This window comes from Semicossyphus pulcher, unplaced genomic scaffold (assembly GCF_022749685.1).
Source record: "Semicossyphus pulcher isolate SPU_LCO1_2020_fin unplaced genomic scaffold, fSemPul1.0.p SCAF_1, whole genome shotgun sequence".
NCBI lineage: Eukaryota > Metazoa > Chordata > Actinopteri > Labriformes > Labridae > Semicossyphus > Semicossyphus pulcher.
The window spans coordinates 21269502-21398676 of NW_027211603.1; the positions used below are offsets into that span (position 1 = coordinate 21269502).

Sequence of the window (129175 nt, forward strand, 5' to 3'; positions counted from 1 at the left end):
CCTCAGATGAGCATAATCTGAGAGGGGTTTACATATGGACTTTGAGAGAGAGGGGAATAATGTGAAGGTGGTGTAGCTTGAAGATATCCAAATCACAAAGAACAACTTGTGAGAGAGCCAGTCTCGTTCACTCGGCCTGGGCTAAGTTGGTGTTTTCTTGGTGCTCCTGGATTAGCTTACTGAATGAGAGTTTATATGTGTAGGCCCAATAACATTTGCAATCCCATAACTGTCAGTGTTGATTATAATGGTGGCAAACTGGCCAAAATTATCTGGTGTAATTCAGATGTTCAAAGAGACAGTTTACAAACAAAGACTAATGGAACACAGACAATTAACAAGTTGAGAGAATTGCTGTCAGATTTCCCTCTGATGATGGACTACGGAATTTTTTTAGTTAATGAGAAAGGCTACAATCGGCAATCAGTCAAATGACTCTGCAGTAGACCCGGGTAATTATCGCCTCGGCTCCGATCGGCATTGATGGGAACACAAAACCCGTGTTGACAGGCTAATCTCCGCCCCCTTTCCGGTGCAATGCTATGCTATGCAAATTCCGCCTGTCTCCGTCCAAGCAGCTCTTGAACATCGTTCCTAATTTGTCGGCGCAGAGTTTGATAAACAGACTGAATGAGTAATAGATACAATAACGACCTAACCACCGTAACATCTTCTCTGTTTACTTACCCTGTCTCTGGCGCGTTTGAGACGTCAGACGGTGAAGCAGTAGAAAAGAGAACGACCGGAGTATACTTCACTGGCAATGGGAACAGAGACAATCGGCATCTATAAGCAGGTCTTCCCGGGTCTGAATAACCCACGACAACACGCTAAATTTGGGTGGGAAAGGGGTATTGGAAGCAATATTCACTCTAGTTGTGCTGTTGTCCTGAATATCAGCACAGCTGTGTTTATTTTCCATGACCGCCTTACAGCCGTGCTGATATTCTGTACAACAGCACTCCCTCTCGTGTGATATTGCTTAAGTAATGCACCACCTACTTTTGTTCTGCATTTTGCCAAAATTGAAAAAAAAGGAATCACATTTTTCATTTCATTGCTGTTAACTAAATGTTGATCTAATCAGGCACTGAATGTTAGTGACATTGACAGTGAAGATGTTTCTTAACCAGACTTCTGCAAACACTAAGATTCATATTGTAGTATTTTCTTTAAATGTGCGGTTTCACTTGCAGCTGAATTCTAGATCACACACACATTAAAGGAAAATAAAATTCAACCCGACACTAATGACCTCAGGGAATAGCCAGACACAGCGGACAGCTTCATTTCATCACCCTCGCTCAGCCGTAAATGTGCCTCACTTTGGTTCTATTCACATCACTACTGATTGGCCTAATGGGTCTTTGATTATGTAATTACAGCCTGATGACGGCACTCACTCTCCTTTTTTTTGTTTTTTTTTTGTTTTATAAACTTGAATGAATAAGTAGGAGGAATGTGCCTTTAGAAGTTGAAAGAGTGCTTTAATTAATCCCTGTCACCTCTCCTCTCTGACACAACCTGCATGTGTTCAATTTACCATGGAAACAGCGCCCAGCACTGAGAGCCATTAAATCTGCGCAACTATTTCATTAGACAAAAAGATGGCTGTCCGAGGGAAACCCACTGCCAGATAAATAGAAATGTAAAAAAAAATTGCCAGTATGAAACATAAATATCCTTGGGACAGAACCTGGCTACTTGTTCCCCCTGTTTTCAGTTTTTATGCTGGCTAAACTAAGCTAAGCTAAACTGCTGCTAGCTGCAGCTTCAAATTGAGCGTACAGAAATGCACTGGTATCTATCTTTTTATTTAAATTTAGAATTTAAAATTTCCTAAATGTTGAAATATACATTTAAAGATGACACGCTTCTGCTCCCAAATGTTCACAATTTGATGAAAATGTTGACAATAGCCTACCGTCATACCCAATGACATTTTTGACAAGTCCAAAACCCTGCTCCATTTGGGATAATATATTGATGATAGCATACATTTATGTACCTTTTGAGAAAAAATGTAGCACTATCTCTATAAACTTCAGATGATCCAGCCTGGTCAGTCTGGGTCTCCTGCTGTTTGCAGACATGGTTCTCGGGTCAAAGAGAATTTTGTTTTTTCAAGCAGCTCTGAGTCTCAGCTACCAGAGTCAAACATATGATTCATGTGTTATGTAGGTCCTTTACCAGAGGAATTCAGCACAGGCGCAGTCCTCACTGCAATTTAAAAAAAAAAAACTAAATTGTTTTGTCATTATCATCTTTTATGGCTTGAAAAACACAACGCGCGTTTTCTTTCACTCTGTGACCAGCAATCATAAGTTTTACCACCCTCACGTGTTTCTTTCCCTTTTCATTTCATATCAAATATGTGGTTGAACATTTAGTTGGGATCAGACCACACCCCGGGGGGTGTACGTTACGCGGCTGTGATTGGTATATGGGTGAAGGTGGAACGCCTGAGACACACAGCACGCTCTGGACAGCAGAGGAGCTGCACAGCTGTTACCTGCTGCCGAGCAAAACTTAGAGCTGCTTACCTTTTGAAAACAAACGGGAACTGACAGCGAAGAGGCTTCCGTCCTGCTGGGATAATAAAATATTAGGGGTCCAGTAGCGCGAAAGGCTGAACGCACGGCTCTCTGCACTGCACATGGAGGTAAGTTTGCTTTTTCTCACCAGACGCTCACTGTAGATGGAGGTTACACAGGAAGGACACAAGGTAGATTTGAACGATGGTTTTTAATCTGTTTTGGGGCAACAAGTGCAAGTAGTGTTCAAGGTGGGAATTATATCCACAGGCCTGGAGTGAACTTTATTTGTGTTTTTGCAGAATACCATCATCTTTAATCGAGGTCAATAGGGTGGATGTAAAATCATTAAAATCAGATCTGTGTGACTGAAATCAGAAGCTACTTTTTCACAATGCTCTCTGTGGAGCACGTGAACAGTTTAACATTGTAGGGATGTGATCTGGTCATGAAAGGTTTCTGTTTTCTGCTTTACGCAGCATTTTTTCGCCCCTGAACGTGTTCTTGAAAAACATTTTAAGATTGATAATCAACAGAGAATGTCTAGTTTCGTCAATTTATTAAACTTATCTTTTATTTTCAACTGCGATAAAAAATTGTCTCAAAGAGGAGAGACAGCATGAGTGATTTGTGCGCGTGCATGCAGCCCGTGATTTTTATTTGTCATTAGGATTTTTTTATGTATTAAAGGTGAGCAAGTATTGCTATTGTCTTTATTCATCAGAAGACAAAAAAATCACAATGTATTCCCATCTTTTCTGTTCAGATGTTTGTATGCTTACTTAGGACCTGAGCAGCACATAAAAGTCATTTGTGGTTGAGCAGAGCATTTACACATCGGACTGTAAATGTTCTGTACTCATCATTTCTGTCCCTCACGGTTTGTTTGCTCTTTCCACCTCATTGCTTTTGTATTGTAAGTAAAACGAACATATATGCATATTACTTCCTCTTGATGATCCGCTGCATAATTCATTACTGGATGTTTGTATTTCTCGTTACACAAATGTGCTGGGATGGTTTGCTTCCACTTCCCAGCCTCTGACTCACCCGTTGCATCCCTCTCTGACTCCCTCTTATTGCTCCTCTCAGCGCTAATCTTCCTGCTGGATGAGCAGAATGCGTCGTCCTCTGCGAGCCTCAGAAGATGAACACCTCTCTGTGTGACTCTGCAGCCACCATGCATCACCTGATCACAGATCACCAGCTGAACACCAACTGCAACCTCTCCTCGCCCTCAACTAATTGGACAGGGGGGGGCGGGGCCCTGCAGCTGCCCACGTTCACCACCGCAGCCAAAGTCAGAGTAATCATCACCTGCATCCTCTGCGGCGTGTCGGCCTTCTGTAACCTGGCCGTGCTGTGGGCGGCGCACAGCGAGGGGAAGCGTAAATCCCACGTCAGAGTGCTGATTATCAACCTGACGGTGGCCGACCTGCTGGTGACCTTCATTGTGATGCCCGTGGACGCCGTGTGGAACATCACAGTCCAGTGGCTCGCCGGGGACTTTGCCTGCAGGCTGCTGATGTTTCTGAAGCTGCAGGCGATGTATTCATGCGCCTTTGTCACTGTGGTGATCAGCCTGGATAGACAGTCAGCCATCCTGAACCCTCTGGCCATCAATAAGGCCAGGACGAGGAACAGAGTCATGCTGAGTGTGGCGTGGGGCATGAGTGTGCTGCTGTCAGTCCCTCAGGTAAGGTCAGGTGTCCCGGCTCAGGACAGGAGCCAGAGGTCGGCACTGATTTACATAAGACAAGGGAAGAAACATGTTTTCTTTAAAAGCTGTCTAAGAAGTGTTTGTGTTTACATCTACAGAGGAACATGACCACTTTCTAAACTGTTGAAACCTTTGACAAAATGTCTGGCAGCCAGTCCTCACACCATCAGTCTGAACCAAAAACAAGAGCTTAATGCCAACATGTAGCTTGTACGGTCATTACAATAACCATGGCCAGCATATTATTTCATCAAAGTCATGCATTGATCTGTCACCAAATGTCTAACTGTGGTTCCTTTCCCTGCTCAGATATTCCTGTTTCACAACGTGACCATCGTCCACCCCGAGGACTTCACTCAGTGCACCACACGAGGAAGTTTTGTCTCTCACTGGCACGAAACGGCGTACAACATGTTCACTTTCTCCTGCCTGTTCCTGCTGCCGCTGGTCATCATGATCACCTGTTACACCAGGATCTTCTGTGAGATCTCAAAGCGTCTGAGAAAAGACACCTGTGAGTTCAAATAGAGTCTGAAGCTCTGTGGATCAATTGATATTATTGATTAGCTCTTAAAAACCACAGCTGTGGGTGCACAGTGGGTTTGACCCTCGTACTAGAGAAATACATTAACACTAATGTATCTATCAGTGAACAGATGAGAGCGTCGGTTCACCAAATTTAAAACATCTGTGTCAGAGATTCTTCCGCCAGACGAGTACAATTGTATGTTTGTATGGATGTGAGAAGAGCATGAATATATTTGTATTCCCAAATCCTTTCCCTGACTCTTCTGGATAATCCATAGAGCCCACTGTGTATGTTCATTAAATATAAAGTCCAGTTACTCTCAATAATACAGCCAGCTATGTAGTGCACAATAAGTAAAGCACACGGTTATAAAGAATCTTGACTGTTGCCCCATTTTTACACACAAACTACACAGTAACAGCAAGAGGTGACCTTCGGGGCAATTGTCCAACCTGGTGTCCTCATGTATAAAAAAATTAGTTTGAATTGCAAAGCCACTCTTCTAATTTTGAAGAATGAAGATGATCTTTTGTATGAAACCTGCATGTGTATTGTAGTACTAGCACTGCATAATGACACCTCTTTTTTTTTTGCATTTAAGCCTCTTAAAATGCTCACTATGTTTTCTGCTCCGCTCACAGTGCCCTCCAATGAAGTGCATTTGCGTCGATCAAAGAATAACATCCCCAAAGCCCGCATGAGAACTCTAAAGATGAGTATTGTGATCGTGTCGTCTTTCATTATCTGCTGGACTCCATACTACCTGCTGGGCTTGTGGTACTGGTTCTTCCCAGAGGACCTGGAGGGGAAGGTCTCCCACTCACTGACCCACATCCTGTTCATCTTCGGGCTCGTCAACGCCTGCCTGGACCCCGTCATCTACGGCCTTTTCACCATTCACTTCAGAAAGGGGCTGCGGAAGTATTACTGCAATGCCACCCCGGCGTCAGAGCTGGATAACAACACGGTTATAACCGGATCTTTCTCTTGTGCTGCTAACTCTTTGCCAATGAAAAGAGAGGTGAGCCCCGGCAGCCAGGAGAGGTTCGTGTTGTGCAGTGACAACCAGAGCAGAGCAGAGTCGTCGTCACCGAGAAGCAGCGTTTTAACAGCAAACAATGATGCAGAGAGAGAGCCAAACCAGTCCAGCCCTGAGAGCATCAAATGAGGGGAGTAAACGCTCCCTGATCATTTTTATAACTGTTGTATTATTGTTTTATTTACTGTCTGAGTATCTGATGTGTTTGGCCTTTCTTGAATATTACGTGTCATTTTGCCGCATTTCACAAATTGTAACATGTTTCTGTGTAAAATAATGTAAAAATCTGCCATTGGTTGGAAAATACAGAAGCTGTGTTTCCTTGAAGAGGGGAAAACACACACAGACACAACTCCAACATGACAAGCCTCTTATAGAGGAATGTTTAGTGCTCTGTTAATTGTAACCTGTGTTCATCTTGAATTAAATGTCTCCCCTGGGATTTGGAGTGTCCATTGTGTTGATATTCAGAGGCAAATTACAACAGAAAAAATCATGCAAAGTTGTGTTTGGCAGCAATGCAGGGGACATTTCTGTGCAGATGTCTTCTGCACACACACTACTCTGCGTCTGTCGTGATGTGTGGCTGGAGGATCCCAGAGGAGACTGCTCTCTGTAATCAGTGATGATTCAGAGTCTGAATAGAGAGGACATTTCTACCCCTGAATTGTGACAAATTTATTTGTGGAGGGGTGAACAAATCACATCATTGTCCCCAGATTTTGAAAAAAGATGCATTTTTCTTTTATTGTTCACAACAAAGAATGGGTGATAGAGGTGGTTCAGGTGCAGTGTCTTTATCTCATCTGGTTCATGCAGGTTGGAGGTTGCCATAACATGTGATTTAAATGGTCTGTCAGTGAAAAGCGCAGGAACATCAGGTCTTACAAAATAGATAAGTAGATGGAAAAAGTATTTCATGTGTGACATGTATTTCATCCTTACAAGGAAAGTTATCTAGGTCGCTGCCTGCACACGGCAATAATTTTACACTGAGACAAGAAAGTGAATCGATCTTCTAAACTGATCTCTTATTAACTTTGTCTGCATGCATTAACTGTTCCTGAATGTGAAATCAAGATAAATGCGAAACAGGAAAATGTCCTCATTTTAATATGATCGGGGACAAAACATTATTTTATTATCTATAATTACATTATTATTCATTTCTCTATTTACCAATTATTCGCCCGGTCTACCCTCAAACATGCCCATCTCAAATGACAAGAAGAAGAAGAAGGGTTTTTTCAGAATGATTAATTGTTTTGTCTGATTAACAATTTGAAAGCCAAAGTTATCCAGGTTAAGTTCATAGAAGAAGAAAATAGAGATGACCTCAGCTGGCATTAATACCTCAACAGTAACTGAATGGGGTTTTTTTAAACTAAGCTTTATTTCCATTTGCAGTCTCATACAAAAGAACAGGATACAAAGATCACATTGTAAATGTAAGTATCACATATCTTATTTAGGATCAATTCATAGAGGCATCACAGACACAGGCCCCAATTTGGCCTCATTCTAACCAGTGCAAATTACCCAGATGTTTAACCAGATATATCTTCATATGTGCGCAGAGGTAAAGAAAGAAAAGATAATCAGGGGGAAATCTCAATTAGTTAGTCACTATACATACACAGTTGTATCTGTATACATGGCTCCAAAACATGTAGACAACACCAGTCGAACTCCTCCTTCACACTGAGATTAGTTGATCCCTTAATCGATTTGTAATTGCAGTTTTATCGGTGTCCACCTAATATTGACAACATCAGTCCTTAGTTGGAGATTAGCTGTTATGCTTTCCATCCATAGTTGGGCAGTCGGTGGCTTTGCATTTCTCCATAACACTGTAATCATCTTCTTTGCGATCCGCAGCAACACCTCAAGCAAGTGCCTCTGGTATTACTGAAAGTTTTAACCATTAGAACTGCATGTGAAACATCCATCTACCTTTGTTTTTAGCTATTTGAACTGTGAACATTTCCATGATCAATCTCTTTAAATGTTAAAATTGGACCCTGGGAATAAATGTATAACCCCCTTCATTAGGAACCCTGCCATTGACAATTTATGCTTTTTTGTTTGTATCTTAGCCAAAGGAAGCACAGAGCAACACATTTTAACATGAAACTCACCAAAAACAGGATCAGTGTCATGAGTTTCTAGTTTAGTTCTGGGTTTGTCTTGTATTTCGGTGTTCAGTTATTATTGTTTTACATTGTCACTTTGTCTATTGTCATGAGTTCTTATCGTTTAGTTTTGTATTTAGTTTATTCTGTGCTCTTGTCAGTAGTTAGTCTTGTTTAGTTAAGTATTTCACTTGTGTCTCTTTGGTTAGATCATTTCCTGTTTTACTTTGTCACCTTGTCTCCCGTGTCGGTCCACTTCCTGCCTTTGTGTTTCCCGCTTGTTTGATTATGTGCCCTGCCCTGATTGTTTTCACCTGCCCCTTGATTGTCTCACCTAAGTTTATTTAGTCTTTGTGCTCCCCTGTCTCTGTGCTGGTTCATTGTCTTTGTTGTGTTACCTGTGGACTTTTGTCATCCTTGTGGAGTTTGCCTGTTTTCTCGTGGCTCCCCGTTGATGCTCCTGTGTGTTTCCAGTTTTTCCTTTGGATTATTCTTTTACTTTGACTATGAGACTTTTTGTTCTACCATTTGGTTTTCCGTTTTGTCTTTTGTTGGATTCTAGATTATGTTTTTGCATTTTTGCCTTTTGTTAATTAAATCGTATATCTAAGGCTGCACCTGGGTCCTTTACCATTTTATTTTTACCCAAACCGTGACAGTCAGTGATTAAAAATCAAGTGTCTAATGAAGGTGCTCAGTGTAATTTGAGGGGCTGATGCTGGATTGTTTTCACTGATTGTTTTTCTAGAATGAATCTGATGTCGACAGTAACACCTGCCAAGCTCTTTGAATGGAGCACCTGAGCTTTTATTACGCTCTCAATGACTTGTGGCCTCTTGGCATTAATCCACAGTGAAGTTTTATAGAAATTTAAATGAGGCTTTAACGCACTTATTAAAATCTGTATCAGTATCATTTTCATTGGACAGAGACACAAAAGTATTGTCTGAAATACAAATGATGCAACAAAGCAGATAAATGTGTGATAAATGGGGCGCCACACAAGTGATCAAAAAAGCACTCTGAACAATGAAGGGAATAAATGAAACGGAGGTGTTTATTTCACTGACACCTGTCTAAACTCTTATCGAGAGAAAGTTGCTGATATTGAACAAAATGGTCTGTGATAGATGATCTTCCACATCATCTCACCTGTTTTTATCTAATTTGTTGTTACCCTCTAACTCATTAAGTGTGGATATCATTTAGTAGCTGATTGTGCTAGTTAAATTTGTATAGGAATTGAAGTTTGACAAACACAAGTAGAGGACTAATGCAGCTAATAATGCTGCCCACCTGTTTCTTATGTGTACATGAATCATCTTCTCTATGTAATTGTAAAATATGCCTTTAACACAGAAAAGTAGTGATTGTTCTCACTTTAAATTTGATTTCATATTGGAATAACTTGATCAAGTAGCCAAACAATTGCCATCAAACTGTATCAGCAGTCTGTTTAGACTGTTTAGTTGCACAAAACTAACCTCTTCTTTTGTAACTGTCTGACTGAACCTGAACTCCCAGTTTCCCAGTCAAAGCCCTGAATGGGTCTTTTTCTAAGACTGCAGCATGACAGAATATAAATCTTTAATCACTGATGTTTGTAACGAGCATTCTAAGAAAACTCTCTGCACTCTGTCCTAGTTTTTTTTTAATCTTCTGACATTAAAAACATGACATATGAAACATTAAAGGACCCCAAAGGCAACAAAATGCTAACGTGCCATGACTAAAAACAACCCAGTCACAGTCAGCCTGAATATACTCATCTTTGAAAATACATATGAGAAATGTCCTCGCAGCACCACAGATACAAAAATCTTAATATGTAATTTAACTGAAGACTACAACCTCATGCAAAAATGCAGCATCAGTACCTCCAGTCTGTTTAATTTAATCTTAAAGGAAAATAAAAAAGGGAGATACGGTTGTGGTGGTGGAGCAGCCTTGCAGTAGAGATGGTAGGAATAAGAAGATGCTCTAGAGCGACATAAACTGAACATGCACACAGACACTACACACGTTGTACCTCTGGACAAACAAATTGTTTGCTGCAGTTCTTCAGCTGGCTGCAGCTCTGCTGGACCTTCACTGCAGTTTCCTGTAGCTGCTTCCATGTCTGTGTTACAGCTTTGTTCCTTTCATCGGCAGACAGCGCTCTTCACATGGAAACACACGACAAGACAATAAATATGAAATGCTTGTGCTTTCTCCTAGGGACAGAAGTCATAACTTCTGACTAATGTAGTGAGTAAAACTATGAAAATAATTGGACATGTATTCAGATTATAAAGACATAAAGACACAAAGAATGAAACCTTTGCTGAAGGTAGAGATCGCAGCTTTCTTCCAGAGTGGCACGGCTCACAGGAGAGTCTGGGAGTGAAACAATATACTCCTTTGTGATGTCACACTCCCCAAAACGGAAGATGAAAAGCTGACTCTGGCGTCCTCCTTCAGAAGAGGCACTGCAGCTGCGGTTCTGCTCACCTGCGAAAGACATGAAAAACCTTCATGACACTATTTCAGTTACATGTAATTTGTAAACCACTAATCCCACTTTAATACTTTTTCTCCTGAAGCTGCCAAACAGTTTATCATGGTTTTCTTATTTTCTTCAGTCTTCTATCGCTTCAATTAAAAAACATTGCTTGTTTACCCATTTAAAGGTGCTTTTGCAGAAGGAAACTTTCTGATTAGTAAAATAAAAGAATGTGTACCATTAAAATCTTGCTAAGAGACGCACTTTTCTACCTTCCGGACACATAGCTATATCTCCTGGGAAAAAAACAAAAATGTGGCACTGTGTTTACCTTGTATGAAGAGGGTTTGCTGTTTGCTGTGCAGAGCATAAACAGGGCTGCAGGGAGTAGCAATCAGATGAGATGCAGGAGGATGCAGAAAACACACAGTGGTTTGGTTGATAACATCTTGGATGAGCATTTTTCCATTTCTTTGCATCAAGAGCAACTAGATGAAACGAGGAAAATAAGATTGCAAGACTGAAGAGCGAAGAATTCTATTACTGTAACTTCTTTAAAATATTTCTTCTGTATTAAGTGCTTTCCAGTGTTTATGGTGTTTTACCGAGCTCTTCAGGAATGGCACGGGCTCAGTGACAGTTGGAAGGTCCCTGCTGTCTGTTGGCCTGTGCAGATACAGGACATTTTATTTTTCAGACTGAAAAACGTTGAAGCATACATTAAATATGGAAAGTTAAAAAAAACCCAAAAAGGTAACCTCTCTGTGAGCTGCTTTGTGCAGGATTGTGCCCCTCGGCCTGTTGTGACTCTATGAATGACTCCACTTTTACACAACACCAAAAGATGGACTTCTGCTGCTGTGAACGTCTGAGAATCATCGGCAGACTCAGGCAAGTAATCCACAAACTGCACCCTGCAGAAGGCCCTGTCTGCTGCTGACACTGAGACAACAGACAGTGGAGACCCTGAAAATGAATCAGAAAGACCAGAACGTTGTTTACATTACAAACATTTAACAAGCAGAAATGACTTTTGTCAGTTGTTGTTCCCTCTCTCCACATCTCCACCAGCTAATTGAGCCGTATTATCAGTTGTCAGGAAATATGAGTGGTTGTTTGTAGAGTGTTTTTAACCACAGACATGTTTATGAATGCAGACATGATGGCCTCCTTTTAAGTTCTCACAGTGATTGCTTCGGAAAGAGGTTGAGTAAATAAACTGTGGACTTGTAATTAATGGCATTATCAGAGAAACAGCTGTGAATTAGCTGTCAAAGTTTTTTTCTCATATTTAACAGTTATTTTTTGTAACTTTTGAAAATTATTCTTTGATTTTTTTGCCTTAATTTCATGCTGAGTTTTTTAGTGGTATTTCTTCTCGTCAGTGTTGTACCTAACTTTTGTAGGTACAGGGAAACAGTGGAAACTTTATAATACAGCCCGCACCCCTCATCTTACTGGGTACTTACAGGGTAAGTACAGTGTAGGTACAGTGTAGGTACAGGCAGTGGCGACCCCAGGATTTTCTCACAGGGGTGGCCGGAGATGGCCACAGAAAATGTTGGGGTGGCACACCAAAACCAAAGTTATATACAGATGTTGAAAAAAGCACCATCTCGCCACAGCATTAAGGTCAGTTTGATCAACTTTACAGACACCTCACTTTAAGGTAAACTCACCAGACTGCCTGTCCCAGACACACACCACAGCACCATCGAGCCCAACAGCTAAGTAACGTGTGCATCTACTAACTGCAGAGCAGAGGATTTCCTTTGCATTTGGCCACAGCACATCTGGCAGGGGTTCCACATCTGTTTTGAAAGACTGGTGATCAAACCCAAATGTGTTTGTACAAAAAAAATACAAAAACACTGTCGACGAGAGCTATTCTGGGATCTCACTAGAGCAGCATTGCATAATTCACAGTTCAAAAGCCTGTAGAAACAAGCCATTTTAGCTCTTCTCTCTTTCCCTCCCTAAAGATACTCTTTACTCTGATTGGTTAGCTGGCCAGGCCAGCTGAGGGGTAACAGTTGATACTGACACCAATTTTAGAGGGAGGAATTCACCCATAACCAATAAGGCAGCTGATACTGTGAATTTTTGAGCTGGATTTAAAGTATAGCCCCTTCTATGTGAATCGATTCTAAACCCATAATACTTTGACAAGCTAGACGGGAGACTGCTCCTCTCACACAAATTACTTTAATACAGAATATTTAACATCATTATACTTTGTCAACCAATTCCAGAGCAGTCCAGCTACTGCTCGGCTGATTCTCTACCTAATGTTCTGCAGACAGAGACGGTGCCTGAATAAGATGACTGTATAAGAAAGTTTGAAAACCTAGTATTCAGGGCAGTCTTACTTAAACATGAGTTTACCTATATTTGAAACTTTGCCTGTGTTTAATATGAATTTCTGACATTGTAAGACAATACATATGACACGAAATAAGAAAACAATGGGTCCCATAACAGCAAGCAATGCACTTTAAAAACATACTTGTGTGCAACCAGAACACTTGTCTCTGAACTAAGAAATACCCCACCTGGTTTGTTCCTCGGTACCTTCTGCAGCAGATACTGAAGAAGATTGTGGCTGCCACTCCACCACACACAGACAGCAACAGGAAATCCTGCTGAGAAAGGGTCAGAGATTACAGAGGACGTTAATATAGTCAGAGCAGTATAGACTTAAAAATGCCCTTATAAGGAATTGAACAATATTAGGGATATAAGCCATAGGAATCAATTAGTGGGGGATCTGCCATTTCACCCAAGATATGATAAAACACAAAGACCTTCTTTATGATCTATTATACTTAGATCTGCACTATAACTTCTATTTTTGTACTTTGTATTTTGTACTGTCTTTTTATATTTTAGCTGTTTATATTTTATCTTCACTTTGCTTTTTAATCTTCTTTTACCATTTGTTTCTTTGCTTTTGATGTCCTGTGTAAAGCACTTTGAATTGTCTTGTTGCTGAAATGTGCTGTATAAATAAACTTGCCTTGTCTATCGGTCTGGAAACTTATGTTCTAAATGTTCTATACGGGACAGTTGTTTTATATTATTCTTCAGCATAGAAAATTCACATATTCCACACTCTCCAGCACCTTCCCTCCTCCATCCACAAACCTGGCTGAGACTTTGTTTTACTGTCACCAGGAGACTGACCACATGGCAGAAGAAAGTGGTGGGTGCAACGTCTGAAAACGATACAATGTGGCTAATATGAGACAAGAAGAGGGCTGAGCATCTACATTCACATTTAATGATTTACATTATTCACAGGCAATGTTATCAAAAGCAAAGAGCATGTTTACACAGCATGTATTAAATTGACATTATAGCAGCTAATTTATGGCATGCTATTAGTACTTGTATAATCTTTATTGTACCTTTGACTTTCATTTAATTTCTTTGTTTTTCCTGCATCTGTACTGAAAGACTGTTCCTCCCATTGACCACTGCTGTTGGTGTATGAGTCCAGAGCCAAGCAATGTGTGAAAAAGTCAGTCATGTTCAAATCCTCCGGTGGATCCTGTAGAGCCATCCCTGAGAAACAGCATAACAATTTGGGGATTCTGCTCAAATAACAGCAAAAAAAGAAAAATGTCTTTTTAAATTAACAGTATGTATTCACACACAGAGCTACACTACATACAGGCACATACACCTCTGCACCTACACCATCACTTCAACGAGCATACGGCGGCATAATAGATTTCTATTGTTTATTTATATACAAAAATGTATTCAAACTAAAATTTGAATACATTTTTGCTTTAGATGAAATCATACCTGCTGGAGTTTTGGGTGGCTTGATTTTAATCATCTCTGCCACATTAGACCATTTCACATCCAGCTGTCCCGATGAGTTTTGGTCCTGAGGATTAAAAAACAAAACAATCCAGATGCCTTAAAGTTAAAGAACTTGTGATTTATTGTCCCATAGTAGTATCTGATCCTAATCTGAGTATCACATCATTTGTGCACACATTTAGCATTTTTTCACTTTTAAAGTTGACAAACAAATTTTACAAACACACATCATTAGATGCCTAACACACAATCAAAAAAGTAGAGGAGGAGTTAGAGTCAGTAAAATACCTGTTTTTGTGATGGTGCCTTCTCTAACTCCATCAGCCATGCTTCTGAAGGGAAGTGATAAACTTCAAGCCACACAGCACCATTGCCTGATGGGAGGGGTGCAATTCACATGACTGGGTATTTGAATGTACAGTCTTTGACTTAAAAATACAAAATACAAAGGCGGGAAAGTAAAGTCCTTACTTACAGCTCATGGATGCAGCTCCATAATCTCCCCCTTCAGAAAGGTCAAATTTCAAGCAAATGCTCCTTTTGTTGACATTGTCCTGATATGAAAGAGTTTTGAATCTGTTATGTATTTATTTCTTTAAGTAAGAAATAATTCCTTTAATTAATTATTAAAAAAAACACATTTCATTCTGCAAATAGAAGTTTCAATCACACTTAAGTACCCTTATGAATAAGACATAAACACATTCTTTCTTGTGGTTGAAGTAAAAATCAAGATTTCTGCTGTTTTTTTGTTGCACCTATAAGAGCTTGGTGGACAAATACATCATGAGGTATATCTCAAGAAATTACACAGACAATACCTACCATGATGTTAATAACACTGAGGAGGTGAATGCCTTCAGAGTGATATGCAAAGACTCTGGCAACACCTGCAGGGAAAGAGTAGCTGGTGTCAGTATGACGTACATTTTATAACATGTTTCTACACCTTTAAAAAAATATCTTTTTTCTTTTCAGTTTTAACCTTTCTTTTCTAATTCACAGGAGTTACTGTCTCAGTTCAAGCCAGTAATAGTCTCTGAAGTTAGGATCCAGATGGAGTGTACAAATCAAAAACTGTTTCAATCTGTTTCTGTGTAATCACTGGCCAACTACTTACCCATATCATCAATAGTGCCAAGAAGATAGATCGTATCGCTCATTCTGGTGATTTGAATAGATGTGATTTCCAGTGTGTCCTGCAGCCACTCTGCCACACAGATCAGAGAAGATGCACACCACACAGACAAGCCCCGGGAGTGACCCAGACTGAGCAACCTGCCATCCTCCGAGCAAGCGAGGCAGTTGGTGCTCTCTGGAAGCTGACAGATAAGTCACAACAGACTAAAATCAATACCTATATTTGTTATTAAAAGTGAAGAATTTTCATTCGTTCAATAAAATGAGTCAGTTATTAATAATCACAAATAATCTTGACATGATTTGACATTATTCAGAATCAGAATCAGTTTTATTGGCCAAGTATTTGACTGTGGTTTTCATTGACTTTCAAGAGTTATTAAAGACAATACAAATTTTAGTAAGGTTTCAGCAAAATGTTCTATCAAGTATTTGCCCGTTAACACGTACAGTATGTCATGGACTCATTTCCAGAATTAATCCGACAACTCCCCATGTGTACCTGTGCTGCACTGGACAGCTCCAGAGTTGGTGTTTCCTTTCTGGGTGTCTCTGTATTGCAAACTGCTGCCATACCTGATTCTGGGGTACTTTTGCTGGTGGACAGGGACATCCTATGAACACAAAGTATTTAATAATAAGAAGAAGAACCAGATACAAAATACCAATAGGTGGAGATGGTTATGGTTGTTAATGTACAGATGTTATCAGTAATACTTTCCTATGTATATACAGACATACTCTGAGATTGAAGAAAGACTAAGATTAGAGGACAGAAGAAGCAGGACGACAGGTATGATGACACAGTCAAACGACACGGCAGGATGACAGGTGTAACAACACAGTCAGACGACACAAAAGGACGACAGGTGTAACGACACAGTCAGATGAAACAGTGAGATGACAGGTATAATGACGCAGTAAGACGACACACGAGGATGACAGGTATAATGACGCAATAAGTTGACATATCAGGACGACAGGTATAGTGACGCAGTGAGATGACACATCAGGACACAGGTATAATGAAGCCCACAGATGACACAGCAGGACGACAGGTATAATGATGCAGTATGCTGATATATCAGGATGACAGGTATATTGACACAGCAAGATGACAACCAGGACCACAGGTATAATGACGCAGTAAGATGACACATCTGGACAACAGGTATAACGACTGAGTCAGGCAACACATCAAGACAACACAACAGGACAACAGGAATGATGACACAGTCAGATGACACAAAAGGACGACAGGTGTAACGACACAGTCATACGACACAACAGGACGACAGGTATAACAACACAGTCAGACGACACATCAGGGTGACAGGTATGACGACACATCAAGACAACACAACAGGACGAAACTATAGGACGACAGGTATAACGACACAGACAGACATATCAGGATGACATGTACAGGTACAACGATGGAGTCAGGCGACACATCAAGACAACACAACAAGACGACAGGTGTAACGACACAGTCAGACGACACAAAAGGACGACAGGTGTAACAACACAGTCAGACGACACAAAAGGACGACAGGTATAACAACACATTCAGACGACACATCAGGGTGACAGGTATGACGACACATCAAGACAACACAACAGGACGAAACATCAGGACAACAGGTATAACAGCACAGTCAGACGACACATCAGGGTGACAGGTATGACGACACATCAGGGTGACAGGTATGACGACACATCAAGACAACACAACAGGACGAAACTATAGGACGACAGGTATGAGAACGCAATCAGACGACACAAAAGGATGACAGGTATAATGACGCAGTAAGTTGACATATCAGGACGACAGGTATAATGACGCAGTGAGATGACACATCAGGACGACAGGTATAATGACGCAGTAAGTTGACATATCAGGACGACAGGTATAATGACACAGTGAGATGACACATCAGGACGACAGGTATAATGACGCAGTAGGTTGACATATCAGGACGACAGGTATAATGACGCAGTAAGTTGACATACCAGGACGACAGGTATAACAATGGAGTCAGGCGACACATCAAGACAACACAACAAGACGACAGGTGTAACGACACAGTCAGACGACACATCAGGGTGACAGGTATGACGACACATCAAGACAACACAACAGGACGAAACATCAGGACAACAGGTATAACAGCACAGTCAGACGACATATCAGGATGACATGACACAGTAAGTTGACATATCAGGACGACAGGTATAATGATGCAGTCAGACACAACAGGACGACAGGTGTAACAACACAGTCAGAAGATACAACAGGATGACAGGTATAATGACGCAGTAAGTTGACATATCAGGACGACAGGTATAGTGACGCAGTGAGATGACACATCAGGACACAGGTATAATGACGCAGTAAGTTGACATATCAGGACGACAGGTATAATGACAGTAAGATGACACAGCAGTACGACAGGTATAATGACGCAGTAAGTTGACATATCAGGACGACAGGTATAATGACGCAATAAGTTGACATATCAGGACGACAGGTATAATGACGCAGTGAGACAACACACGAGGATGACAGGTATAGTGACGCAGTGAGATGACACATCAGGACACAGGTATAATGAAGCCCACAGATGACACAGCAGGACGACAGGTATAATGATGCAGTATGTTGATATATCAGGATGACAGGTATAATGACGCAGTAAGATGACACATCTGGACGACAGGTATAACGACGGAGTCAGGCAACACATCAAGACAACACAACAGGACAACAGTAATGATGACACAGTCAGACGACACAAAAGGACGACAGGTATAACAACAGTCAAAGAATACAACAGGATGACAGGTGTAACAACACAGTCAGACGACACAACAGGACGACAGGTGTAACAACACAGTCAGACGACACATCAGGCTGACAGCTATGACGAAACATCAAGACAACACAACAGGACAAAACATCAGGACAACAGGTATAACAGCACAGTCAGACGACATATCAGGACGACAGGTATAATGACGCAGTCAGATGACACAACAGGACGACAGGTGTAACAACACAGTCAGACGACACATCAGGGTGACAGGTATGACGACACATCAAGACAACACAACAGGACGAAACTATAGGACGACAGGTATAACAACGCAGTCAGATGACACAGCAGGACGACAGGTATAATGATGCAGTAAGTGGACATATCAGGAAGACAGGTATAATGACGCAGTAAGTGGACATATCAGGACGTCAGGTATAAAGACGCAATATTATGACATATCAGGACGACAGGTATAATGATGCAGTAAGACGACACACCAGGACGACAGGTATAATGACGCAGTAAGTTAGCATATCAGGACGACAGGTATAATGACGCAGTAAGACGACACACCAGGACGACAGGTATAATGACGCAGTAAGTTAGCATATCAGGACGACAGGTATAACAACAGAGTCAGGCGACACATCAAGACAACACAACAGGACGACAGTAATGATGACACAGCCAAACGACACAATAGGACGACAGGTGTAACGACACAGTCATACGACACAAAAGGACGACAGGTGTAACGACACTGTCATACGACACAAAAGGACGACAGGTGTAACGACACTGTCAGACGACACAAAAGGACGACAGGTGTAACAACGCAGTCAGGCGACACATCAGGGTGACAGGTATGACATCACAGTCAGACGACACAACAGGACGACAGGTATGAGAACGCAGTCATACGACACAACAGGACGACAAGTGTAACGACACAGCCAGACGACACAAACGGACGACAGGTGTAACGACACAGTCAGAGGACACATCAACATGACAGGTATAACGACACAAGTCAGACGGCACAACAGGACAACTGTTATACTTTCCCGTCAGACCACACATAAGGACGACAGGTAAAAAACACCACATCAAGATGACGGGGAGCAAAATAAAACTACAGAAGTGTAATATGAAAATGAATTGACACAGACAAATGTGTTGTCAGGTGAGCAACAAACACTGTGAAAATACCATGTTCAGACAATTACATTTTGGCATTAATGGATGAGGTTCCATCAATTCACTTTCATACTAGAGTTCCGTAGCTCTGTTTTGCTCCCTGTCATCTTCTGTTGTCCTTATCTGTTGTCCGTTTGTGTTTACTGACTGCTTAATGATCCCAGTCACCTTGATGTGTGGTTTAAATTCTTCATTGTATATTTGTGCATTTAATTATTGTTTGGATTTATACTCTGTATAAAGTATTATCTTATCATATATATATCTATAAGACAATAAAGCAGCTGTTACAAATGAGCTTTGGAAGGAAAGACTTCTTTCAGTCAGATTTCCAATCTGTTTAGTATGAGCTGGAGTGTTTCACATTGTATCGGATAAATATGTGGCTGGCAAGGTAACCTACCAGATTTTCATTACAATGATAAGAGGAAATAAGAAGATGAAAAGACTTTACTCCAAATATGAGTGTAGGGAGGAGGACAGAGGGTCTGTAAACATAACTGTACAAAAAAGTTAATTAACAGCGATTACACTTAATGGATACTGTACAGTACACACATTTGTCTTCGCTTGAGTGAGGGGAGTTCGCCTCAAAGCTCGGCGCTGTATTTAATCCTTTCACCTATACGAAGAGGGCTCCGTTCAGCTGTGAGTGTGTCGTCAAACGGAGTTCCCTCCGCGACGGAGTATGAGTTGGGAGGGTCCGGTTTGAGAAAGGCCCGATAAATATAGCCCGATAACACCCTGTTAGCCACCTTTGCACTCACCCCGCCACAAAAATGAATACCGGAAGTGTTCACACAACTTAGCTAGTGCTAACGCTAACATTAACATCCACGGTCACGTTAACAAGGTACAAGTAACAAAAGTGAACTCGTACAGAGCTTAAGTTAGCTGCAACTAAAGAAACATATAACTTCAAAATGTACTTCATTTTTACACCTCTAAAACGCCGTCTTACCTGTATTTAGCTGAGTTTATGAGGGTAACAACAGCAGCGTTGAATGCTGCTAAGCTAGGCGTTTCACCGTCGCCATGACAACAGTGTCAGCATGGTGAACTCAGGTGCACCAAGATTGTATCAACAATGGACACCTGTTAAATCCCAACCAAGCTAAACCCCTCAATACTTCATGTAGTACAATAAAATTTATATTTCATGTATTTTTCAAGAGTAAAATTTGCCCCCCTTCAAAAGTGTCTTGAGATAACTATGGTTATGACTTGGCACTATACAATATATATAAAACACTATATATAAAATTTGATTGATTGATTGATTTTCAGTGTTCAACTAGTTAAGTAGTGCTATTTATTTATTTTCAGAGTCAGCTACTTTACTAGTGCTATTTATTTATTTTCAGCATTTAACTAGTTTACAAGTGCCTTGTTGATGTTGTTGATGATGATTTAAAAAAAAATTAAAAAGCGTCCGCTAAATGAAATTGTAATGTTGTAACAGTGTTAACCCACAGATATTGTAATGAAAGGCCCTGAATTTATTTTTAGGGGATTGCTTCCAAACAGCAAGGATAGTGTGAGCCTATTTAAGTGGCTACAATTCTGATCAGTCATGTAGGCTTAGTCTTTTTTAAAGGATGAATAAATTGTAATTTGCTGTTAATGTTAAACTGTTAGTGAACATTTTCTAATGCTGGAACCAATAAAAGTCATAAATAAGAATAACTGATGAGTGCCAGGTTGTGAAAAATATCCCTTGCTGCCCTTCTCTTCAGATATTGTTGGGTTTCAGGCCTTCAAATAAGCCATAAAGTCTACAGATACACAAGTTAACACTTTGGTGTTGTTTTTTCTGATTATTTAAAGAGCTTAAAAAAAATACTTTCTAAAGGATTAACATTTGCCAGAGGATTTTGCATCACGTGGCAACCCAAAAGTTGCTCTTGCAAATATTTAATAACATTTACATTTTAGGGATTGGGATTTACAATTTGAAAACCATGAAGGGACACTTATTAGAAAGTACTGCCATATTGTTTATAATGTTATAACTTGTATGCAACAATTTATGTTCTTTTGTGTCTATATTCTTGGGCTCTCATAATGCCATGAGCTAAAGGCACTTTTATTAATTTGTATTTGCATGACACATAACAAATATTCCACCTAATGCAGACACATCACAGTCCCATTTAATTGGAAGCAAATGTACAGCTTAAAAATTTAGTGATTATAAAAAAGTGAATCAATGATCCATAAATGATGCAGACTACCTGCATAGGAAATTCAAAGAAAAGGCTCATGGCACAAGAAAACTACAAGAAGAAAATCACTTTGATGTTTTATTCTTTGAACCTTGCACAACAGGAAGGAGTGTATACATTTGTAAAATGCAGTTCATAAAGCAACGTCTCATCTCTTGCTCCTTTGTGGCTAAGCTTTCCCTTCAGCATGTGTAGTACATACTGTTTACTGTGCAGTAAACACTGGTGCCGGTGTCAAAATTCAGCACCAGTCCATGAAAATAACTTTTTATTGTAGCTTGTAATTAAGACTTGCACAGATGAATTTTATTTATGTATTTCATGTTTTTTTCTGTCAATACCAGTGATTCATTTTGTCCTCAAAAGATAATTATGGTCTTTAATCAACCACTTGACACTATTTCACCTTTTGTCCTGAACCCTTCTCATGATTACCCTCCGCTGCCTGAAAGTGATTGAGTGTTAATTTTTGAACAATAGATTTTGTGCCTGAAATAAGTCAGAAATAGCTTCCAATCAAACTGCTGTGTGCTCAGATATGAGTCAGATAGGAGTAACAGCCCTAATATGAACCATTGTGGAATTCCTGCGGACAAATACCTGATTACAAATTTCAATGCTGATTTCTGAAAGTACCGGAAGGATTACAAATGCAAACAATGAGTGAGCTATGCCATCATTACCAATCCAAAAGTGTGCACTCAAAAGTTTTAAAACCGCATGATGTCAAGAAAGTAGTCAGACATGAGAGAAAGCCACTGTTGGCATTCATTTGAGCAGTGAAATAGCTAAGACAGGTTTAAATGGAACAGCTAACTGTGATATAAGGCAGATAACAGATGTGTATGGATAATGACTCGTTGATATTGGCAGTATGAGGTTTGGTTTTTGTCCTTTACAAGTGTAATCTTAAGGCTTCTACGTCACCGAGTGTGTGATAACATTCAGAAGAAAAATCAGCAACCACAGTGAGAAATTAAATCAGAGTGGTCATTTTACAAGCCTGTGTTCCTCTGTTTCATGACGGGTTTAGTGCAAAAATCTGATTATTAACTGGGAACTGGAGAGACATGAACCCTCCAGACTACTGTACCAGAACTGGCTATAATGTTGCCAATGTACACTTTTTTTTCAAACCAATATGGCTCCATATTTCCACAACTAGGGCCGACTCTGAGATCATTCACCGTTCTTTACAACGTCCCAAATATACTCAATATTCCAATATCTCAAATAAAACAACAATATGAACATGAAGTTAATGTACCACCATGCTTTGGGGTTTTCTTTCCTTTTTTTCCAGAGCCAGAGTAAGTTTTAAAAGAAATCGCTTTTTGTTGCCGTTTCAGCATTAATATTTAAAGGATTTAGGAGCAGCTTTGACCCGCGCACTCTTCACCTCCACGTCAGATCAGACAGAAACGAAAACAATAACCTTTGATCCTCTCACAACCCCTCCCTCGCTCCCCAGCTGCTTAGATACAAACACTTTGATCTTACAAGGCCTGATGCTTTAAGCTGAGGAGAGCGATAACACAGAACAAAGAAGGTGAATTAAAATAAATACATCAGTAGTTCTAAGGAAAGAAAAAAAGAGAGAAAGACACTTGTTTCCAGTGGCTTGAAATACTTTAAACTAGACTTGGTGCCTGACTCACAACGTCCGTGATGGCTTTGAGGAGTAAATTATCCCTCCTTGTTGGTCCCTGTACCAGGCATTGAAAAGAGAAGTGGGTGCTTTAAATAAATACTTTAAACTCAAGTGCATGTGGGAGACAGCATGAAACTTAGTGTACAGCTCTTGAGAAGCTGCACTTCTTAACACTTCTAACAATTTGAATATAGTTTCCAGTCCATACCATGAGCTCCAATTATGAAACAAGCCAACCAAATAGGTCCAGGTTAAAAATAGGACCCCTTTGCTGCCTGTATTGCAAAATATCTTTATTTCAATACATAATTTTTTATATTGTTGAGTCCTGAACATATCATTTTTCCAGCAAGGGGTGAGATTATTTCTCTTTCACCTCGTCCTCTAAGGTTTTATTAAAATCAGGTTTCAATATCTTGGTGCTGACACAGCGACTGCTTTAAACTAGTCTTGATCAAGAAGGAGATCACTCTGATATGAAAAGTACACTTGCTTTCAATGCTGCTTTTTGAGATTTATAAATGTATTTTAAAAAGATCTGTTTGCAATGTTTGACTCGAGTGAAAAGAGATCAAAAGTCAGATTTGCTACATTTAACATATTTCTAATAAAATGGCTGACACTGACAGGGAAATAGTCTTTCATTCAAACAGATGAGCACAGATGCTTTCCAAGGCCTCTTCCTCTGAGTTCACAAGTCTGATTTGTATCTTTAGTGCTCACAGCATCATCCGAGGTCCCAGCAGTGGTGACGTCTGTAGGTCAAAACAGTCTGTAAAAATGTTTGATTCCCGCAGCAAACAAGTTGTTCCATTAAAAAAATCTGACAAAGTGGAGATCCGATGCTATGACGAGGCCTGAGAGACATCATAGTCTATGATGAGCTGTTTGATGTAGGACAGTTTCTCATGGAGGTATTCGCAGCGTTTCTTCTCTTCCCGGTAGCCTGGAAACTTCTATGAAGAGAGGAGAAACAATTCGTTATGATATAAAATGGAATTTCCTTCAATGATCAAAGAAACAGTTTGCCCTCAGCCAAGTGAAACACCTGAGGATGGGGCATTTCTGAACGGATGATCCAGAGGTGGAAATAAATGGAGCAAACTGCAGAGTTTTAAATAGACCTCGCTCAGGAGTTATCTGTTGACTCTTTTGATCGTTCAAATATTCTTCACAAATGTTTTCAGTATAGTTCGACAAACTCCTTTACATGGTCGATTTACTCGGTTCATAACCAAGTATTACATTAAGTTTCTGCTTCATTAATATGTGAGTCCATCATGGACATTTTGAGTGACTGTTGTGACCAAAAATAACTGATTTTGTGGTAGCTTTTTTAAAAAGTTGCAATGCAGGTTGCAGTGTGTGCGACTGGGAAAAATTCTGCAATAAAGGCCAGTATTGACTGAGCGAGTTCTGACATCACTTCCCAATCAGTTGCTGTATAAAAACACAGTTCTACTCTTTTTTTCCTGCTGCTGCGGCAGTGTAAAGCAATTTATAGGAGACAGGGGGATTACTGTCTCGCGCTGACACAAACATCAGTAACAGAGCCTCTGGTTGGTGGAAAGTTAGAAACATAGCCTCTGATTTGTCAAAAGTCTCAACACAAGGGATCAGGATTGGTCAGATTTGCAGAAAAGTCAATCTGCCAAAATTGCAAGGTCGAGAAATCAAATTTGCGTGAAATCGCGTTAATGCAACATCGCTACTTCCTGGAGGGACATGTTAACATGTCTGACTCTTAATAAAGATATACCTTTGCGGTTTCTTAAACTCAGTGATCACAAAAATAACTTTAAAAAGGTTAACTCACCTTCCGATACTTGTTGTACTTTTCCAGGATTTGGTCTCCCATTATCTAAAACACAAATACACATATTGTGAATATAGAAAAACAGCTATTAGTAGCAATTCATCACTGTGTGCTGTGCATCAGATCAGATGTAGTTGTATATTCAGTGTGTACCTTATGCTCTTGTGTGCCGGGGGACAAACTTTTGATCTTGGACCCCAGCTGAACAAACATGTGAGTTATGGTGGCGATCCGGGAGTGGAGGTCTTTGTATTCATCGTACTCAGCACAGAAGTCCTCCTGGTACCTCTGACGCTGCTCCAAACTCAGTATGGGGCCGTGTGTGCTACAAGGAGACACAGACAATTACTTTAATGCTTTTATTTCTTTTAGCGTAGTTCCTCTTTCTGACACAAGATGGCAGCATAAGGCCATACTGTCCTGCTGCTGAACTACAGGCCCCACTCAACAACCATTAGAGACCATCTTTTCTTGAATGTGTCAGTAGAAGAAGTTGAATATGTAGACAATAGAAATAAATACAAAGAAAGAAAAGTTATAGCTTCAAAGAAGTCAACCATGCAGTTAAAAATGTGACAGTAACAATTGTTATATGTAAGTTTAAGCCCACAGTTTGTTGTAAACACACATTTAAACAGCTGATATATCTTTAATATATTAAAATAAACTCTGTATCACATGGAAATGGTTTTAAAGTTTGTTACACTTACATCACGTAATCCGGCTTCTCTTCAGAGGCCACAGCGTTCGTGATGTCAGGATCTGAAATAAAATAAAAGCACCAGATAAAGAAAATGACATTAGCTGGAGTTGAGCGGTTCAGACATGACACGTTGTCACCGTCTGAGTGTTTAGTAATGTGTTTTTGTTTTGTAAAACTTAGTGTGAGGGTGTCAGTGTGAGTGAGCCTCTGTGCAGACTGGCTAAGAGCTTGTGGGTATCAGGAGACATGTCAGCTCAGAGACTCAGAGCTCTGCTCGGCTGTTGTTGAGTCAATCAGCCACATAACACACTGAGGGCTCAGGAGAGGGAGCTTCAGGGAGCAAATACACTCTGGCTCATGAGATAATACTGTATAAATACACAAGTGGTCTCTCTATTGTACTGCCTCACACTAAATAACCACTGGTTATCAAATCTAAGTGTGTGTGTGGTTAAGCTTCTATTTTGTAGGCAGTCACAGAGGAGAAACAACAGCATTTTGGAGAGGGTGCTAAGCTTTCTCCAAGTCAGAGAGCCACATCAAAAAGACTCGCACAAGAAAGAAAGAGTTCATCCTGAACTATTTTATATATCAAAAGGAGTGTTGTAAAAAGGGAGGCCAGTATCAGTGGCAAGAAAAAGGGCCTTACTGTCGAGTTTGTCCAGGCTCTTCTTGAGGTCAGGACTCGTCTCTATCCATTCACTGCCCTTGGTGTCTTTTAACCTCTCCCGCTCCTTGTCTTTGTGCTTTTTAGACTTCTTCTTCTTGTGCTGGCTGCTGGCGAGCTGCTGGCGAGCGCAGTCAGAGTCCCCCTGCGGTGGCTGATGGCTGCTTACTTTGGGTTCCTGCTCTCTGCTCTTTGAAACAGGTGCGTCACAGGTGCTGGACAGTTTGTGCATTAGAGGAAAGCCACTGTGGCCCCCGGGTAAACCATTCTGGATATCAGTATGGCTACTAGTCCGCTGAAACTCAGTCTTTGTGTGGAAACTGGGGTTAAGGGTAGGAGTTGCATTGTTGTGTCCTTTATGGGTTAAGGGTTCGTTTACTGGGGGCTGCTGATGCAGACTCTGGTCCACAAGCTTTTGTCTCTTAACAGCGAGCCTTTCCAGTGAGTCAAAAGGCACGGGACGTTTCTGGGGAAAGAACAACAGTGAAATAAGCCTTTATCAATCACGTCATGCTTTAATATTACCTTATAGAGCCTGAGAAACAACCTGACACCTGTCAAACTACATACAAAATACTATTAACAACCCATTCTGTAACTGACACTGACAAGCCAGAGACAACGTATAGGTCAAATAGAGTAATACGAATTAATTTCACTCTGTTTCATGACCAGTGAAAAACTCCTCACAGGAGCTTTAAGTTAAAAACAGTAAGGCCATTTACCACTGCAGAATTTTTGGCTGTGCTGTGATGTAGCGTCGTGTCCTCGGAGGTCTTCGGTATAGACGAGTTCACTTGAGAAATCCTTGATTGGTGGCTGATGTGTGGCTGCAACTTCCTGTCAAAGAGAGAACAATGAGACATAATTATCACCAATGTTCAAATTAGAAACTATGAATGAAGCACTGCTGCGATGTCAGGTGGATGTACAGGAGAACTAAAAACGTTGAGCACAAATCTGAAACAGATTCTTAGTTTAGCGAGTGCAGGCAAGTTCTGCTCCTGAGAGTTGATCAACACCTGCACAGGGTGGGAAAGTGAGAGGGCAGATGATGATAGATAACAGGAGCCACTGTCTGCCTAAAGCTGCGAGCTATGACAAACTGTGAGGAGTTTTCATGTCCTCTGACTATTCTGTTCAACACCTCCAAGTCACAGCGATAAAGGCTGTGTAATGAGAGGTAGATTTAATTATCGGCTTGTTGTCGCAGCAGAGGTGACATCCTCATTTGGTTTATCTTGTGCGTCTGACCCACCTGGCCAGCAGCCTGCTGATCAGCTGCCGCTCCTCCTCGCTGTAGCCGGGCCAGTCCCTCTGAACGTGTCTGTAGAAGTCGTCCTTCAGCAGGTAGCTGCTGTCTCTGGGATTCACCTTTGCCACCTTTAACGCAATACACAGCATGATGTTACTTTACATTACAGCCTATTGCACACAGTTTAACCATACGTGAGAGAAGAGTGACATCTTCATCCATTTGTGACCACATAGCTCTAATCTATTTGCTTTGGTGTTATCTTAGATTATCTGAATTAATGTCCCAAATCTTTCCACTATCTATCTACAATAAGTCCAGTCATACAGATTAATGAAGAAGCAGGCAGAGTGCAATGATTTAGAGAGTTTTGAGCCCACTTGGAGGCAGCAGAAACATCAACCTTTAAGATGAAATAGCAAAGGTGTTGCTTATTTTATTTATCTAACAGGTATGTAACACGATTATCCTTCATTTGTGTTTGCGTTCATGTCCGATGTTCGCTCTCTTTTGGCTCGTTTTTGGTCTCTACCAACTACTGAGGAAATATCTGGCTCTTTAGCAGCTAAATACTCCGATCTGGTCACCAGCTTGTGGCTAACTTTGTTCGCTGTTGTTTGGGGCTTAGAAGGCAGCGTAATGTGGTGCTTCAGGAGTTACAGAAAACAATGCTGTTATAGTGATGGAATTGAACCATGGCATCATAGTTATAGCCGGTCAGCTAACAAATATAATGTATAATAATAATGTATTGTAGCCCCTTTAAAGTGTCCATAAAGGGATTTATATTAATGTGACTTCATTATTGTTTGATACCAGCGTGTTCCACTATTTCTCAAAATACAGAGTGATCCTTCAGACCCTTCTGATGTTTATTATTAATGACTTAGTCAGAAGCATTACTGTGTATTGTGTAGATTATTCACCTGCTTTTGTCAACACTTCACAGTCTATCTTACTTTGTTGATCTCGAGACTCTAAACTACCACTTTGTTCCGTCAATGTGAATATATATTGTATTTTTCACAATCAATATCCAATGGAATCAAGACATTAATCAAAATAGGTCAAAATCATGTTAAGCAATATTATCAAACCCTTTCATGGTTTAATGGAGAATTATTCCACACTGATTTATGTGACAGTTTTTATATTTTGTCAACCATCACATATAAGCAGCCTTTAAATTTGTGTTAAATGGAAATTATACTTGAGTCTTTTTTTTGTAGGACCTTCCTTTAAACCAACACATATTTGTAATACGTGAGTCAGACTGAAACACTGTCTTGGACCGGAGTCCCTGGACGTGCTGAAAGTGTCACGTCCACATTCCTGACGAGTAAAACCCTTTTTCTGAGATTCTCTCCTCTCTAATCTCATCTGACTGCCTTTTCTTGGAGGACATCTATCTTTCTGGGGGCCCGCCCCGCTGCAAACACAATCTGTGCAGAGACAATTACAGCATCGACCTAATTACACACATGCATGGACACAAAAAAACCACATGCGTGCACACACGTCAGTGAGCACAAGGGCAGTCAATACACAAACACACAAAAACACACCAAAGATGACAGAACAAACACACACACATCATTCAGGAGGTTACTCAAAGTGTATACAGGAAAGTCACAGAAAATAAACCTTTGGAAATTAGATCAAAACTTCAATTACAGCACAGCTGGGCCCTGGTTTCTTTCAGTAAATGGTTCTGTGCTTGCAAGCTGGAAGCAGCTCTCGACTTTTCATACACACATCCTCACATATAGACTCATAACGTCTCCTGTTTAACCACGCTGAAATGCTACAACGAGCTACTGTTTTAGGACTGAAGTCACAAAAATGTACAGAACCTATGTGTGTAGAAAGGGTAAGTATATATGTGTATGTAGGTGTTTATAATGTAGATATAATCACGCATGTATTATTTTGGCGTACCTCCTCCAGTATGGCACCCAGCTCGGCCTTGTCCTTGGGGCCGGCTCTCTCTCTTTCCAGCCACAGCAGCAGCTCCGGTTTCCTGTAGGGTTTCAGAGCAAGCAGGTGGATGATTCGCTCCCTCAAGGGCTTCTGGGTCGGCGTGGCCACAGCGCCGTTCCTCCTGTTGTTGTTGGACGGCTTATAGAGGCTGCTGTCTGGGGCAGACGACAGCGGAGCGGGCCTCTTTTGGAACTTGACACATTTACCTGAACACACAAAAACGACAGAAAGAGACAAAGATTCATGAATAAGTGATACTCAGCGATACTGCATTTTACATCCGAAACACATCCTTTAACTCTGTCTCCATAGGTCACATGATGTCTCTTCGTAATGTCCTGACATTTAGAGAGACTTTAACTCCGGCTCACTGGAACTCATTCCTAAGCCCTGAGCGAGGAAGAAACCCAAGAAGAAATGCGTCGTGAAGCATTCAAAAGTAAACGAAACAAACAAAAGCAGAGATGTCATGTGACAGACAAGAGATGAAGCGTCCAGATTGTACCTGTTCGACCTGCGTGCTCACTCCCTCACCTGCGCTATCTCGACATTTGTTTGAAAACATTCATTAAAGTATCTTTTTCTAACCTTTACCTCTGCTTCACGTGTACATACAGGCCTGCAGCTATTTGTCTTCAGGTGTAAACAGGCCATTGATCATTGCTTACATCTCTGCTGCAGACAGATGGGGCATGTTGGAGCAGTGAAAGCTATCTCTCTGTGCTAATCCCATTACAGGTTAATCTGCGCTTTGAAGGTCAGAGAGGGGGAGAGGTGCAGGAAAAGAAGGCTTTCCTTTCAGCCACAAAAGTATGTCCTGCCAAGTGATAAAAACTCTATGCTGTATCATTAGTCCTCCAGCAGCTGTTAATCATTATAAAGATACACACGCTTATGTAAGAGTTGCGGTGTATGGAGTGTCAGATGCGTGCTCTATAGGTTTTGGCATGCCTGATAATCTGCAGTGTGTCTTCGTCCCCCTCCCGAGGCTGAAAGGGGGGACGAAGAGTGAAGTTATTAAATGTTTCCCTGCAGGCATATACATTGCTGACTGTTCTGCACCTTAAGACCTGATGTTACACAATCCACTCAGTCTAAATTTGGTCTGAACCACCCAGAGTTTCAGCTTCCCTGGAGCTGCAGCGCTCGTACAGGGGGGCCAAGGCACAATATTGCATAACCACAGCAAAGGTTAGCAAAGAGGAAAAAGAGCAAAGGAAAAAGAAAGTTTGCCAGTTTGTGTCTCTACTCATATGATTAATACGCTGCGTGGTATGCCGGATGATTAAGATCAGAGAAAACAGTCACAAGTAGGGCAAGTGATGAAAGAAATGTGTTGGATAATGCTCTCAAATTCAAATGATGCACCGACTTATGCTTTTTCATTTTGTTGGGAAAACTCTCAGTGACGTTTTTTTAACACTGGGTTTTGATTGCTGCTCAAGCTTGTGACCCAACACTGTATTAAGATAAAACAGAATAGTTACACAAATTATTTCCCATCATTTCCTGGTTGTTCATCTGAAGAAGAATCCAGCTTTTTGAACCCTAAAATTGGCCCTCTACCTCTGTAATGTAAAGACAGCTTCTGCTTGGTTGATTTAACTTTGTAAGGTCAAAACTTAATAATAATAATAATAATAATAATAATACTCATAATAAGTCCAGATGTGAGTGGACTAAATATGACTTGACAAACAGACACCCAAAAGCCTAAAAATGGTACAAAACTGATTCTTATATTGTCAAAATACAGCCTCCATGTCTGCCTTCATTACACATCAAAACAGAAAAATATCTGCTTTTTAGCACAACACAATAAATACAGAAATATTCTGTATGTAAGGCAAATATTTCTATGACGTTTACACTTGTTAATATGTCTCTACTTCCTTTTGTTAAATCGCTCTCTAAGCTCAAAGCTGTTTGGCCTTCCCAGAGAAAACGTGCTCATCTATCATCCTCTGATCCCTTGTTTTTGCACCACCTCTAGTCACTTCTTACTTGGATGCGTGGAGCCCGGTTTGATCTCGATGGCAGAGCGGCTCCAGCTGTCCTTCTCCACCTGCGACATCCTCTCTCGGGTCATCTGGTACGAGTCGTCGGTGGCGCACACTGTGATCTTGTCCTGGATGATACCTTGACCCTCCAGCTGCTCGCGGCCGTCACTGCAAAACACAAACAGAGCCGTTGAACAGCAGGGCTTTCTGCTGGACGTACAGTCAACGTTGTCAAGAGCGCTCTAAGCTGACCCGGAGCAGCATACCAACACTGAGTCCACGCAGCATAAAGTGGCTTTGTGGTGGGATCTGGCTAAGACAGGTCTATGGTTACTGTAGGTTATGTCACAGGCTTGATATAGCTGTATGTGAGAAAGCCAGATATCCTGCTTCAAAGAAGGATAGAGCGTCCAGGATTAGCTTGGCTCCAGCCGGTATACTTACTAAACAAGGATGATCTTGGACAAAAGTAAAAAAGTTAAGTACATGAACCTGGGCTGCATTTACACTGAAAATAAATCAGGGACTGACTGAGGCCAAATCAGTTTCTTCATGTCCAAAAAAATAAAATCCTTTGCTCCTGATCCTATTTTCATTTTCACAACACCATTATATACCCAACCAGAGGTCATTTACCCTCGTTATCCTGAAAATGTAAGGCCAATGTGGGCACACGGGGAGCAGGATCTCGCTCTCATGCTGTTCGGCTGTTTCTCTTGGCTCCAGCAGCCGACTGAAGGCAGAGCGAGTTCAGACCACAGAGTATAACCCTCCGCTTCCAAGCATTTACACTCCATAAACAAAGCATCGCAGGTCTCGGTAATGAGAGGGCCGGCCCAGATATACAGGAAATTACAATTGCCCCATCGTGTATACTGCAAACAGTGAGTGTCTCTTCACGATGCCCACAGAGACGTGGGCACGCAGAAAGCTGAGGGCTAAAAACTGAACATGACAGAAAGGTTTCGTGGGGTCACATGGGCCACAAACGGGTGCTTCTTCTTTTAAATCTCAGACAAAGAATAAAAAACACAAGACAAAGTAAAACGATACTCAGATAATTTCCCTGGTGCTCCAGACACGATCAGGAAAAGAGAGTTTTTAGGATAAAAAATAGAGACACCTTGCTGAGAGAATTTGCTCCTCAACACAAGAAGACACACCAAAAATAACAAGTATCAAGTGACTAACTCCGTACCTTGAAACATATTGGTGGATGCAGTCGAAGCTGGCTTGAGGCTGGTCTTTGCTGTCGCTGGATAAGTAGAAGGAGAAGACGCGCAGGGAGGACGGTGACTCTGGAGTGGGAGCTGGGATCTTGATGTACTGTGAATAAAAGCAGGAAACAGTCAGACTTAACTTCAAACGTACAGACCAAAGAACAAAAAGATATTTCACTGGCAAAACACAAAACGTAGAAGGTACATTCACACACTTATTAATGCACAGTGACTCATATGTCAGGTCTTTTGTAGGTATAAAGAGGCTTTTGTTTAAGAGAACAGTTGTATTGTTTCACAGGCCTGGTACCAACCAGCTGTTTTAACTTCTCAATGTTTTCCTAACTCATCAAGAGTATATATATATATTTATTTATTTTTCAATCTATCAAACTGTCAAGTCATTATGAGGAAAAGCAATTATCTATTCAGCAGAATTTCAGAATCAAACTCTGAAGCCAAACGTATCGAAGCCAGGAACACGGGGTGATCCAAACTCCTCAATGGTTTTGCAATCAACATAAATTAAGTTCATTCTTTCACAACTTTACAGCCCGCTGCAAAGACCAGACTGTAGTTAAAAGGTCCAGAAAGGAGTATTATACCTTTGACTACAACAATAAAAGTCTGAAACACTTTATCCTGGGAGCCTGAATGTGCTCACGTCTATGGCTGCAAATATTTAGAAACAGTACCATGTGTGCTGAGCTAGCTTACATTTTGCTGCGATGATGGCACGAGGATACTTTCCAAACAATAAAGGGTCCAACCTCAGGTGATCAGAATGAGAGATTAGTTTGGTGTCAAGTTAGGGAAAGGTTTGGCTTGATGGTAGTTCGAGGCAAATCAAGGGTTCACCCAAAACATTATCGTCCTTTAACCGAGGAGCCTGAATAGCCAAGGCACAATTCAGGAACATAGACACTTGGTTGCACACCACAGCTGTGCACCAACATTCACCAAACTCTGCGAGTCCCTGCTGATTGTGTCTGCTTGAAGTACAATCAGAAAACTTCAGGACCACAAGAGATAAAAGGAGATTTAGCTGCCGTCATTTGTTGCATTTTAACCCACTCAGTTCCTGCTGTCTGTTTCAGGTTATTCCCACACATTCAGACCCAAGTGTGGATCGAGAAGTGAATCTCGTTACACAAAATGTTGGATACAAGTCATTTAAACCTTAAGGAATTGAAGCAAATGAATCCCCCTATTGTTTGTTCACCGTAGATGAGAGCCGTCTGATTAGCCCTCCTCTGAGGTCGGGTTCAGCGTATTGAATCCAGATGACACGCATGTGAATCTCTTTGTCAGGGTGCAGGAGGAACGTTCCTGCATGACGTGAATGTCACCGGGGAGGCGAACCTATCTTAGAGATAATGAGAACGTGTGTGAGAACATGCAGTGCAGCTGTCTGACTACAGAGAGCTCGGTGTGCGATGGACGAACTGTCCAATGAAAGTACATTTTAAAGTCATAGAAGTAAAAGGAGCAATAACGTAAACCCACTGTTGGCACATTTTGTTTTCATAGCATCTCACTGCACACTCGCATGTGTAAATACAATGAGCACACACACACACACACACACACACACACACACACACACACACACACACACACACATTAGAGATCCAGAGTGAGACTTTGTGCCGCTCTGTAACTTTAAATAAATCTCCTTGGGTAAACAGTGTTTTTAAGAGTTCGCTCCACTGAGGCGTCCATGAGATCTCCTGGCAGACTCAGTGGAGCGCAGCAGAGCCAAGGCTGCAACCTCCAGGGCAGACGAATGCACACACCAACACACACACACACACACACATAATAACAGATGAGAAAAAAAGAGGATCAGAAAAGCACCGATTTGACCACTAAAAAAGATGTAATTGCACGTTTATGAAAGCAGAATTTGGTTATTTTCATTCAGCTTTATGTGAAATTTGCAGCACGAGAGGAGCACTACAGTGACAGTAAGAGAGATGGATATAAAGAGACACTATAGCTAGTCACAAGCTACAGTAAATACATTAATTCAGTTAAATCTCATGCGGAGGAGATCCACACTGTCATCACAAGTATTCTTCACTGCAAACTGCAGGGACGAGGTCAGCACATTCACAGCAATCCCATTCTTCATGCTGCAGGCAGCTGGCCATCTTTATTCGGGTGGTGGGAAGCAGCTTTAGGCGATAAGTTATCACAGGGGATTTCCTCTACTTTCTCTGGTCGCTCTGCCCAGTTCGTGCTCAGATTTTCCCACCTGTATGTGTGAGTGTGACACTGGAATACAAGACGCTCAAATTGGAGTTTTTTCTTTATGTCATGTATAGTATGATATATTCATCATTTTGTTTTTGTACAGCTGCTATAATACTATTTTTTATATCAACAATCATTCATATTTAATGTGTTATGTGAGGTTTGTGCCTTAATTGAGGCTGTTTGTGTTTCCATCTCTCTCCCAGATTCTCAGCCCATCCAGTCGAGGCAGATGGCTGTCCACCACGAGTCTGGTTCTGCTCGAGGTTTCTGCCTGTTAAAAGGATGTTTTTCTTGCCACTGCTGGAATGTACTTACTCATGGTGGATTAATATTTGGACTTAATAATGTCACAGAGTTTGGTCTAGACCTGCTCTTTGTGTCCTGAGATAACTTCTGTTTTGCTTTGGTGCTATATAAATACAACTTGATTGATTGATTCGTTGACTGATGTCTTTAAGCGTAGCAGTGCGGCATAAAGTCGAGCGTTTTCCTTGGCCTGTAACAGAGAAATAACAAATGCCTATAATTGAACAGTTGCACTGTTCATCATGCATCAAGATGCACTGATGCCTGTGTTTAATTACATTCTGGTACAAACTGCTGTAGTTCAACTCATATCGTGTAACCAGGTATAAAGGGGGGCGGCCCTGCAGGAAACAATTCCTCAACTTTTTCTAGTGAAATAATCACAATGAGTTACAAACTGATGACTTCTGATGAAACTGACTGAAGTGCATTTTTACTTCTTCAAATAATGTACAAAGTCTCAGAGTTGGGCATTTCCTGACCCCTTCTCTAAGTTACAAAACCAACCCTGGTTATTTGCCAATATTCAAAATGCTGCAACGTTTCCTGCAGATTGTTTGTTTTGACATATTTGACTGTCACATAGCCTGCACAGAGCTTCTATTAAAAGATTGAAGTAAGGTAAACTACAGAAAGGTATGGTGAGGTATTAAAGACAACAAGAAAACCAACCATAATCTGTGTCCTTAACCCCGAATGTTTAAATAACTAATTAGATTTTTTTATTTGCATAGTAAGGCAATAAACACTGAACATAATGACAAAGAACTAATGTTCTTGCAAACTCAAATCCGTATAAATAATTTAGTGAGCACTGCACAGCCAAAATTCAGCAGGGTGCTTACTTCTTTTCTGCCTTTAAATGTCACTTTAGATGTTCTGACGCAAGTGTGCAACAAAGCAGCACAGATGTTGGCCCTCTGCTCTTATCAGCCTGCTGCACATGTCCGTACACGCTGGCTTTCACCGCAGGAATCCATCCAAACTATATACAGCTGAGCTGTGATGGCACTGAAAGATACAGAGCGGCTTGCAGGCTGCGTGTTTGACGTAACTTATGTTTTAATGCGTCTTGATAGAGATTATAAATATCATGCCTGTGGGAAGCCCTTCAATAATACTCACTAATAAAGCCTGTAAGCTGACACTGCATGTGTCATTGTTTGTGAGCACAGAGGTCAGAAAACATGTTGCTATCACACCGCAGAGCTCAGCAGAGGGATTATATCTCACCATTAGACAGTTTTGTTAACATTTCACAAGATAATACACTTAAGGACCACTTAGTCATACCCGTTAACTAACATTTAAAGCCTTGTTATTTCAACAGCCAATGTGGTGGTACAAATACAGATGGTGATATACACAAGTGTCACAGTGTAGCTCCGAGCTTGTCTTTGTCACTCCAATCCATCTTACACAAACCTGTTCAGGCAAACGTCCTCGTCTGATTGCGAAACTCTGACTTAGTTGTGAAAGCAGAGAAACAGCTGGCAGTCAGATCTGCACAAAAAGTGAGCTACGGTTCTGAGGAAACTGAGGTTTTAAATAATCGACTCCCTTTAAGTGGTTTTATGATTAGCTGATAAATGAACTAAAATCAATCATAAACCTCTTTGATAATTAATTCATACTAAAAGTTGCTCAATTAATAGCAATTATAGTAAATCATGATGTTGGTAGAGTCAGACCCACAGAGAATAACAACCTGAAAGTTAGCATGCTATCAAGCTAAGCTAAGCTACATCAGTAGTATTTTCATTTGTACATTAGCATCATCATTGTGAGCATGTTAGCATTTAGCCTTTGAAGTATGCCTTCAGGCCATAGACTGTATAAAAAGATGGACGACATAACAGCTCCCACAAAGGGAAGCCAAAACATTTTGAGCACCCCCTGCTGACTGGATGCAGTATAGGTCATAAGGCCCACCTCCTCCATGTTAACAGATGGGACGCCTATCTTTACTGCGCAGCTCAGGCTCCAAAAAACCATCACCAGCACAAGAAGGCAGCGCTCGTCACGGGGGTGTTTTGGCTTCACCTTTGTACAATGAGACCAGATGGAGACGCGTCTTCCATCTTTAAACAGTCATTGCTTCAGCCATAGAGTTGCCTGAGCAGTTTTAGATTTCTTCTGCACAAAAACAGTTTTGGTCAACCGCTGTATGCTAACTTACAGGCAGGTAAACAGACAGGATTAGCTACTAGCTAGTGAACACAGTCATAGTGGAGGATTAAGAGATGGTGGAGACCAAACACAGAGCTAGAAGAAGAGTGAATTATGAACTTTCTTTGACATGCACAGCTTTAAATGAATGCTAATGTTGTGCACTGTTTGCTCATTAGTTTTTCATACTGCTTGTTGTGCAGTTAAAAAGTGGCAAAACAAAAAACGTACATGTTTTGGCCATTTATAAAGCAGGCATACAATCACTCCAGCTTTTTTTCTGTTTTAGTATTAAATAATTTTATACTGAACATCTCTAGTCTATGTTCTGTTAGTGGGACAAAACAGGCAGTCTAAAGAGATTAAACTGACTTATTTTATCTATCATTATAATAATTGATAGTTGCAGCCCTAACCTCACAACAACACACCACAGCCTCCCATGGGCCTCCACAGGGCTGAGATGACGGTGTCCATTCTGCTGTTGTACTGAAAGGAAGAATTTCTTTAGTGAAAGGTTCACCGTCCACCTGGCAGGTGCTGCTGGTACATGGATTACTTTTAAACAGCCTGGACAGATGGTGGAAGGACTTTCTGATGTTTTAAATTCTACCTCCACTGCAATCCAACTTTCACAGGAAGTGTTAGCAGCATTTCCTGGGAGGTATTAGGACAGCAGAGAGATGAAGTACGACTGAGTCAACCCTGTCAATTCTCAGGAACATAACATGGGAACTCAACAAAGACTAGACCGGTCTTGTTTGAATCCATTCTTAAAATCCTCCCTGAGTTTACAGTAGCTGAAAGTCTTTTTTAACAGTGTTTGTTTCTGTCAGAGCTGCCTGTGAGGTCACACGTCTCTTTCTGAGGCTGCAGAAGTGAATCACTTCAAGGTGAAAACTACACGATTTGTGATTTTAAAAGCCTGTGTCAGTCAGCGAGGAGATCATCAGAGGACAATCTTCCTCCACAATAACAACAATCAATAATTTAAGGACTCTGTGTGCCGGCACAGGACTCCAGCTGTTTCAAATGCCCGGTCATGCAGAGCACCCAGGAGCTCTCGCTGGCATTTATCCAGCGATGGCTGCCCGTATGACCTCCATGGGCAGACTTCTACACCCCCGCTGTGCAAACTACAACAAGCACTTCAGTTCCCAGCCGCACCAAAGCCTCTCTCGCACATTCTCCTGAGAGGCACACATGGCGATTCAAACCCAGAGAGGCGCTCTTACAAAGGACTTGGCACTAAAAGAATCCAACTGACCATGAATAATGAAATATTTATTGTCTTCCTTTCAAGTGAAATATTCAGGGAATCTGTGGCTGCTGCTAAACTCTGTGAGCTTTTAATGAAGCAAAATGAGAGAACAAAGTAAGCTCATTTAAAGGTAGGAGGATGGTTAAGTGTACATACACTTCCCAGCAAGAGTCCATGCTTGAGAAATTAATGTCATAAAAATTGCCCTTGACTTGGGGTTTGACCTATGACCCCAGTAATGCTCACTGACCCTCAGAGGCCAAAAGGCAAAGAGGCGAACCAAGAGGAGCCTGAATCTGACAAGTGCTTTAACATATAAGTCATTCTTTTTACCCAAACTGGCCCCTGATACCTCCTTACTTCACACTTTCCCCCCCGGGCAAGCCGGTCTCATCCCTGAAGCTGCCCGTCAGCCTCCACACTCCCCTTTCTCATTCTAATTAAAGCAGCTCGGACAGTCTCGTCCTGCTTCTTCTGTCTTTTCAACCATTCCTCCTCTGTCTTCGTCAACAGAAAAATAATCCCATTTCTTTCCAGCCATTTAACATCAGTCTGTCCGTCTGCCTCCGTCTTCTCTGTGTCTCCATCAGTCTCTCTCTCAGGCGTTGCTCTTGGCACACGCCTGTGTGTCCATCTGTTTTCTTCGTCTGCAAACTTCACAGCACTTTTCGATACAAACAGAGCGACTCCTTTCAAGTTTTATAATTTAATCAACACCACCCTTTAGATTTCATACTTAATTATCTGAAGGCTTATTCTTTATGCAGATGTTGTTTGTGCAGAATTCAAGCAAATCGCATCGATGTAAACATGGGACGTGGATTTTAAATGAATTTCAAACGTTGACTTCAAACGGGTGCAGCCGAGCTTACATGTTAGAGATGTCAGTCAATCAAGCACACCTGTGAAGAAGCCTAATTAGCCCCATTAAGTGAGATCACCTGTGTGTGCACTTTAAACAGCATCCACACTTCTCTATCTCTCCACACTGACTGTGAACAGGAAGCTCCATCAATTTCACACACGACATAAATCAGCACACATCCATCCCCTCAGGCAGATCATATTTGCTCATGATGTTTCTATATTAATCATGTTTGAAAATAGGAAAATAAAAATGGCGTGAAATTTAAACTTTTCACCCCCCTGCTTACGTAAGAGAAGAGAGCTGCAGCCGTTTAATGTTTGATGAGTCGCTGCTTGCAGTCTGTGTGAAAACCAGAAATACTAGTACAGTGATATCAGTGATTGAGTGTTTACAGGTAATTTTGTGACTGCATGTGGGTGTGTGTCTATGCTGCACTTTGATTTGATTTTCCTTAACTCCAGTCTTTATAGCAGTGACTGAGGAACAGGGTTAAAGCACTCTCTTTTCCAACCTTCTTAACCGCCACCATCATGACTGAATCTATCAAATAAATGGAGTTGTTCCAGTACCAATACCAGAATCGCAAATGCCTCAAATACAGCCTAAAATGCGATATTTGGTATCGGCAAGTACGCCACACAGTAGCCTACAGAGCAATAACATACGTGTATCATTGCTGCCACTGCTGTGTTAGAGCTGAAAAGAAGAAGTGTCGCAGGAGCTAACTGTCAGCGATCAGTGTTTTCCTATCCCAGGTTTTACGGCTGACTTTTTTTAATCTAAAGTTAAGAAATAAATACAAGTTAAATCACCCAAAAAAGCTGTTTCATGTGTAGAGTCAGTGCTTCTTCAGAGTTCTTCAGCGGACCAGCTAACGTGAGCTCAGCTTGTTTTTATATTAGGATCCCTCAGTGTGCATAGCCCTACAATTTAACAATGCAAGCAGTCATATCACCTACACACAGAGTTAGCAGCTGAAAATATGAAAAAACATTTTCCATCTTAATACTTGGACAACTAAAGGCAATGGTTCCATTTTTCCCCTGACTTTCCCAGCGACTCATTTTTACGTGAGCTGTTTTACTGCTGGTCTATCTACATTTAATAAAAGCACCACTAAGCTGCCTGAAGTGTAAACGTGCCACAAGGACGGACAAATAATCACTAAGGGTTACTTTAATTTTAAAAACCTTGTTAATCTGCAATTATCAGTGTTGAATTAGCCTTTATGTGTGAATGTACACACAGTTAGTGAGAGCAGACAGGAGTGTTACATGTTACAAGTTCATTTGATATTTTCTGGTCAATTTTCCGCTGATTGTTTCTCGATCTTAATATTCTGTCAATTAGTTGATAACGTTTTTTTGGACACACAAACTGAGGTTATCTATGACTTTAAATATTCACTTCAGTAGTGTTCATTTCGCTGTGTTAAGCTAAGTCATGGACTATTTCTGGATATCTACCTTCTTTTCATTTATCTTGTTTACACTGACTGACGGTATATTTTTATCTTGTGTTTAAGAGTTACCCTTTGAGCCTTTAGCACCGTCGTCACTTTCTCTATCACGTTTACCACGTCTGTCTTGTGCTGTTGATTGCGTGTGTAAACGGAGGCCGACTCACTCACTGTAAACCAAATCTACCTACAGGTACAAATAAAGTAACTTAACCTAATTTCTAACTGACAAATAAATACTTGCCAAGTAGCACAGCAGGCCGCCTTTTTTAAACATTTCAGCAGCTTAGTTTTGACACATTTATCATGACAGTCAGCGTGTGTGGTGACTGTCTCACTGAGCCCTGGTTCACTCTCCACTCTCATAAATATCTCCACACATTGAAGACCCAAGATGGGAGCGTCTCATCTTCCTGGCGTTATCAAACTATAAAGTCGATTGAACAAAAACTGTGAGAGACTGCTGTCGGAGCACGGGGCTTATGTTTCCTGCTAGCTGTTGGTTGAATGCGAGGTCTGGGTGTAGATCTCATGCAGGCTATTGTTTCCACATCCTCTGCAGCCTGAGTAATGGCCTTCTGAAAAACAGGCCGTCTTTTGTTCTGGCCTCCTCGGCTCCAGAGTGGGATGCCGTGGCACTGCTTCCCCTTTCTGGTTGTTGGGAGGAGAGGGAGGAGGTGCAGCAAGGAGAAGAAGGAGGAGGGGGGCAGTGAAACCTGTCGCCACCACCGCTGTCTGTTATCAGCAGGAGGCAAGTCACTCTGGCCGGGCGCTAATGCAAACTCTGTGTATGTATGAGTGTGTGTGTTAATCCAGCGTGAGCAGAGAGGGGCTCGGCTCCTCTCTCTCCTCCTTCAGCTCATGAGGGTGATGAGAAGGAGGGAGGAAGGCCAAAGTCTAGCTATCAGCCCAAACATCTCTAGAGACACACACAGACAGCCAGACACCACCCTCATCCTCACCACACTTCAGTAAACACTACTCTTCATCACCTCATCGCAGACAAAAGAGCAGAATCGTTCCCAGGGCCACAAGTTGACACATGCCATTTAAGCCCCCCCCTCCACAATGGAGGACAGTGATACAAAACACAATGTGCGTCTGTGTCTGAGGACGAACAAGGGACGGCGGGCAGAGGGACATGCTCGGAGAGAAACTCCAGATTTTACGTGTTTTTTGTTTATGATCCTGCAGTCAATCAGTCAGTGCTTGCAGCTACGCAGCGTCTCCTCTCTCGCTGTGATCCACATGCTGCCGCTGGGTGATTAATGTGGCTGCCTTGAGTGGGAGACAGTGCATGTAATCAAGCCCCAGCCTGTAATCACCTTCCACTCCTTTTCATTTGCAATTTCACACAGGGACAGAGCTGCTGCCAGAGCTGCGAGCTCCAGTATTTGGGTATGATGGAGGGGGAGGAGGGGGGAGAAGGATGGGAAGGGTGCTGTGGCACAAGCATCCCCCGAGGTTTTCCCCTCCGATGCCAAGAACGATACGTCTCTGGCAGGTGCCGGAGGGCCAGACTGTCAACTTCAACAAATTGTGGGTCACTGTGTCTGACAAAAGCCCCTCCTTCTCTCTTCCCCCCCCAAGCTAGGTGGGATCTTCTGCAGAAATGCAGGGCCATACCACGACGTGTGTGTGTGTGTGTGTGTGTCTGGGGTGGACAAACGCCCTTTTAGGCCTCATTAGCTTATGGTGTGGACTTCCACATGAGGGAATTAGAGGGGACAGGTTCCTCAGCGAGCCAGGATGTGTGCCTCATATCTCCGAGCTGCTTAATCGGAAAGAAAGAGCTTTTTTCCAGAGCTGCTGCTACCGGATGTCAGAGGGCCGCTTGTCTTCGTCTCGCACACATAAGTTCATTAAATAAACATATAATCTGGTCGGTGCACCAGATTTTTATTATACGCTTTGAAGAATAAGTAGCAAGTTATAACCAAAAGTGTTTACAACATCATAATCTCCACTTTGAGGGCGCACACTGATAACGTGATCTGAGAAAACAACATAAAACCAATAACATTCACAACATATAGTGCCATGAGGAGAGGACTGACAGCTCATTCTTATTTGCCCTTCATGTTTTTAATTTTAAGGAAAGGAAATAAACTGATGTCAGTTGAAAGTTTGGACTTCAAACTTTGGTCACAACTAAAATAACTTAATGTTTTTGATAGACGATGTTTACAGTGTTCTCCGTCTTAGTCTCCACTCCATTAGATCCACAGCAGGGGAGTTTCTGTCATGTGGGGCACAAACAAACCCTCGGGGCAGGCCACAACACATCTGGACCCACTGTACTCACTTCGCTCCGGCTCATGCAAAGAAGGGGGACAACAAACAGCCTGCATTCCCCCGCTCATTGTTATTCAAATCAGCCGAGGAAACACACAATCAGAGGGGGATTCTGGGGGATCTTAGCATGGGCACACTTAACGCACTCACAGACACACACACACACTCGGAGACAAAAAGTCCTGCACTTAAACACACAGACGTCCATAGAAAAAGTGCAGGCAAAGCAAACGCACACCACACACAGAGGGATCCTCAGGAGATCCTGTCTGGCGAAAGACGGCTCCACAATGGGCAGAGGGGGCAGGACAGGAAAAGGGACATGAATAAATCATGCCTGCAGGCCACGCAGGACACCGCATAAACACACAGATAACAAACAACCACAGACACATTTAACACCTAAACATGTCCCAAGTATATCACAGCGCTCCAGCATACAAGGTGTGCTCTCTCTTTCATTACACACACAAAGTGGGACAGCAAAATTAGCAGGCCAGAGTTCACTTCATCTGCTTCTCTATTAGTGCAGCACACAGTGTGCTTGCACTGCACACACACTCACACATAAAAACACAGAGTCATGACTGTCTGAGTCAGGCAGACGGGGAAAGCTAATGCAAACTGAAGTCACGATGCCTCACGCTGTAATCAGGAGTATTATGGTTACTGTAATTACCTCTAAACATTCATTTGGCTAATAACTTTAGCTCTCAGTGCCACATACAAGGAGGGGGGTGAAAATCTCTGCAATCCCTCAGGCATCACAATGATAGCACAGGGCCAAAGATGGGACTGCGACGAGGTGTTAAACCTCAGGTACAGGCACAAAAGGTTGCGATTTAATACTAAAACAGCACTGTGATACTTATAATCTTGCTAGCATGAACGCTAATTGAGAAAGAATCGAGAAGAATGATCGACAGAATGAAAATGAAATGAGTCGCATCATAGAGCGAACTGCTCCTCAGCCTCACAGCTTAGTGTGTGGATTGGATTTGCAGCTTTCCTCCTTTTTAATGCCACACATATTCCCCGTCAGTGCTCTGTGCTTTGTTTGGATCAACAGAGCCAGAAAAAAAAACATAAAGAGCAGCTGACAAACTGACCCCTAACCTCCAAGAGCCCAATATGCGCAGCAAAGTTCCTCTCAGGCAGGCGCGTGTTTGTGCAGGAGCCGGTTTGGGAACTGTACAGAAACTACTCGTGATGATGGAGAGGAAGTAAAAGGAATATGACTGCCCTCAATCTTGAGGAAAGAGGAAATATTTTTTAATAATAGAAAAGGTCTGGAAAAGTTAAAACTCAAGAAACACTTGGCAACGCTAGTTTGGTGTCTGACCAACACGTTCCTTAAAAAATGGAAACAGCAATGTTTTAAGGGTAAAACATTTACGTTTACATATCTCAATGTTCCTCAAATTCAACCCTAAAGAAGCAGATCAAGCACAAACACCACACACACTTACAGGTTGGATTCAGCCTGTTTAACCACACAAGCCCCCTTTACAAACCCCACCAGCACTCAGCTGAGCTTGTCATGGCAGGAAGGGGGCTGCAACTCTTCCCAAACACTCAGTACTATTACATCTGACTGAAAAGTAAAGTACACCCCAAGGACACAGCTGCTCCTGACTCAAGTCAAAACACACAAAGTTCAGGCTACATCCTGCAGATTACGGCTCAAGAGCACACAAGTATTGCTGATATATTAGTGTCTTGTTGTGTATTACACACAGTGAACACACAACCACACATATTATTATTCTGTATTTTCTCAAATGAGAACAGTCTAATCTCTCTGGAGGCTCCTCATTTGACTTATGATAACTCCTCTCTCCCTTCTGCTGGCTCTGTCAGAGTGTGTGTGTGCACCTCTCGCTCCCCCCTCCCCTCCCGTCCTTTTCCCAGCCTGCTCACTGACCTAACAAAGCCTCTCCACAGTCACCAGCCTGACCCAGTAACCTGCATGCCTCCTATCTGCTGGAGACGGCCGGCTATAAGCTCCCTTCTGAGCCGCAGTATGGAGGGCCGTGTGAGTCAACAGCAAAGTGTGATGAACAAAAGCTTCTCTGTAGTTGCAGAAGAAGTTATTCGGTGTACATTTTTACAGTAAGATGTTGCATTCTTAAGAAAAGCAATGATTTGTTTTCCCGTCATGCTTTTTTATTAAAGTAACTTTGGCTGAGATGAAGCCTTGTGTGACGCAGGAGAATATTAATTGGTTTGTTTCAAGATAAAACGTTTAAAGCAGCTTTATCTGCGTGTTCCTTTTTGCTACATTGAATATATCCTCATTTATCTATAACAAGATAACACCTAATAAAATAAACTTACCCCTTGGTTTCCTTTGAAACAGATGGATGGCTCACTTGGTAAAGATCCCTGAGGTGAGAGAAAGACAGAGAGAAAAAAAACGTACTTTTATTTTGGAATAGTTGCACATGTCACACAGAGCTTAATCTAAATTAGTCCAGTACACACAACTATGCTGTAACGGGAGTTAAAGTTACACAATCAATTATGCGTGCGTGCTTTTAATGGTCTCTGTTTGAGCTAATTATGACTCAAAGTAGCCTGCTATGTCAATTAGATAAGTTGGCAGACTGGAGGCGATTCTGCTTTACTTTGAAGCATGAGGAAGGTTTCCCAGCAAACAGCTGACAGGCTCGTCTTTCCCGACAATCACAGGCTTCTGTCCTGTTATGCTATGCAGACATGTATCCGACTGATTCAGTTCAAGTAACTGTAAACGAGTTTGAGCAACTCTCATTTGTCTCATTACACACAGGCGACTACACTAGACAGACTACTCGTTGAGAATAATAAAATACGCTATAAAATCCAAATGGAATGTTATTTCCTAAATACAACACTTTAACTATTCAAAAAAAAAAAACAGGCTCAGGCGACAACTTTAACAATTCACCTCAACAAACGAAGAAGAAAACATACCGAAGAAGAAAACATACCTTGATGTTTTGGTAAGCCTCCAGCGCTCTGATAGCCGTGTCCGTGAGCTTGACATGGTACAGAGTCCTGTTGGAGCTGTTTTTGTTATTTTTTCCACAGGAGAGCCCATACTGGTGCTCCTGCCTGAGCGAAGCCATCGCTGGCTTTTCTCTCTGCCTGCAATTAAAGCTGCTTTCCTTTCTCAGCTCAGCACTCTCCCCTGCGACGTCACCGAGTGGGCGGAGCCACAGCGATGACAGCACGGTGAGCTGAAGGCTCTGTGAGCACGTACGGCACACACTGCACACTATCAGCATGAAAGTGACCGTTATTACTATAATAGCCGATATAATGTCTAGTATAATAGCCTATAATGCCTAGTATATAGCCTATCATTTATCCATGCTTTAATTTTTTCTTTATTTATTATCTTCAAATGTGTACTCAGTTTTGATCCGAAACAAATCATCTGTTGGATACGATTTACATCTGTTTACATGTTTAAACTGCTACATTTTTAATGCAAACAATGACTCAACTGACAATGTGTATTTTAAAATGGCTCCCTTCTAATGACACTTCTCTTAGTAGTTCTTTGATCACTCTCAAATCTTTGAGATAATAACCTATGGACCTATTTCATTGTGTATTTATAACAACACTTTTTACTTATGGTCTCAATCGCTAGTTTTAATTTTTTTTATACATGTGGTTCATTTTGTAAATTATGGTCCCATTCTGAGAACAATAGACGATAACGCAGGGTGCTTTAGGGGTGAAACCAAAAGACTTTTACATCTAAAAGTGTATTCCTTGGCCACATGAGAGTCTGTCATCTCGTTGGAATTGGCGCCCAATCAATCTCTGGACACGAAGGTTGCCCCTGATCCTGCGTGGCCCCGGAAAAGGAGGACGCATTTGTCCGCCGCATCTGAAAGAGCCTTTGAAATGGGACAGCCATTGACGCGCCCCTGTGACGCAATCAGCCTTGAAATATGTCCTTTAAAGGATGCAGCCCCTGAATCGGGACGCAGCTATATTCAATTCTGCTCATAAAGATCAAGATGGTGGGGGTAAAAAAGCAAAACTTGAGGTTTCCAATTGATAGTCTACAAACCCATGGGTGACTTCAAAGTGGCCACATCCACTATAATAGTTTATATCTCTGTCAGCAGTTGGTAGCCAATAAAAGAAGTCACTGTATGCAGCCTGTTCAATACCCAACGCAGAGAGACAAAGTGAGACGAGCCAACTGGTGAGACTAATGGACTGGAGCTAACTGTTGCTAATAAATGCTCATTTTGAATTATGTGTGCCTCAATGTGTAGTTGATTTGTCAAATATTTCCTACAACAACTTTGTAAGGTAATAATATATGTGTACAATAACTAATGATAAAAGGCCCTATAGCTACAGTGTGTCACAACTTCTGCTGCGCTGAAGTAGCCAAAAATATCTATCTTAATATACTGTATATGATGCTCAAAAAACAACCAAAGGAACAGTCAGTTACTGAAAAAATACAGCTACCATGGTTTTACTTTAGCTGAAGCCAAAACTTTTGCCTTGTTACCTCCGCCTACAGAACAAAAGGTGTAGAGCAAAGACATGCTGTTAATATTTTTTTCCTTCCCGCAACATTCAATGACCTGATTATGATGCGTGTAAACGGCAGCATGATGGAAAATGTGTCACCACATTGTGCTGGCTCCGCTACGCTTTACAGGAAGCCAAGCAGGTCAGGATCCACCTAACAAGCTGATCAACATTTCTTAATAAACAGCCGGGGATGTTTAGTGCGTCAACCACATTAAATGTAGCAGCTTGTGAGCTTAATACACCAACACATAATTAATGAATTAAGCAAGTCTAGGCTTGCTTTGCCAATCTTGCAATCGTAGACTGTTAGAGTGTTTATATCTTAAAGCCAGAGACAGGTCAGTGTGAATGTTTCTCTCAAAGATGGGATGGCTTTTTCACGTGAGTGACAACGTAAAGCTAGTTACAGTATGTAAGCTAGATCAAGTCTTCAATCCAGTTCTTACAATGAAGTTTGGCTTATTTTCTGATGCTGATTTTTTTTAATGTTTTGACACAATTTTATGTTTTACACAATATATACTTTAAAGAGAGTCTTAACTTTATCATAATCTCAAGCTTGTATTTGCAAAGATCTTCTCTCAGAGTAGGACAACTCACTGTCAAGCAGGATTTTATTGGACGATGGAGATTTTTCTTGGTCGCTTTAAGGCTGTTAAGTTCCTCACATTTAATTGGGCTCTCATGCATGCATAGCATTTTTATTGTGCAGTTTAAAACAATGTTAAATGCTGGCTTCAAAGGAAAGAAAGACACCATTAAAAACAAGAATTAATCCTCTTAATGAGTTAGATCTTTTCTAATTGCCCTTTCAGTGATTACATACGTGGATTACTAGTCAAGATGTATTTTCCGAATGGGTATTGCTCTACAAACCGTTGCAGTAAATGTCCAAGCATTCTCAAACCACAAAATACAATGAATGTAAGTCTATCTTTTGTGCATGTCTGCCCTTATATCGACAGAAATTGCTGAAGAGATACAGCAAAGGCAAGAAAGAGGTGAGAACGTGCAGCAAACATTCAGGGTTAAGATTGATGCAGTAAGTAACTTGTGTTGCATGGTCTGCCAGGTGAGCTACCACGGCGCCCCAATTAATCACTTATTTAATTAGCATGAATTTACTGTAGGCTTAAGGGAGCAGCTGTATTTAACAGTTAACTAAATAATCCAGTCAAGTTTAAATACACATAAATATACAATCATAACAAAAAAGAGAAAACTATAAAAGAAATGTTATTTTTGCTTAACTGTCAAAATGTAAATAATCAGGCGACAAAATAAGGCAAAAGATAACAGGAAGAAAGAGAAAACCAAGTGTCAATCAAGATGTGGGTCGGTTTGCAAATAGTCCCTGACAGCAAAGATGCTTATCCTGAGGAGATAATGGGCTTAGTTATCGTCATTTTTGACAGCCTGTCCAACTTTCCGCCGTCATGTTGGCTGAGTCCCTACAAACAGGATCAGCTAAAACCGATACTGAACCACCTGCAGACCTATTATTTGTTAAGATAATGCATGTAGCCGAACGGCAGCAGATCTAAGCATCTTGACTGAGAGAAAGCAAACAAGTAATGGTGGAGGATGGAAAGCAGATGATTCTGACATGTAAGCCTATTTAGTTAAATTGCTAAGCTACTCCCTGAATGAAAGCACACACTGTAACGTGAGGGGGAGGGGTTACTGGAGGTCAACAGACAACAGGTGGAGCTGAACCTTCACGTCATGCTCTTCCATGAGTATGAGATTTGGTAAAACCCTGTGACTTCTAATCACCATGTAATGCTTTGTAATCCAATAGACCTGATACTTTAACAAAAAGATACAGAATATCTGCTCGCTCATCTCCACAGACATACTGTGTAAACGGCCTTAAACAGCAGTCCCCCACCCCCACACTATGGTGCATATAGGTTGGAAGTCTCCAGTGAGATTAGCCCCTTACAGCCCCTCCCTCTTCTTTACCTGGCTCGTCTGTCTCATCCACTCATTGTCTGGGGTTTGCCATCTGCTGCATGGGAAACCGCTAATGCACACCAATCCCATGGGAGTGACGTTTCACACCTGAGGTCAATGACTCCCAGGACACCTGCGCCTGGTAAGAGGCAGTATTGTTCCTATGTCTCTCTTTCTTCAGTACGGTTAAAACCCTGTAATCAGTCCACAACATCAGGTTAAATAAAACAGATTACATCACTGGTCAAGGGAGGAGAACATAACTGTCTCATGATATAATGAGTTACATGACACACACAAAATCTTCAGTGCAATAAGTATGTATACAGACGGCAGACATTTTTTGCTTTCATCATTTCATTTTCTTGCAAATCACAGCTTGACTCAGCTCGACTCGCTTTAGCTATCAGGTCGTTCTCCCTATTTCTTTTTCCCTGCAGACAGTACTGCGTTTATTTTATTCCCCATCACACTTAACGTGACACAAACACACATGTATACAGCACTTTATAAACCAAACACAGCTGTCATTTAAATTCTAGGTGGAGTAAATAAAAAAGTGAGGTTGCAATGGAAATAATGGTTTTCAAAAGAGTCGGTGTAGGAGGTCTTGTTGGAAGCATTCTCGTTTCCGTAGTATCGCTTAAAGTATCAGTGGGCATTGGTTGTGTACAGGAAAACAGTCCTTGTGGAGTGCAGAAGGGGCACATTGCAATCCACCATGATGGCACTGAGTTACCAAAGGCAGCCATCTGATGACGATTTAGCGTTTTATTATTCTCTATAAACAGACATCATTGTGCAAGTTCAGCAAACAATCTGTTCTGAGAAGTCGCATCTCAACTCTGATTCCATTCTCGCTTCTCAAATTGCCAGTCGGACCATAAGGAATGCAAGTCTTGCTAGTCTTGGCTAGAAGTCCTTTGTTGGCTTCACCAGAATTTGGCCGTTGCAGATGGGTTCAGAGAATGCTTTCTACCAAACTCAGCAGCCCTTTTTACATTTAAATTCCACCACAGCGCTGTAACGAAGCTCTGCTGTTATGCTGTCTTTGTCATTTTACAATGGACCAAGCAACATTGCATTCCGGCGTTGCAGAAGCCAAACATGCGCAAGGTGTAAACAAAGCTACCCCACGCGGCGCCGCTCCGCCCTGCTGACTCTGCTGTTTACACAGACGCCGTTTCGCCTCTGTTACTACCTCCGAGGCCGGCTCAGAGGCGGAACGATTTCGCCCCACGACTCCACCTCTGTGCGTTTTACATAGAAGACAAGACGTAATATTCCCGCCTTGAACTGGCTGTGTGAAAGGTGTTAGTGTCTCAAGGTTGCAGACATTTGTTGATATATTAAACCTCTAATCAAAACTGGTCTGGCAGATCTAGAGGTGCAGCATTTCTTTATTTCTATCGCCTACATTACCAACCACTCACCTCAGCTGCCAACAGCTCGGTGAGTGATTCAGCTGTTATGCTATTAGCGGCTAATGTGGCCCTGAGACGCTAACCACAGGCACAGACGAGGAGCGGGATACAGTGGGCTGGTAAGCCGTCTTCTTTTTAACTCCACACACCAAGATATTTTTTTCATGTTGATTCTTCCAGTCTCCAGTGTGACCTTGAGACAATTTATCTGACTGCCGCTTCCTCTGGACACACAAAAGGCTGTTAACAAACTTTGATAAGGAAAAAAGTGGACTTCCAATTAATGACATCAAAACTCATCAAATAATGCTGATCGACAAGTCAGTTTAACAGCTTACTGTAACCGACCTGCAGCTCTTTAAGTTGAGCTTTCTAACGTGTGAAAACTGCACTCAAGATGACAGAAAATTAAGTCTTGAAGTCTAACATAACTTGTGTAATTTGCTTTAATGAAGTAATGAAGTTACTTTTAGTTCATGCATGGGCATCTTGAACCAGACGGGTGTGACCTGACAAACCTGATCAGCATTTTTCTCATTAGCCGCCTGTGGAGAGCTGTTCCCGTCAGCAGCTCCCGTCACTCTCCACTAATGTTTTTAAGAATCATGTATTAATTATGAACACCAAATATTTCAGCTTTAAACCTTCTCTGTGTGTTTACTTCATCTTTGTGATGAAGAAGTAACTTTCAAACGTTAGTGTATATTTATATTAAGCAATATGCTGTCTTCAGACACACACACGTGTACGGAATGTCATGTGTTTTCTTCTGCATCATTTCATACGTGCAGTACACGTCATTGCGCGTTTCACTGTGAAAAATGTGGTTAACTTTTACAAACATTGAAAATGACTCAAAGGCTGAGGATCGGAGAGGGTGTGTAATGCACACACACACACACACACACACACACACACACACACACACACACACACACACACACACACACACACACACACACACACACACACACACTGTTTTTGCAGCTGGCAGAGAGAGAAAACAGTTGAATTGGGGAAAGGTATCGGGTTAGTTACACTAACACCTTTCATGTGAGATCAACGCTTCGCCTCATTTCAAACTCAACAGCACATTTATGGTCTCACTCACAGGCTGAAAGATGTGATTTGTCTTTTGGTTAAGGGTTTAAATAAGGAGAAATAATCGTTTTAGTTTTGCCACATGAAGGCCAACATGATCAAATTCATTCATTAATTCATTACACAATTGTTGCGACAAAGGCAACAGATTCTTTTCCATGTCAGTGACATGTTCTACCAATACAAAAACTATGTTAAAAGGTGTGATTTACCTGGTATTACATCTATGTACCTGTCCACATATCATTCTGACAGTCTGTTTTGGCTGATAACCGTGCTCTAAAAATAGGCGAGCCTCTTCTTCTTTAGCTCTTTTGTGCTGCAGCAGTGCCTGAGCCACGCTGCTCACGTGGGCAGTATGAAGGCTCTAACCTGTAAACAAGCAAGCCAAAATGGAAATCATGAAATTCTGTGTCAATCAGCAGTCAGCCAAAAAGTTAAAAGAAGTATTTCAACTGAGGAAAGTTACGTCACATAGAAATATCACCTCACGTCTTTTACTCTTTCCTTAAAGTTCTGAATGTTAATCGTAACCAAATAGTTTTACTGCCTGTTCGTCTGTTAACGCCTAAATCTAATCTACTCCTTGTTTTACTTTAGGGAGGGGAGGTTTAGGCATCAAAATATGATCCGGATTAGGAAAATTTCATGGTTTGGCCTTAAATGATTTGGGTGAACAAGAAGGGATTTTCGCAGAAAGCCCTGAAGGCTGCCAGGGCACATATTTCGTGCCACCACATAGTTGTGCTGCACCGCTGACATGAAGAGGCGTCCCTGCAGGCGAGAGAAATACTCCCACTTGAAATATTATACTTTAACATTTGTGCTGACTGACAATAACATTGGGAAAATTCGTGTCCTAGTACACTTCTCTCTATTTTATAATTGACTGTATTTGGTGCGAGACCAGGTTGACTGTTGGATGACCCTTGAAACGTGACTCATTGGTTAAGATAAAAGTGATGTTTCTTCATGAATTATTTTTCACTGAATCGTTAACAGCTTCTAATGAATGTTCTGAATCTAAATTTGTAGCACTTGTGTGCACAACTGAAGCCTGGGAGTGAATATCAGTGAAGAGCCCAAACATTGTTGCATCCAGTCACACTCAAGGCTTCTGTGTATCGAGGTGGAGGAATTTCAAGGCTGTGTGTGACTTGCAAGGCATGTTGGCAAAAGACTGCTCTATCTCTCACTAAAGGCTGCAGTCAGTAGTGAGGGTGCTTCCCTTTGCAAACTGCATAGCCTACCAACAAACACGAAAAAATACAATTGATTCACATTTGTTGTTTAAAATTTTTTTTGCAGTTATGAAAATACTTTTATTTTCACATTATTTCAAGAGTTTGATGAGAAAATTGACACACTAAAGCTCATTTTGATTAGCTTAGCTTAGCATGAAGACTGAGAACAGCAGGAAACAACTAGCCTGGCTCTATCCAAAGCTAACTACATCACCTGCACCTTTAAAATGCACTAATAATCGGGTTTTACCGCATTTCCTCCACTTGTGTTAATGCTAAGCTAAGCGGACAGTTGAAGCTTCATAATTATCACGCAGAATGTGGTGTCGATACTCTTAAGCATGAGGACGGGCGACAAAATGTCAGTTCTTGTTAAGATTGTGTTGAGAGCTCATCTTTTACTCTGTTAAACACACAACATTTCAACATTCATTTCTGTCCAAGGACTCAGACTGCAGCTGTGCAGGAGAGACTCAGACTACAGTTTGTAGAAACCTTGGTCAGACTGAAAGCTCGCTGAAGCACCACACAGAAGATAAGATTGAACCAAAACAATCCTCCCGATGATCGCACAAGCTGCAGAGTATCGTGGCTGAGCTCAAGCTAAACCTCCTTCCTCCCAAAATTTTGAAATAACAATAAAAAATCTGGACGAGACGTCAGTCTGCTGTAACCACAGAGATGTGCTTACTCAGCAAAGTCTGTGAATTATGATCACATCTGAGATTCGCACATTTGTTTTCACTCTCTTCAAAGTGAAGGTGGGTGCAAGCTCTCCGGCAAAGAAACACAATCAGACTTTGGATTCAGCTTCTCGTTCCCACTGGCAGTGTGTGCCTCCGTGTGTGTCTTTCCCTGGCACACATGCATGTATACACTCGTTGCTAAGCAGACCCAGGTGTTAGGTGTTTTATTGAGATCACAGGCCCTTTACAGCCTCTTTAACAGTGACTGTACAGGTGTGACTGATCATTCCACGCATGAAAAGAGACAGCAGTCAAACAAGAGCAGCTCTGTGCCGTCCCCACCTGGAAAACATCATCATATCAGCCTTTTGCAGACATTTTGTGCCTCCATGTAGTCAACCCTTTAAGTATAAGACAGTTGTTACTAATTGATTTGTTTGAACAATAAATATTGACGTCATATTGTGGACTTTTCTTCACATTTCTCCAACCTCACATCCATGTCTATCCCCTGTTTTTCAAACCGTCCGTGCAAATGCTCCAGCAGTGAACACCAACCACACTTTGCTTACAGCAAGCAGCAGGATGGTTAACGTCTGTGTTTTTACAACATAATTGTCATAATTGGACCATTTCTGATTAAAATTTCAGTCTGGTCGGGCATAAACAGCTCCCTGCCACCACACACTAATATAGACAATGAAAGGCGCCTACCACTGGAACGGGATTGGGCAATCGGGAGAGCAGGAGCAGATTTCCCATAACCACAGAAGCACAGTGACAGAGCGATCCAATAAAAGTCAGACAGCAGACTACTGAAGCATTTATATCAGGGGACCAGGAAGAGGCTGTGTCTTTCAAACCTTGTTTTTCTGACAGAGAAGGGTAATGTAGAGACCAGGCTTTAACACTGAATCTGATGCCTTTAAAACCCAAACAGGACGTGACTTTAAAATGCATCTGCAATATCCTTTCGGGATTTTATTGTCTTAAATAAGTCTTAATTAAACCTGCATAAAAACAAATGATGTTCAAAACACACTCATAAAAAATATATTGTTACTCTAAATGCGCTCATAAAGCATTAGCTTTGCTTAGCATGAAGCATTGAAATACTTCTTCTGTCCATTCATTGTAATTAAGTCTTACAAAAGTTACATGAATGGAAGAGTCGTTGGAATCTGGACGGGACAAACACTTGACTTGTGACTTTTTGATTTTGAATGCAGCCATGCTAGCTGCTCTGTGAGACTGAGGCACAGCAGTCTGTTTTAGCTAAATGCTAACATCGACAAACTAACAAGCAAAAACTGTGCACTAAGAATGGAAACCAACGCTACATCCACGTCATGACTAATTGCCACTCAATAGCTGGGTTCACATGCACACTTTGATTTTGTCATTCTGATTGAAGATTTGGATATGATCCATCACGATGTTTACATGCGCCGGCGCATTTAATCGGAACAACTGTGTAACGTGCACATTATGCATTTGGTTTGGCGCGTTTTATATCAGCTCATCGTCTGTTCAGCGCAGTACTTTCTGTTGTTGTGTAGCTGTAAAGCAAGCAACAGCGTGACACCAACGTACACTTACTGCTACTGGAAGCAACAGAGAGGAGAAGACAGGCACAAGGAGCTGTTAGACCTACTCTGTGAAGCGTAAGCTTATTACTGCCCCTGCCTCCTCTGGAGACAAGAAACCGCTGGATGAAGGTCCCGAGCAAATATTGGTGGGAGAGAGTTGTGCTGGTGGAATTTACCGATCTTGAATGAAAGCAAACTTTCGGATGACATGCGGGTCTATACACATTCCATGTGTCATGAAACATACATCACCGTGCATTTACACCAAGACGGAGGGCATGTGCAGAAGAACGCAGTCAGGACGTAATCGGGTCAAATCGTTTCATTTGTTGGGTTTAAACCACCCCTCTGCAACCGATTGAAATTTCTGTTTGGGCCTTTTTATTCTGACTGAGGTGTTTATATGGAGCATTTAGATTCAGTTTGGGTCTTTAAACCGATTATAATTGGCATATTAGGCTCCATGTGAACCCAGCTAATGTTAATCAATAGTAATGCAGAGATGAGTATATAAAGATATCCAGATATTAGTCACTGTACATCACTTGGTCACCAGCTCACATATCAACACCTTTGACTCCATGGCAGGGCTGTCAGTATGTAAAACCTCAGAGCAAAGCCTTCTGGGTAAAATCTCTGTTTTCTTAAGAATAAAAAACACGTCAGTTCTTTTTTTGTGTGCGTGCGTGCGTGCGTGCGTGTGGCCACCACATGAAGACGTTTCCTTTGAAGCGTGATTAAAGTCATCGCCCTGTCAAAAGCAGTATTATGTGTTACGACCAGGTAATCACACTTGAAAGTCAAAGACTAGACACATTCAAAGAGCTGCACAGTGTCTTGTCTCAGAGTTTAATACTCCTCTTTTTATGCCTGTTGTTCAGCTGGATGATTGGAGCTGCCTCATCCTGAGCTTTATGGAGCAGAGGGGGAGGGGAGGGGGGGGTCTCGATGACTCACTCAGGCCACAGACGTCATCATATTCAGGGCAGGTGCCCTCATATTCCCACAGCTGCACGGCACATCCAAAGAGGAGTGACGGAGAGGGAGAGTTAAGACAGCTCAAGTGTGGAAAGATAGAGAAGGAAACATTTGATCATCCAGCTTATGTGTTGCAAATGCATCTCCTGCTGCTGATGACCAACCCACTGTGCCACCAAGTACACTGGACATCACGCTGCTTGACTTTATGACTGTAGGTCTCCATGGGGTACACATTATCCTGCACAGTGACGCAGTGTCAGTTTGTCGTTTCAGTTCGATCATTGCGACCATCCTCCACCCCAGTCCCCTCCAATCCATCTAATCAGTGTCCAAGTCCAGCTCCTCAGCTCAGCCTGCATCCTTTCTTTACCCCCACACTAGAGTCTAGACTCCAACAGGGGGTATCCTGTCCTGCTCTCGGCCTCACTGCTCCTTCGAGTACATGAAGTCGTCCTGATGGGATCTAATCGACAAAGACAATGCACATTTCTCATCTTTCCAAACTTAATTGTTCACTCATAATGAAGTTACTCCTGATTGAAAGTTGTTTTAATACCATTGTTTTGTTTTTATGCCCTGCAGCTTGATTGTTTGATTGGTCATTTTTAGTGAAAAAACTCCAAACATGGCTGCACGTTACCTGCTCAGCAGCTAACCACAGAGTGACTAGAGCTGCTTTCCCATTGGTCCAAAAACCCGCTAACACACAGCTGTTTTGCTTAATGGGAAAGGATACAATCTGCATTCAGACCCGGGTCAAAAGACTCTGCAGTAGACCCGGGTAATTATCGCCTCGGCTCCGATCGGCATTGATGGGAAAACAAAACCCGTGTCGACGCGCTAATCTCTGCCCCCTTTACTGCGTGATGCTATGCTCCGTCGGTAACTTCTGCGACTCCTTGTCATCTCAGCGAAAAATTCCACCAGTCTCCATCCGAGCAGCGCTCCAACATCGTTCCAAATTTGGCGAGTTTGATAAACAGACTGAATGAGTAATAGATACAATAAAGACCTAACCACCGAAACATATTCATTGTTTACTAACCCTGTTTCGGGTGTTATAGTAGTATACTTCTGGAAAACCAGTGCTAAATTTAGGTGGGAAAGGGGTATAAGTTAGCGATCAGCAGGTTAAAAACACTGACCTTTAAGAAGCTTAAAAGTTGGAGTTAGTGACCAAAACAGAGCTCAATATTGAACCTAGATTGTGAAAACAAGTTAACACAACACTATATAAACCTAAATGTGATGACATGTCATTGTTGTGTTCAGAATTTGGAGGTTCGGTTCAAAAGTTATGATTTGCCTTTCACCAAAATGTGTTTTGTGTATCCTCTATATGTGATTACCGGTGCCTCCGTCATATCTAAAGCCTACTTAGTAGAAATGGTCATAGTTAAAAACGGCATGATTTAATCCTTTAATGACTCCCATAACCACAGTGTGTTAAGTATCCATCATTATCTAATACAGGCTTTTATAGCTGAGGAGCCGGGGGAGCAGGAGGGAGACTAAAGGAGCAAGCTGCATCTAATTCCACCCTTCATAATATTTGTCTCCTCCTGCCCTCTGAGGGAAAAGAAGCTGAGGATATTTGTAACGCCTCGGACCGACAGTAATGGGCTGTACAGTACAGACCCAGTCCGCTGTACTCAGTCCCTTCTGCTGTGGTCTCAGGAGCCCCGTCTGGATGGGTGAGGATCTCCCCTGTGTCCTGCCACTCAGCTAATTGAGGCCTGGTAAAGACAGGTTGCCATGGAGGAGACGGCCACATATGGGGCGCTACTTTTAGTGTCAATCTCTCGGGAACACAGGTAAGTATGTGTTGAACATTTTATATATACTTTGTGCTTAAAGGAACAGTAGAAATGTTATATCTGTTGTCTTTCACATGTCCTTTCCACTTGTCCAAACAAATCTGACGATCCATCTACAGAAAGAACAGGCTAGAAATATATCATTAAAAACATACAACTCTCCTTATCCTATAGGGTATGAGCTAATACTTGTCCATTATTTCATATTGTCTTGACTTTAAACAATGTGTGATCTGTGTCTCACCTCTATATGTGCCAGTCAGTTTGACCTTCAACGTCGGAGACCTGTTATCAAACATCCTCCTCTCTTCCTGTGAGAAGCTCTTCTCTTCTCCCTCCTCACACAGATAAATTAGAAAACACTGTCTCAGGAGGAAAGCACAAAGATAAGACAGCAAGGTTCAATGTGTTATTAGTGCTTGTATTGTTTTTGGAGAAAGGATCTTTGTTCAAACAGCTCTCACTGTTTTCTGTTGCTGCTGGGAGGTGTGGGAGAACCGGATCAATCTAACGTTTGGTGTCATGTCTAGGGACGGCCTGAGCTTGTACGCCTACAAGAAAATACAAGTGCAGAGTTACACTTTAAAGACTGTAAAAGCCTTCCAGGAGAGAATGTATGAAAATGTTTGCCAATATCCAAATAGTCCAACTCTCAACTGATTGCGTCTTGCCCCTCTCTATGACCGACAGCTTTTCATCCTGCCTTTGAGTAGATGGGAACACTTAAAGACACTCTGGCCTTCCGAGTTGGTTGGATAACACGCTGTACGAATATCAAAACCATGCTAACAATCACAATGCTAACATGCGGTTGTTTAGAAGGTACAATGGTAACAACAACATATTAGTTTAACAGGTTTGCATAGTATAATAAATAATAATAAAGTATAATAATAACAAATGAGTGCTGGATGGCATGCACCAAGTAACCGACAGACCGGGAGTCATGCCTGCGATCAGTGCAACGAGGCCTCTGCACAGGGGCCGCCTGCTCTACCAACTGAGCTAAACCAGTGCCTCACAATATCATTATTTAAAGAGGCAATCTTGAAGATGTCAGTTTTGTTGTCTTTGGCGGCACCTGTGGTGATAACGGTAATTGCGGGAGCACACTTCCCAGATATCCAGACAGTGCTGCATGTGTGGCGTCCACGGTTTGCTCCGGTTGTAACTCTTGATTTTCCTCGCTGACGGTCGCTTTCCTTTTCAGACTGTTTGCCTTCATCTGAGCGTCGAGTTTGTTTCTTTTTCTTTGGATTTTCACTTATTTTTGAAGTTGTATCTGTAGTCATCGATCTTTTCTTTGTCTGTTCAGCCATAGTAGATTACTGTTTACTCGCAACACTTGCAGAGGCCAGAAAAGCAGCCGCTTAGCTCCGCCTACCCTCTCTGACAGACCAACCACTGCTGGGTGATGGAAAACGCATCACTAACTGGGCGCCGCTTGTGATTGTTTTCTGCGAAAGTTGCCACAGACACCCAGTCCGTTATAATACTATATACTGCTAATGCAAAAGCAATCACCATTGTGTTACCTCATTCGGAGATAGATAGTGACTTAACAGACATTTATTTACATGAAAATCTATGAGATTATTACTTGCACTAATCAGGGAGCACAGTGGAGGCTAAACACAATATAGTGCAGACTTTTGGGCAGCAAACTTAGCCTCTGAACATAAGCCAAACTTTAACCACTGATCTACACCACCGCTGGGCAGGAAACTTGGTTACCAAATTTAATGAGAATCAGTCCATTAGACACAGAGTGTTATTGTGGTGCTAGAAAAAAGAAGTGAGGAAATCTCCCAAATCATAAAGTTTTATCCCAAAGTCGGCATGAACAAAATTCCTCGGTAATCAGCAGTTATATCTTAACATAACAAGGCATGGCTGTTGTGTGCTCCTCTTGTAGCTCAAACATGTATTAGATTGGACATTAAACACATTTCATTATGTCTTCCTCCACCCAGCATGTGTTGTACAGTATGAATCTGAATTCTGCGGTCGCCATTAAAATATTTGTTGTGAGGGACACGCTAATGAGCTCAGTGGAAACGGTAACACCTCCTGCATTCAGAGCGTTTTCAGTGATTCGGCACTGCACGTCCTCTGTATTTCACAGAGACGGAATAATTCTCTGTACTTGACATGCAGAGTGTGGAGCCGTCATTCAGATCGTCTGTCGCTGGAACCGACCAAAGATGAGTCAGCCGGGAGACAGTGGTGAGCTCATCCCCGACAGCAGGATGAACAGACAGAGACCAAAACAGAGACATCACATGCAAATGTGTTTGCAAAAAATAAGGGAGGATGTGACCCTTGTTTAAATATTTGGTACTTCCTGAACACCGTCCACTGTTATCTACTCATCCTTATATTCTGGACATTGTGCATTAGCTGAGAATTGTCTGTTACCCTGGAAACCATTCCCAAACACACGGTCTGGACAATGTCCTGATTATATTTCATGATCGTAATGAGGCTCGTCTCGACGTCAGGACATTTTGCCCAGCTTACTGACAGCAGGGGGAATGAAAATCATGAAACAGCCTTATGGTTTTGTTCTTTATTATCAGTCTAGTACAGAAGCAAAGTAGAAATGTTGAGGACTTTTTAACAGCAGTCATTCTGTGCTGTCACAAGTTACAAGTGATTGAATCCAGGATACAAACACAGCCGAAGATAGAGTGTGTGTCTGGTGTAGATTGAGAAAGATAAAGCCATTATTTGCACCTTGGATGACTGCTTTTGTTCGATGCCTCCTGAAAGAACATTCAATTAAGCTGCACACTTTAACATTGCTGTGTAAAATCTGAGGGCTTACACGAGAGAAGATGATTTGTGAATTACTGGATTGAAACTGAATTTGCTCTTTCTTTCTTGATGATCTCACAATGTTCACTTGGTGTTATATGGAGCTCTATTTTTGTGACAGCACGTATTCAAAAGGGTAAGGATGCCACGCACAGGGACACCCACAAATCTAAAGAACAAATTATTCTGTTGCAGTCCAGTCAGACATTTTCAATCTGACAGACTGCTGCAGTGCACAGTAGGTCATGTTGAATTCAATCGTGTTGTACATAAACCCTGCAAGATCACAAATCTTTAACCTCGTATGATGAGTGCGAGACTCGTGCTTTCTGCTGGTGTCTACTTCATGTATTTTCTTAACTCTAGTTCTCCTAACTTCAGTTATAGGAGTCCAGAAATGTGTCCCTGTTCTCTCAGTTAAATTCAATCCAGCCCTAACTCCACCTCTGCTGGATTGTCCTTAGTGTTTCCAGTGCACAGGGTCAACTGGTTCAACATCTGCACTCCAGGAGCAATTACCTTGACACACGCGTGCCTTCTTTTGTCCCCAGATAACTTTGGATCAAGTAGTTCCCCCTCAGGCAAGGCAGTTAGACCTCAGATGAAAGGTGAGACAATGGATCTACCGAAATGGCCTCTAAATAAGATGAGACAGGAGAGGAAATACTGACGAAGAATGGGAGGAAGACAAAATCTCTTACCCCAGTTTCACTTTTTATCTGTGCAAGAAGCAGGTGAAAGTTTCTTTCCCTTGTTTGGCAGAGAAACCAACGCACATGAAGGTACGCCCTATTTCCCCAACACATTAACCCATTTTCACGTTCTTCTCCACAATGTGAGCGGGGCTTTTATTGTTGAAAGCTTTATGTTCGGAGCAGAGGAGGACAAAGGCGCAGGTGAAATGAATCACTGCATTGCATAATATATAGGATGATACCCATGAGAGCTGCACATATAAAGTTTTCTTTTCCGGCCTCAACAAACCTCTGAAAACCTCGACTGAAACCAGAATATATTGTATTATTGTTTTGTCTCTTCATGAGGCCACGTGTGTATCTTTAGCTTAACTTCCCAGGCAGAGGAGCCCAAAGAAACACTGACCTATGACCTAAGAACAAAGCAAAAACTCCTTGGTTTGCTTCTTTGGTTTGGCACCATACAAACTTTTTTGGGCTACTACCAAAATAAAGACAACCAAACTATAACATTTTTTTGTGGTCAGGAAGTTGCAGCTAAATCCATCAGCAGTGCCATGTAGACTCTTCTGCTGTGTTGTAACAACATGCTAGATTTCTCTGTTCAGATGGTGACAGTGTAACGTTAAGCCAATATAGTAAAAAATTGTTGCTGTGCCAATCATTACTTGCTGTTTTTTTGCAACTTGTGCGATTTTCAGAAAGGACGCCGATTTTTAGGCACAACAATAGAACCAAACAAAGTTTGGGGTCCATGAAGTTTGACTGTTTCCAGTTTGTTCAGAAAAAGCCTACAAGAAGTTCCACACAGCACCATCAACATCATCACTCTCTCATTTTGTCATGTTTATAGTTGCACGTGAATACAAGCGTTGTACTCCTGCTGACTATATTTACATGGCAGCCATTTTCCTTTGACATCATGCTTAGGGTTGGAAGCTTGAATACTATCATAATGTCGCACTCCTGTTCCAGGTTGGAAGTCATATAAAGTGAATTTATCTGGTAATAAGATTTATTTCCCAGCTTTTCGATTAATTGGCAACTTAAAAGACAATGAACTGTGAAAATCTGGAGGGAAATCACATATTTCAAGTTAAAACAACAGCTAACATTAGCATTTAGCCACTTGCTTGATAATGTTGCTGTTAGCTAGCAAGTAGTTGAAAGCTAATATTACCGTTAGTAACTGTAACATGATACAATAAGAAAGGTTTTGATTCCTAGCTACCTTAATGTTAGCTTGTTAGTTGCTGAAAGCTAATATTAACGTTCTTTACTGTAACATGATACAATGGGAAAGGCTTTGATTCTTAGCTACCTTAATGTTAGCTTGTTAGTTGCTGAAAGCTAATATTAACGTTCTTTACTGTAACATGATACAATGGGAAAGGCTTTGATTCTTAGCTACCTTAATGTTAGCATGTTAGTTGTTGAAAGCTAATATTAACGTTCTTTATTGTAACATGATATAATAGGAAAGGCTTTGATTCCTAGCTACCTTAATGTTAGCTTGTTAGCTGCTGAAAGCTAACATTAACGTTCTTTATTGTAACGTGATATAATAGGAAAGGCTTTGATTCATAGCTACCTTAATGTTAGCTTGTTAGCTGCTGAAAGCTAATATTACCGTTCGTCGCTGTAACATGATACAAATATGAAAGGCTTTGATTCCTAGCTAACATAATGTTGGCTAGGACATGGTTGGATGCTACCATTGGCTGTTGTCTAATGGTAGCTAAGGGTTTATGTTGTTTCACTTGAAATATGACCCCATGTACCTCTGGATTTTCACTACAGACTGTCTTTACAGTCGCTGATCAATCAATTATTACGTTTTGTGAAATATCCTGAATTTATACAACTTACACTTTTAGCATTTGAGCTAACCACCCTGAGTGTGACATCAGAGGAAAATGGCCGCCATCTGACTATGGTGATTTGGTTAACATCACTGAACACATTGTTAATTTTGTCATAGAGTGCAAAAAAATCTGCTTTGCTTTTTTAGGGGTAAAGTAAATACCACTAAAATTACAAAATTAGGTATTGTTGACGTTTCACAGTAAAAGTTCATGTTAAAAACACTCACAGCTACAATAGAAGTCAAAGTTTTGGAGTGAAATTCAAAGTGATTTCTAAAAAGTTGACGCTGTTAAAAATGTGTGCGTTAAAACCAAATACAGTATACATTTGAAAACACTGACAGTATCATGTAAACATACCATTCACTTAAAAATAATTTCCAACACTCAAATAGCTGCTTTCCTAGTTAAGAGAAGAAAAACACATGCACGGTTTGCAATACAGCATGCACAACATAATAATTTCATACACTCATGTCAAAATTAGCTCCAACACAAGGGACATTAAGGCAATGCAGGAGATGGAATCAGCAAGCCCCATCAATCATTCATGACAGCAGGCAGGACTCTGGCAGCGTGATGGATGACAGCGGTGAAATGAGACAGAGAGGAATGCACCATACGTCCAGCTTGTCACACTAAGTTTATACTGCCACACATCAGTGCGCTCGCCACTTCATGATCAGCTGCAGCAAAGACCGCTCCAAACTGTGCAGTGTAGTCTAGGCATGAAGATAGGGCTAGCAAATGCTGTGAGGAAAATTAATGATGGTTGTCCTGTCCTCACATCAAAACATATGCACCCTACAACTCCATGATTTAATGAATCATCTATAAGACTAAATCAGCAGTACAAAAACCAACACAAACCTCTACAACAGCAAATATTGTTGCACACGCTGCAGGCCCAAATTAAACAGTTAACTTGCGTGTGATCATGTGAAAGGATGTCTGTCACTAAGTAGTGAGAATGGAAAAATGCTTGGACGTAATGAGAGGGCAGGGACTCTTTCTCTTAATATAAAACTATCTTGTTAAATTTAGTATGAAATTAATGGAAAACAACGCTTTTCCTCCCTATCATCTCCATTTGATTAAACTGGAGACGTGGCATGCAACATGAGGAGCTGAGGAGCAGCCACACAAGGTCAGTATTACCGTTTAAAGGCTTTGTAAAAGCAGAGGCAGTCAACATTGTCAAAATTACCAGGTGGTGATAATTGCACTGTGAGACAGAAATAGTTTGCTTTAAGCAGGACGCTGTCACTGAAAGCAGCTGTGGGGGAAAACAAGTCAGAGGCAGACATCCTGGGCCGTGCCGTGTCGCCACCAGCCCAATAAAGTGACCGCAGTGTTCGACACGCTGTTCTACACGCTGTTAAAGTCCTCAGGCTACAGCACGCTACAGACTGAGAAAGACATTCTTCCTTATCCACTTGATCTTCTTTAGTTGTAATATTGCATTAGGTTCACAAGTTTGCAATGGCTGATAACAAGATCTGTATATGACACAATTTTCATGGGTCCATTTCTAAACACTTTCACGGCCAGGATACAAAACCGAGCATTCCCTTTGTGTTCACTGTAAGAAACCTGAGGTGTCTCGCGGAGAGATACCGCAGGTCTGTTCTTCCTGCCGTGGTCAGACTCTATAATCAACAGTAAACACTCACACCGAAACGGACACAATGAGCAATAACACTCCTGTTAAGAGTGCTGCAACTCTCCATAATCTACATGTGCAATACCTATTTTTATTTATTAATGTGCAGTATCACTATCTCACTTCTCAACATGTGCAATACTTCTCTTATATTATTACATCAGGTGTCCATTTGTTCATTCATTCATGCTGTACACTTGCTGACTTAGTTTGTCATTTGGTCTGTTGTGTATTATCTTATTAGCTCTGTACATATTTTCTAGGATAGTTATTTTTATATGCCCTGTATTGTAATGTTGCACTGTCCACTTTGCTGCTGTGACGCTGTAAATTTCCCCGTTGTGGGACGAATAAAGGATTATCTTATCTTAAACATTTTACATTTCGAGGAGGACAATTTGATATATGTGTTTGTGCACAAGTCAAATCCATAATGTCATGCCATGTTTGTGAACAGGAAGGGATTAAGCTGCAGATGTCAGAGGTCATACAACTTCAATTCTACTAGGCTATAGTAGTTGTTGAATGGGTTATAATTAACTAGGCTTCTATGATCATCTATCCTACTTTTAAACATTTTAAATTAAATTGATATCTGAGCTGTTTAAAAAGTAAAAGGTAACATTTCAGCCATGCTAGTGGCATGTTAGTCATTTGGTCCTCCATTGTTCCAGACTGAAGTGGCTCAACAATCATTGGATCACCATGAAGTTTTGTGCGTGGTCCCCAGAGGATGAATCCTAATGGTTTTGGTGAACACCACTTTTTTTGTTTTAAACAAAGTGCCTCAACAACTATCAGATTAATAGCTTATACATTTATTCAGGCTTTTACATTCTTCTCAGAATGAATCCCAATATTTTCAGTGCCCCTTTACCTTTTCATCTAGTGCCGTCATCTGGCCATAATTTCAGTTTCCGTAAACTTTGGTTTATGTCCAAATACTTGCAAACCTAATGAGACTAGCACCAGCCTCAGCTACATGTAATGCATGCTAACGTGCATAAATATCATACCTTTTACACAGAAGATAATAGCATTTAGCTCAAAGCAAAAGTCCTAAAAATCACAGAATGTCACCTGCCCTTTAGAACAATGTGCACTGTAAAGAGTTTTAGTCACCATCAGGTTCATATAACTTCTGTCAAATAGGGATGCACGATATTAGATTTTCTGCCAATATCCGATATGCCGATATTTTGCAACTCATTTAGCCGATTACCGATACCGATATTTTTCCCGCACACCTAATTGCAGAGATCATCAACTCTCTTCTGTATTGGAATTAGCGTACAGTATAATGATGATACTCTTATCACATTTGTTACAACGGTCGGGGTGACGGGTCATGAGATGGTTAATCAAGTTTGTAGTGTTGAAAGACTTTGCCTTGGCTCCTCCTCGCATCACCGAAGCTGAGCAGTCATTGCAAATAGCAGTTTTGCTATCTATTTCGGACACTTTGAAAAACTTCCACACCGCGGACATTTTGGCTTCTAACTCTCTCATGCTGCAGGTAGACACACGTGACGTCATCACGCTGCACCGCGCAGGTCTTCTTCGTGCCGGGGACTTTGCGCTGAGGTCGGCATTTAATCAAGTATGCAGCAGCCCATTATTTTATCGGTTTATTATATCGGCGGATATCGGCGTGTTGGCCGATATCTGATAGTTCATTTTTAAGCCAATATCGGCCGATACTGATAACGTGCCAATAATATCGTGCATTCCTACTGTCAAACGATGATTATTGTGTAATTCATCCTTAAATTAGCACCTAAATATCCTGTTGCTGCAAGTACTTAACTTAATTTGATACTTTGTCAGCAGTGTGAGCTGAGTGCTCTTTGTTTGGTCCAATTCATTTTAAAAATCACTGCACTTGTTGCCTACAGTGAAAATAAGTGCTGAAATAAGCAAACATTTCTGTTCACTCACTATGTGTTTATTGTGTGTTCCTGTATCCTGTCAGTGATGTGTCACCTGTCACAAGGGAAAGAAATATTGTTCAGTATGTTTTAGGAGTTGAAATATGATTTTGAACTCACGGCTTTGATGACAAAACAAGAGAAAAAAAGTGTTTCTCTGTTCTACTTTTATCAGTTCAAGTTTAAGCCAAACATCCATCAAGAGAAGATCTGCGGAGGGCAGCAGACCAGAGCAAATTTAAGGCATATAATTAAATTCCATGAAGACCTTATTCTTCACCCAAACAGACTGTTGGCGAGACAATCACAGCAGTATTTTGATGGCTCATTGTATTCAAACAGTAATTATGTCCTTAAAATACAGTATTTGTCTTTGAGCAGAAACCCAGCCCTGTCTTTATTCTGCTCTAACCGGCTCACGTCCACCGCTGCGCTCACATTTTAAGATTTCTATTCCTGATGAAATATGCGGATTGTAAAGCTGTTATTATCTTGACAATCATGAAGTGTAAAGTTTATATTTTATGATTTTCTAAAATTCTCCCGATGCAGTTATTTTACCACCTACAGCGCATTAGGCACATGCAGGTCCAGCAGTTAGTTGTCCTCATTTATTCATAGTTTCATTGAGTGGGAAGACGTTCACTTTAGGGCAGACATGACTCAGTCATTCAGCCTATTTAACTACCAGATGGTCAATAAAGTCACTCCAAACTCCACATTAGTATTAAAGAGATTCCACTTTTCACTTTAACCCAGGGCAATAGTAATCATAGTGAGTATAATACAAAGTTCTGTGAGTAAACATTTACTCTAGTTTCCTCTAGTTTTTGTATCACATGTGTGAGCTTTGTCTGGTGTGATACTGAAGTAAGTAACGTGGAATATTTATGTTTAAGTATCATTGAACCCTATAAACTTCCTTTTGAATCACCAGTGGCTTTTGTGTCAAGAATGACCATGTGGATTCCCCAGGAGTCTGGCAGCCTTCATTTCCAAACTAAAGCAGAGTCTGCCACCTGCTGGTTGTTTTGTTATACGCTTCAAAAGAGGCAGCTGTGAACTGTGACGTAAACGTGTCATTGAATAGAGCTTTTTGGTTCTCTATGACAAATATAGCCTGAGTAAAATTTTGCAAACGTGTGACACTAACTGAAGAGAGCCAACCATAGCTAAGGTGCAGGAGCAGACCAAAAGTGAAGGGCATGTTTGTTTACACTTAATGCAAAGCAACTGTGTACAAAGACATATAGGCCTCTTTGTGTCTCTATACGTGCCCCATCCTGGCGTTGGCCCAGAATGACGGAAGAGGAGAGGAAAAAGTCACTCTAGGACAGTGCCAGGCTCCATGTCCTTTAAGTTCACTGAAGGCAGTTCAGTGAAGTGGCAGTTGGGTGGGTGCGTGGTGCCCTGTGTTACTGTATTTGCAATGCCTGTGATGGCCTTGCAATTGAGCTCTGAGAGGTTTGGTGTGGGGAGACATATTATGTTGACAGCAGTGTTGGTATTGTGAGGGAATTTGACTCAGCTTGTGACAGGGAGCATGCTAAAGAAGCAGGTGGAGCAGAGTCCTTTGTGTTTACAGTGGGGTTTTTTTGTTTTTTTTTTAATCTGTCAATCATATCTCTTCGTCTCACTCTCCTTCTGAGCAGTATATCTATTTCCGCCCAGTTGCACCCAACGCAATGCACCAGCATGGATCAACTCATTGAATTTTACTTTGAACTAGGCATTATGTATGCTGATATAGTAATACTGCATAATATGAATTGTTATGTAATTAGTGAAAGTAAACTTAAAGCTATAGAGGAACTTTGGCGACCCCTGTGGACAAAGTCGTACCTCTTATCTCTTTGCTGATTTGGTCCTGTACATGCTTGAGTGGTGTTTTTAACAAACAATCTCATCTCAGCGTGCAGTTAATCGCTTCGTCTGACACCTACGCCCTGCCAGCGATTTCAGGCATTAAAAATAACTATATAGAAATAATCACTCAATCTTGTTGCTGGTGGTCTTGCTTGTTTTTGTAGCACCTAAATATAAGCATATAAACATTGAATATATTGCAAAAGTAGAAGTTACCAACACAACATACACAGAGAAAAAAATATTTAAAAAAAAAAAACTTCCTGAAAAAAATAAATACTAAAAGAGAAAACAACAACAACACAGTCTCCGCTGCTGTACATTTTAATTGCTCTCCGTTTGTTATCGGAACTTGATGACTGCCTGCATGCGCAGTGCAATCTAAGGAGAGACGGAATGTTCTTGGTCTCGCACGGAAGTCTCGCGCATATTAGGCAGCCAGCCACAGAGAGGCGCAACCAAAGCAGAAACAACGACGGGAGAGACGAGAGGGGAACCAACGGCCCTTCGGCTGAGCATATTTGGATTTGGGCGAAAGAAGCATCGATTACTAAAATGACCAGTGGGTATCGACATATATTTTGGCTGTAAGGCATTCATGTACTTAAATCGATTGCATGGTCGTTGTTTTTGACGCCACATAGCCTTGGCCGCCGCCGAACCCGGGTACCGTCTATTTGCTGAACCAGACCTGCCGTGATGTTTTTTTGTTTTTCCACAGAATGTATGCCTGTATTGTGACATTGGTTTATTAATCACGCATATCACTGCATTTGCGTTCTGAGTAGGGCAAAATGTAGTGACGGGGAAATGCTTTACTCTGTATTACATTATGTGCGATCGACGTTTGTCAACACGGATAGGCCAGTGTTGTTGTCCAGAGGTTAGTCCAAGCCTCGGCCTGATGTAAAGAGCAGAGACATGACACGGACAGATGGTGTCAACGCTGTGTGGAGCAAACAAGATGGCAAATCTGTGTTTGTTTTTATAACGTCTTGCCTTTTAAATGGTTCTGCCTACGTGGCTTGCCTTTAATAACTCGAGTGTGTTATAGGATGGGAGACTGCTCAGACATGAAGCTGCTCCTGAGCGCCTCTCTGTCTGCCACGTCGGCTGCTTTCATGATCTGCACCAGCTTTATTTATACATATTACAGTCATACTGTACAGACCATTTCTCATTCAAGTTACAATTTGTAGACACAAAAACAATGCCTTCAAGCTGCTGGTGCTTCCTTTTTTATTTCTTACGTATTGACTAATAGAGGTGTTTTTAAGGGTGTAGCTCACATACCTTAAGTGTTGCTCATTAAATTGCCATTTGTTCTGATGCATTGTTTTATTCCTTCTGTTGGATGTCATGCAGGAGGAAACCAACGTGAGCTTGCACGTCAGAAGAATGCCAAAAAACAAACTGATCATGGCAAAGGGAAGAGGGGCGACGATGGGCTGTCTGCTGCTGCTCGGAAGCAAAGGTAGGCAACAGAGTGCATGATGGGATTTAAAACTTGGGAAATGAGTTTTTGCAGCACTATGACCACAGTGTGTTTCATCGTCATTTCAATATGAGGCTATGTGGATTGTTTCCCACCATATGATATAGTTGTGTACACAAAAATGAACTTTTAGTACTTTTTTGGTTTAAAAATGTAATAAAAAAGGAAGTCAATTTCTCACTTATGATTGCTTTAAAAGGTGTACACCTGATATATGCTTTCCAAATGTACTACATGTATTACAGGTTGCCTAACAAAGTCTCCTCTGTCTTTAAATGTCCCTCTCTCATCAAGGGATGCCGAGATAATGCAACAGAAGCAGAAGAAGTCGGATGGAGGAGGGAAGGGGGAAGGGGAAACCAGTAAAGACAAGTAAAGAATCAAGTCGGAGATTAAGTCAACTCTATTTCAAAAACATCCCTTGTTCAGCATTCTTCCTGATATTTATGAGAATGGACCTGTCATTTTTGTCCAGACTCAAGAATCTAGGATCCTACATTCTTCCCTATGGCAAATGACATTGCTTGTTGGATTTGTTATTTTACTCGGTGAAATTGTCTGAGCAAGTTAGAGGTTGTCCCACGTTGATGCCGCATGCAGAGGAGCATCAGTGGTGTAAGCAGCAGGAGAAAGATGAACAATTCTTGACACAAGCATCTGCGTAACAATTGTGTATTTTTGTACAAAAATGTCCCCTGCTGGTTTCAAATAAAGTGTATCTTTGTAGTTCATGCTTTCTTGAGTTATTTTGATTGTTTATGACAGTTTATCTAGTATTTTGTAAAGATGAGCATTGAAAGGAGAACATTTACTTTTTAAACCATGATGGAAGCCTGCAGACTTTTTAAATTGAAGACTGATGCAATTTATGAATTTTATGTGGCAAAGGAAAGGGGCGATCGTTGGATAATGTGACTGAGTTGTGATTGGGTGTCTTTGATATATACTTCTTTCAAATAAGCTTTTCAGATACATGTTTTGTAAAAGGAAAATAATTAGAGTAATGTACAATATTTTATTCCTTCACAAAGGCCCGAGAACCATTTAAACCTCGTTGGCACATGAATAAACAGTTTAGTCTATAAATAGCTTTTTCTGAACAGCCTGGATAATGATTGTTTGTTTTTCTTATGTTTAAAAAAAAAAAAAGATTAGGGCTAATCCACTAATACAGTTCCTGCTACTATTACTGAATGATCAAATTGTTCCACAATTAACATGCCAGTTTCTATTAAATAAGCGGCATCATCACTGGCTTTGATCAAATGGTGCATTCACTAATGTGACAATACAGACAGTCGTCTTAAAGATGGCCAACAATCTGTGTGAGTTGTCATAATGGATCTTTAAGCATCAAGTTGTCCAGTAAAGCAAATTATAAAGGCAAATGAATGAATTATAACCATTGCTGTTTTTCTCCCAGCCTTTCTGTGACAGGCTGCTACCAACATCAGGACTTTCCTGGATAAACAGGTTGTATGAAGCAGGTACAGTAAAGTATGCCACGTGTGTGTGTATGATTGGCACAGCACTGTGTACGCATATTCATGCCAAGCTCCTGCAGTACACAAGAAGATGATGTGCATCCGGTGAAACTAGTGTTTTGGTACACGCAGCTTTTATGTCCTATTTTCCATGTCAAGTCACAGTCTTGATTTATGTGAATTTTTCTGCCTTCAAGTTCTCCGAAATACGTCTTTAACAAGTGGCATAAAAGTGTAAGTAAGCCTCATTCATATTTATGGTCACAGTCTACCGTACTCCCTGAATGGTTATTACACTAGCACATAAGTAGCACAGAAAAGCTCTTTATAGAAATCCTATTTTCCACACACAACACTAGATATAACAACCTGCCCACATAACTTGTGCTTAAGGAAAGGATACATCTGTGTGCTGTCTGTGTTGTGTAACACTGAAGTCTGCCAAATTTACTGTAATTAAACAAAGTGTGCCTGCAGACAGAACAACGCTGCAGTGACACTCCGGCCACCAGGTGGCAGCATACACCAAGCAGTTATTTTTGAACACCATCACCAGTGAACATTGGGTTTGTCAGCAATGATAAAGGGGACTGATTTGGCTGCTTTATGTGCTCTCTTTGCTTGAATCAGTTACAAGCACTTGTACAGAGTTGAGGTTAAAATCAGTCCCAGGTTTCTTTTAAGTAAAACATTTATAATCACAGCCCTGCAGAACATTTGTAGTCTGACCGTTGCCCTCCAACCTAACCCCAAAGTCCATATTGCTGATACTTCATAGTGTTCAGCAGCCAGGATGCTACATCTCAGCCTATTAATAGTCAATAAGCTCAGTGTCTACTTACTGAAATCCTGTGAGTTTGTATCTTCAGTCCTCAGATTACAGTGCGTATAATTAAGTCACCAGTTTAGCTTTTTCCCCATCTCAGATAGCAGGAGAAGCAGCCGTAGAGCTGAATACCGATGAGGAACAAATGCAGAATCAGCAAGATGCTTAAATTTGAGAAAATCCAAACCATATCCACTATCATCCACGCTACTCCGCTCGCAGCTTTGGGTAGATCTCACTTAAATTCAAGCATAAGGCCCGACAGACTGACTGTGGGTTCTGGCAAGTTTCCTTTAAACAGACCAAAACGGAGGAGCTCAGTGGTAATAAGAGACGCAGAATGCAAAGAAAAGGCGAGTCAGCTCATCTAATTAAATTCATAGCAGAAGCCTCGTCTCTTTATGGCTTCTCCGCTGAATTTGTTGAGATAGGGGAGCACGGGGTAAAATGCATTGTCGTGTCAGAGCTGCTGTTCAGTATTTAGACTGTTGAATAGTCCAGTGTCAAAGTACAAATTGGGAAGAAATAGGCGACAATGCACTGTATCTGCTTGGCTTTACATATGTTAACTTTGGACTAAAATTACCTGCAGCAAAGAAGGATGCAGTCACTCAATATAAGGGAAGTCAAACCTTATTTTATATGGCTGCACTTCAGGGATCAAGATCTAAAAAAGCAATTGTTCTCTCTTCAAGATCCTCCTCTTCAAACATACAGGATTTAGTCCACACACATTAACCTGTGATTAGGTCTGTGGCGAAGAGAAAATTTGAAATGCAGGTGTTGCAGGAGCAAAAAGACAAAATAGCAAGAAAGTAAATACAGCGTAAAAAAAACTATTCTTCAAACTATTCTTCAATTTCTTTACTGGTAATTTAATTTAAGTGTCTCCATAAAAACAATATCATATTCTGAGATCAAGACTGAACCAAACTAAATGGAAACAATAGCACAAAGTATCAATTTTCTTTCATGGTGACATTTCTTTAAATAAGTAGATGTTTTGGGTTATCACCAGATGAGTCAAAATGAGTCAAATTATCCAATCAACAACACAACAATCATGTGAATGATATGAGCTGACATGAGTTGGTGTGTGACCTTGGAAGTTGGTTCAGGACTGATTGAAAAGATCTCCCTGCTCCTTTATTAACTGTGAAAAAGTAAATCTGCTTTTCAATTACACCATCAACGAAGCGTTGCCATGAAATATGCAATGCAATCACAGATGAAACGCACGCTGACTGTAATTGTTTTCAAGGCCGAGGCAAACAAAAGGCACTTTTCACAGCGCAGTGATTTGTTAATAATGAATAGCAAATTACCGTCTTTGCTCTTCATCAGAAGGGCGGCGACAGCAGATGAGCGGCTGGTGTTGAAAGTAAATGCATCTGTCACAGAGCATCAAATGAGAGTGAAAACGGTGGGATTTAGCGCGATGTGGAGATGCAAAAAGACAGAGATACACGGGTGTCAAGTGTGAGAAAAAAAGGGCGAGATTACAGGTTGATTTGTTTTATTACTCTGAGTCACTCTGAGGAAAGATGCTGGATCAGAGTCCTCTGCACATTCACTGTCAACTCTGTCCATATGACCATGAGTGCTTTAACACACGTTATTCCTGCTGGCTGCTGATCTCTGTCTCAGCAGGGGTGTTAGGACATCAATAAAGGGAGATTTATTCACACTGTCATCATAAATGGCATCATATTTACACAGCAGCCATTTTCCTCTGACGTCACGGTGTGGGTGGGAAGCTCAAACTTTGTCACTATGTGATGCTGTGTTCTTGGTTTGCAAATAATTTAAGTGTATGAAGTCTTAAAATTGCTATATTTACAGCGCTTCATCTTTGATCAGCACCTCAACAGAATGAGAGAATCCAGGCGCCTGAGGCCGTACTATAAAGTTTTGATAACTCATCAAGTGCCAACAGCTAAGTCACAACAGCTAGTGTTAGCGTTCACTCAACTCCAATCTAACATTACCGTTAGCTAGCTAAGATTACTATTAGCTAACATTACTGTTAGGTAGAAATGTATGCCTTTCCTATCATTTCGTGTAACATTATCAACTGGTTATGTTCGCAAGTGCTAGCAAGTGGTTTCATGATAACGTTAGCTGCTGTGTAATGGTTGCTAATTGTTAATCAAATTTGTTATGGACTTAATGTCCCTCTGGATTTTCACTTTCCATCATTTTTTCAGTTGCTGAGCAGGACGCAGTGAAATGATAACCACGTATACATTTATACAACTAGCAGCATAGCACTTGAGTTTCTCACCCTGACAGGTACATCAGAGGATAATAGCCGCTGTCTGAATATGGTGAATTTGTGGATGGGGAAATTGTTATCTACCACAGAGCATTTTGAACTTGATAGACTGAAATACAAATAATCTTTGCTCTTGCTTTTTTCAATAGCTTTCATGTCATGTGACCCAGTGTGACAAATAGGACACACCTCATTACAAAGCATTTTAGTGATTTTGTATTATAAATAGTCTTAAATATACGAACACATCTTCAAGCTACATAGGACAAACTTCTAATGCCAGTCCACAGGAACAGTTAAAGAGACATGGATTTATTGATGAATAAAATGAGGTGTGTCTTATTTATCAAGGCGAGTATTAACATCTGACATTGACTTGAGGACACTGGGTCACATGACATGGAAGCTATTGAAAAAAACCTCTTATTATTTAGAAAAAACATTTATGGAATAAAACGAATAACACTTAAGCATTTAAAATGAGTGGGCAACATGTACCCAATTTAGTTGTATTTTTTAAGCCTAATTTTTATATGGGCAAGTCATGGACATATTATAGAAACATCCGTTTTGTGTCCAATTAACAATAAGGGTTTGGAGTTCAGCTAACCATCCTCCCTCTACTAACTCTGGGGGAAGCTGAATGAGAAAGTGTTGCTGGCTCCCGAGTGAATGTCTGTCGAATTTCCAACTTAAAACTAGCTTCACCGCTGTGTCCCTGTGCTAGCCAACCGTTAGCTTACTAGCTTAACTTTCTAACAACTTTGTTTAAATGTAAATTCTTACGCACTCTCAAATGTTATATTGAGTTCATAAGTGCATTAATAATGATTAAATGCAGTGAAATAGGTTCCAGAGGGTGTATGAGTAACAGACAAAAAATGCAGTGCGAGAGACACCTAACACAATCTTCCTCAGTGGCCTCAGTTTTGTCTCAATCAATTAACTTTTCAACGTGTCTTGACTTGTCATGAAAAGCAGACATCACTCCAGCCCCACCACAGTTCATGAATGATATCACTCAGGTAGGCACTGTTCTAATTATGAGATCAACCAAAGAAACACTTACTCACTTTATCCATTAAAATAATGAAGTAGGTCAGTAGGACTGTAGTTTAATATAAACAGTTCCCATGTTATCAACATAATGTGTGATTATGGATGGCGGCGGTGTGACAACATCAGGGTGGGAATTGTGTCCAAGTGCCTTTTTTTTTGCTTGAGCCCCTGCCCCTAAAAATGTCTGTACACGGCCCTGCATACAACTAACAACTAACTTTTGTGTCTGCTACAAATCAGTCATCTTTTTGACAGCTGTAAAAACGTAAGCTCCAATTTTAAGCACAGAGATATAACTCTAGTACACTCACATGTTTCTGCCCCAGGAAACAGAGAGCCTAATGATTTGCATTTGACTGCAATTGTAAATCTCTGTGAACAATCAATAATGAACCTGGTTTTGATGTTCTGAAGAATAAAATATGGTCCAATGATAGCCTGGTATTTGTTTATGAGGCCAGATGGACACATTTAATTCAGAAACTCATCTTTCTCTGGTCTCTTTTAAGCACTTAACCACTGCCCGCAGATCACCAAGTGGTCAGATTACATCTGTCATTATATGACAATGTTAGATGATGCATTTTTCCCTGCCTCAGAAAAGACCATCTGCATCGTAGTCTTAATATGATACAGTAAATCGTGAGTCCTTGAAACAAGCGAGTTGTTTAAAGATGTCTTTTCTTTGATATGCAGCGTGCAAGTCTGTGTAAAGAGTTGCCTAAAGTTTGCAGCTGCTGTGGTTAAGAATAGATGAAGAAAACTAAATAACATAATTAAAGCCGCACTGATGAACTTCCTGTGCTCCCAGGTTGTGCTTAAAGGGCAATGACAGATTTTGTTTTATCCGCAGGTCCTTTATATTGTATTGCTATGTGGATTTAATGAAGCAGAGAGACAAACTGGAAAGAAATGCAGTCTTTATGTGCGTTGTACCCTGATCAAACAGAGCAGCAGTGAGACTCAGAGTCCCTGTGTCATCATCTATCTGTCCCTTCTGAGTAAACAGCATTCAATACTGGCTGGCAGCTACACACAGGGTCCAAAAATAACTGTATGTATTGATTCACAGAGCTGACGTTTATGACAGGGCTGCCCTCTGGAGCTGTGCGTATCCATGACCAGAGTGCAAACAAAATAAATCAGGTTATGATGACCGTTCTGTAACCCTGCTTGAATATGATTGGACGGCACGAGTCAGCTGGTAGCCCAGCAGCTGAAGACTGAGCCAGTGATGACTCAATGAAGGAGCTGGTGCCAGTCAGCTAATGTGAGCCTGAAAAACAGAACTACGACTATCAGCAAACTCAGTGATGTTTTTAGAAACGTTTTGAAGACATTAATTTAAATGTAAATGTTATTAATTACTTCAAAATGAAATCATTTATTTAAATAACCCAAATAATGTTCATAATTATTCACAACACTCCAAAGATGTTGTTTTGAATCATTTATAGTGTCATTTATTGTTGTATGTATTGTTTATAGTATATCATGCATTCACACACATATATACACTAATATATATTTATGTATTTTAGAATATTCAATGAATGTTTAAAGCTCCTGTGAGGAGTTTTTCACTGGTTATGAAACAGACTGAAATTAATTCTCATTTATATGACCTACAAAATCAAACCAGACTAACAGCGACAAGATTGATTATTTCTATGTAGTTATTTTTAATGCCTGAAACTGCTGGCGGGGGGAAGGTGTCAGACGAAGCGATTTACTGCACTCTGCCTTTGTTTACATTTTGCAGGGAAAAAATTTAATTGAGTGATACATGTGACTGTTAAAGAAAGCAGGATGAGATTTTTTGTTAAAAACCACCACTTCAGAGATAAGAGGTACGGCTTTGTCCACAGGGAGCGCCGGAATCAACACAAACAGAAAGTGCCTCACAGGAGCTTTAAAAATAGTTTACCATAAAAAAAATGAATGCACTTTGATCTTTTATTAGCCTTCACCAAATGCATTTGTAGTAATCTTTTTTATACTTCAGCTTACTGTCTATATCTTTATCTACATTTTTCATTGTTTATATTAATGTTTTTTGTTATTATTATGTTCCGTCTCTTAAATATGTCTTTTGGGATTTAAAGACCAGCTCCAGTCATGTTTTAAAACGTATACAATGCTCTGCTTGAAATAATAAATTGTGTCTGATATGTTTTTTCTGCAAAATACATTTAATGACCTTGAAAAAATCCTCCCAAGGCATCTCCTCCTTCTGCCTCATTAAATATTCCCAAATCTGCATGCTTATGCTGTCCCTGATATGTCTTGTAGCACATGAAGAACACCACATGGAGATGTTAAACACAGGATTTTCACTCGAGGGGGTCTTTAAAGCTGCAGTAGGTAAGATGGAGAAGAGAGCAGACTTTGCTCCAAAATTTGAAAAATTACAACCTCCAGGTCCCTCCCCCTCTCTCTTCGCAGCGCTCAGTCCTGCCTCCAACGCCCTCCCCACAGAGGAGGATATCATGCGCGCGCAGGCTAGTAACCCCAGCAACTGAAAGAGCCAGATATACACTATGTAGAAACGTGAAATGACAACAACCGCAGCCTTTTATTTCAACACCAACACTATTGAGGCAGATACACATCAAACCAGTGGAAATCAGTGTTTCAGCTGTGACGGAAATCTACAGCTAATTCTATTTAGCAAAACCAACAGCACTTAGTTTGCTAACAGAGACTGTGGAAAAAACAGCGCCACCTAAGCAGTATCTCACTGATGTTGTGAAGTTTAGCCGTGAGAGCACAGGCACACGGAACTATGAGGAGGAGGTCTGAAACGGTCACACTGCCCGGACACAACACAAAGATATTTTCAGCCACACCGCCATGAAACAAGGAACAGTAGCCACATTAAGAACAAGCTAACGTTAGCCCGACTGCAACACCAATGTAACACAACGTAACAGTAACCGCAGACATCTTAGCAATGTGAAACAAAGACAGCAGAAATCAAGCTGAGGTAATTACCTGTCAAGCAGAACTGTCTAACTCAGCATCGCTTTTAAATCCTGTCAGGTCCCGTAGCTCGCTCCACCTCAGAAATGCTGCTCCAATGTTTACTCTCCTTTCTTTTCTGTCTCGGTCCAACTCTTTCTTTTTAGCTTGCTTTTGCTCATTTCTCTTCTTCGGTTTAACGGTCTTTGTAGTATAAGCCTAGTTGGCAATAGAGGGATGGGCAGTTTTTTCATTCCTGGTGGTTGTTTTTAAACCTTTGTGGACACAAACAGGATGACACTGCGCACACTGGAGAAATTGAGCTCGACCATGTGAGCATGCGCAGAGTAGTGGGGCTGCGCAGCATGTGATTGACAGAAGCCTGAGAGACTGCTCGGCTCTGATTGGTTGTGTGTTTCAGAGCGTTGGATTCTTGCAAATGCCATTAGGAGCAGTAGGAGGAGCCAGAGGAACGTTTTTTTTTTGTTTTTTTTTTACAGATTATCTCTCTCATGTACTGCTGCATGTTTAAATCAATGACTGTATATATAGATGGACGACGCGTCTCCATCTGCTCCCATTGTATGAAAGTGATGCCAAAATAGCCCCGTGATAGGCGCTGGCATCTTGCGATTGTGACGTCATATGGAACCAGAATCTGCGCAGTATAGATTGGCGGGTGGTGCCGCCATTGACACTTCCACAACGCACACTTAACTTACCGAAAAAAACAACAAGGATCTCGCTCCCCGGCGTGTTTAATAGCAGAAAAGCTTCTTTGTGTTGGTCTAAGGCTAATGTTCACAGATATGGAAACTTAGAAGTGATTGTTTTAGTTACGTCTCCTCTCGCCATTCGTCCTCCACTCTTCTAATATGGAACTGATTGGATGCAGGAGCCTTATTTGTCAACAGAGCTGTCAATCATAATTTTGACAGCATCAAATAACTAATTAAAAATAAACTTCTCAGAAAAATTAACACTTGGACATAAATCAGCATGATAATAACTAGCTATAATGACAGAAACTATGTTTGAGAAACATTTATTTGGCGTGTATTTTGATTTTATAGTCTGACCCATGTCCCACCTGTTATCATGGAGGAGGCGGGCTTTATGACCTATGCTGCAGCCAGTCAGCAAAAAGTTAGTTTTAATAATGTTACCTACTACAGCTTCAATAAGCAGCATAAAATGGACTCAGACATGCATGTGTCAAAACATGTATTTTATTCATTTATCTTAAAAAATTAAAATAAAGTGCTTTTTATGTACAATATAATAAAAACAACAGTCACAATCTCAATGATACAAAAAATACAGTTCACAATGTTATTTGTACACAACAAATAAAAAAAGAAATCATGCAGGCAAGACCACATTTGTCTAATAGTAATTCAGTCATCTAAGCTTATGATGTTCAGTACGCTGAGGCAAAGCTGCTGCTGAGCCGATATGGAGGATTTGGAGCTGTGCGTGCATCTCGCTGCAGGACTACACTGTGCAGCACAAATGATTCATTACTTCTATTGTGCCGTCTCTTTGTAGTATGACCGTACAAACTAAATCCTGAAAAGTTGTTGCAGTGGATCGCCTACTTAAGCCGTTTTAGGAAAATAGACTGCTGTAGATGTTCTACAAAATATGATATAGTCGGCTACATTCATGTCCAGTACAGTATGTTGCAATACTGAGGAGCCACTCAAAATGAAGCATCAGTCGCTATGCTATTATTGGCTTTTTAATGAAAAGCAGGTCATTAATAAATATGCTTTTATCGCACAGTATTTAAGTTTTTGGCACAATTAACTTTTAAGATCAAATGTTATTCTTACTTCAGCTTTTCTGTGTGAGATTAGGAAGTATTACCTCTGATTGTAAACTGTTGATAAAGATGTTTTTATGACCACAGAATCATTTTGACACGAGCAAAGTCTGCAGAATGGTACAGGATTTTGAGCAGCTCCCAGTCTTTTTGTTTGCAGGTAAAGTTCATAGCGGCTTGGGTGAATCTGTAAATCTACTGTTGACCCGTGTTGTGTTGTGGAGTTAAGTGTGCCCACGGAGGGCTACAATCACGCCATCCACCACATTTCTGTTGGTGAGGTCACTGCTGGGTAGTGAACGATGTGGCACATGGCTAAAGGCAGAACAACTTGACATCTAAAGGCATTTTGAAAACGTGATGTTTTTTTCCCAAGCATCTCAAAGCAGGATATTCAGCCACCAGAAAGACTCTCTGTATTTAAGTAAATCTACCTCAGATGTGGTGACACACTTTGCTCTTCATCTAGGATCCAACATTTATTGTTTTTATTCATCTGCTGGCAAGCTGTGCTCTGGTTTATTTGGTGAGTCACTGCTTGCACATAAGCAAACAACATTAAAGGAATATGATTTTTGGGAAATTCACTTGTTTATTTGTCAAGAGTTAGATGAGAAAATTGGTACCTCACTATAATCTGCAAAACATAAAGCTAAAGTCTAGCTTAGCATAAAGACTCAAACAGGAGGAAACAGCTCGTCTGAGTGTCTGATTGTAAGAAAAATCTCACTCCCAGCACTAATGTCAATGTTTTATCTTGTTTTTTTTAAACTACATATAAAAAAACAAAGTGTCAAAATGTCATCTTGCAGTTCCTACACAAGCTATGTGCAAGACTATTCCTGGACAAGGAGCAGCGACTTCCTGGAACTGCATGGCAGACAGTACTCCAGGGTGTTACTGCACTGGTTTGGTGTATTTAGCCAGAGCTAGCAGGGCTGTTTCAAGTCTATATGCTAAGCTAAGCCAAGCTAACCTTCGTGGTATTGATCTTCTCATCTAACTTTTGGCAGGAAGGTAAATAAGTACATTTCCTACAGCATCTAAAAACCCCTTTAATTCAGTATGCCATTAAAATAAAATCAAACACCTCTCCTGCTTTGAGATGCTTGTTAGAAAACCAGCCAGATGATTTTTTCACTCTTCTGTGCGAGAGTTGTAATGTATGCTGAAGTCGGCAGTAAAGCACTATGAAAACAAAATATCAGCAGTGTTCACTCTCTAGTTTTAAGACTATCTCTACAACACATCTTGCACAAGGTCCCTTAAAAACACTCAATATTAAGCACAGATACTGTATATACACAACTAAAAAGAAAGAAACACTGACCACCGTTGCGCAGTATGCTGTGCAATTACTTTGTCAACTCGTAGCAGTAACAGAGCATTTCATCGTCTGCTCAGTGTCCAAAATAGCAAAATGTTTATTCTGTATGATACTGGAGGATATACTGTAGGCTTACTTGTTCGATACAGTGAGTTGGTGATGTATTCTAAGACACGTGGTGCCATATTGTCCTAATGGCCGTGTAAATGTTTCTTATTCAGATTAACACAACACTGTCAGCTTACTACATCTTTGGAAAACTCTTGCTTGTTAAGTCTCTAAGCGATGTGGGTGCAACAGTGTTCACAATGGCTGCACTGGTCCCTGTAATAACTGATTGCTTAAAAGCAGCCACGCCCTCGGTCTCTCAGTAGTTGCATTTCTTTGAATTCGCTCCAATTTTACCGACATGTGCAAACCTGTGAGTATTCAAGACCCTGATTACTTGTGCTTTCACATTAACGTCACCTTGACATCTGAGTGTGGTGAATGCCATGAATGTAAGAAATGTAACCTGCTGGGGGTTATACTGAGCTATTAGGCTCTGCTCTGTGCAGCTACATCACTACATAGTGCAGCTGCAGTCTGGACAAGAGACTACTAGGTATTAGCTCTCCACTACAGTGATGGATATTATTAGTTCTTTTCATTTAGTGAGGGCTTATTAGCACTTAAGGACAAAAGTTTGTTGTTAGCGCATAGCAAGCTAAATCGTCTCACATTAGTTGGACCTGTATGCTTTGTTGTACACAGAGAAGGCAGATGACTCCTTTAAGGGCAGCTGAACATTTTCAACACCACAAGACAAGTCTCCACATGAAGTCATCTTCATGCCGTGTCCTTTGGCCCCAGTTCAGATTTGACATGAAAGTCAACACAGTCTAAAAAATGTTCGTTATGAGCTAACAGTCTTAGAGAAACTCCCAACCGTGCACTTCACATTAGTTTATTATTAGTGCCACTTTACTTTTAGAGAAACCCACTTCTGGTTTCATCACCATGTGCTCTTAAACAGTGATCAATGCAACACAAAACATGGGAGTGGTCATGACAGGATGGCACTATTGCATTTAGATAAGACAATCAAGTTATGTTGCTGTTTTTTGGCACAGTGCACGTGATGACTCCGGTGCTGCCCTGAACATGGAGGAGGAGCCGATGCTGTTTTCTTTTTTTGGCTCCCTTGTGTCTGGTAATGTCCGCTTTGACTGTCCTAAAAACAACCCCAGCTGTCTGTTCCATATTCGCCACAAAAACAGGGCTACTGTGTCAGTTTCTGAGCCCATCGTGGTACCTGCAGGTCAACGCTGAAGAGCAGGGCTGTCTCAGGTGAGCGGAGATGAAGAGTTTTGTAAATCGTTCGTGGTGCATGGTCGTTTGAATGAAACAGACCTACTTTGAACAACAGCGTACATTCAGGATGTAAAAGTCAGTATTCAGGCCCTGGAGCTTACTAATAATCATATGTATTGATCATGCTCCTTAGAGTTGCAGTCTTTAGAGGGCTCTTATTAACAAAGGTGTGTTGTTTTGTCCTAGTTCGCCTCATCTTCCATGACCTTTGTCCTCGTACAGTCAGGACATGTTTTCAGAACAAATGTGCTTCTGACTTGCTTCCATGATGTTTTGATCGTAATGAATCGTCGATATTATAATATCCTAAACCTGAACTCTTGGTCACTGGTCGCTGTAGCTTGGCTCTCGTGTGCATAATAGCAGATGTGTTGACTATGTTGCAGTCATCGTCTGCAGAGCATGTGGAGGGATACACATACTCAAAGAGGGCTGGGTGACTAGCCGGAGTTTCTAATTTATTGTCTATTGTTTTTATTTTATTATGTAATGGAGATCAAAAAGACAGTACAATGTTGAATCCGGCATTCCTAAAGGGATAAAGTGATAAATACTGTTATTTTTCTTCCCCATGTTGCCCAGCCCTGCACGTCAGTGAACAAAGACTTTTCCTAGCAGCTGCCACAGCTCCTGATCCTGTCTGAAACTGGAGTGTTGTGCTGCGTCCTCTTCCGGCCGTATGCAGCAAACCAGACCAACCTCTGGCTCTCGGAGTGGAAATGGTTAAATGAAATGACCTCGGCACTGATCACAGAACAAAGATGACTAAAATAAAAGGTGTGCTGTGATGTAGGAGGATGTCGGGGTCTCCTCTCCTTCGCTCTGTGGCCTGTATCCTTCATGGAGATACAGGGTGGCATCTTTTTTAAGCGTATATTGTGCTTTCATACGATAGAGTCTTTGATCTCCGAGCCGAGCCTCACTCTGGGCCGCGGGCAGGTTGGCGAGTACTCCACGTGGCTCTCCTTTACGTTGAGCGGCCGCCTGTCGGAGGCCTCGGAGAAGCTCTTGCTGTTGTCTGGCGAGGACTCGTGGGTGGGCGTGCTGCAGATGTAGTTGTCGTTAAGCGTCTGGTAGCCCTTGTGGTCAGAAGTAGAAACAGGGATGGTGTTACCGTTAAGGGGTAAGCTCTCGGCAGGCTTTCCCACAATCCTCGGCTTCTTCTGCTGCATGTTTGGGCACTCGTTGTGCTTAAGCATGGACTTCATGTGATCTCGGTTCCTGTATATGACAAACAAGGAGAACACCACGAGAGAGAACGCCAGCAGGGCGCACACCACAATCAGCTCGTTCCAGTACGTCTTCGTGTTGACCTGCTCAGAACGAGACTCGCCCGGCAGGATGATGGTCTCCTCCTGCGTAATATGCGGTGTGCGAGAGTGACTAATCATAGTGGTGCTTTCCTGGCGGGGCTCCGCCCTCACACAGTAGTTGGCCAACAGCTGGCGGAAACCCTCCTCCTCCGACCAGCACTCGTAGGTCTCTATCCTGTCGGCCTGTGCCACGACCACCAGGTTTCCCTCAGGAGTGGCGTAGAGGAACTGGCTGGCGCTGTCGCTGTAACGCCACCTCCTCTGTGCCAGGTTGGAGCGCAGCTTACAGGGCAGCACTCTGAACGTGCTGGCTGGGATTGTAACCAGCTTGCAATGAGAGCCACCTAGAGAAAAAGAGGATGCGTTTTAAAAATAGAACAATGTTGCATCAACAGTTAAAGAGGGGCTATTATGCGTTTCCACATTTAAGACATAGAATATATAATGTTACAATGATGGATGTCCAGACTAAACGTGGGTGAAGTTTCAAATCTGTAGGTAAAAGTATGTTGGAGTAATCCCCAGGTTTCTCAGCTCAGTCTGCTGTGAACGCCAGGTTTCACACTGTTTTTTCTACATGCTGCACTTTGTGACGTCAAAGTGCAGCCTCAGCAGGCTTCAGAGAGCTGGCAAATCAGAAGAAAGTGGGCTCGTAGAGGCTGTTTCAGGCAGAGGCTGTATGAGGATCTGCACAGAGCACCAGTGTGGGAAAAATGAAGAGTTTTTTTAAACTGTTGCTAATTATGCTAAGCTACTCCACAGGTATCACAGAGTAATACCTAATACCTCCCCTTTAAATCAGTTAAAGTCAAAGAATGTTTTTTGTACTTTATAGCATTAAGACTAAAAATGGAGGCAAACAGCTAGCTTTAATCTGCCCATACGTAACGAGATTGTACTAATTAACATGTTGTATTGTGTTGGCTTAATATGTAAAAGAAATTGCTGTGTAAAAATGAGTAAAAGGTTAAGTGTTGACATGGGTGATGATTGACTAAATTAGACATTAGTCATATCAAGTTATGGCCAGTTTACAGACACTTATGAGAGTGCAACTATTGTGAATAAGCTGATTGAGCCTTTAAGGATCTGGAGGATAAAACAGTTGTAAGTAAAGGAACAGTTTGTATATTATTATATTATTTTGAAAACATTTGACTTGAATGAGTTACAGTGTTGAGTATTTCACACAAATCTACAACAACCTGCGAGGACTTCTTCTCCAACAGCTTTACGTGCATGTTGTTGTTTTGTCTGCGAGTGAGTGAAAACACCTTTATCAAAGACTCTACACACAGTGAAATAACACTTACGAGAAGCTGCTGGTCTGGCAGATGTGGTGGGAAGCGTCCTGTTACAAATGGCTGATGTATTGGCCTCCTCCACATCCTGCTGCCAGTGACTGAGACAAAAAAAACAACAAAACAACAGGGTGTGGGCGAACAGCTTTAATGAGAGGCACCTTGTACAGAAGCACCCATTTCTGCTTCAGGCCTTTCATTTAAAACCAGACGAGCGCTTATTCAGCATGACTAAGAGAATAATCTTTTAAAGCTACTTGTTTGAGCACATGACTATGAGCTGTATTTTATGCGTTTGTGTTGGTGCATGTTTACATCCAACACAGCAAAAAAACAGTCTGTTAAGGTGAAATAATGGGAGGTAACACTTCACAAAGTAGCATATTATCTGTTTTTTATTGTGTTAGCACATTGGGCCTCGTGCAAGAACTCATACAAACAGATTAGATTATTCCCATAATGCTTTGAGTTTAAACTATGGTGGAGTTATTCAATTTTCTGCTTGTTTTTTTGTATTTTTATGATAAAAGTATTTTCTAAATCACATCTATTAATGGGGCTTTTTGATTAAATATAAACTAACTAACTGAAATTATTTAATAGTGAATGTTAAGTGATGAATTCAGCAATCTGCTGCCATGCGTATATAACCTCTTACCTGTCGGGAGGAGCCATCCTGACGTCTCGACACAGCCGCCCGGTCCACGCGCAGTACGGGTCTCTGGACAGCACACATTCCCCACAGCTCAGGTAGTTGGAGCAGTTGGCCACAGGAACCTCCACCAGGCCGGAGTTAGAGGACACAAACAGCAGACCCTGCAGGAGAGACCATCCATGTGTGAGTCTGTGTGATACACTTGTTTCAAAGGTGAACACAAGGCTGAACAGAACGTCTGCTTTTTGTTACTTCTTTCTGATTCTCAAAAGGGGAAACATGCTAAAACTATTACTCAGGATAAACAGACAAATTTAACCTAAACAAAGAGTAACTCTGAGCAGCTGTGCTCTGACGTGATGCCAGCCGAGTAGTTTGATCGTGCTCAAAAACACATGGTGAGCATGCTCAAGTGGCCGATACACAGGACTGTCTTTATTTTCATCTTTTCTTTTGCATCTTTTACACGTTCAGATGAAGGTATCACCACGAATGTGACATCTACACTGACGTACAGTGTGTTCTCGTGTTCCCAATAGTGCCGTCTATATTTAGGCCATCGTATCTACCATCATATTTAGATAGACCTCGTGTGTGTCTTTCATTTCCCTATTTGGAGCTAAGAATATCCTCACAAAAAGTATCTTGGACTATATAAATATTACATAATCTTAGATAAGATTGCTGTTGGGCTGCCTGGGCCCGGGGAGAGGCCATTATGTAATAAAGAGAGTAAGGTAATGAAATTTAGCTCCGGGTAAAATGCCAGAGAGGATCATAAAATCAGTTCCAGACGGAGCTATAACTTACAGGAAAACTCAATGGAACGGCCACCAAGGAAAGAAAACGTCTCTAACCAGTGTGTGCGCTCTGGTTAAATTACTCTTCCACATTCTTATAGTTTGAAAATGAATTTTAAGTGAGAAACGAGTAAACATGACGACACATTTAATGGAAACCGACAAAAACCAGTGAAACAATAATCATTACGATGACAGAGCAGCAATTTACCCTCTGAGGATCGAGTTCAATGTGCTGCACGGGCTGGGGCTCGGGGAACAGAATCATCTCCTCTATGATGTGCATCTTATCGTTGGCATTGATGGCTTTATGCAGCTTTCCATCATCTGGGAAACACAGAGGGGGGAGAGGCAGTGAGTAAAACTGAGGGACGGGAAGTTTATGGGGGATAGAAGCAGCTCCTGCTGTTGTAAAATCACAAAATCAACCACACAAAAGTATATTCTAAATCTGTTCTAAATCTTTCAAACATTTCCCCCCAGTTGTCGAAACGCCTGCAAAATGTGCTGTTAGAAATAAGCTGTACCTGTCCCGATGAAGAGCACGTCGTAAGCCCTCTCCATGCCTTCGATCTTGTGCACAGCGATCTGTGTGTAGCGAACACTACGCTTCAGCAGCAGGGGAGCGCTGCGGATCACACTGTCCATCAGGAAATGGTCCTTGACGAAGTTGAGCACTTTATCAGGCATGTGCAAAGAAGACTGGATCCCCATTTGCCTGGCGTGGTTGGTCACACACTGTGAGGGAGAAAATTAGGAATGAAAACTGGAACTGCTGATTCAAGTCGTCCTGGAAATACAAACACATGATGAGAATCGATGCAGGACTTTGAGCCTGGCTCTAATTATGAAGCGCATGAGGTCTGCTGTGAGGTTTTATTGGAAACCAAGACTGAATAAAAAGACTATTAATGATTGGTGGTTACTTTGATAACAGAATGGTAAAAACACTGCTTCGAAAAAGGAAGCGTCGGCTTAAACACTACACGCCAAACTGTGTTGTTTCTCACAGGATGCTGTGTGATTCACTCACCGCTCCCGGCCGTGGTTCTGGCACTGGGTGATTGTAGGTGTACCACTGCTGCGTCTCTCTGTTGACCTCTCTGTAGCGCCCGCTGAAGGCTCTCTCCACCTGAGCCATGGTGAACGCACACACCGCCGAGCTGCCTGATGCGCCTTTATACCTGCAAAAACAAACAGTTGATTTATTTTCCCCGTTTCACTAAACTTAAAGCTTCTATGCTGTTTGAAATGGAGCCATTTAAAGATCTCACATTTGACCTGTTTCCTGACACCCATTTTCCACCCGTTCCAGCCTTTCTGCAGTTCTTTTATTTTATTCATGAAACTGGAGCAGCAACTTCTCACTGGAGAACAGTTGTAGAGTGGGCGCTTGAATGATTTCCATATTAAATCCTTTATTTTGTTGATACATTAATTAGCCATTGGGGTTGCATGAGCTTGTGTTAGTGTTTAAGCTCATTACAGCTGCTCTAAATTAAGAGCAGCCAAGGAACAAAACGCAACTTGCCAAGTTTGAGCTCAGATATTAAATAAAAAACTGGCTCAAGATGGTGCGTGAGAGCTTTGTAGATTCAAGTGTTTGTGCATAAACATAGACTGTAACAGTGTGTGTCTCAGAACAAAACCCTCCTTTCATGTCTTACCACTGGGAGGTGAAGACGCCGTAGAAGACTGTGCTCTCCCAGCTGTCTCCCATGGGCTTCAGGACAAACATGTCCTGGATGATGTTGAAGGGGAAGCCGTCATCTGGGAGGGAACAGAGCAGCTGGGCCTTCAGGAAGGTGGTCCATTTCTTCTGCAGCACCCGCTCACCACCTTTATCCCCCTGCAAACAGTACATGATTAAATTATGTGTACAGGTTTGGTTTTCAGAGTAGACGGACACATGTCCATAGTCAGTGCCCAGTTTCTCTTACTATTGCAGCTAACCGTCATTAAAGACATGAACAGCAACTCTGAGCCAACGCGTCTGCTTGAGGCTGAGATACATGACCGTTAATTATTCAGTGACAGGAGTAAGAGTGTCATGGCCTACGCCTCGGCTGCAAGTGCGCCCCTTCTCCCTGTATTTCTCCTGTGTTCCCTTCCCTTGTGTTTCTTGTTGTCTCTCTCTGTCTCTGGGAGTCGGCATCCTCAGTGCTCCTCACCTTACCACCTCTTGCTGCTTCAGCCTGCTCACCTGTGCCTCATCAAGTCACCAGCCTGCAGAGTATAAAGACCCTGGTTCTTCAGTCAGTCTACCTGTGTGGCACAATGCTAAAGCCAGCCAGGTCATTCCTGTGCTTAATATATTGTTTCTCGTATGTCACCTGCTTCTATAGTTTTCTCCTGCGCTCCAGGATCAACCTCAGAAACCTGTCTGCCCTCTTCAGCTCTCCAGACTACGGATTATCTACTCACCCAACAGTTTGTATTATTCAAAATTTTGACGCCAATATTTTTCACTTTTACTGCAAATGAATATCGGCTCCAAATATCGGTTATCGGCCTCCTTGACTACTAATAATCGGTATCGGTATCGGCCCTGAAAAAACCATATCGGTCTATCTCTAATTAATTCAGCTATAGGGTGGGCATGATACAGCATAACTCTGCACAGAGAAGCTCAACCATTCAAGACAAGTAACAAAAGGCACTGTTAGAAAGGTTAGTGCTCTGTGTTGTGTCAAAGCTGCAGTCCCTCCCCTTTCCTTCAGAGGGCGCTGTTGATGCCGAATAATGGAGTCTGAAACAGTTGTCACCCTTACTTCAGGAAGTAAGCTGGACCAATAATCAAATCCAACCCTGATTTCAATGTTCTGACCAGTTCAAAGTGCTAAAGTGATTTCATGTGATGCATTAATACAGACTTCAAAAGGATATTCGGACAATAAAATGTGAAAGATAAAAAAGCTCATATAAAAGAAGCCTTGGCACAAAAACAATCAGCTTCTCTTTGAAGGAGAGGAGACGGTGAAATTGAAAACAAACAATGGTGAGTTATTAATTACAGCTTTGAAGTCAACATCGGCAACTAAAGTCTCTGAGATATAGAAGAGGCATTCTCTCTCCGTCTCCAAACGCACACATAAACAGTTATCAGACGACTTCGCGATGACTAGCAATTATCAAAGGGCTCGTAAACACACACCAAAAGACACTCCTTAAAAAACGGCTAGAAAACTGAAAAACACAGGAGGAGCAGGAGGAGGAGGAGGAGGGGAAGGAGGAAGAACACAACCAAAACAAGCGGTCTCGCCCAATCTCAAGACAGCTCTCCTGCCTCTCATCCAAACTATCCCATCATCAGCTCGGCCTCCAAACGCCCGAGCAACTCCTCCAGAACAGCACCAGGAGAGATAATAAAATGCACAGCTATAACTACGTCCGTTTCCTCCTCTGTGCGCGCTAACACACAAACAATCATGTAGCTCAGCGGTGAGGTGAGACCTCGTGGGACTAATGCCCGGCCTGGGAGCCAATTACTAGGCTGTGGTGGTAGCCTGTCCACATAATGAGGAGCCCACATTCCTGCTCTCTCAGCTGTCCACGCCGTTGTTGCTGTGCTCCGCTGCGCAGCTCGGACTTTCAATCGCATCGACCACTCCCCCCGATAGCTGGCCTAAAAAAACATAATATTTCCTTTGTGCTGTGTTCCAACGCTCTCATATTTTATCTGAACTTCACATTTCAGATTCCTTACGCAGATGAAAAAGAAGTAAAGAAAATGGTGCCACACAGTGTTTTTAATGGGCCTGCTTCCCTCAGTCCCTGCGTGTGCACACCTGAATAAACAAAAGAAAGAGGGAGTGGAGGCAGGGAGGCAGGGAGGGGGACAGTTGGGGAAAAAAGGGGGAGCAAAAACAACTCGGAAGCAGAATTACTTGGCAAACACGAGTAAAACGGTAGTTAAAAACCCATGAAGATGCTAAAGAGGCTTTGATTCATCTTATCTCACAATAAGCATGTCATCTTTATAAGGTAGAACCTGTGTGCCAAGATCAACACCTAAAGTATTTCAGATATTAATATAAAACCACATTCACACGTCTCTGGCCTTGGTCTGCAGCACAGAGAGAAAAGGGAGTGCGTGCTTTCTGTGAGTGTGATACAGATACTGAGGCCGCTAACAGGGAGGGGCCTTCATACCTCGGTGTTACCTAACTCTGATCCGAGTTCAGCACTTTCTGCCCAATGAGGGAGTGAAAGGGGCGTGTGCTCAGATCTGATTCACTACTCGGGGAAGAAAGTGGGAGTATGTTTATAGTTTGAGATGTCAGCCAGGAGTAATTCATGGGCTGGGTGCTCAAAGATATCTCAGACTGCTGTGAGGATTGTCTGATGCAGAGCTGAAGGAAGCACCGAGACACTGAGAGGTGGACAGGTGCATGCTTTAAAAACAACAGCGGCAGCAGTGGAAGAGGCACACGGCTGATGGAGGCAATTAAGGGACTTCAAAATTGAGCCTGATTGCCAAAATTTTATGCAAATTCTTTCTCCATCTTAGAGTCACACCTCAGTCACATCTGCACACACAGGCATAATATGCATATTCCTAGACTCAGTAATACTTATTCGGGATATCATTGCACGTGATGCATGGTGCACATAATCCATAAATTCACTTGCATAATGCCTAAGAATCGTGAATTCTTTTAGTTTCTGGTGCATTGAAGTCATTTAGTGACGGCTGTCTGAACGTCCCTGAGAAGATTATTAACAGGAGCTGCTGAGGCTCACTGGCAAACAATGAATAGAACCAACTGTTCCCAAAATAAAACAAACAAAGCTTTAATAAAACAGTGCATACTATCAACTACTGAATCTGTGACAACAAAATAGCACCTGGTAAAATCCATTATGGGAAATGCAGTTCCAGAGTGAGTGCAGGGTGCAGTTGACGAAGTTTTGTCTGAAAGGGGGGGCATGGTGTCAGGCTTTGAACACCTCTGTTCTAATGAGAGCCACTCCACACTCAGGCAAACTCTATAATGAGAGGCAGGTTTCCATTGTGAAGCTCAGCGACAGCAGCTTCTTTAAATTCTTTGGTCGTCCCCTATAATAAAGGGGACATATTTTAGCTATGCAATAAATGTTCTATTATTCTGTGTTTTTAATCACGTTGGTAAAGTTTGTTTCATTTTAAAAATTATATACATATTTTAATTTAATTGTTTTTCGGGGCCTCTCCTTCCTCCTGAAACGAACAAACTGTTTTGCCATTCAAAGGTCAGACCTTAGCCACGATTGGCTGACAGGATTTGGAGTGACCGCGTAGCCCCGGAGCGGCCGCACTGCAATGTCGCTCCAAAGTTGTAGAAAACACGTCTGCTCAGGATTGGTTATTCGGCCTTATATGTACGAGCCAGAATCACCAGGAGGTAACAAAATGGTAAGTTGACATCTTGACAACGACCTGACTACAAGCTAGTGCGAGAAGGCAGCCTGAGGTGAATGGCGCTGAATGACGATTGGTCGATTTCAGCGAAAGCAAGGTTCTACATAGAAACCTGCAGCTGTTCTGAACGGCCCATTTCAGAGGCGACCTTTTTAAAAATGTCATTCTGGAAAAACACTGAATTATGCAGTTTTCAAAAAATGTGAAACCCATGCAACATCTGAGAATATCCATTTAAAAGATATGGCCCCTTTAACACTGTAAAAATTACTTTGCAGGAAGCAAACATTTTCTGCTGGAGTTAAAAGCAGAGCTGCTGGACAAGTTTATATTTGCAGAAACAAGGTCCCAGTGAAGGAGAGAATTTATGGAAATTTAGTTGTACTTAAAATTGCCAAGAACAGCTTTGTGAAACTGCTGAATTCAGACCTCTAACTGAAGTGTATTGTAACTGGACATAAGGTGACATTCCTATTTGTCAGCTGGATACACCGATTTGTTAATGCTGTCCGTTTTTCACCGTGCACACTGGAGAATAAACCACCTGCATCACTGCATCACTGCTGCACTGCCACGGCACAGCTTCTGAAAAGGAAAGTGTGGAAAACGAGGGCTGCTGCATTCCAGAGAAATAAAAGCGCTTTATAGAGCAGAGAAAGCCATTCTTCTGTCTCCATCGCACAGCTCGTCTGCAGCAAGTTGCCACAGTCTGGGGGCCTTTCTGTCAATGATTTCCATATATAGAACCCAGGAGGTGCTCCGCAGACTTCCAGAGGTGTCGCAGCACCGAGTGCCAGAGCCTAGCAGGACTAAGTCATTAAGCTGTCACTTAAGATTACATGCTGTCCCCGCGATTACTCACATTAATGCCTCCATGAACAAGAGCATCAGTCAGGGAGGGATGCTGAGAGCGCGTGCATCAGGCGGCTTCATAGCCGTTTAATTGATCTGATGACAGGTGAAAAGGGATAAAGTCTGCTGTTGATTTTCAGGGTGATCGAACAAACTAAACTCTCCGGGAGGGAGGCGGGGGGATGACGTCAGCAGTTTAAATGACGCCAGTGAATTCTGCAGTTGCTACAGTTTGCCTGCAACAAAAACAGGCCATAGTGTAGAGTGGGAAAAAAAGCATTTCATATTGCTGCGAAGGCCCCTTGAATACTAATAATGCCTGCAAAGCTCAAAGCGCTGGTGGAGAAAGGCAAAGAGCTGGAGGGACGGACGAGTGCAGCTGACATTGTGAGGGAGATGGAAGGAGAGGGGGAGATGACATTGCAGAGGAAAGGGAGGGAGGGTGGCGTGGCGAGGAGGAGAGGATGATTCAGGCGAGGGGAAACCAAATCTGTTGAAAACATGTTTTTCACGGTCAAATAGAGAAAGCTTTAATGCAACAGTGACATGTTTCCATTGCATGTGCTCGTACAGTCGAATGCTGCCAAAAGCGCTTTGACATGGGAGCGTCCCGCCTTGTTTTGAGGTAATTGTATCAGGATTAAGGAGAGGAGCTGTAGCCCTGCTGTGCCTCTTATTTCTTGCATGAATGTCTCGTGTAAAGACATCACCCCAACCCCAGGTGTCTTACCTTACACACGCGAGCAATCCTCGACACAATGGTGTTGTCAAAGAAGTCGAATTCCTTTCCCGCCTCGCTAAAGAAGAAGTAAATCTTGTCGTCGTCTCCCACGGGGTTTCCTATTGGCTGACTCTCCTCGATGTAAGCCGACCCGACAAAGACTGGATCTGTTAAAAATAGAAAGACACAAAGGAAAATGTGTTTAGAGAGAGACGTTATACCTTTATCATCCACGCAAGGGAACTATTTTTCCAGCCCTTTCATCACTTTGGTGCCGTCGTACCTTTGCAGAGAGTTTACACAGGAGTGTGTGCGTCTGAAGGTTTTGAAGTGCATGTGCTATGACTGATACGGCTTGTCTTTGCTCCCCGTCTGCATGCATTAGCGACTAATGATCGCTACTTTTAGGAGCTTATCTGCTCTGCTGGGTACATAATGGGAGATGTGTGGAGGGAAAACGCAGCGTACGGTCTGAGTTTAAATGGAGTTTACCTTGCAGCCACTTTAAAGAGTTTTCTGTCTTCAGAGCGGTTCCCTGACCCAAGCTCTTGTAAATGACGGGTTCGTTGCCTTGGAAGTTGCTGACAGTACCAGTGTACAATTCACCATCTGGAGGAAGAAAGGAAAGAGATCGCAAGATTTAAAATAAAGGCAGCTAGATGTGCAATTAATTAAACGTGATTAATATAAAGAAATGATGTGCTGGGGGCTTTCTTTAGAGCAGCAGATGAAGTAGTTTTAAGTGAACTGCGAGCCGTCTGAGTGAGGGCTTAGACAAATCATTTTCTTCCACTTATATCCAGCTCAATTATTCTCTAATTGCTTGTTACAGAAGTTGAGCACAAACAGAGTCTGCTGGTGTCCGGCTATTTATCAGAAAGACTGACACAGACAAACAACATTAACAGGCGCATCATGACTCATTACTGAATCAAAGAGGTAGTTAACTTCAAAGTCGCTCCGGAAGCCAGTCATCACGACACCTTGTTGTTCTCAACTGTTCAAAGTGACACGTAAAGAGAGAAACGACATACCGACGATGATGGCGGTGGATTTGTACTCCGGATTGAAGGGGCAGCGACTGCGCCCGTCTTCCATCACGACCTCGCCCACTTCATCCCTCTCCAGCGTGAACGTGGACGTGTTCTGGAGACACACACACACACACAGCACATGTCCCTCAGGCACAGTCCAATTAAACTCTACTTACAGTAAAGAGTGAGCTAAAGTGAGCTCACAACCTCCAGCTCATTCTCTCATTTATTCACTGCAGCCAGACAGCGGGATAATGTTGGTTTGGTCACATGATCGTACAGTAGCTCTGTCTGGTGATGTTTTATATTTATTTATTGACAACATGTTCATCAAAACAACCAAATCCAAACAAGTATCGTCTGTGCAGCTCAAGCCTGATGTAGCTTATTTCTCTGTGCTGTTAGAAAATACTGAGACACTATCGCACTGAAAAACACACGTTCCAATCCCACAGGATAAATATTCACTTATTTATATTATCCTTGGCTAGAAATGGTGCCTCAAATGCAATCTTCACCCCTGCTAAAATCTATATGGACCAGCTGTTTGGGGAAATTATGGAGCCTTTAAAGAAAAGAAATGTGACCCATTTTCAGAGATTTATGTCAAAAGTGGGAACAGATAAACTCCAGGCTGAGAGGGACAAACAGAGAAGTATTAAAGGATAGACTCACGCACTGTGGGTTTGAGTCTTTAAGGGATTTGTTGAAAATAAGAAAAATAAAAAATATTTTTGTCCTGAGAGTTTCCCCTTTTCTAAAGAACTTTTCACAAGGCAGTTTGAATGATTAAATCAGACGTGATTCACGTTATGACTTATCTCATGATAAACATTAAGATTTGGTTTCTGTCAATTAAAAACCTTAGACTCTACTTTTTTATGCTAGGAGTCTGTGGCTTGTTCATAGTACGCTCTTTGTTCAAGTGCACATGACAGGCAGAACCACAGCAATTATGTAAATTCATATTAACCTCTAAACACTGTCGCATAATGTCTTCATCTGTAACTCGAGTTCAGACTTCTTAACAGAAAGCTGCTTCGGGAACGTCGGACAGGGAGGATCTAACAAAGCACACAATCAGGTTGCATCATGGCAAGAGGGGATGACATCACCAAAATCTGGTTGTTTTTTTTGTTGTTTTGACCAAACGACCCAAACCCGAAGAACTTAACAAAACTGTGAAACAGAGAAAAGCAGCAAATTCTCACACTTAAGGAGCTGAAATAGCAAATGTTGAGCATTTGTGCTTGATGCTGATAATCTTTCACTGATCATCAACATTGTTGCACATTTTTTTCTTTTTGATGAATAAACCAGCAAAGAAAATGGATAATGCTTCGGTTCACATGACATGAATAAACACACATTAATTTAGAAGGAGATTCTGTACGGATGACGACACATTTGGAGCTCATCTGATTTGTGTGACTCAGCCTGCTAATATTAGCCTCAGCTAAGCTAAAAGCATTTTGGCCCCGAACACAGACTTGCAGATTTCGTGGCCATCACTCGTAATGAAATGTGGGCAGTTCATCGCATTACAAACAACTTGTTCCGTTTACTTCTAATGAAATCAAACATGACAGTATGAAGTGCCTCCGCTGCCTGGAAAATCTTCCCATGCTCCATCATGTCAAGTTACTGTTACACTCTGTGCTTGTTTTAATTCATGTCCGTCACTGGATTGTTTACTGGATCTTCTTGGCTTCAGTGTAACGCTGCCTGTAAGACTGTTTTTAGAGCAGCTATAAAAACAAAACATTTATTAACTTTAATATTAAGCATCTCTGGGAGCGTCTGGCTGGTAGGAATGCTCTGGATGACACACGCACACACAGATCTGGACTCCGTCAACATGACGACTGTACACTCGACCATCCGAGCTCAGAGTTGCCTGGAATCCCAGTTCAGGGCCTCCAGTCCTGCAGGGTCATCTTCAGCCTGAGACGTCCTGTGTTTTTCTTCCTCTCTGACGTCAAAGGACAGAGTTTAATACCCTGCTTTAAGAGCATAGCTGTCGCCAAGCTCCATTGCCCCCCATCACTGAAATCAATGTCATCCTGCTGCCGGTTACCATCACTCCAGATTTACTCCTCCGCAACATAAACAGATCTTGTGCCTGGAAACCACACAGCTCGTGTACCCCCTGTTGACTTGTCTGGCTAAAGTGCCTCAGCAGCGTTTGGTTACGCTCGGATAACTACAGATCCAATACTGACATGGTGGATAAAAGAGCTGGAATCCTCAGAAACACCAGGAAAATATGGAAAAATTCAAAGCTGTGCTCATGAGAGAAGAGGAGAATAATAAAAATGGAGACTTGCTTCAGGAGAAAAACCAACTGTTAAATGGGTAAAACGAGAGGTTATTACTTACTATGTAGGCGCAAATAGGGCTGAAGGCATATGTGCCACACACATAGAGATGAGTGCTGTTCAGCCGCAGGAGAATCTTGATGTAATTGAAGCAATCAGTCTGGATGGGGACCAAATAGAGAGAGAAATTCACAAGAAATTCTTACAACTACTTCTTGAGAAATCCTTACAAATGTGTGCCTGACAAATACTTCAGAAATCGTTCGATACAAATTGTTAGAAACATAAAAATGCTGTGGGGAAAACCTCCCAGCATCTCTCTGTAATACACTCACACAGAGCTGCACACCGCAGTACAAAGAGTACCAAGGTTTGTCGCCTTGGGATAACGCAGCTGGCATGACAACACAGTAAAGGAAGAAGCCGTCACACACACACACACACACACAGAAAAAGAAGCAATTCCCTGTCGAGCCTGCACACTTGATGAATCTATTTGTAACTGGTGGGAAGGTTTGTCAACACACAACTCAGTTTATCTTCTCAAAACACAAGTGAAACGATTCAGAGAGCACTGCAAGGAAAGAACAAACACCCTGCACGAGTATAAGCCATCCTTTCCATCCTGTCTTTATAGACATATTTTCCTGAGGTGTTTTCATTACTGTGCTGCAGCAGTTAAAGATGCCTCTCACCTCCAGGTTCTTCCCTTTGAAGCTGCACTCCTCTCTTTTTCCAGCAGGAGTGCCCCACGTCAGCTGAAGATGAAAAAGAAAACAATGAATAAGTGATGTCGAATACAGGGAACCATGCTGATTCTGCTGAGGACTTATTCTTTTATATCGGATGAACACAGAAGACCTGGTGAGGTGTGTAAATAAACAAACATCACCTCATATAACACAGCGTCATGTAAGCTGCTAGATTTCCCAACATTACAATTAGTTTTCCTCTGATCTACTCACGTTCTTCTGCAGTTTGGTCTTGCTGATGTCCGACAGGCTGAGGGCGAACAGCGCCTCCCTGGCTCCCACGTACAGCATGTCGTCCTCCTGGCTGAGCAGCAGAGACGTGTAATTGAAGACGCCGTCCACAGAGAATCTCTTGGCCGACCTTTCCTTTGCATCTGGGAAACAGCAGAAGAAATAAAACACACACTCAGGAGATTATTATCACATAGCAGCAGAGCAGAGGGGAACAGACTGGTACAGACGGTGTCCTGATGCTTGGAGTACAAGAACACACATAAAGTGCTCCCAGGCACTTAAATAGATCCTCAATTACAACACTCACGATTGTGCAAAGCTTTGAAGAGAGTTGTTGCTTTCTGCAGGGAGGTAAACAATGAATGTTTTCCATATCACACTGGATTTTTTTTGTGTTTAAGGGTTTCAACTCTGAGCGTTCATCTCGTCAACAGAACAAAAATGTTACTTTCATGTTATTAGATACAAAATCTGACAGAGTAACTCGTGCTGCAATGATGCGACCCACTTCACGTGTTTGTTTGTGATTAGTTTGTCACATCCCACCAGGAAGTAAATGCACCTGCTTAAAAGGTTAACACCAGAATATACATGTTATTGAGTCTTCAGTATCAGAGGTGTTAAGCGTACTGAAATATTCAACTCAAGCAGAAGTACTGTTACTTGACTGAAATTGTAGTCAAGTAACAGTACTTGTGTAAAACATAAAAAGGTAAGAGCAGCTCACTGGGAGCTGATGGTCTACTGCTGCCTCTATCGGTTAGTTTGTTTCGGTAAACCAGCAAGTCCCGTGTTCTGTGAGGTAAAAGTACTGTTTTTTTTTTTTATGGAGTCTTGTGGCTTCGAAGAGTGCGAGAATGCCTGTATGTCTGAAAGATGTGGCCAGGGAGGATCTCCATCCTCAGAGTCAGTCTGTGTCCTCCGAACTCTCCTCTCTCCCATTTCATGGTTCACCAACATAATGCGTCGGGCCCGGGTAGTCGCAGCCCAGCTCTTCTTCACTTGACTTCAACCAGCACCACACTTTGATCTGATTGGCCTGTTTTTGATGCGATGCATTTGATTGGTGTCTCGACCAAGTCAGTTTCAGCTCGCAATATCCATAAATATTTTACTCAGTAACGGATGGATGTACAAATATAGCAAATGACTTTACTTCATTTAAAACATACTTCAGTAAAAGTAAAATTACTGACATTTAAAAATACTCAAAAAAGCTACTAAATTACAGTAAGATGAGTACTTGTACTTTGTTACTTCCACCTCTGTTGCACACACACACATTTCCAGTTAATAACCTAGAAAGACTTGGATTTATTTTATGGGCGAACTTTCGGTAATGTCGAAGTCGTTCACATCACCTACAGAAAGGTAGAGCAACTGACAGGATGATTCATCATGACTGATATTAGTTAACTGCAGCTCATGTGGGTCAACTTATCTGATTAGCCGATAGGAGAGATACAATCATGTGGAACTGTTTGATTGAAAGACATGCAGACAGAAAACCAGGTGAATTTATTTTCTTGGAGTCTGTTAACCTGTAGTGAAACATTACCTCTGAAATATCTAAGCTGTCAAACGTCTCTGCTGAACAATAATCAGGCGATGAGATGAACTGAAATCATAAAATTGACCCTCGACTAAAGTACGTTTTTTGCTGAAGCAGGATGAAAACCTCAAATTCACCACCGACTCCCCAAAACCAACACAAATTAACTCCCACTCCGACAGTGTGTGTTGGCTAAACACCAATATACAACTGGAGAGTAATAAACCCAGTCTCCTGTTTTATTATTTCCAGTGCTCCAAGGAGATCTGTTATTATCTGTCAAGGCTTCAGAGAGCCACAAATCCAACAGGAAACCAGCACAGGTGGACAAACATCACATTACATCCATCTGCAGCACAGCACACGGCCGTGAGCTGCAGGCAAATCAATTTATGACACAAAGAGGGGAAAACTGTTGTCATTTCTGCATCCCCTGCTCCGTCCTCTCTCTCTGTTTATCCCTCTCCATGGTGGCATTCAATAGCTCCTGCAGCTCCATGAAAACATGTCACATGTGTGCCAGCGGGCCACGTCCACACTTTCCTGCGCTGGGCTCTGCGCTGGCATCAGGGTAAAAGCCTCTTCAACTCGACACCAATCCAAATCTCCTTCATTTTGCTGCTCGCCAACCCCCTTCAAACAGATCTGTTTAGCGGTGGGCCGTAATTCAAATGAGTTACTTTTTCCCCCCACATCCCTGCAGCCTCAAGTGGTTCTTGTTATTAAGTACAGATTCAATGTACACTTTGCTGCTTTTATAGCATTTCCTTTGGCATTGCGATCATGATCCTCCACAGTGGCATCAGCGGCAGCTCTTCCCTGCCTTCCACTGTGAGAGTGCGCTTTCAAGAGGTTTGGATTGATTTTTGGAGCCCGTTCATGTCACAGTCGATGGCTCTAACAATTGGTCACTTCTCAGATTGTCTCACGGAGGGATTAACTGCTCAAACTAGCCAATAAAAAGGGCGACAACAGGTCCAGGAAGTCATGGAGAATAGTTTATTAAAGACTTATAAGCTTTGTGATCCTTGCAGAAACAGCTGAGTTGGGGTTGGAGTCTATCTGACGCATGGATGTTATCACTTGATGTCTATCAACAAGACTAACAATCTTCTAGAGGTCACCAAAGACATGGGATACGTGCAATCAAATATTTGTGCATCTACTGCTTACATACTTCTCATCCTCCGCAGTTCTTCTCCATTTTTGTTAATGTTTATCTCTTTCCTCTCATTCCAAACATATTAAACACACTCCATGTTCTCCCCGAGCCAAAGCACTGGGGGTCACACACTCCATTTGCTTGTCCAAATAAGATTACTGGCTCGTATCTGGAGTCGTCAACACTAATATTTGCTGCAGTTAAACCGTTTACAGCCTTTCCCTGTGTCTAACCAGCTAACTTAATTCAAATTCAGACACTTCTGACGGCATGAAAAAGACACCAGCAGTTGGTTTATCTCCAACACTCCAGGTGGTTCGCTGGACCGTAATGCAAATGGAGGCAGTAAACAGCAATAAACGTTTACAACCCACGACTTAAACTTTTCAATGTGCTCACAAACAAATGGTTCATCTAACACTGGAGGCACTTTGGCAGATGATCCTCTTCCCCTTATGGGAGCAAGAAGCCAGCTGCACAAGCCACATCTCGTCCAAAAATCAAATCTTCGGCCTTTTCCAGATCAACAGCCCTCGCTCCGTTTAAAACGCTGTCACATCTGGAGTCAATGAAGAGAGGGGCCTGTCATTAAAATCCAGGGAGGGGATGGATTTAAGAAAAAAAAAAAAAGACTTCGTATTGTCAGGCTAAGGTCATCCAGGACACAAAAAGACGTTCTCCTCTGTAGGGAAGGAAAGGGTTTTATTTCAAGGTAAATTTGGTCTGTTAAAAATGTCCTAAATGCTCATAAAGTGAGTTATACTCGGTCCCGGTGGACCCTGCTGCTGGCAGACAAGGGAGTGCCATCTCTCCTCCCAACAGGGGGACATATCATCGCTTCACTGTCACGGCTCCCCTGAGTTTTACCCATTCACTGGAACCGAAAACAGCCTTTTCTCAGCATATTAAAACTCTCTGACATGAATCACAGCGACATCCTCTCAGACGGACGGTGAAATAACGAGCAGAGGAGAGCAAACTCATGAAAGTTTTACTCAGAGAGCAGTCAGGGGCTACTTAGCAGGAGGGTGAGTGAGTGCGGGGGGGTTTAAGGTCGGCGTACTGAGTGGGAGTTGTGGTAACCAGGATGATTGGATTGAGATGCTGACCTATGAAGAAACATGCAGACGGGGGGAGAAATGTTATTTTGAAAGCTCTCTCTGAGATGGATTTGTGATACGTGCAGAAGGTCAGGCAGTAACACACGTCAGAGCGTCGTCAAGCTGCAGAAACTCAAGGCTCTCTCTCCGTTTGCATCCACAGGTTGCTTCTTCTTGCACTTTCCAAAGCAGCAGGTCAGATGTGTGTTTTGACATGCTTGCAGCAGAATGCCGGGCATCTGCAGGCCACTTCACAGCCAGGCTTCACGTCCATTCATCACCGGCCTGTTTAATCAGCTGGCTGTCACCGAGCCGGACCCTCAACCTCTGCTAATGCTCATCACGCCCAACATCAACACGGCCGCTTTTACTGCCGCCGCTGAATTATTTAGCATCACACGGTCTTTACTTTACAGCTAAGAAGTCAAACTGTGTTTATTTGCAATTCAATTCTCAGAGGTTATGAAAGGCCTCGAGCTGCAAAAGATGCAGCACCAGAGTTTCAAAGATGCATCATCTGCAGACAGTTTACAGCTGGAGTCTGTGTGCAACACCAACATCCTTCAAGAAGCACAAATCTTCTCTTTACTGGTACGTAGCTCCCCCCCCCAGCAAGCAATGAGGTGAAACTTAATTTTGGCAGCAGAGTCTTTGTATTCCTTCATTGTGAGGTTTCATTTTTAAGCAGTGACGGTAGAGATAGTAGGAACAGAATTATCTCACAGAGGATTCCAGGAAGCAGCAGCTCTGTGATCACACAAATGTTTGCTTTATAGTGTGAGATTTAGAGTAATTCTGTACACACACAACAGTTGTACAGATACACAAAGAGTAAAGTCTTACACCTGTGCTTTAAGAAGGGTCTGAAATCTCTGACTGTGTGTTAAATCTGCTGATTGTTTGAATATCCTTCCCAATGTGCAGCAAGGGTGCAAATCGCAGGGTAACTCACGATACGATACGCGATACGAAGGCCACGATAACGATGATATTATGATAGAGCGATTCTGCGATATTGCAAGACAATCATATAATGATTCATTAATGCAAGCTGCTTTGATAATCCAAATGAGTCACCATGATTATTGCAACATGTGAACATGTATTTGCTCAAATAGGTAAGAGTCCGCTGGGAGATGCAAATGAAAACACAAAATAGACACATATAACCAGAATACAGGTATAAAAGGTGTTGGGAACTTTGTTACCGGTTGTTACCTGTAGATAAAAGCCCTTTTGACACTGCTGTTCCGCCTCAGCGCCTTTGCCATTGGACCACGCAACACCAGCATAAAGCCGCCACAGTCGGTCTTTCTAAAAAGCGTTCCAGCGTTGCAGAAGCAAAACGTGGGCGAGGTGTAAACAAACAGCGCGTGCTCCACATACACACGCACAGCTTCATTCCGCCCTGCCGGCTCCGCTGTTTACACAGACACCGTTTCGCCTCTGTTACTACCTCCGATGCCGGCTCAGAGGCATGACGACTTCGCCCCACCGTTCCACCTCCGTGCGTTTAACATAGAAGACGTAACGTAACAGAGGAGTAATAATCCCGCCTCTAACTGGTGTAAAAAGGGCTAAAGATAGGCTAGCTGTTCACCCTGTTTCCAGTCTTTATGCTAAGCTATGCTAACTGGCTGCTTGAAGTATGATAGCTTCTTGTTAAACTTAAAACAAAGCAAAAAGCACATTTTCCAAACAGTTGCACTATAGCTTTAAGAGCAGTACAAAGCCTGACACTAATCTAACATGCATTAATGTCGTAGTCAATCACTTTCAAGAGTCCAGACACATTAACACTCATGTTTGATCTCTGAATCTTACCACCTTTTGAAGTTTTAAGTTTAATACATTATTGATGTTATACATAGAGACACCAGGCCGCAAAAGTAGCACAGTGACATTAATTACAATTTGCCTGCCTCTGAACCTCTTCACTCACATCCCAGCTGAGTGTGCTCAGTGTGTGCTTACTCGCCATTCGGTAACTAAGATATCATCCGAGGGTGCCAGTTTACAGACACAGTCTGCCTGAGTAATAAAATCCATGCCAGCACTTTGGCAGGCGTCATATTTCAGAGAGAACGGGGTAGGATCAACCTATTTTTCTAAGCTTTAATAGTACTCTCAGGGCGGGGCGATTGATCGGCTGCTCGGTAGGTGTACGCTTGCCAAGAGACTCCTAAAAGCCCTGACTGTAAACATGCCCCAGATTTACTAAAGCAGCATGAGCCAAGTCACAAGGCGAGGGGGCAACGGGGACAAAGGGGTTCACTTGCAGCCGGGCAGAGGAAACCCAGTGGAGAGCAGTGAGTAGCAGAGCTGATATTAATCTCACAGCGAGCTCTGCTATCTTACATGCAAGACACAAATATATGAAAAAAGAAACCTCCGCTGTCTGCCAAGCAAAGCTACACCACAGCGCACAGCTTCAAGGCTCACTGTTTGACATGATTTAACTATGAACCTCATAGCAGCGCTGCAGCTCCCTGACAGAAGTCATTTCAAGGTCATCACGGCGCTGCTTCTCCTGATATTTGGGCAAAGTGAGGGCTGTTTATTGGCCGGCGACTACTGGCATCCGAACGCAGCTCTGTTGCGCGCTGCTGCCGTGGTGCGTCGGCCAAGAGAGAGCAGAAACACTGTTAGTCTGCACAGCGAGAGGACACAGACCTCTGATGAGAAAACAGACCAGGTTGAGGCGAACTTTAAAAAGACTTTCACACAGATTGGAATCACCGGTATTTTTAAATCTGCCCTGTAAATAAAACCAGCTCTGAATCTGTGCGACATCTACGGTATCTGTGCGGCTCACAGAGGTGCTGTGTTGTTTGTAATCACTGGGAATCATTATGTGGCTTCGCTGCAATGCTGTGTGTATATTGTGCGTCTGATGCTTGTGTGTGTGTTAGAGTGTGCACACCTCATACTGAGGGACAGCTGCACCTTGCAGATAATAACCAGAGCCTGACAGTGTGTAGGTCCAGTGTTTGCTGTGAGTGAGAGGATTATGCTGCAGAAAGGTGTGAATGGTGCCACATGATTACATGCGCAGGCTCAGAATCGGGGCAGAAAAACAACAAACCGACTGAATATTTGCTGGGATTGTCGATGAGTTGTGTGTACCGTGCAAGCCCTGAAATGCTGAAGAACGCCCCCCCCCCTTTACCCCCTGAAGAAACAACAACATCTCCCAGACGCACATATACCGAGGATGAGGTCAGAGAACAACACACTGCTTAGCTCTAAAAGCAGAGAACAAGGGGCTGACACACACATGATGCTCTGCTCTGTAATTATTGGCTCTGAGGTGTCATCCTGATGCACTCCGCATTGGCACGCACCCAACCAGCACTCAGAGCAGCAGAGCGATGGAGCGCAGTGGTCCATCACGGCTGAAAGCTTTCAAAATCCTAGATATTAGCTTGGAGAGACAGAGAGAGAGACTCTCTGTGGTATCTGACTGAGTTATTCAAACAGCGGCTGAGAGACAGAGACGCATAGTGGGTGTTATTTCTTCACACACACACACACACACAGACACACACAATTCAAAACAGACGTGTCTGTGCTTGTCATGTGTGGCATGCCTCTTAAACGTCTTTCTCTCAATCCTCCTCGGCCCACTCCCTCTCATGAACAAGACACAGAAGATGTCACATACGCACAGATTCAACCAAAGCTGAACTAAGAAACAGCAGCATGTTTTTTGGGCTCAAATGCAACGACTGACAACTAATGTGGTCGTTACATTTTACTGAACGTACTATGATTTAAAGGAAGTCAGAAAAAGGTTTTATGCAGGGATATGTGTCACCATCTTGGAGCTCTTACTTTCATTTTCTTTGGCCGCACCTGTTGATGAGCAGTAAGTGTAGACGTGTTTTTTGTCAACATCCAAACAGTCATCCAAACACGTCCTTGCTGACGGTTTGACCGATTGCCACATAAACTTGTTCCTCTGAACACAACACGGTTAATAAGGGCAGAGCATTTCAAAGGAAATGCAATGCAATTGGGTTTGCACCAACTGTAAATCAAAACACGCCTACACAACAAGAAGAGAGTACTGTTGGATAAAGTCGCTGCTCTTCTGTTGCATTTAGAAAAAGTAGCTTCATAATAATCTGGAAGATTTTCATGTTAATACAGTAAATGTCCGTTAAGTCTCCATCTATGGCCTATGGTCTGCTGATGAAAGCCTTTGCATTTGCAGTATAAACTATTATTACGGACTGAGTGTCTGTGGCGACATTTGCGGGAAAAAATCCCAGGCGGCGCCCGGTTAGTGACGCGTTTTCCATCATCCAGCAGTGGTTGGTCTGCCAGAGAGGGTAGGCGGAGCTAAGCGGCTGCTTTTCTGGTCTCTGCAAGTGTTGCGGGTAAACAGTAATCTACTATGGCTGAACAAACAAAGAGAAGATCGATGACTACAGATACAACTTCAAAAATAAGTGAAAATCCAAAGAAAAAGAAACAAATTCAACGCTCAGATGAAGCAAACAGTCTGAAAAGGAAAGCGACCGTCAGCGAGGAAAATCAAGAGTTACAACCGGAGCCAAACGTGGACGTCAAACGTGCAACACTGTTTGGACATCTGGAAAGTGTGCTCCTCCAATTACCGTTTATCACCACAGGTGCCGCCACAGAGAATGAAACTGAAATCTTAAAGATTACAACTTCAACGTGCGCTTAGTGTTGCATGAAACTGCACTTCTTGATACCCTCTTAAACCTTCGGGTGTCTACTCTCAACCCGAAGTGAAATAAGAGTGAAAGAATTCTAACTTTTATGAAGGTCTGGGCAGCTTCTGACACTGTAAATCCTGTTCATTCTTCCAATACTTCAGATGCTCAAGACTGTTATACTTACAATATGTCCTCCTTATACAAACAGAAAAAAAAACACAGCTAAGAAAGATTGGCTTACTAAGTGACATATTCTTTGTGGCCCCGCCAAGTAGACTCAAAGAAAAAAAATGTCATTCGAGTTGGCACTGCAAACATCCAGATGCAGCTGGCCTGCACATGTTTACAGATGGTTTCTGCTGCAGCTAAAGTCTCACTGAAGTGCAGTTTGAAATATCTGCTACATTTTTCTGCCTGCACACTCGTCCATGTATACGGCACCGGTGGAGCTGTGTGCAAGGGACTAAGTGCACTCGCTTTGTACCGGCATGTGCTGAAGGTCGATGAGTGATACTACAGCATGCAGACTCAACCCACTAACCTGTGTGTGTGTGTGTGTGCTTGTGTGTGTGTGTGTGTGTGTGTGTGTGTGTGTGTGTGTGTGTGTGTGTATCTCTGGATAGGCCCTTGATGAGAAGAGCAGGACTCCGAGTCGTAACTGAGCCACTTTGCTCTCAAGTCATTAACCACAAAGTAACAGCGGACGAGCAGTGGTCAAGCACGTTGGTTTACGCTCTCTGCTAATGGCTTTTCTAACACAAACACACACTTCTCCTCTCTCACATGTACTTCCTGTAGCCATGCAGCTTCCTCCACACCAGCTGAATCCATCTGTATATTTTGCCTTGACAAGGTTTTACAATCGATTCAGTCGATCTCAGTCAACAGGTGTCATTCATATTGATGAGGACGGCTCTTCCTCTCGTGAATCCATGAGTACTACAGCAGGTTGTTATCAGTCAGGTAAAATAAACATTAAGGTACATTTTAAAACACAAAGAAAGATAGTATTTCTACATAATGAGACACTTTATGAGAATCCTTCTGCTCAGTCTGTTTAGTATAAAGTCAGCCAGGCCTCACATGTACACACTCCACTCTCTCTCTCTTTCTACACACAACCACAAGTAGGAATAAGAGGCATATGGAGCATATTAACATACTGGATCTGAATCCGGAAAGTTCTGACTCTTAATGAAAGATACTTGAGAAGACCGCTTTTAACCGTTTCAGTCCTGCCTCAGCGTGAAAGTAAAGTGTTTCCTGAGCACCTGCGCAAGATGATAATGGTGTGTGGTAGTAGTGATGCATTCAAGGGCATAAAAGATGAACACTCATGCATCCTAAGAGGTTCTTTTCTCTGCAAAGTGACTACCTGCCTGGTTTTTAGTGCCTGAAAGAACCCAACATGTTACAGAAGAGCTCAAAGTGCCACCGTGTTATTTTCTACATCAGCAGAATCTACAAAAGATCTCTTCAGAACAGAAGACATTTCATCAGGACAGCTTATTGTAAAGTTGTTACTATACGTTTTTACCGCTGTATTCTCCAGACTGGTGACTAACAGAGTAACACTGTGTGAGGAGTAAAGATTACTAGTGCTTCCTGGAGAGATGGATGTGTTTTTAAACCTCTCCAGCTTCTTCAGGGGGTTTGAGAAATCGAATTTAATCCGTCTCAGATGCATTTACATGAAGCTTTTGTGAGTTTGGATAGCTATCCAATCAGCCCACGACGCATTAAGAGACTAAGTATAAATGGCGCCTAAATCCCAGATTAACTTCCTTAAAATAATTCCTACTTTTGACAGCAATGTGACAAAAAAAATATAATAATTTGTGTCATAAAATAGAGAATGTTTTTCTTGCATGGCTTCAGTGTAGGATGTGCCTCGGAGAGTTGCTGCAGAAATAATATAACTCCTAGTTTGTTTCACAAAGTGTAAAACTATTAAGTCTCCGCTCTTAGATGTTAACCTTGATGACACCACATTTCTGTTTTGGAAAGAATGCACACTACCTCCCAGCGATCCAACAAAACACCTAATGACTCTCTTTAACCTCACATTCCTCTCTGTCCGTCTTAATTAACAGCTACAACATTGTTCCTTGCTGCTTGCCATTTTCTTCAAATCAAACGTTCCTGATTGAAATCTGCAAAGACTGAACTTTTCTGTACATTCCCTGGAGCGTGCAAGTGACAAAGCCATTAAAAGGTCTGAAACAGACGGAGTTGATGTGCTGTAATTATGCTCCATTGTTGCTGCTGTTGTGGCGTTACACGCAGGCACTTGTGAGTGCCACCTCTGCTGGAAGCCACAGACCGCTTTTCTTTTCAGGATCAGTGGGCGTGTCCTCGCTGGGTTTTAGGTGGGCATCGGAGCATGTCATGAGTATTTGGCCTGACTCCCCTCTCGCTGCCCCTCCTATGTCTCTGCACTGCGATCTGCACACGGCCAAGGTCACAGGATTAGCATGCATGAGAGAAAGCGCACAATATTCGCCGAACATAAACCAGATGTAAACCAAAGTGCGCTGTGTACGCAGAATGCTCGTCGGCTTTAAGAGGCCTTTGGATTTGCTTCTCTCCCAGCAGCCCGTGTAAAAGTATGAAGACAGAAAATGTTCCTCTCTAATCTGAATGTTTCCTTTGTTGTTATTCAGCACATCACATTCAAACCTTGTTTATTAAACTGTCTCTGGGTGCCTTTCTGTGAAGCTGTGATTTGAAATCTGGTTTGTGTGATCTTTGATTTCCTCTCTCTTCCTGGTTCCTTGTCACTATTAAGTATTAACATAAAGTACTAAATAAATGTAAAAGTCAAATCAAAATCTAATTTGAAAAAAATATATGATCTTGATTTCCTTCCATGGGGGACAAATGTTGCAATCTTGCTGCACAAATCTTTCAATGGGAATCGTGCACATAAACATCACATTGAAGGGCAGCCATTATCTTCTACATACATGATATATGCTACATTTAATTAAATAGAAATAAATCTCTGTTAAATATAAAAACACAGAGCGAGCAGCACGTTAGCTTAGCGTAAAGGCTGGGAACAGGACGACCAGCTCGCCTGCCTCGGTCTGAGCAGAGCAAAGTCTCTTGTAGTCTGTTAAATGTTTTCTTCCCTCACTTGAATTCTTTATGCTAAGCTGAGATGTGACAGAGGTTATCTTCAATCGTGCTATGAATCATCTCATTTCACTATTGGCAAGAAAACAAAAAATAGAACAACTGCTTTAAGAGGAACCAGATTTACAACAGAAAGAGGGTGACACACAATCGGTTACAGTTTATAAAGAGCCAGACGGTTAAAATCAAAGATCTGGCAGTTGCCAAACAACCTCACCAGCCCTTTAATGTTAACCGATCTTATTGAGAGCAGAACCTGAATTTCTCCTTCTTCTTCCAAGCGAAAGAAACATTAAAAGAGATTAAAACAAATCATCTTTGCTCATCTCTGGAGGAAACAACAACCTCTTGCCTGAGAAGTTTCTGTTAGCTAACAGGGCTACGTGCCGCATGCCTTACCGATGCTCACTGCTCTAAGTCCCATGATCCTTTGTGCCGTCCCTCTGCACAAGAGCCGTAATGAAAAACAGACAAGCTCTCCCGCTGCAGCGACCACTCACTACACATGAGAGATTAGCCTGCTCATTAGGAGAGAAGGAAGGAGCAGGAGGAGAGGGAAGGAGGACACAAAGGAGAGGGACGCCTTTCCAGGAAAAAGGCTACGGTGAGGCAAGGGTCCTCGTTCGAGAAAACAGCCCGGGTCCCCCCTTTTCTAACGGACTTTACAAACCAGAATAAGCGAGGGCCTGCTTTACTTGTTTTCATCAATGGTGCTGGTTTAATTGAGGCTAGTTTATATAGAAGATGTTTAGCATGTCAGTGATGCTGCAGACCCTCTTTATGCAAAGCGGTCCTCTTCATGAATAGGTAACAATCAGTGTCAGTGACGTTTAAACAAGATTTTCTACACTGACGCCTGTTATCAGCTGAAAAGCACGCCGTCTCTCACCGGTACTTACGCTCTCCTGTTGAGAGAATCTAAATCACTAACTGCTGGTGTCAAAACACATGAAATTAGGAATATGAATGCTGAGTGGAGTTAAGCAAAGCAGGGGAGAGAAGAAACATCAGTGGTTTGAAAACACCCGGTTGCTGGGAACCAGCTTTGGGCCCATTTAATCCATTTAGTTCTTTGAGAAACCAGTTAAATGGCTCAAGTGCGGGAAAGGTGGATCTCGGGAATAAGTGATGCCAATTTGAGATGGTGCATGTGAATTACAGCGCTACGCTTCGCTGAGTTGGCTGAAAAGTGAAGAAAACAAGCATCAGATTGTTGCTTTCAGAAGCAGGAACAGACAGGTAGTGTTTACAGGAGCCGGTGCACCCTCACATCCTTATAAGCCTGTACTTTGGGTGCTGCTGGGACGGCATATTTGAATGTGCAAACAGTGCTGCCAAACAGAGACAAGGACAGGGTAACAGTAAATACAGCAACGAGAGAACCAAATTTAAGAAACGACTTCTTATCTGTGTACAACTGTCCTTTTCCGACAGCTACAGCGCAGGATGATAAATAAACAAGTGTCCCTGAGAAGCAGTCAATTTCCCCCGTTAGCCGCATCCAAACAGCCACCTTATTTCTCCTCTCCCTCATTTGTCATAAGCTCTCATAATGCATCAATCAATTACCAGAAAGCTGTTAGCTGCACAAACAGCGCACTGTTGTTACATTAGCAAAGCTTAATCCACAGTAACTATTATAAAAGAAGTGCTGCAGTGTGTGAGGGGTAATTACATACAAACGATGAAGTCAGGTGCAAAAAGGTCTCGCATTCAATCAGCGGACTCGCCAGGAGAGACGTTAAGTTTATATTTGAGAGATAATTTGATGCTTTCAGCTAAACCATAGCTAAAGTTCAATTAATGGAGGGAAAAGGGAGGAAGAGCAAAGTGCTTTTGAAGGTCAAGACCGGCCTATATGTGCTGCAGAGCAAGAAGTAGGGCGTAAATTGCTGCAATCTATTTGTTCTTCACCACAGTAACATCCTGAGGAGTTACATGATATTCAACACATACTTCAGTCTTTTTCTGTGAAGGTTTAGGGAAAGAAAAACAACATACACAGTGAATGTGGAGCAGAAGGACATCTCTTAAAAAGGCCTTCAGGGAACAAACACAGATTATCGCGGGTATTTATGAGAGGTGGTGTTTGAGGTGAAGGCACGTAGGCCTACAGGCACTTTGGGTCTATGAACGTCTTAAAGTGTCGCAGCGTTTGTTAATTTGTGTACAATTGATGGAACAACATGTTCCCACCACCATGCTGTTGCTACACTTGTCAAGCTTGTCGTTCACAAACATGCAGCCCACAGCGAAAAGAGTGGCACTATTTACCTCGTGAAACCCGAAGTAGCCTACATTTGGAAACAATGTTTCCTTGATTCAGAGGTAGAAAAAGACACAATGCTAATTTGTAGCTAGCTACAATCAAGTTTGTTGGCTTTATTTATCATAGCTGTGGCCAAACTCTCAGATAGTTTCAAGGTGGCCTATTTTTAAACATTAATTTGCACTTGCTCGCTACACACATGATATTATTCACTAAGAGACCAAGGTTAAAATGCGATCAAGATGTCAGCATCTCGCTTGTAAGAAGAAATATAATATTGTATTTTTATGGCAGTAGTTTTATAAGGGGGGGGGGGGGGGGGGGGCATCCTGATAATCCTGTGTAGCTGCTTAGCTAACATACTTGGACAAGCAAGACAGGGATTAGATTAATTCTTTTAAGGTCCTGACTATTAAAAATGATGTTTTACTCTGAATAAGAAGGCTTTACGCAACAGGAGGAATCAATGCGTAGGGTGACTGTAACTCTAATCTTGGATAACAAGTTTGGCCGGGGGTTTACCGACATGAAAAAACAAACACCAATCAAACAGAGCTGCTAGCATTAGCCTCCATTCTGACATAGTGGAATCCAGGAGTTACTCCCACAAAGTCAGCTAATACCACACAGTGTTTGTACTAGTAAGGGCAGAGTCCTTTTTCTTAATATCTGCTGTAACACTACAGATGTGAACTTCTGCTTGCCCCCAAGTAGTAATGGTGGGCCATGTAACTACCGTGTTAGCTGGTAGTGCTAATGTTTGCAGCGAACATGAGTGCACCTTTAAATATGCTCCTCACATTTTTGCAACTGTGTTTTTGAAATATAAAGATAATCATGCAGAGAGTCGCTCTTTATGCTCGCAGCTGCCGCATATGATTGGCTGATCTCTGGTAAGAGAGGGGATAAGTGAACAATTCCATTTGTTTAGCCATGCTTACAATAATCATGACTGAACAAACTGCGTCCGGTAATAATGTCGACTTACTGTAAGGGAAACTGATGCGCGGCGTGACATCATCCTCAGTGGCCGTCAGTGACTGCAGACAGATAGCCAATAGCAGCGCAGCAGCCAGGAGACAGTGGACAGTAGCAGCTAGTGTCCACATGGTTGCCCGATCCTCTCACGCAGACATACACAAAAGCACAACGTTTGTTTTAAGATTCCTTGGACTTCATTAAGCTCCTCTTGACTCTGCACAGCTTTATTTTCTCACTCCCATCTTCCTGCAGGCCGAGGGGGAGTGAACGTGTCCTTGACTTGATTCTTGTACTCCCAGAGGTCCTTACACACGGTTAGCAGAGTCTTAGCACGGAGAAGAGGAATCCTTTCTGGATTAAAGGCTGCTTGTTGTCATCTCCTCATAGTGCTCTTCTAGGGCTCAGCACTAAGCTCAGACCAGTGGCCATTTAGTAAAAGTCATTTTGGATCTGTGGAGAGAAGAGAGAGACAAGTTGTTACTTTATGTGCGATCCAAGAACATGTTAAAAAGAGATGAAACATGCTAAAGTAAAAGATCCATATCAAACTTCTGACGTTATATACGTCAATATAAAAGCATAAGAGCTGAAGAGCTTCATCATGGAAGATGACGTTGATTTTATTGCAAAGAACGACTCAAGGATTCAAGAGTTATCGTGCAAATCAGCTTTGACAGCAAACCAACTCTTCCCGCTGTCCTGAGACTCTCACTGTGGCACACACAGGCTTCAGCTAAAGCATTTATAACAAAAACAAATATTTTTGCTTCTACTGTGGAGTCACGCTGCCAAAGAAAAACTGAACCAACAGATCATTCAGACCACCAGCCGACGAACACCAACACACAGGCCGTGTGGTATCTCACAGGATTTTCAAGTCTTTCTGAACGTCCAATTTGCTGAGCAGCCCGCAAAGTTTCTCTGCGAGATAAAACGTGTTTTTTTTCAAAACCCTGTATTTAATTATGCGGTCATCAAAAATGGGTGAGAGATCTCCAAGAAGATAACATGGCAGCTTGGCTCTAATTTTGAGGCTATGAGGGGAAACACATGAAAGACGAGTGACTCCCAAGACGAACTCTGTAATTTGTCTCAAAGAGGCAAAATGAACACATCTGCTCTCTGACTTTTATTGGCTATGATGTGAGTGTGCAGATAAGTGGCCTGTTACGTGGATGTATGTATGCTGAGATTTTTTTATTTAGCAGGAGGTCAGACTTTCCTGGAAATCACTTGAAATAAGTACTACTCCCTTCTGCTTCGTCATGAGCTTCAGAGCTATATGATTAAAATAGACTGGACTGTGTCTTTGCAGCTTTTTGAACATTTTTGACCTTTAGAGTTGATATGGTAAACTAGCATACAGCTGTCTATTTCAGATCTATACAAAGCTACATTGGCCTGCATTTCATTTGATGAATATGGCCACCTAGCAGCTCTGGTTTTGGTCTCCACCAACCTTCAAGAGAAATAACTGGCTCCTAAAACTGCAGCTGTTCAAAGTGCAAAAACGTATTGCTAACGTTTCTTTCTGCTTCTTTTGGCGACACCAAAAATGATGCCTTGTAAAAGGGGTTAAACCAAACCAGCTAGGTTAGGTTAGCAAACAAGCTAAAGGAGGAGATAAAGCATGAGGAGGACTGACGGGTTCAGGCTAATTATCATTTGGTCGGTCCAACCCTTTTAACACAGGACAAATACTAAGAGTAGTTTAATCCATTGTTTATTTTATAAATAATTTCTTCTGCTCCTTTAAAAAAAAGACGAGCTAATGTTTTGGCACACTTGTACTTTAACGTAAATGCTAATGTCAAACATGCTAACAAGCAAATACAAAGTACAATCGGGGCTGATGAAGTTTGCAGGGTCATAAACTGAAGTACTTGATCATTTAAAATATTGACCTCATGATCGTACTTGGTAAAAATGTGGATCACCAAATTATTCAAATTCAAATAAGGGGACGTGAATGTAAAGTTCATGGTTACACATCAGGTATTTGGTGGAATATTTCAGTGTGGACATACAAACACATTCTTAGAGTCGCCAGTGTGACTAAAAACACAAGGTACACATGATCCGCTGCAGGGGAAATACTTGACAAGGCTTTCAAAACCTAAAGACTGCAAACTGTTCTTATTATTCCACTACCACCCTGAGAAGAGTCGAGACATCAGTGAACAGAGCGAAGTCTGTTCCTGTGATTGAACACTGCTCATGCCTCCTTGTTTTCTGACAGCTCTGCATGTCTCCCCCCCGAGCTGAGCTCCCACATAGGTGGTGACGTTTAGAAAGTAAACACTGGAGAGCACATGGCGTCTCTGGCTGAGAGCTGGCGTCACTGCAACAACTCCCAGAAGACTTCTTTCAAATATTTACGGGAGCTAATAAATCCAACAACAGTACAAGACAAGCAAGGGGGGGGTCAGCTAGTGGCCCCTGGTCGTCTGCAGAGACAACTCCCTGCTGGCTGACACCATTTTAGACTTCTGATCAACATGGACAGACTACAGCAGAATCCAACTGCTCTACAATGTCTCCATGTCTCCGGGCTACCTGCCGACTGAACACTGACTTGTCTCTCTCCGTCCCCTGGGTCTGGACCAGCAAACCAACATGTCAGTCATCGCCTCACTACCAGCCTGCTTTGGCCCCTGCTGCTCTGCCGAAGCCAGCTGGGTCACTAGAAGCTGAAACATCCGCCTATGATCCTGTAACATCTCCCTCCTCCCCGGCTGGTCCCTCTCATGCCTGCTGGGACTGCATCAACAACAAGCATGGCAGCCCAGCGTGCGTCGCACACCCCAGGTCTCCATGTTCCCAGGGCAAATCCTAATGTAAGTCCAGAGCTCTTTAAATTTTAATGAAAAGAGAGCGAGAGCGATGCTGTTTGGAGGGTTTCCTGGCACTCTGATAAATTAGGAAACATTTCGGCTAATTGTGCGGGGGAGAAATAAACTCTCGCTCTGACCTTTCAGTGCCTCGAAAAGTTGTTAATTAACAAATTACTTTGGCGGTCCCAGGCGCGATCACATGGTGCACAAAATAAGTTATAAATGGTCACCGGATAAGAGGTGATAATTAGTGTTAAAGACACATTCAGGGCTCATTGATTTGGTCCAAATTGCTGTAACTGTTCCGTCTTATTATTTCTGTAAGCACTATCCCCAAAACACCTCAGATATGATCTGCAGGAAAACAGGTGCCTGGTCCTTGTACCAGTGACTTGTTAGGAAAGCTGAACTAAGTCTTAAACAAACCCAATAAAACCCGAACACAATCATTAACTTTATTCCTTGTAGACTCTTTAATTTGACCTCTTCTCTCAGGTCACATATGAGTAACGTCAATATAAAAAGGCCCCTGCAGCAGGTATCTTGAGAGTCTCAAATCCAGTATGACTCATGGGTTCGATGCCTAAAGTGTTCATAAAACTGAAGGCAGACAAGATGGACACCCCAGAGGCAGATCTGCGGAGGCTTAGCGAGTGCATGAGGAGAGTAAACTGATGTAATGAGGCACTTGTCTTGTTTTCTTTCCCTTGAACACTACGGTACAAGTACATGCATTCTAGTCAAATTAATCGTGTAGTGTCCTAATCCGTGCTGAAGAACAACGAAGCATGGATCTGAAGAGAAAGTATTAAATATTAATAAGCATTTAATCACATTTGACAGCAAGTACTCAACCAAAGAAAGTTATCTTATTAGAAGCAACGATTATTGGACTTATAGGATTAGAGCTCTATTCAGCTGTGGCTGTAACAGAACAGGCGACCCGCTATGCTCAGTGCCACAGGACCCATCTGCTCATCGAGGAGGTCTGCTGCTTCTTGTATCTCTGAAGGGTGAATCTGGTGCCATATTGCTTAAGGCTACAGATTCATTAACCTTTCGAACTACCCTAAAGGCTCCCTATTAATACCTGCATCTGTTAAAAGAGAGAACGGATGTGACAGACCTATTGGCCGATACATCCGCCCAGGTCATGGCAAGTTCACTGTATAGGGAGCAGCATGAATGCTAACCATTTGGCTAGCTTTGTATGAACTGCCGGGCTTTGTGCTCAACAATCAGCTCGCTATATTTCATCCCTGCAAAGTGACTCTTCTGTCATTTACTCTTTGGCTCGGGCCGAGGCACTTATGGAGATAATCAGCGGCCGGGCAGGACCCTGTGATGAGAGCTCTATCACGGAGCTCGACATGAGACTAGATTAGGCCGCAGTCCAATCCATTAACAGTATCATGAGTACATCTAAGTCTAAAGAGAAAGAGAGCTATAAAAGCATTTGCATTTAATTGGGCAGCTGCGATCAAAATTGAAAGTTAAGTGTCTCAGTTTATGCCAGGTTTAAGGGTGACTTTGTAAGATAGAAACTGAAACTATATATTCTACTTCCAGCAAAAGAGATTTTCATAAGGTCAAATATCTTTGTCTCGCAATTATATTAAAGTTTTTTTTCCCATGTCCGACCTAAAAACAACATGACCCCTTTGGTGCAGGTTACTACTGAGGAAGATTTATGGAGCCATTCTGTTGGGCAGAAAAGGTCTCAGTTGGTGACTGACAAGGCGGGGACTCATGCTGTGTCTGCCATTATAAATCTCACTTATAGGCGCCTGCGTAGCTGAGTGGGCAGTGCATGATTGGTTTCAATTCAACTATGGTGGGGATGGTAGGGGGAAGGTAAATATTTTCCCCCAAAACAAATCTGTTTGATTCATATGCTATGTTCAAATATTGAAAGAAATATCTCAAAAAATGTCAAAATAAATAAAAGTAATTAGTTAGTAACTCAGCCCATCTCCATTATAGCTGAAAGAACTGTAAAGCCTGCACACCCATGAAAGATCTTCTGTAACAGACATTTCAAAACACAAAATGAGACATGTGGTCCAACACGCAGCAAGTCAAGCACTGGAGTTATCACTGTACTCATCACTGACAGCTAGCAAACGAAAGTAGCTCTTCTTCACATATCTTCAAACTCTGAACAAAACCAGCTGCTATATACTATAAGTTGGACAGTGGACAGTGTTAGCAAGCCTGGTAAGACACAACAGGTCAACAAACAAACTGTGGAGTTAACCGTGAATCACATTTCTCCTCTTCTAGGCGCTAACTGCCTCCCTACAACTTTAGCCCTTGTGACAAGCTAGCTAGCATGTCCTAAACCAGTCTCCACTGAACACAAAATGAGCCTGCACCTAAATTATAAATCTGCAAATCACTGTAATGTACATTATACTCTCATTTGAAAACAACCCTTCAAAAATCTTCACAAAATCACAGTTTCAACCACGCAGATAAGGGTCGATGACAGACTGCTAAAGACCGCCTACACAGGGCAGATGATGTGCTGAAACCCTGCTGATCTCTTGCTAGCTGTATTGAAGTATCCTGGATGAAATTCTACTTTCACAGCATTAGGTTTTCCTCAACTATACTAAAATGATACATTTCTTCAGTTCAAGGCAGGAAATCATTGATAATAAAACTCAGAAGCTAAACAAAATGAATAAAATAGCACTTTCCTGCTGAATTAAGCTAGCTTCTCCAGACAAGCGGCTTACTGCTTACATCCAAACTGTGTACATTGTACAGATCGTAGGCCGTTGAAAGAGACACAAAACACTTTTAGGCTAACTGCCTTCAGAGATTAAACCAAACATTTTTGCTTTCACTGTCATGGTTGGCCACTGTCACAATGTTTCAAGCACATAAAACAGATGGTCTATTTGTCAATAGATTGCCAGCATCATAAAGACAGATGCAAGAGGATGCAATGTAATAACATGCTAATACATACATGTCACTGTATATGTTCTTGCTTTATATGCTAGCAAAGTTCACTTTTTTCCACAATTTATCTTAAAGAAAACTGAGTTAATCACATAAATAATTTAAAAGAAAAAACTGAACTTTGTAAAACAGCTCTTTAGCTGTTTGACTCTTCTCAGAGCAGGGATAAAGCGATGTTATTTTCTGTGTCTATGAAGGCACAACACTATGCACTGCACTTTGTGTGAACCCGGGTTCCACATTTCCTCTCTTCCAGGCCTCTCCTTAAAGGAGGGTTTCAGACCGAGAAAGTAGACTCCTAAATAAATCACAAGTGGGTTAAAAATAAACTCTAACTGTAAAATCTGGGGTGCATACACTGGTCATTGCTTTCTTAGGGACACACAACAGCTTATGGATAATACGTCCATCAGAGACAAATCTCCAGGATATCCTCTCACTGAGGCCTGCGAGTAGTTTTTAATATGGGCAACCTCGTCATAACTCATAACAAGCTGAACACAGTCCTTACATAAACATCTTTCCACCCAGATAAGGTTTTGTGTTTGTAACGTAAAGGAAATTCCTATAGAGCAGCTGATTAAATGTAAATACTTAAAAGATAGACATTTTTAATTTTAACAGACACAACTGATTCAATAGGAGAGGCCTTTCACTACTTCCACTTTGGAGGAAATAAAACTCACACACGCAGACACTCGTATAATTCAACCGCAGAGAGAGAAAAAAACTTGTATGGTCTTTGTAATATCATTTCTACCCTGCAGGTAACATGACTTTCACTTGGCTCTGAAACTAACAGAGGCCTCTGTGTCAGTACGCTACAGAAGAGACTTTAACCCGGGTTAAAACAAAAAACCTTTATGTGCGCTCCAACTGTTTGGTCTATAATATGAGACAGCTGCACACTGAAGATTCAGCATCCTGATGCCTGGAGGCAGACGTCTTCTGAAAGTACAAATGCCACAAAAAAACAAATCAATCTCACACTTTGCTAATTCTTTATAAGTGTTAAAGTATGAAACATGTTTTAATAATTGAAGCAACAGTTTTGTGAGCCTGTTTTCACTCTTGTTAATATTTTATCTCAGAAACTACTTGACAGATTTCAGACTCGCAATATATTTTAACATGTCAAATCTTCCCCCCTTTTATTTTGCTCAACAGACAAACTCCTGAACGCCCTTCTTAATGCTTTTTATCGTACCATAGTACCCACTTCCTTTCTTACAACAGTGTGCATTACTTCCTGGACACAGCTCTATCTGCCATCCTGAGTTTATTTTACAGGAACATGAAAGTCTCTCAGAATTGAAACCAACAGCCATCACTGAATTATTGATTCACACGTGTGATCCCAGAGTGATAATAGTAGGATACTGACATTTCCTGCATGTATTATTAATAATTCACAGAACCCTCTTTGTATTGATGACAAGCTGTAATACATCCTGCTGTGGTATGTCCCTGATGTATTCAAATACACAAAGATGACGACTTTCAAATGGCGAAATAACAGGAAAATTATGCAGAACAAATTGGTATTTTACTCAGGAGACTGCCAACTTAGCAGGAAACTAAAAGGCAATTTTGATCATAAAGCAGACTCTTCCCATAACCCCAAAATGACTCACTGTACTTATAAAACTAGAAAGCACTCAGTGATAGCACGCTCTGCTCGGGCTGCACAATACAATGAGGAGAAGTTGTTTATCTGTGTCTGGATCCAGATCTGCTCCAAAACATACAGCGACACTGTCGCTACAAACTCAGCAAACCTCTGGAGCTGCAGATTTAACATTGTGTTTAGTTAGGATAAGTCAGTGTCCAGAAAGATCCACGATTTCATGGCCAATAGAGAAGAAAGGGAAGTAGACAAACTTTTTAATGGCGCTACTTTTGTTTAAATGTATTCGGGAAAAAATGTATAAGACAACCTTATTTTGATGTGACCTGTGAACACATCTCAATCAGCTCTTTATTAGGAGGGAGGCTGGGTTTTTAATATGCACTAATTGGCTTTGCGTGACCCTTACCAGACAGCTTTGTGTTAATTGTTAAACTACAGTACGTGCACCGCTTCCATGATCCAAACCTGTCCCTGTCTCTGAGTCAAAGGTGTTCATTAAAATGCTGTGATGATCTCAGATTTATCGCCTACGTTAGCCTCAGGCTAGCAACAGAAATGGTCTTTAAAATGACATCCATCCTTACATACTATACACACACAGCTTAGCAGTAAAGAGCGTGATGCGACATCCCTTTAAGTGTGATCCTGAGTTTGAATAGGCTCTAAGGAATACTCAAACTCCCTTTTACATTTGTGCAAATCGTCTCCATGCAGGAAGGAGCAATTATCATTTCAAACGAATGAGTGAAGCAGAACTGGCAGAGGAGATAAGTGCTCCGAGGAGAGTTGGGGTCACCTTATTCCCTCTGATAGAGAGCTGCCCTCACCTCAAATTATTCCAGCCTGGCGGGGAACGGAGGGAGATCGCTTCTTGAAAAGTTGCAGAGCGTCAATAATGAGCTGTGCGTTTCTGTTAAGACGCAGTGTGATAGGAGGTAATGTCCTACATGTTTACAGCCCTGTTGTTGAAACTATAGAAGCCTATAAGGAAATAGGTTTCCTGTATTTAAAAGTAATGCTTTAAGACTACAGACTCACTGAAAAATACATTACACTTTTGTTGGGCTTCTTGGTTGAAAAGCTCTCCACACTTATAACCCGATGACCCATTCAGACTAATAAATTGCACTGACCAATCAGGAAGTCCTCATCATTAGAGCCAAAAATTTTGCTTCCAGTGGGAACTTTAAAAAAAAGGAGAGAGGAATGTAGATTTCCACTTGCTTAGGGCTCTACGCTGTACTTTAATGATTGTCTGAAGACAGCAGTGACAGAATTTATTTCCCTAACTCTCTGGTATCCTTCACAGCCTGGATGTACAGAGAACTGCTGCCATCAAAGCTGCAAATAACCAACAAGACCGGACAACATCTCATTCTTCTGCAGGGCTGATGATGATGATGATGATGATGTCAGTCAAGTCTGTGAACAAACTCTGTGGCGTGACAAAGGAGAGTCAAAGATTTACAGTCATGTAATCACACAATAGAGGCCTTTGTGAGGTCTGGACCATGCTGTGTTAGCATCACAGTTCATCTGCTAATTACACCGTCAAATCCAAAGACTTGGCTTTCCATAGTGGATTGTTCATCTCATGACTTAAACATGGAGCAGGGGGGGCACGATTAATCCCTGCAGTTAAACCAAGTGAGGACTCATTTCTTTACTCGATTTGACAAGCAGGGCAATAGGATTTAAGAGCGTATCAGATGACGATATTCTGCCTGTGGCCCCTGCTTCACCTCGTCGGACCAACACTACAATCACCTCAGCGTGTTCAGGTACCAACGTCGATGATGGTAATGACAAGCCTTGACCGCAAACTGCTCACATTACTCATCCCAAGTGGAAACTTGACACAGTTTGTCTGAGTCGTTTGTCTGGTTCGCCGCCTCGATGCTGTTGGTTGTTTACTCTCAGCAAACATGATGACTTCAGAAAGAAACACCTCTGCTTTGTTTACCGTCAGGTGCTCCATCATTGTCTCTGTGAGCAGTCGCCGCCAATAAAGGAAGTAGTAAGTCAACAGTGGGGTCACACCTGGCACAAACCTGCTGATAATGGCTGATACATGAGACATGTAAGGAGAGGTATCATTATTTATTTCTTACTGTTAACTGTGTATTTAAAAAAAAACACAGGAATATAATCTGAAATGTTTAGAGAGGCTGATAAGATTATGAGTCATGACTTTCCAATGAAGATAAAAAGTTAGGGACTGTATGAAAATTATTTGGGTGGGGAGGGTGGCTGAATCGTAGGCCTATAAATAAAACAAAGAGAAAAAAAAGTCCAATGCGTTTTTTATAGTTTCTTTGGACCTTTCTTATGAGTTCAAAGAAAACTGCAATACTTCCCTTCCTTGACTATGTAAAGGTATTTAAACAGGGCTGTATCCATTAACATCATAATGTAACAATAAAAGGGCACGTGATGGTACATTTGAGACTAAATTATAAAAAATGTCTGCCACACAAAACAAACTGCTGCGTATAGAAAAGCACAAAATCTTACACTAAAGCTGTAATATTTGTAACTCCTACTTCTATTGAAGGGAAACAAAGAAATACAATTTATCCCCAGGGTGACAAAAAAAATTGAGACCCTTATCTGTCAAAAAGTCTGACTACACTCCCATCAAACATCTTTAAATGTCTTAAAACTCACTTTTATCATCTGGCTTTTTCTTAAACTTTTGCTTTGTTTTACTTTTAACTTGTTTTTATTATAAAGCACTTTGCAACTTGTTTTTGAAAAGTGCTATATAAATAAAGTTATTATTATTATTATTATCATTATTATTATTAGTATTAGTAATAGTAGTAGTAGTAGTAGTAGTAGTAGTAGTAGTAGTAGTATAAAACTTAATAATAACTTGAATAAAATCCTCCACTTTTTCTAACCCCGTAATAATTTTCATACGGTCCCTAATATGAATCAGTTTTCTCTACTTAAGGATGTTTGAGTGAATACAGTCTCAGAGCTTTTACAACAAGTGGGACATTACAATCACTGATAATGAACTGATGCATGTCTGTAACTTTCATTAGGATGTTTGGAAGGAAATAAAACTGCAGTATTTCCTGCACTAAACGGCTTTGTTATGTTTTAGTACTACTGGCCAACTTTTCTTACACTGAAAGTGCCTGATAACTTTTTCTTCCTTCTGCTGGCTGTAGGGACACAAGCTCTTTGCTTGTATAGTAAACTAATATGTTTCTCTTTTGTAATTGCCATGTAAATACTGAATCTGAAGGCTATCTAGGGGCAAATTAAAAACACAATGACTGTAGTTACGCTTATCAGCGGCTTCAAAATAACATTCCCAGTACTTAGAAAGTCTGTTTTCTGTTACCAAGTCACAGTTTATCTTTTTCCTCTACATTTCTCTGAAAACAAGAGAAAAGGGGATTGGGGAAGATATTAATTTCTCTCTGGAGAGGAACTTGTTACATAATATATTTTCCATCCAAAGACAGCCTCACCCAAGCGGATACAAAGACAATCTCTGACGAACTTTGAAACACTTGTCCAATGTGACACAGTGACGTGATATAAACCTGAACTGGTTGATGTGTGTTAACCAACCTGGATTTGCAGGTTTAACACAGGCCGGCCAGTGCTTATTATTATGTGAACACCTATATTCCATGACACCTTTTTGATTACTGAAGGGTTATTCATCATTCAGGGATGAACTGGGTAAATATTACACTGTATAATATTTAATTCACCTTTCATAAGTTGACCAAATATAGAAAAGAAATGCTACAAAGAGCCCTGACATGTTGAATCTCTAGTGTAAACCGCAGAAACAAGATTTATCCTCATGTACGAGCGTGCACCCTGTCTCTACTTCTAAAAGAGCTAGACAGCATATTCATTGTTTCTATTAGTACTTGTGTAATTCTGTGGTTAAACAGTGGTGTGTATGGGCTTGTGTGAAAAGTGATAACCAGTCTGATATAAATGGGTCATACACAAGTTGAACACATGTTTTTGCAATCAAAAACAGATCTGTTTGTGAATATAACACCAAAGTAGACAGAGACCAAGCAACAGGAGAAGCTAGAAAAGACAGGTTCGTGTGCACGGCTCCTCGAGGGATTCACCTGCATTCAGATCCCTCCGTTGGCCCTACATCTAAACCCTGCAGGGCCCGGGCTAGCCTTTGTACTGGATCTCCAGGTTACAATGAATATGAATGGCCCTGCAGCCTGCAGACAAAGCTCTGCGCAGACACAGCAGAGACAGTCAGCAAATGTGTCTGCAGCCAGGTTTCAGTGAATGCAAATGCGAGCTTTTAAACCTTATCGCCCATGTGTAAAGGGGAGGTGTGACTTTTCACAGTTTAGGCTGCGAAAATGCTACAAGAATTCTTGCAGATTCCTCAAACGGACTCGCCTCCCGTGCCAAATGTTCTCCCTGCAGGAAAACCTCAGAGAAAACAGAACGTGTACGGGTTTTTTACACATTGCACAAACAAGACCTTTCTGAACTGATCTGCACTAACTCAACTCAGCTGATGAAAAGGCTGCGTGGCTGGCTTCATGCCCGCCCCGTCATCCTGGGTGCATTCTGGCTTCAGCCCAGTGAAATGACTGTTTTCCCACATCTCAGCCCAGTATGAGAGGCCGACTGGGACCCTGAACACGCAAGTTCCCATCAGCTTGTACTGAGCACTTCCCGTCCCTGTGGACCCCTCTGGGAGTATCTCTGAAACCTTTAGGGGGTTAAAAGCAGCAAAGTGTCTCCCTTCCCCGCTTTCCACTTCACTTCCAACTCTTTACCACAACCCCTCCACATGCTGACCATTCCTCTGAAGTTGTTACAGTGGGTGGAGGGCTGGGTGGAGTCTCTGTGTTTGTTTTGAGTATTTGATTGTGTGGGTGGGGGTCTGCGTTTGTGTGCGTGTGTTTTTTGGATAAATAGAGGGAGAAGAAGGCAAAATACTTCTGCAAACGCCTCAAAGAAGAGGCTTCTGCAGCTTTGTTTACAGTGAGAGACTATCAGTGTTATTAGTGTTACTGATACAGTATCACACACACTGAAGAGCAGCAGAGGCCCAGGGGGGAAAGACTGCTCTGCTCCAACGGTCATTTACAGTCAGATTCCAGCTAAGCATATCAGCTCCATCTAAACACTGAACGAGGCTTCTCACATGCATCACAGCGTCCAGATTTGTTCCATCAGTTCAGCATGAAGTACAAAGTTTACAAGCACTCATGGTTTGGGCTGCCTTGTTTAAAAGAAAAAAATTGGATGCTTTATCGAGGGTCAAACTGTGTTTGTTTTACAGAAATGCAGATTGATAATGGAGGTATGTCAACACATTTTACAACAGGGATATAAGAGGAGGCGGCTGTTGGGAGAGAATAACAGGAAACAAGCAAGGTGTCATTAGCAAGTGTTAAGTTGGACAGAATCAATTCTAAAAGGCTTCACATGGTGCAGCAGCAAACCTGCCCAAGTGTCTTTAAATGTACGAGAAAATAAAGCAGAGACAGTGCAACAGGAGTGTTTGTTTGTTGTTTCTTTGAGCTAAATGTGAATAGCAGCTGTTTACCCACATGGGTTATTAGAAAGCAGAGGGGCCAGTCCATCAGGCTGTCTTCTCACCTACATATTCAGTATATACTGTTTGAACAACAGTGTGGCTCAAGATTCAGTTTCAACTGTTTTAACTGAGGTTAAAAATGTCACTTTGGGGATGTAGCTCAGGAGCAAGCAGCCAGTGCGAGACCCTAATCAAGCACACCCCTGATGGAAATCTGCATCAAAATCAGATATTAGCCAAGCATGTGTAAACATACAAGGAATTTAACTTTTCAATTCTCTCAATGAGCATCCATAGAAATAGAAATGTAGCTATTATATGGGTAACACCAATAACAGACGAAAAATGTACCTATCGTGTAGATTTTGACACGATATGAAGCTTGAAGGTGCGCGAGACCACAAACTACATGCAGGAATATATTCAAAGTCTGTATAATGACGACTACTATAAAGGAAAACACCCCAAATATAAGCAATTTCGCTTAAAATGTGGAAATTTAAAGCACTTCCCAGGCAGAATAAAGCTAAATATGATGGAATTGGATGGTTCCCCCGCTGTAAAAGGTGTTTAACCTGAAAACCAAAGAACCACGAGCAGGCATAAAAAGACCTTACCATCAACGAGCTGCAGAGAAAACGGAGAAAAAAACGCTCCGTCACAGCTCAGGTCTTCACAGTCGTTGGAAAATTAGTCGAAAGAAGACCGAAACACAGTTTAAATCCTCAATGTGCACTGCAGTCTGTGTGTAAAGCGTCCGTTAGTGTGTCCGTGAAGCTAAGTCCATCCTCCGTGTGTTTGAAGACGAGCCTCCTCTTCTACTCTCTGAGGGCTGCTCGCTTTCAAGCTTGTAAACTTTGGCTCCGCCCACAGCACGAGCCGCCGGCTGCAGCCACAGACTGTGGAGAGTCTGCGACACACATGTGCCCCTCATTTATCAAAAAACACTCCTAAAGAGGGGGAAAATCTTCTCTTCTTTTTTCGCTTACTTTACTTCAGGCATAAAAAAGTGTCCTGGTTACAGGTTTGCGTGCACGAGCCAATATTATTTGTTTAAAAAAATACGAAGTAGCATATTTAAGCAGACATTATGATTATTTTTCTCAGTCTTCTGGGAGCTTGGAACAATAGTATGTAGAAATTAAAATTCTGTTTTTGTTGCTTATATTCATTCATTTATGGCCCCGTAGTTGTTTTACACAAGGCTAAATTGTTTTTTTGTTTTTTTTAAACAAAAGACACAGGAAGGTTTTTGCCCTACCACAATAAAAGCATGGCGTGAAGCCAGGAAATTAGTATCCTGGCACTTTCATATAATAATATTATATGAAAATAGTCACATAATCTGTAGCCTACCATAAATTGTCAAGAGTTTGTAGGAGAAATTGATTTATTTAAAAAGAATCTTTCTGGAACATAATCTGAAGTACTCATCAAAAATATTTTTCAGTGCCAGACAAGAGACTCCAATGCAGCAGCGTAATCCCTCTGATTTCTTGGCAGATTTCTTTGCTGAGAGAAAGTTTTTCTGCTTGGTTGTCTCAGCTATCAGTTTCTCTTTTTCTCCT

At 41.8% G+C, this 129175-nt stretch overlaps 5 protein-coding genes across 5 annotated transcripts; 2 read left to right on the forward strand and 3 right to left on the reverse strand.

The window, feature by feature from the left end:
* The first annotated feature begins 3681 nt into the window (after positions 1-3681).
* On the forward strand, positions 3682-5951 carry LOC138589639 (putative gonadotropin-releasing hormone II receptor). The gene is made up of 3 exons (XM_069660033.1): positions 3682-4230; positions 4564-4768; positions 5425-5951. The coding sequence occupies exons 1-3, from the start codon at positions 3682-3684 to the stop codon at positions 5949-5951; spliced, it is 1281 nt and encodes a 426-aa protein (XP_069516134.1).
* A 4017-nt stretch (positions 5952-9968) lies between these two features.
* wdr93 (WD repeat domain 93) lies at positions 9969-16020 on the reverse strand. Its single transcript, XM_069660045.1, has 15 exons — positions 15910-16020; positions 15388-15589; positions 15093-15157; positions 14743-14821; positions 14556-14641; positions 14247-14331; positions 13895-14000; positions 13581-13651; positions 12989-13078; positions 12116-12247; positions 11195-11402; positions 11042-11102; positions 10768-10924; positions 10273-10444; positions 9969-10113 (listed from the first exon to the last, which is right to left on the reverse strand). Exons 1-15 carry the CDS (start codon positions 16018-16020, stop codon positions 9969-9971), a joined length of 1770 nt encoding a protein of 589 aa, XP_069516146.1.
* Positions 16021-21720: 5700 nt separating this feature from the next.
* On the reverse strand, positions 21721-46670 carry LOC138586869 (RNA polymerase II elongation factor ELL2-like). The gene is made up of 12 exons (XM_069657922.1): positions 46530-46670; positions 45895-45942; positions 32919-33046; positions 31725-31888; positions 29679-29926; positions 27744-27868; positions 27211-27325; positions 26468-26951; positions 25826-25877; positions 25269-25440; positions 25116-25160; positions 21721-24255 (listed from the first exon to the last, which is right to left on the reverse strand). The coding sequence occupies exons 1-12, from the start codon at positions 46665-46667 to the stop codon at positions 24145-24147; spliced, it is 1830 nt and encodes a 609-aa protein (XP_069514023.1). The 5' UTR covers positions 46668-46670; the 3' UTR covers positions 21721-24144.
* Positions 46671-70162: 23492 nt separating this feature from the next.
* On the forward strand, positions 70163-71961 carry serf2b (small EDRK-rich factor 2b). The gene is made up of 3 exons (XM_069659829.1): positions 70163-70302; positions 71106-71214; positions 71530-71961. The coding sequence occupies exons 1-3, from the start codon at positions 70296-70298 to the stop codon at positions 71609-71611; spliced, it is 198 nt and encodes a 65-aa protein (XP_069515930.1). The 5' UTR covers positions 70163-70295; the 3' UTR covers positions 71612-71961.
* Positions 71962-81106: 9145 nt separating this feature from the next.
* On the reverse strand, positions 81107-114896 carry LOC138589686 (semaphorin-4B-like). The gene is made up of 14 exons (XM_069660093.1): positions 114624-114896; positions 99706-99866; positions 99436-99498; positions 98802-98900; positions 96423-96534; positions 95881-95997; positions 95398-95555; positions 90082-90263; positions 89448-89598; positions 88942-89152; positions 88626-88741; positions 87618-87775; positions 86972-87060; positions 81107-86002 (listed from the first exon to the last, which is right to left on the reverse strand). The coding sequence occupies exons 1-14, from the start codon at positions 114742-114744 to the stop codon at positions 85230-85232; spliced, it is 2511 nt and encodes an 836-aa protein (XP_069516194.1). The 5' UTR covers positions 114745-114896; the 3' UTR covers positions 81107-85229.
* Positions 114897-129175: the final 14279 nt, after the last annotated feature.

Excerpts from the sequence above, each read along its gene's own strand:
- serf2b (XM_069659829.1), top strand. Across the intron at positions 71,215-71,529 it reads GCTGCTGCTCGGAAGCAAAG|GGATGCCGAGATAATGCAAC; the intron begins GTAGGCAACAGA and ends TCTCTCATCAAG.
- wdr93 (XM_069660045.1), bottom strand. The coding sequence starts at position 16,020 with ATGTCCCTGTCCACCAGCAAAAGTACCCCAGAATCAGGTATGGCAGCA. Across the intron at positions 11,103-11,194 it reads ACAAAGCAGCTCACAGAGAG|GCCAACAGACAGCAGGGACC; the intron begins GTTACCTTTTTG and ends GTATCTGCACAG. Across the intron at positions 10,445-10,767 it reads GCAAACCCTCTTCATACAAG|GTGAGCAGAACCGCAGCTGC; the intron begins GTAAACACAGTG and ends TGTCTTTCGCAG.
- LOC138589686 (XM_069660093.1), bottom strand. The coding sequence starts at position 114,744 with ATGTGGACACTAGCTGCTACTGTCCACTGTCTCCTGGCTGCTGCGCTG. Across the intron at positions 99,499-99,705 it reads AGACCAAACTGCAGAAGAAC|CTGACGTGGGGCACTCCTGC; the intron begins GTGAGTAGATCA and ends TTTCATCTTCAG. Across the intron at positions 87,061-87,617 it reads AGGATGGCTCCTCCCGACAG|TCACTGGCAGCAGGATGTGG; the intron begins GTAAGAGGTTAT and ends TTTTTGTCTCAG.
- LOC138586869 (XM_069657922.1), bottom strand. The coding sequence starts at position 46,667 with ATGGCTTCGCTCAGGCAGGAGCACCAGTATGGGCTCTCCTGTGGAAAA. Across the intron at positions 25,878-26,467 it reads GAGCCTGGACAAACTCGACA|ATCCTGACATCACGAACGCT; the intron begins GTAAGGCCCTTT and ends ATTTTATTTCAG. Across the intron at positions 24,256-25,115 it reads AGTACAACAAGTATCGGAAG|AAGTTTCCAGGCTACCGGGA; the intron begins GTGAGTTAACCT and ends CTCTCTTCATAG.
- LOC138589639 (XM_069660033.1), top strand. The coding sequence starts at position 3,682 with ATGAACACCTCTCTGTGTGACTCTGCAGCCACCATGCATCACCTGATC. Across the intron at positions 4,231-4,563 it reads TGCTGCTGTCAGTCCCTCAG|ATATTCCTGTTTCACAACGT; the intron begins GTAAGGTCAGGT and ends TTCCCTGCTCAG. Across the intron at positions 4,769-5,424 it reads GCGTCTGAGAAAAGACACCT|TGCCCTCCAATGAAGTGCAT; the intron begins GTGAGTTCAAAT and ends CTCCGCTCACAG.